Source organism: Mytilus californianus, unplaced genomic scaffold (assembly GCF_021869535.1).
Source record: "Mytilus californianus isolate M0D057914Y unplaced genomic scaffold, xbMytCali1.0.p SCAF_6, whole genome shotgun sequence".
In the NCBI taxonomy this organism is placed as follows: Eukaryota; Metazoa; Mollusca; class Bivalvia; order Mytilida; family Mytilidae; genus Mytilus; species Mytilus californianus.
This window is the reverse complement of record NW_026262712.1, coordinates 17,623,140-17,758,632: the sequence shown is the minus strand read 5'-3', so window position 1 is coordinate 17,758,632 and position 135,493 is coordinate 17,623,140. Positions and strand designations below refer to the sequence as shown.

Genomic DNA, 135,493 nt, shown 5'->3' with positions numbered 1-135,493 from the left:
TTGATGTAAGCCTCGTAGTTGAGAGATGTTAACGATGCCAATGCCTAACTTTCCATACCTTTGTCTATTATCTGTCTTTCTCCGACTTTTTATTACCTCCTTGGATTTTCTTCCTATATTATTATAATGTAAATAGATATAAGAAGATGTGGTATGAGTGCCAATGAGACAACTCTCCATCCAAGTCAAAATTTATAAAAGTAAACCATTATAGGTCACAGTACGGTCTTCAACACGGAGCCTTGGCTCACACCGAACAGTAAGCTATAAAGGGCCACAAAAATTACTAGTGTAAAACCATTCAAACGGGAAAACCAACGGGTCTAATCTATATAAAAAACGAGAAACGAGAAACACTTGTGAACCACATCAACAAACGACAACTACTGAACATCAGATTCTATGTTTGTCGAAGCGGTAATAATTGAATGAGACACGAAGCGTTCACCTATGATTCTTAACTAATACCTAAAAGCTGGCAGACAAAAACCTTCATGCTTTTTTTATAATTTTGAAAATACGTCCAGACATCAGGACGATATATACAACGTAAAATAGTAAAAATACAATCGAGTAAACATCAGGGTATACACAATTTATATTATCAAACTGGTAAAATCCCAAATAAGATCAACGCAATTCTATTTTACAGTTGTACATTCTGCAATTAAGATTTTTAAGAAAAAAGTATCATCAAATAATTACCATTAGCAAAATTTCTTGTATTTCACTAGATTATTGTCTAATACTTAGGTTTTTGTCAATTAAACAATAGATACACTTAATGAGTTGTGGGTGATCAGGGGAAATAAAATAGAAATAATCAAAAAATAACTTTTTGGACGGTTTTTTTATATCATTGGGAGTAAATTAAATAACATACAAAAAGTTATTATTTTGATCATAAGGATCTAATCAAATATAAATCCTTCTTGATATTTTATGATATCAAACAATGATCGATCTAGATTGTTTACTAACTCAATTTATTCTTTTTATGATATATATTTCACGTATTGTAAAAATCATCTGTGATAATAACACGGTTCATATCAGATTTTATTTCGTAGTCTATAAGATATGCCTTTGAGTAGGTATTTAGTCGTAAACAGAGAACAAATCATTAGGATGCTTCAATATCCAATAAAATTCCCTTTTCTTGTAAATCTTGAGTCAATTTACTCGAAAACATAGCTCTGAAGTATTCCTATACAATGTTAACTGACTTTAACTGACAGACATACGAAGTCAGAACTATGTATCGTTGGTGAGTTATGTGTCCAGAAATAGACACAGTCAATGAAAGCGTAGATACCGGGTGGACACTTTTCTCAGCTCCATGAATATCATTTTATTGCAATGATATTTAAGAGTCTAAGGTAATATGTTTATAAAAGCAACATGTCAACATTTTTGTTTGCTTTAGTGGCCATGTAATAAATCGGTTACTGAAGTTTACTTGATTCTGAAGTTTCAGTTTCTTGTGTTCATGTTTAGGATCGTGATTGTTTAGAGGAAAATGCATTCGTAAGAACTATAGTATCTATTTATCAATATATATTGCATCACAATTTCTGTCTTGTTACTTTTAACATTATTATTTAATTTACAGTTAGTAGAAAAGGGCATTTCAAAGTTGAGTTCATCTTTGTTGTATAGAAAACAATGAATAAGAAAAATTGATTTTACCTTCTTGATTGTCAGACAGTAATTACACTGAACTCAATATCGTATAACGCTGTACATATTATACAGGACTGAAAATTAAAAAAAACCAAGTCCCCTCAATTTCATTTGTGTGTTTTTTATGCCCCACATACGATAGTAGTAGGGGCATTATGTTTTCTGGTCTGTGCGTCCGTTCGTTCGTTCGTCCGTTCGTCCGTCTATCCCGCTTCAGGTTAAAGTTTTTGGTCAAGGTAGTTTTTGATGAAGTTGAAGTTCAATCAACTTGAAACTTAGTACACATGTTCCCTATGATATGATCTTTCTAATCTTAATGCCAATTTAGAGTTCTGACCCCCAATTTCACGGTCCACTGAACATAGAAAATGATAGTGCCCGCTTGAGGTTAAAGTTTTTGGTCAAGGTAGTTTTTGATGAAGTCGAAGTCCAATCAACTTAAAACTTAGTACACATGTTCCCTAAGATATGATCTTTCTAATTTTAATACCAAATTAGAGTTTTGACCCCAATTTCACGGTCCACTGAACATAGAAAATGATAGTGCGAGTGGGGCATTCGTGTACTATGGACACATTCTTGTTCTTCCGAAATCCTTACGCCAAACTTTATCGAAGTCCACAAATATGCTACAGAGTTTTTTTTAGCAATATCATAACTCATATAATACCTGTCTTAATAAAGTAATTATGTTAGTCCATAAAAACTGATAAAACCAAACGATCGACTGTATCAACCAACAGAACAACTGGAAAACAACTGCAATATTCCAGACCTGGAACAGGCATTTTCCAAAAAAATGGTGGTTTAAACCTTGTTTTATAGCTACCGAAACCTTCTACTTGCAATACAGTTGTATATAGTTCCGTTATATTGGAAAAAATGTGTGAGCAACACAAACAGACATAATTGGTTAACGTGACAGTAATTTGGATCAGGCAGCTTGCATTGTTTAAACATACAGCATAACAAGATTAAATAATCCAGAAAAAACATGCAATTAAATTTTTGTACTTGATAGTATATATTATCCAGTACAGTATAAGTACAGTATAGGACAACATAATGACATGTACACGCTCTCCCGATAAAGTACGAATTAAGTAAAATATGAATACGAGAGTACACAAAATGAAAATAACACTCTGGACCTACCTGCATAAGGAACAACCGAAGCCAAATATTTGAAAGCTGGATTAAATTTCGAGCCACGTTCAAATGGAACATACTAGTATAAAGACAAATAAAAAGTAAATAAAATGATACACAACGTCAGAACCTATAATCTTTAACACAAGACTATCCTGTTTTATTTGTGAAGTTGACACTGGATACATGTCTTTCCTTATAAGTATACATACCTTCCGATGATTATTTTGAGAACAAGGACGAAACGTTCTTTGACAAAACCCTGAAGCCTTTTTTCACAAACAATTTCACGAGTAAAAATAATCATGAACATTTCAATTCAATTTATGATCAATTTCAATCGTTAGATATTTTTTATGAAAAGAGTCTCAGGCTCGTAAATGTTTTGCTAAGATAACGATGACTTTTTACAAAGTCTGAGTAACTGTTGTAAGCTATTGAAAATCGTAAGAGTTAAGAAATGCATACCATTAATTTGACCAGGGGTGACATTTTCAATAATTACACTGTTCACCTTTTGTAATACTTAACCTTGATCATATCTAAGCACCCGCTCGTATTCGGATGCCTTTCAAGGATTCCATTTGAAGCAAGTACTATTTTTTATGTTTACCTGTATAAAAGATACACTTCTGAAAGTTCACTGTCAATCAAACATTGTAATGCTAAATTGTTTTTTTTTATTAACGTTACAATTTCTTTATTGCATATTTGCTGTAACAACTTACTATAAATGTATAGCTTTTAAAAAGTAAAATAACAAAAATACCGAACTCCAAGACAAATTCAAATCGAAAAGTCCTTTTTTTCAAAAATGGTAAAATCAAAAACTCAAACACATCAAACGAATAGAAAATAACTGTCATATTCCGGACTTGGTATTGGCATCCTTGGTTACTTTGAATCCCTCAGGTGAATATATCTAATAGTTAAGGGAAGCAATATTTGGTAATATATAACGTATTCATAATACTAGTATTTATTATATAAGTCATTTCACAAATGTATTTAATAAATCGTTGTAAATGCACATACCGATTCCCCCCTATTTTTATATAACTTAGTTTTCCGGAATCAACTCCGTTATGGATATATCGATGTGATCCTTTAAATTTGTACACAGTGCTGCTTCTGCTTCAAAAAATAGTAAGAAACTAATATTTTTGTTTATTAGTAAATGCATCTCATAACACTCTGGCAAAATGGACGTGTTTACACTACAAATTTTTTTTCGGAGTATAGACGTGTTTCTGTGCAGCTGAAAAGCACGAAAAGACCTAGATACGCAACAAATTCATTAAATGTTATGTTTTACATTATAACCCGGATTTGTTTTTTCTTAATCGATTTATGACTTTTGAACAGCAGTATACTACTGTTGCCTTTATTTACCAGGTTTAATCCACCATTTCTACATAAGGAAATGCCTGTACCAAGTCAGGAATATGACAGTTTTTTTCCGTTCGTTTGATGTGTTTGAGCTTTTGATTTTGCCAGGGACTTTCCGTTTTGAATCTTCCTTGGAGTTCAGTATTTTAGTTATTTTACTTTTCACATGTGTTTTGTGTTTCAGGATAGGAACATATAATTTTTAATAAAAATTTGGGAGTCGGAAAAAACGAAAATAAAGGCGACGAAAATTGTATTTTCGACATTTTTAACGTACATTCTTTACATTTATAGAACTTTTCACAATTTTTAATTGGTTGCATTTCTGGAAATTCTTAGAATGCTAGATATAGACATAAAATTGTCCTAGCCGTAATTGGCACAGCTTTTCGGAATTTTCAGTTTTTAATACTTTTCAACTTCGTATTTCATTAAGCATTCCAACTGTTGTGATTCGATATTCAGATGCAGTTCAACAACTTTTAAATGCATACAAAATTACGTCATAATCGAAATAATTAGCCAGAAATGAAACATGAAAAATATTTATCGATGCTTAAAACAAGCTGTAGAATTTTCCAAAATGGGACTTATTTTGTATTCAAAGAGAGGCAAAGGATACCAAGGGACATTCAAACTCAAAAATCGAAAACAAACTGACAACGCAATGGCTAAAAAGGAAAAGACAAACAGATAAACAACAGTTCACAAAACACAACATAGAAAACCAAAGAATGGACAACACAAACCCCACCAAAACTAGGGGATGATCTCAGGTGTTCCGGAAGTGTAAGCAGATCCTGCTCCATATGTGGCACCCGTCGTGTTGATCATGTTAGTACAAATCCGGTAGTAAGTCTAATTCAGTAGGTCACATTCGGGGAAAAGGGGACGGGATTGTAGTTACGAAAATTGGAACATATCCGTTGTCATCTGTGAAACGGATATTCCATAACGGTTAACCAACTCGTGATGGCGTCCGTAAAATTTACGAAGGGACGATTCCAACTTCACCACTTGGAACTCTTGGTTTGATAGCTTCTTTGTGAGCAGCAACCCTCTATCAAAAAAATCATGATAGGATGAAGTCAGCCTCATACGAACAAGTCGACAAAAAGAGGAACACAGTTGGTTCCCCTGGGAATGCCGATACACGTCCTCCAAACGTAACAAATATTTTGTCAATCAAGAATTCAAGCATCTTGATAATGTCAGTTTCAGAGAATTTTTTATTTGAATCAGAGTGATTAACTTAACAAGATTTAACATATACGATTTATCCCTCCCTAAGACAAGAAACTTGTATCTTCGTAGGCCGTTCTTTTTTTATGAAACAAAGCAGGACAAACTCTTTTAATTTGTCTTTTAGTTTGGAAGTGGGAATACGTGTGTAAAGTGTAGAAAAGTCAAATGTTTTAATGCTATTTGCAAGATGAGAGAGTCTTTAGATTATATGTTCCCTAAAAGATATTTGGAATTATTTAGTATCCACCTCTGATTCTCGCCACCTCTAGAATAGGTAGTTTCGCAATAACTTTGAAGCCCGGCTTTGATTGCTGATAAAATTGATGTTAATAATCTAGAAAGAGGTTTCCCGGAGCACTAGGAAGACCCAGCAATATAATGTTGTTTGTTAGGACACTTATGTACTTTAGGTATCCAATACAGTGAAGGAAAGATCCAGTTCTTCATTTTTGGTTGAAATAGAACAGACCTATGATTATCGAGGATTTCATCCTTGCTAAGTGTCGTGGGGTTATATGTTGAGTTTCCAAGTGAATTGTCAATACATATTCATTTATCAAGCAGTTTATGTAATGTGATTTACACACAAAAACGATGTTGTTTGGGGATTTATCTGCGGGGACAACAACATATTTGTCATGGAGGTAAGACAGGTGTTTTGCAACATTTTAACTGGACTTAAACAAAGGAATCTTGCTATTATGACCAGGAAGAGCTTGTTCTGCCCAAACGGAACTTAATATATTCTGCCCAAATGGGACAATTAAAATTTTATCGAAACGGGACATGTAATCTACAATTATTGTTCAGCCCAAACGGGACGTACGTTCCGTGTAAACGAGGAATATAAGCTACCATTGCTTTTCTGTCTAAACAAAATTTTATAGTCTACCCAAAAGAGAATTTTTTTCCGCGCAAAAAGAACGTGTCAATATTCAAACGATAATGTCGTTAAGAAAGCGACAATCATTCAATTAATCGAAAGATTAACTTATCATTGATCGGTTTTCACAACAACTGGGTCGATGCCACTTTGGTCGGCGTTTCGTCTTAGGGGTTATTACCGGCCAAGTAGTCAGCACTTTTGTGTTGACATGAAATGTCATTGATCATTATATTTTGTAAATTTATTGTTTATGAAATGTTGAATTATGCGAAATACTATCCCTTGGCAAGATAGCCTTAGCCGTATTTTGCACAAATTTTCTGAATTTTTGGTCTCAATGCTCTTCAACTTCGTATATGATTTGACTTTCCGACTGTTTTGATTCGAACACACTGATGAGTCTCATGTAAAATGTTTGGTGTAACAAAATGTAAGCCTGTGTTTTTTTTTTTTAAAGAATTTTAACGAGAAATGAAATTTTAAATTATTGTCAAACTTGAACTAAACTTATGGTAACATTAGACAATATTCTATTTCATTATCTAAATTTATGTGAAACCCGAGTCCATACGAAAAAAAACCTGTTGACTTAACAAGATTTTACATATACGTCATTTGGCCTCTGGAGGATAGTTGTTTCGTTGGCAATCATACAACATCTTCTTATTTTTACATATTTAGTATATGGAGTTGGAATTTAAAGTTAAAACATGAAGTGTCTTAACGGGTCATGTTATTAAACTATATATGTAATACGTGAACACATTTTGTTATCTATATAACTTTGTTTGAAACAGAATGTGCAGGAATACTTCATGTTAACAATGTAATTCAAAAAGGACTGACATATGAAAATATAAAACAAAATATGAATATGAATAATCACTGAAAAGTTGTTATTCTCTGAAATACATTTTTACGTTCCTATAGAACGCGCCCAAATTAACAATAATACTAAAAGCATGCTGGTATCAATTTAAGGTCAACCGTTGTACCATTGTACACTCCATAAATATTTCAAAACTCATGATAAGGTCACATGGTCATAATCCAATAAAATTGTAAGGCGACTGGTTGAAATAGTAAACAGCAGCTCATCTTGCCAAGGACACAAATAAGCAGATACTTTAAAAAAAAACATGCGATTATTATGATAAATTTGAAACAGTCGAATCGTTAAAATATAATAAAAGCTTACCACAGAAGTCCGATGAAATTTTCGTTTTTTAATGAGAAACATGAAATATCCATTATGTAAAATTATTACCAGTAGATCAGATATAACGATCCTGACTCATAAAATTTGTTCATGAACGTATAAACAAATAAAGAAGAAGAATTTTACCATCTCTTTCGTTATTTTGTTGCTGTTGTTACTGCTGGTTGAGGTGATCGTCTTCGTATCAGAATTTTGATATTTGTGAAACGACTGTAATGATTGGTTTTTACCCCATTCGAATATCTACGTAATTACTGAAAACATCTGGCTTCCTTTTAAACAAAGCAAAAGTATCTTCAGGTGAAATGAACTATTTATTTGTTGCACGAAATGGGCCTGAGCGTTCAGTTGGAGTTTCCTAGGGTTCAACCATGATTGAACGAAAAGTTATAATGACGAACTGGGGCACTAAAGACATATGAGTATCTCAAAAGATATATTTACATCCGAAAAATTAGCAAATGAATTCCCTCTATTGTCAATTTCAATCATATTGTTACATGGAGATTACATGACATTACCAATCCTGAGAAAAAATGCACATTAAAATCAGGAAAGGTTTTTTCTGTGAAATCCAAAATAATTTTTACATTTATAAATATGTTGTACCAGCCTATAAAACATTTTAAGTTGCATATGTATAACTTGACTAAGAGTAAATTTTGTGGTGTAAAAAAGTATAACAAAAATACCGAACTAAAAGGCAAATTCAAAAAGGGGAAAGTCCATAAATCTGACAAAATTAAACGCTATCAATCAAATGAAAAATAACTGACATATTTAACCCCAAAAGTACATTACATGATGCTGAATAGTTAGTAGATATATACATATGTCTTTTAAAATACAACTGTCATTTCAGAATGGTAATGATGCTATGTGGATAAATTGGTCGGTTTTCAAGAGATAAATTGACTGCGCGTCATCCATACAATGTATTTTCGCAATAGTTTCGGTCATCCAGCCGCTTGATTTTTCAAACTATAGCGTCTGGATGATAAATGAAATCGAGATGGTAATTTATGACCGTCGGAATAACATCGACGTTTTTGCTAGTTTAAATTGATATTATCCAAGACAAATAAATAACCAAGAAGTTGGTTTTTATATATTATTAGTTGAAATAATTATGACGTTGTTTAAAGCTATTCTTATTTTTTGGCTGTGACGCTATACATTGAAAACACCAGACAGCATGGCTTCCATGACCGCGAAAGAAAATAACAGCTCAGCCAATTTGGTAGGATAAGATGCTATAATAATACAAACTGTAACATACATTTCAATGTAACCTATTACATTGAGTAGTTATAATTTTTGCATGTCTGTGCTATGTTGAATGGCAAATTATGTTATTGGGACCACTCGAACAGTCGTATGCTACAAATAAAGCCTGGAATTGATCTGTGGGTTTATCTTTCAATACATACATATTTTATGAAAATGGCAATTTTTACCCAATATAAGATTGTTGCATCAATCATAGAGTTTTATTCTTGATATGTGTAAAATAGGGGGAAGAGAGATTCAATGTACTCATTCCAAGAAGGCAATCCAAATCCATGATTGAACAAAACAGTAAAAATGTATCTATTATATTTCATTGTGTACATACAGCCAATGTTTTAGGGAAACCTATCACATTTAATATTTGGGACTTGTCTACAGGTCAGATATATAGCCCATTATCATCTATTAATCATGAAAACTGAATGTTTCTTTTATTGTAATTTTATATGGTTGTAAAAGCCTTGATGTTGAGCACATTAGTAGTATACAGTGCTTCCACACTATATAAAAAGAGGAAGAAAATACCAAAGGATTCTTTACTCAACTTTTTTTAAACACATAGCTTGATCTATACAGATTTGAAAAGCACACATTATCATGAAAAGTCTTTTCGTTTTACTCCTATTCCACTATCTGAAATTTTAGATATAATGTCAGTTAACAAAGTCTCCACTGTTCAACTTAAATATCAAAATATACTTTATTCTTTTAAATACTTTTTATTCTCAACATAAGAATAACTGGATACGGATCACATTTCATCGAAACAAAAATGTTCAGCTAATCATTTATGCATGTAGCCTTCAGCAAAAGGCAAGTTACCTAGACCACATATACATAAATGTACATTAATATCAAACTATATAAGAGAGACAGAAACTATAATAAGATGTTTAACCAGCAATATACAATCAAAAATATATCATTCTAACCCAATTTCCTGCTTCATCAAAATTATCTTGGATTTTAATTTAGTCAAAAGTCCAAAATGCCAAATGTGCTGGTGTAAAACATGTTGTTACAACATATTCTTAACTGAAGTAAATGAAAACTGAGTAGCTCATTGTGTGATCTCACCGATCTACCAGTAATATAATATAGCTGCTAAGGAAGTCTTATTACATTGCATTCTTCGATGAATTGTTTTTATTTACTTATTTAAGTAATTGATGTGTGCTTTTTTGTAAGGTAAGTGTATCACAATTCTGAAAATATACATAAAAAGGACAATATAAATTGTAACAATATTAGACTACAACAGACCATACTGACTGTTGCAAAATGAAATATAGCTTAACCAGTTACATTGTATATATGCACTTAAACCTTCCTTATAGACTAAATGTCATAAAAGAAAAAAATTAAACCTGCACTTACAAATGCAGAAGAGGCTGGATTGGGTTTAAAGAAAAGAGACTAATGGGCATAACACAAGAAAATGGACCCAAAAAATAAAGAATGGAGAAAACATGACAAAATTATAAAGAATTAGAGAATAATGGTGTGCTATAATATAAAGAATAGAGAATAATTGGCAAGAAAAATGAAGAATAGTAGAGAAATATGGCTCATACGCCGATTTAGGGAGTGGAAGGAGAGGGGTAAGGAGGTGGTTATTGGGGTGCTTATGGAGGTACATATATGATAAATGAGTAGACTTTTTTGAAGTATAGTTCTAAACGTTGGCCCCTTTTTCAAAATCCTCAATCCGCACCTGCGGCTTAAGAATATAAAGACATCCAGAATCAAGAAATGAAGCCCCTCCCCATCCAGACCCTCCAGGAAAAAGAACACTTCCACAATATGATTCTGTAAAACAAGATAAATGTGTCAATTGAAAAGAACATGACCTGCATTTAATAAGTACTACGGTAAAAAAAATGTACATGCACAAAATTGATAAGACAAAAATTCACAATTAGTTTTTATAGTTTAAAATCGTTTTGGTAAAAATTTAAGCTAGAAAAGTAGTCTTATGAAAGTACTTTAAAAAAATACAGATAAAAGTTTATTGTCGGAAACATTTAAGAGGGTCTGGATGGGGTTTACAGAATAGAGACTAATGGCCAAAAAATTAATGAATTAAGTAAGATGAGCAAAACAAATAAAGAATAGAAATAATGGGATGCAAAAGTATCTGGAATATTAGACTAGTATAATAGTCCCAGAAAGTATCAAGAATAACTGTGGAAAATAAAAGAATTTGGTAATATTATACTGTCAGATTACAGAAATGAACCATGAACAGAATAAATAAATTATGTAACTACAGATAAATCTAAGTGTAAAATAAAGTTCATAGAATTATACAGAATCAGCTTTCTTTTTAAAGATAAAGAAAAATGCCCCAAAACATAAAAATTACAAAAATGAATGACCCCTATCCATACCCTTATATAACATGTCTCTGGTATTGTTAATCAATGAAAAAAAATATACGAAACTGAACATGACTTGTCCTACATTCGTGTGTAATGCTCAACAGATGCAATTTTAGTTTGACTATAAGATCTTTAAAAATGTGTATAAACTGACATAACTAGTAGTCTTGGTTTTAAATAATAATGTTTGAAGCCGTTTAAGCACTTTTTTTTACATTGTGTCTCTTATTGGAAATGCACATTGAGCATCACAGCGTGAGCTACAAAAGTATCAGTTAGTTTAATATTCTCATTAATGCACTGCACAACATCAAACTTACAGGTTTTTTTAAAAATTATTTTTGAGGTAACGGAAGGGCTATCTATAGATTAGGTTCTATATTTAATTGTTAGTTAAACCCCTATAAATATCTGAACAGTCTGGTAAAACAACCAAGAAGCTATATCTATGTATGCGTCTGGGTAATAGAGACTATGGGGAGATCATTTTGACGAAGTAGAATCCTGATTGTAACACTTCATAAATTGTATGTGTCCAAACGCTTTGTTGGATTTACCTTCGTCAGGAACGTTCAAAGTGAAATAATTAAAAGCAATAGATGTATCGAAACACATTAAGGTTGTACGAAAATTAACAAAACAGACACATCGTTTTGAACATAAACTATGGCGACACATTATTCACAGCAATGATATTTATCGTTCCTTTTCATTTATAGAAAATGAGGACTTTGGCAACTCCAGACAAGATTTTTACAGAAAAACAAAAGTACTGTATAACATATATTTTCGTTACATGACTTTGATAACTTACTTGTTTTCAATGTTATGCTAACGTTTATTCATTGTTCCAGGAAGACTTAATTGCCTTCATAATACAAGCACCTCCTATTGAGTCATTAAAGTCGAGCACAGACATAAAAGGTGTACTTGAATATGTCCGTATTTGTATTTGCTTTTAATAAAATATATCTTTATCAAAATCGATATTTATAGATATCTTGATTAAGGAAAATCATCGGATCCATATCGACTTGGTTCGAATTATTGCTGATTATACATTACAAACAAAATTATATTAAATGTTGATAATTTGAATTTTCTTAAAAAAATGTCATAATTGAAATAATGTTAGCTTTATCATCATTACATGTGTTACATTGCTGACACGATAGTTTTATCTCCCACTATCACATTGCATAGTGTGTGTAGGCCGGGTCTGTCTGATTAGTTTCTTGTGCGAAGAGTGGGAGGGGAATCGACATAAACCGTTAAATGTCAATCTTCATTTGACTGACAGTACGTGGTCATTAATGAATCTAATATGAGCAAAGTTCACAATGTGTATATTACGATCACATTCCAATTAAAATCTAATACAGAGTAATAAAGTAACCTTGACCCAAACTGTTGTTTGACTTTATATTACTTTCTTAATTTCCCCAATAAGAAAATTAGTTGCTCCACAGTTTACACATTTCAATAGTAGATTATATATTACAAATCTTACAGAAATACGCTATTTAGTAAACGTTATCTTTAAACATCAAAGATACTTTTTCTTCATGCGTATAATGAATCGTCTATAATACTAATTTGTAAACAGTGCATCTTATTGAAAGTTGCTTAGAAGGAAAATACAGATGCGACTGTGTAACAACAAAAAGGATCAAAATGGCGAAAAACCACAGAATCAATTAGTACCTTAAAAACCAAAAGATACAAACAAGGCAAAAAATACGGAAACAATCGACAAGACTAACAAAATTATGAATTGTATAGCAACGCAACTCTAGGTGACAACCCATAAATATTTGCAATAGAGATGATAATGATGCAATCAAAATTAAAAAAAATATATTAATTTAAAGAAAATAGTTAGAACAAGTTCACTGAGGCCCTCACCACATCCGTTTATTCAGTACACATTCAAGATAAATTACTATTTACATACTCATAAAGAATGTACAATTTCTAACAAATATTGTCATTTTGGTTTAGGTAGAAATAAATCGTTATTATCAACAGATACTAAGCTTTATTGGTTATCTGAAAATATATTGATATATTTTCAAAAGGTCTGAAACATTGCTGAAATCCAAAAATAAAATGGCAATAAATTCTCAATTATCTTAACATACTAACCGTCGTCAATATATTTAATTTTTGTCGTCTGGCATGAGTGACTTAGTTCGTCTTAAAATGTTTAAATAATATGCAGTCATTTTCAATAATTCATTGATTCATATGTTTTTTTTTACAGTTAAAACGTCTTTGATATGATACGACGACAAGAAGAATGGAATTCTATTAGTTCACCTTTATATGTAAAAGTTTTTTTCTTATTCGGGAAAATGGTTAAAAGAAATGGTTTTGTTTATAAAATGGTAAGTTACTTAAGGAGATGTCATATATGCACTTAGCTAAATGTTTAAGTACCATTTTCTACATACCAACTGATTTATTTACATATAAGTGCTTACATATTCCTCCTTTTTCTTCAAATACACACACCTGGTAAACTATCAAATATAAATCAAAAAGTTAAGAGAGAAATCACTTTACTTTGGCTTCCTGATGTGCTTATCTGGTATAGACTGTTCACCAAATTATTGTCAATCTGTGGATTTTTTTGTTAAATGGGAGAATGTCATGCCATATATAACTAAATAAGAGCTTGTATCGTTTATTACTTGGACCAATATTATTGAAATTGACATGGGAATGACCTTTCTCCCGCAGGTAAGTGCGGCCAGCATAGTCAGTTATTGACCAAAGGGCAGTGAGATCATCAATAAAGCTAACGCATATATCAGTATATTGGTATTCTTCTTAATTTACATTAATGTATGGTAACATTTTTTTCTATTTCTTTACGAATATATTTTTTTTTGCGCTGAATATGTTATTAAGTATAACAGGTTGAGATTGTCTTTTATCGGTTGCGATATTTAGGAACAATGTTGAGATCCTCTGTCGAATAAAACTTTCACCTAGCTAAGTGTTTATCGGATACGACCGTCGAAATTCACCAACCTCCTGTTAATAATGTTCACTGTTATAACTTTTGGATTAAGCACTAGCGGTATATTTTTACACAGGGATTCAGACAGTTAGTAAAGCATTGGTGCAATAACGGCATAAAAAATAGCTGTGAATCTAAACAACGGAGTCCTACAGGACTTAGGTACTTTAAAGACACAGGCAAATTTTGTTAAATCCGGTTTATCATCTTCTACAAAGACGAAAAAAAGTGCACTGCAAAAAATGTTGGGTTATGCATGAAACACTGTTTTTGTGTTCAATTTTATTTCATCTAATAGAATGGTTTGAAATGTAGAATCACATTTTGTTTCCAAAATGACTTTTAATCGTGCAAACCCTTATTTGTTAAAACGATTCTATATCCAATATTTATCAAACGAAAAAAAAACAAAAAAACACACACAATCTTTTAAAATATAATCATTAATATTAGTTTTTTTTCTCTTCCGAAATACCACTTAAAGACGTGTATAAATATCATTTCAATCCCAATACAAGAAAGACTTGCATATCCAATGGCTTAAAACAAATATCTGGATGAACTTTATTCAAGATCTGTTTATGTAATTATTCTAAAAAAATAAGAATGGAAACGAGGAATGCGTCAAAGAGACAACAACCCGAATACAGAGCAGAAAGTAAAATAACAAAAATACCGAACTCCAAGGAAAATTCAAAACGGAAAGTCCCTTATCAAATAGAAAAGTCAAAAGCTCAAACACATCAAACGAATGGAAAACAACTGTCATATTCCTGACTTGTTACAGGCATTTCCTTATGTTGATAATGGTGGATTAAACCTGGTTTTATAGCTAGCTACACCTTTCACTTGTATGACAGTCGCATGAAATTCCATTATATTGACAACAATGTGTGAACAAAACAAACAGATATAATAGGTAAAAATGTCAAAAAATAGGGGGGTATAGCAGTCAACATTGTCTTATAATCTCAATCATTATAAAAAACAAACAAATATGTCAACAAAGAAAAACAAAATGGCATATAGATAAAGCCCATAAGCAAAAATGAAAAACAAGAATACAAAAAATGGCCATAGCACACTAACACAATATCGTGATGTATAAGTACCGAGCCATGCCAAAAGTATATTACATTATATTATATTTTGAATTTCCCTTGAAGTTCGGATTTTTGTTATTTACTTTTTACAAAAAACGGACTAAGCAGTAACGATTAATAATTTACAAAGACAAATAAAAAAACATTATAACACGTTATTAATATGATAAACAACGTCAGTACCTAGATTCTATACTTCAAGACCATCATGTATTATTTGTGAATTTGTTACGGAACATTTATCAACAAGGTCTTGGTATCTTCCGATGAACTTTTTTAAAAAAAGGACGAGACGTTCTTTGACATAACCCTGGTTTATCAACTTTCTGCTCAGACACTGGTGACTTTTTATAAAGTAAATGCCATCTTTAATGACCTGACAACAGTATCGTAACTATATCGCTTCTGAATATGTCTGTTTAAAGGTTTGGTTAGCTTTTGATGTGAATGACGACATTTTTGTGCTTTGTATAGAATACTACCATGAAAGATGGGATGTGAAATATCTGAACGTATAAGATGTCTGCACGTTGATTTATATTTACGAATGATGTCCTTGTACCGATGATAACATTTAGTAAATGTTTTAAAAAATTTGTGATATCGAAAACCCAGGTGTGATAATTTTTCAGTAATACAGAGACTTCTGTCCTTAAAATCAAATACGTTGTTAAATGCACGATCGAATCGAACAAGTTCAGATATATAAACGCCATAGGATGGTGCCAAGGGAAAGTCACCATCTAAAAATGGATAATTAACAATAGAAAATGAAAAATCATCTCTATTATCGTAAATTTTAGTATTAAGCTTTCAGTAAAAATATAGATATCAAGATCCAGGAAAGGGCAGTGTTCATTGTTAGTTTTAGCTTTATTTAACGTCAGTTCAGCAGGATAAATCTCTTTAGTGTACATACTGAAGTCGTCATTATTGAGAGCCAATATATCATCCAAATATCTAAAAGTATTATCAAATTTTGGATCAGATGTTGTTTCGATGCATCTTCGGGAGCCAATGGTTACGCTCCTGTCCCCTCCTTTCCACCCTTGTCAGATTAAGCCAACATTTGTGATTACAATGCTGCGCCATCTACCGGAAGGTAAATGTCAAGCTCAATCCGACTACATCATTCTTGCCCAATGGCAGCGCTTGTACTCTCTTCATTTTGGAGGTGTTAAATATATGTGACCAGTGTTTACAAATTTCGTGAAGCAGGAACCGAAAATATACGATGACGTTCCAACATTTGTGAAAGAAACATACCCAGAAACTTCAATTAAGTGATTAAGAACTTTGAAATTGTCACTTCATGTCGTCCTGTGTTTTGGGGTAAAGACTTGTTGCTCATTCAGCACGTGGCACTTGTTTATTTACATTTTCTACATTTACACGTGATCATCTTGACGGCGCTTTTTGATTGGATGCAGTCAGTTACAATTGCAACCAATGGAAATCATTACCTCGTGGATCCAAATTCCATCTTAATCCGCCAAGGGTGGAGAGCAGGGGACTGGATCGTAACCCTTGGCTAGCAAAGATTGTTTCGATGGGTCTTTGCTGATTTTAGTCATGAATTGTAACTCGTCACAACACAGAAACAGATCGGAAATCAGTGGAGCACACTTAGTCCCCATTCGAATGTTTATAAAAATTGCGTTATGTGAGTAAATGGTCAGCTTGATCTTAACATTTTGCCTGCGGATTATTGGTTACAACACGGGGGAAATGAAAAGAAAAACATTATAAAATGAAATAAAATTTTTCTTGAAATGTTATACTCTGAAGATTCATTTTTGATATTTAAGGTGTATTTTAAGTTAGCACTTGCATGTATGAAACAAAGTAATCTGATGAAAATTATAACAGTTCGACTTATAAACACCTACATTTTCCTCCAAAAATTAATTTACACAACCCAGGTAAAATGCTATGCTATAACATTCTACGGTTCTCTTATGTTGCTGGCGGTTATGTTAGAGATTCAAGTATGATATTGCTCAAATGTAGTTACATGAGGAAGAAAATAAACGCTGCACTTGAAGAGAAGCTATTCAGTTATGTATTGCAGATTTTCCCTCTTCTTTGAAAAAAGGCTTTGCTAAATTTTATACCAACAATTAAAACGCAGTTAACATAGTACAAAGGGGAAGTAAAATCTATAAATTTTGCCTTATAGCATTTACATTAAGGCAAATTTTCTAATCAGAATTATAAACATTGACGACTGGGGTCATTCAGTAGATTGTTTTTAACTTTAAGATAACCTATAGGGTACACATACTTATACACGACGGGTGCCTCATGTGTAACAGGGTCTGCTTACCCTTCCGGAGCATCTGAGATCACTCGGTGGGGTTCGTGTTGCTCAGTCATTAGTTTTCTATGTGATGTTTTTTTGTATACTGGTGCTTGTCTTTTGGTTGAAAATTTGCCATGGCGTTGTCAATTTATATTCGAGGTATGAGTTTGAATGTCCCTTTGGTATCTTTCGCCTCTCATTTATGACATGTTTGCCAATATGAACAATGCTAAACTTATCCATTCACTTATCAGTATTGGAATCCAGGTGCTTCTGCTGTAGACGTTTCCACTGGGTATAAGATAATAGGTAGTTAGTGCAACCGATATCATTAGCTTGTAAATGCTTTAACTACTTGCTGTGTGGCATAGCAAAAGGTAATCGTGTTGTGCCTAAATGACCGTCAGCTGCTTCCTGACATTTATAATTCGACTCATGTTTAGTGTATAGAAATTACGTTCTCGATGTTCTAGAGTTTTACGAAACTGAACGTTTTTTTGTTGCTGGTTTCTGGTTGTAATAAAAATTGTATTCCTGCTGATAAAACTTTTGATAGCTTTGTATTAGCACTTCTAGATGCATGACATTAGAGCATTTATCTATATTTTATTTTTCATTACAGTTTTCATCCAGATTTGATGGTACATCATGGAGTCACTAGACTTTGCTATCAGTCAATTGACTTACAAGTGCTGTACCACTGGAACAACTTTTTTTGTCACCTTTTATTTTCCACTAGGATGCTTTTTGGTCGCTGGACGTTTTAATATCAGCTAAAAAGACTGATGTTTCTAGGTAAAATCAGTTTATTTTTATTATATAACTTCTACTATTTTTTGTTCTTGTTTCATTGAAGACGCTTGTGTCAAAACTGAATTCTGGTCCAAGTTCACAAATTTAGTTCATCCTTATCCCAAAGCCTTGATAGATAATATGTGGGCATCATCAATCCACTGAAGAGCTAATAGATATAAGAAGATGTGGTATGAGTGCCAATGAGACAACTCTCCATCCAAGTCAAAATTTAAAAAAGTAAACCATTATAGGTCAAAGTACGGTCTTCAACACGGAGCTTTGGCTCACACCGAACAGTAAGCTATAAAGGGCCACAAACATTACTAGTGTAAAACCATTCAAACTTAACAAAATATAGAAAATATCTGACAAATACAAATTCAAAAAGCTCTGACGCACAAGAACAATTGTGATTTCATTGTGACGTCACAATTGTGTATTAGTAAGAAGAAAGTCATACTTTTGACAATTTTGATGTCTAAATTTTAAGAATTTTTGCATACGACATTGACAACATTCAAAGGCCACCATAATGTTTTGTTAGGAAGTACCAAATCTTCACTTGTAAATGCTGCTTATAAGGACGCTATTAAACCAAGATTTTCAAGTAGTGAATTTAAAATCACCCCTTCGTAAAAAATTGAAAACAACACGTTTAATAATTTCATGCGTCCGAAGCGCTTTTCTGGATTTACCTTCATCAGGAACACTCAAAGCCAAACATTTGAAATCCGAAGGATGTATAAGTACCGAAACATTTGAAGAGCAAGTCTACATTCACCCATCTAAACAACGGCGTGCAATTTGTAGTAACTTTATCAAAGCATTCTTGAGCTAAAGCATGAATATGAACTTTTAATATCCCATAACTTTGGAATGACAAATTGGAAAATTTGTCAAATGAAATGATACCTTACTTTTACTAATTCCTACAATTATGTAAAGTCTCCAGTAAATCAATTCAAGCATAATCAAGTTAATGTACAGCCTGTGAAATATTTACTTAAATCTGAGGTTGAAATCCCATGACTCTAGAGCATCAACCAGAAAAAATCCAATTCAAAAGGAAATTCCTATATCAATGCGAACAATAATATTAAGTTTTAGGGAATTTTTTCAAGCACACTTTAGTTTGAGCGCGATGTTTAAATTGCCTCTGTAGGTTCAATAACTGTTACTCCTGAGTGACACACCAGAAAATTTATGAAATCAAAATAGAGTTTGTTTTATTATCATGTTTTATTACCAATTCATTAAATCTGGCAGTTAAAGTCCCATAATTCTGGCACGACACAACTAAAAGTTTCAAAATCAAAAGGGAGTTTTCTGTCAATTATAATATTGTGATAGAAGTTCATAAGAATTAGTTAGATCCAATTTGAGAAATCGTACCAAGTGCTGACATACCGACAGACAGACTACTGTAAACCATTCATGCGTCCGAAGCGCTTTTCTGGATTTACCTTCATCAGGAACGCTCAAAGCCAAACATTTGAAATCCGAAGGATGTATAAGTACCGAAACAGTTGAAGAGCTATATGACAATATACGTAAATTTTACAGACGCCTTTACTAGTTGGTTGACCGTTATGGAATATTTGTTTCACATATGACGACGGATATGTCCTTATTGTCGTACCCACAACCCCGTCCTCTTCTCCCCGAATGTGACCTACCGAATTAGGCTTATTAGTTTGTACTCACAAAGGCAACACGACGGGTAACACATGCGAAGCATGGTCTGCTTACCTTTCCGGAGCACCCGAGATCACTCCTTGTGCGTGTTTCTCAGTCTTTAGTTTTCCATGTTGTGTTTTGTGTACTGTTGTTTTTGTTTTTTTGTTTTCTATTTTTGCTATGGCGTTGTTTGTTTATTTTCGACTTATGAGTTTGAACTTCCCTTTGGTATCTCTCGCCTTTTTTTGTGAGCATTTCTTTTCTTCTCTAAAAGTTATAAAAAAGTTTAAACCAAAAGTTACTTGTTGATTGTAGTTAAAAGACTATTTAACAGTATATTATAAAATTGAGAATAGAAACAGGGAATGTGTCAAAGAGACAACATAGCGACCAAAGAGAAGAAAACAGCCCGAGAACACCAATGGGTCTTCAACACAGCAAGAAAATCCCACACCCGGAGACGGGCTTCAGCTGACCCCTAAACAATAATATATACTAGTTCAAAGAAAATGGACGTCACACTAAACTCCGATACATATAAATGAAGCAAAGTTAAAATAAAAACATACAAGACAAACCTTGCTTATTCCATTTTGTAACCTCCTTTCGTTACTATTTTTGCAGGTTTAAATATGTTTAGAATCCAATGACTTCCTATTTCATACTACCTTCCGGACAGCGGTTTACCGAGTAAATCATGATACACCAGCTTTATTAACCCTTTTAATCTTTCCCCATCATTTCTTTAGTTTTTTGCTGGTGGTTTTGGTATACACATACCCACAAAATGTTTAAATGTTAACCCGTAAAGACAGTTGTTTTATACTGCATAAGGGAGGCGTTACAGTTTAAGGGGAGAAAATTGTTGATACATTTATATACGTTCAATATTCCATTGCTACTATAATGTTGAGGTGATAAAAACGGAATATCTAAAATCTAAATAAAAAAAGAATGTGTCTGAGGACACGAATGCCCCCGCTCAAGCTTCAAACAAACGAACGGACGGACGGAAAGACGGAAGGACGGAAAGAAGGAACGACGGAAAGACGGACGGTGAATGATAACACTCAATGCCCCCGTAGCCTACGGCGGATGCATAAGAATAAAGCACTGCGCAAAATTGGCAATTGAATGAGTTGCATAAGACGATTAATGTTTTTTTATTACAGTGAAAAAGATGTCACATACTAGTTTTTGTCAGAACAGTTGCGTATTGTTATAATGTATTTGAAATATAGCGATAGACATCATTTTCTTAACGTAAGTAACGTAAGGCTTGATATGATGCGACAATGGATGAGTACACACTTCCAAGAATATTTTTTTTTCTAAAGAGTTTTGTCTTTGTAGGAAGCTTGCAAATTCCTGTTGATTCATGATTCCTGACCCCTCTTTATAAAAGTCTATGTTCTTATTTTGAAGAAGGTATGGTATGAAATTAAGTTTTGTTTTACTCTTTGCTGCCATGGAAACCATCCAAACAACATTTTGCATGAATACGTAGAAAAAGTAACCTTTGAAAATTGAAAATAATCGAAAGTTAAAGTAAAATTGAAATAAAGTTAATCAATAAATACAATAAGGATTTTTACATTGTTAACAGACAAAGCACCAAACAAATCTTAAAAACATAAATATAATTTTTAATTTGTTTCCATAGCAACCATGTAAAGATACGTTAAAATTCTATCTTAAAAAACAATCAAAATCTACCAAAGTTTATTTGTGCTTATCATCCAAGACCAACAATACGCCAACATGTGACTGACAACACATAACATATTTATGAAATAAAAAGAAATTAATGTGCGTTGACTTTACAAAAATAATTTATTAAAAAATTGTCCATTTTGACAAAATACAGATTGCCATAAATATGAACAGATAACCTTTTTTTGATTCATGCTTTTATAATATCTGCAAATATGGTTTACAGTAGTCTGTCTGTCGGTATGTCAGCACTTGGTACGATTTCTCAAATTGGATCTAACTAATTCTTATGAACTTCTATCACAATATTATAATTGACAGAAAACTCCCTTTTGATTTTGAAACTTTTAGTTGTGTCGTGCCAGAATTATGGGACTTTAACTGCCAGATTTAATGAATTGGTAATAAAACATGATAATAAAACAAACTCCATTTTGATTTCATAAATTTTCTGGTGTGTCACTCAGGAGTAACAGTTATTGAACCTACAGAGGCAATTTAAACATCGCGCTCAAACTAAAGTGTGCTTGAAAAAATTCCCTAAAACTTAATATTATTGTTCGCATTGATATAGGAATTTCCTTTTGAATTGGATTTTTTCTGGTTGATGCTCTAGAGTCATGGGATTTCAACCTCAGATTTAAGTAAATATTTTACAGGCTGTACATTAACTTGATTATGCTTGAATTGATTTACTGGAGACTTTACATAATTGTAGGAATTAGTAAAAGTAAGGTATCATTTCATTTGACAAATTTTCCAATTTGTCATTCCAAAGTTATGGGATATTAAAAGTTCATATTCATGCTTTAGCTCAAGAATGCTTTGATAAAGTTACTACAAATTGCACGCCGTTGTTTAGATGGGTGAATGTAGACTTGCTTTTGATTTGGAAAACTCTCTGACATGTTATTCGAGAATTATAAGACTTTTAAATGTCATATTTGACGCAGTATTAATATGCATAGTTATGACCATTTTACTTTGCGGGGTTATTTCTTTAGTTCTGAAATTTTGTTTTCGTACCAAGTTAGCATCAAATTATTTCCATTTGATAAGTGACTTTCCTATTTGAATTTTCGGAGTTCAGTATTTTTGTGATTTTACTTTTTCCTTGGAGTTCGGTATTTTTGTTATTTTACATTTTGATAATTGTTTTTGTCGTTTATTTTTTTTTTAAGAACTTAACATCAAATTTAATGGAAAATAACTCTCATTCAGAAAACTAGTCTTTTCCTTCTTTTTTTCTCCAAAGTAGGGAAACAGAACATTTTGAGCAAAAACCATATCCCCCAACTTAAGAGTTAAATAGTCGTTCCTCATTCAATTCTTTTCAAAGAACCATTTTAACAACTTCTGTTAGATGCCTTATTCTCAATATTTCATTTTATTTTCCTTACAATTAAGATATGCACAAGACTGGTGTATCATGCACTCTTTGTTCAACTGCTGCCTGCTACAAAGGTCACAAAGGTGAGACTTAGCAATCTTACATTCAGTCGCCACTGTAAACAATCATGTTTCTCTGTGGTTAAAATGTTTCTTAGAAATCAATGAAACCTAAATCAAATTACTCGTGTTTACGCTAATCCTACCAACCCTACCTATCCTTGAATATAGTGCCTAACCTTCAGTATTTTTATCATTTTTATTCAAGCACTTTTTTTAGTCAAAATCTTTTGAAAATAGAAATATTTAAGTATATACCGACATCATTTCCCAGCATGTTAGTGAAAACACAGGTATTTTTTAGGCCTAAATATGTCAAACAGAATATTTATTTCAAGATGAAGAAAAAGGACCTGTAGGATTTTATTTTATTTTCGAATATAAAACATGAAAAATGAAAAATAGGCTTAAATGTTTTACTGTTAACATTTGAGAACAGAGCATACAGTCTAGGTTTAAAGATTAATAAACCAATAATCTGTTTTAAACTATCATTGAGTTCAGAATATTTTTCACTGAAGGTTCCTCATAGTCTTTTAGATAAAAATTTAAAACTGTGATAAATATGCCTAGTACTTTTTTGAACACAATATTTACATACAGGTACAGTTTCGTACTGTGACAGTGTGTGAACACAGATTTTTAAACCTGAATAACTATGTCAAACCTTCTGGAAATTTTGAAAAGCTTGGACAGAAGTTTCTTGAAAGGATAGTACCCTGAGCAATTTATTTTCATATTCATATTCATAAAACCGCAATTTTTATACGTGTGCATGCAAAACAAATCTCTTGGTAGAGGGGTCTAAAGATACAGCACAAACAACATTTTCCAAAAGACCAAATGAGTGAAAAAGTATATTTTTAACAAAACGCATTTGACTAGCAGGTCGAACAACTGATGTTCTTAAACCCTGCTGACTGCCATTGGCGATTGCCAAGATGTAACAAAATAGATCTTATTATTAAATCATTACCAAACAGAAAACAATAAACTTGCGGAAAAGATGGTATACCGCAAACATGAGGTGCAAAAATTTGTACACTATATCCGGATTTCGACAATTAATGTCTCTTCAGTGATGTTAGGAATCGAAACGGTGTTTGGAAGGCCATATAATTTACCTCAATTTAGGATAGACTCTTGAATTTTGAAAGAGTAAAAATAGAATGAACGGATCATATAAACCCAAAGGCAAATAAAATACAAGCCCAAACGAAAAAATATAAACAAGTCTAAATTGAAAACAACGTTCAAACCTATTATAAACAGATGAAATAAGACTTAAAACATTACTCTTTTACATACACTGACACAAGACACAGGGTTATGCCAAACTCTTTTCATTTTTTTTTTCCATTTCTCAGAAAGCTAAAATTTTAGATAAAGGAGAGGGGTACATTTACTGTCCACAAACACTGAAGACATTGTATCCTTAAATACTCATCATGTTTCCAAGGAATCACAATTACCATATCTATCTCAGATATACAAGTCTAATATGTTATGTTTCAATAATTTTTAGTGTTATGTCAGCATACTGTTGGTCTGGAGAGATAAACAGAAATGGAATTGGGTACTTTTTGAATTTTTTTATTATAGAATTGTTAACGTATTTTTAAATGGTTGCTTTGGAATCAACATTTTTTAATTGTTTGGTGCTTTGTCTATCAACAGTGTAATAACATAAACGGTACCAGTTTTACTGCACCAGATACGCATTTCGACAATTGATGTCTCTTCAGTGAAGCTCGACGCCGAAATATTTGAAAATCCAAAACTTCTACAAACGTTGAAGAGTTGATCAAACAAAGAAAAGGACCTAAGTAGAGTCAAATTCGAACATATAAAGAAATCTTTATTGTATTTATGGATTTATTTTATTTTCATGGTACTTAAACTTATCCTTATTTTCTATTTTCAAAGGTTGCTCTTCCTTCCATTCTTACAGAGTTCTTCCAAACACCACTGAACATTGGCGAAGTTCCACAAGATTGGAGAGATGTGAAGGTAATTCTGCTTTTAAAATAAAAGACGAAAAGCACTTAGCCACTAATAAAGTACCTGTATCTATTACCTCGATCACATGGAAGGTCTTCGAACACATTGTACATAGCTACATAATACACCAATTTGACATATATGAAATTATAATTGACCCACATAGCGGATTCCGCAACAGACGATTTCCACATATCGTAAACATTCACGACATCGCATCAAAATTAAAAAGAAATTGTCAAGTAGATATCACCAATTTGGATTCTGCAAAAGGGTTTGACAAAATGCTGCATTACCGATTTTTACACAAGTTGGAGGAATACTACGGCTTCGAACATAAGACCAATAGATGGATACGATCCTTCCTACATATGGCATTCATGATGTTATGCTTTAGGGAGATGTCTCGACGTAAGAACCACTTGAGAATATGACAGTTGTTGTCCATTCGTTTGATGTGTTTGAACTTTTGATTTTGCCATTTGATTATGGACTTTCCGTTTTAAATTTTCCTCGGAGTTCAGTATTTTTGTGATTTAACTTTTTTGTGTAACCAAAGGCACAAATTGAAACTTGGACCATGACTGTTCGTAGCCTATATCAACGATATGCCGGAATCTTCATTAGAGACTGGATTATTTAACGATGAAGTTATTGTCTTTCAAACAGCCTACAACCAAGCAGAGAGTGACCTTTTACATAGAGATTTAACACCATTGGAAGACTTTGAAAACAAATAGCAAGACACAGAACAATCGACCGGTGATACAAACAACCTACAGACTCGACCGTCATACGCAGGACACTGTTGAAGCCAGTTAATACATAGAAATAACAACCAGTTAAAACTTAACCTGGAATAAACATACTGACAATACAGTTTACCAAGGAAATAAGATAATACGAATCTATCCGTCAACCCCGACTGCATAAATACCCATGGTAAGACCTACGGTGGAATATGCATGGACAGTAAAGGAGCCACCAAACAAAAATAATTACAGAAATGAGCAAACAGATTTGTGCACAACAACTTCATTGGCCGTACAGCTGACTGTGTTACATATATGTTAAATGATCATTTCTAGTACCGTAAGGGATTGGAAGATACTGTCAACATTAGTATCATCGGCCAAGACAGTTGAGGAAATCAGAACAATTAAAAGTATGCTCTGAAATAAAACTTTGTAATACAAATTCGTTCAATATATGATACTATATAGACCGTTTTCAATATAAATAGCCAAGAGAGAACTTTCTGTGTTGCCTGACACAAAGTTTCTCGCAGAACCAATTACATTCATATTTTGAAATTGATTCCTTACCTGGAAAACGAAGAGGAAGAAAACAAATACAATAACGTATTAGAAAAATGACAATACAAAAATGTTGTAAAACATCTCAATAATAAAATAATAATTAACAAGAAATGATTGTAACAGGATGCTGTTACGAAGTCTCCCAAACGAAGCTCCCATAATTCGTAATTCCCAGGGTCGCCTGACATTGGGCAACGTCCAGTGAAAATTGGTTTGGTCCAGTAAAGTTATATGCATTAGTGATGCCTGGGGACTAACCTTGTATATCATTCAAATCATCTTGGCATGACAAACCAGAATATATATGGTTTAGGGGTGGGGATCTCGACCATTTACAAGATACTAGAACATTGGGGGTGGGGAGGAACCCCTTGGGACTAGCCCTATACGTCATTCAAATGTTCATTACATGACGAACAGGAATATATATGGTTTAGGGGTGGGGATCTCAACCATTTACAAGATATTAGAACATTGGGGGTGGGGGGAACCCCTGGGGACTGACCGTATACGTCATTCAAATGTTCGAGACATGACAAATAGGAATATATATGGTTTAGGGGTGGGGATCTCAACCATTTACAAGATATTAGAACTTTCTCAAATGGCAGGGGGTCGGGATGACCCCTGGGGACTAACCCTGTATATCATTCAAACCATCTTAGCATGACAAACCAGAATATATATGGTTTAGGGGTGGGGATCTTGACCACTTAGAAGATATTAGAACTTTCTTAAATGGCAGGGGGTGGGGGTGACCCCTGGGGACTAACCCTGTATTTCATTTGATGTGCTTTATTATGAAAAACCAGAATATATATGGTTTAGGGGTGGGGATCTCGACCATTTACAAGATATTAGAACTTTCTCAAATGGCAGGGGGTCGGGATGACCCCTGGGGACTAACCCTGTATATCATTCAAACCATCTTAGCATGACAAACCAGAATATATATGGTTTAGGGGTGGGGATCTTGACCACTTAGAAGATATTAAAACTTTCTTAAATGGCAGGGGGTGGGGGTGACCCCTGGGGACTAACCCTGTATTTCATTTGATGTGCTTTATCATGACAAACCAGAATATATATGGTTTAGGGGTGGGGATCTCAACCATTTACAAGATATTAGAAACTTTCTCAAATGGCAGGGGGTCGGGATGACCCCTGGGGACTAACCCTGAATATCATTCAAACCATCTTAGCATGACAAACCAGAATATATATGGTTTAGGTGTGGGGATCTTGACCACTTACAAGATATTAGAACTTTCTAAAATGGCAGGGGGTGGGGGTGACCCCTGAGGACTAACCCTGTATAACATTTGATGTGCTTTATCATGACAAACCAGAATATATATGGTTTAGGGGTGGGGATCTCGACCATTTACAAGATATTAGAACTTTCTCAAATGGCAGGGGGTCTGGGTGACCCCTGGGGACTAACCCTGTATATCATTCAAACCATCTTAGCATGACAAACCAGAATATATATGGTTTAGGGGTGGGGATCTTGACCACTTAGAAGATATTAGAACTTTCTTAAATGGCAGGGGGTGGGGGTGACCCCTGGGGACTAACCCTGTATTTCATTTGATGTGCTTTATCATGACAAACCAGAATATATATGGTTTAGGGGTGGGGATCTCAACCATTTACAAGATATTAGAACTTTCTCAAATGGCAGGGGGTCGGGATGACCCCTGGGGACTAACCCTGTATATCATTCAAACCATCTTAGCATGACAAACCAGAATATATATGGTTTAGGGGTGGGGATCTTGACCACTTACAAGGTATTAGAACTTTCTTAAATGGCAGGGGGTGGGGGTGACCCCTGGGGACTAACCCTGTATTTCATTTAATGGGCTTTATCATTTAGAACATTTTCAATTAAAAAGATTGTGTCTATCACAAACGGTTTTCAATTTATAATCATTTGAAAATTTAAAAAAATAAAATCCCATAGGGTTCTATAGTAAAACCCTCTTTTCTTTTTGCCCCTCAAAGTACCCCTTTATAAACCCCATTGCACAAACAAAACCCTGATTGCACCACTAGACATGTTAGTCTAACATATTGTGAAACCCTAAGTTAATCTGACAAGCGGTTTTGGAGAACGGGTGCGGACAAGTTCAAATTTAAAAGCGGCGGAAGAAGAAGAAGAAGAAGAAGAAGAAGAAGAAGAAGAAGAAGAAGAAGAATAATAATAATAATAAGAACTGAGCAAAAACAATAAGTCTTCCCAAACTTCGTTTGGGAGACTTAATAATATGGCCCCTATAAGAATCTGAAATGAAAAATATATGTTGGGAAAGATAATACAATTTTTTTTCTTAGCAATAGTGTTTTGAATCCACCTACTATGAAAAAATAACCCATCTCTTGTCTCTTGCTGTCTAAAATGAATATTATCCTTCAGGCTAATGAGGTTTACAAACATGAACTTTTTATTCATTCAATCATTCATTCAAATTATATTTTAAAATACAAAACGGTATTAAATGAACATAACATAATAGCCAAAAATAATAAGCTCAATTTTCCATTGCTGAAATTTGACCCCAGTGTCAATTGTCCATGTAAATCAAAATAATATACGACATTTGGCTTTTGTATTTATCAAAAATACATACTCACATCTGTTTTGAAGGCAACATAAATCTATCTGGAAAATTTAGTCAAAATTTAATGAAATTGGTTTCAAGGCTCTATCTAGCCAGGTAATTTTTAACAATTTTTAATATCTTTTGCCACATCCGGGATTTATCGCAAGTGCTCAACTGTCGTATATTTTTCATGCAGTTTTGAGTAAAGTTTGTTTTCGATCAAAGCTGTAACAGTGTCCATCATGACCTAGCCTGATAACTAAAAACATGTAGCAGGTATTTTTTAGCTGTAATGTTTAGGTTTTTTTGTCACTTCTAGGCTTCGATAAATATTGATGTTACACATCTGTTCCTTAGTCTTTATTTTGTTTACAATAAATAGCTGTGCAATTACACGTCTTTGGTATGTTTGATTAAAACCAACAGGAGTCCTTTAAGGTAGTGCATGTAAATAGTAGTTTTGCCACTTATTATTTACATAAAAATGGAAGGTATATACTTGCCCCATATCCCTTCTTACATTCAGATATTTCAGATAAACATTTTCAAAAAACCTTTGTTAATAAACAGTGTAATCTCTATTTTGAACAATAAGAAACTAAATGAAAAAAGAAGTTTATGTATGAATTACTGCTCATGGGGTTTATAATAAGCTACAATAATACAAATTACCGTTGAAACATAAACTTTCAAAAAATGAATATTGAATGAAAGTAAAACAAATGTTCAATATCTAATATTTAATTAATTCAAAATTGTTGCAACAAGAGTTGGTCGAGCGTTATCGAATATCTGTTTCACAGACGACGACGGATAGATATGTTCCAATTGTCGTAACCACAATCCCGTCCTCTTTTCCTCGAATGTGACCTAACGAATTAGACTTATCATCGAGTTTTTACTTGCATGAGCAGCACGACGGGTGTCACACGTGGATTAGGATCTGCTTACACTTTCGGAACTCCTGAAATAATCCCAGGTTTTTTGTGTGTTTCGTGTTTCTCAGTCTTTAGTTTCTTTGCTGTGTTTTGTGTACTGCTGTCTTTTTCCGTTTTTTCGTTTTTTGCCATGGCATTGTCAGATTGTCTCACAACATACTTTTCAAGTTTAATTACATTTTCTGTGTGAAAGTGGGAGGATTTTATTGTAAAGGATGATCAGAAATACATCAACCAATTCACTTTGTCATAATATGGTTTCTATTAATAAGAATGTCGTCAAATTTAACTTTATACTTAATTGAAAAAAGCGATTTACACCCATATGGGCCTATGGTTTACTACCAAACAAATGAAAAAATACATTTTAAATTTTACAATTATATATGTAAGATATAAATAATCAAACATATGTTCAAGGATTCCATGTCCACTGTCTTAGTGACATTTGTTTAAAGTAACATAATTTGTTGTCATCGTGCTTTGTTTCAGGATTATTAATTTGTTCTAGTTAACGTATTTAATCAATTTTATAGATCAATTTTGAATAAGATAAAATTCTTAACTGTACGTTACTAATAAAATATTAAGGAACACTTTTGTAGCACTTATATGGAACAAAAAATCTTTTTTAAATCGGAACTTCTCGAACGAGTGCAACCAGGTGCTCTAAAAGGAACTCTGTATACCGCAGCTTTGCTACAGCTCGTGTAGTCAAAGACTCTACTTTTTGTCTACATTTTCTTATTTGAAATAAAAAAAAAAACAATTGTCAGAATTATCTGAATATTTTGCTGACCTTTAACACTTAGTAAACTAAATATAGATATAAGATGTGGTATGAGTGCCAATGAGACAACTCTCCATCCAAGTCACAATTTGTAAAAGTAAACCATTATAGGTCAAAGTATGGCCTTCAACACGGAGCCTTGGCTCACACCGAACAGCAAGCTATAAAGGGCCCCAAAAATGACTAGTGTTAAACCATTCAAACAGAAAACCCAACGGTCTAATCTATATAAAAAACGAGAAACACTTATGAACCACATCAACAAACAACAACCACTGAACATCAGGTTCCTGACTTAGGACAGGTGCAAACAAATACAGCGGGTTTAAACGTTTTAATAGGCGCCAACCTTCACCCTACCTGAAACAATAGTGTAACATCACAACATGGAAAAACACATTATAAAATATCAATTGAAATAGCTTAACTCAATCAAAAGACATATTAACAAAAACAAGTGAACATACACTGAACGAATAAATTTAATCTATGACACAATGTAAATACAATATTAATAAAACAAGGGGGTTAGATGTAAAACAACCATAACCTTGGACATAATGCCGCCAAATAAAATAACGTACACAGGTAAATAAAAAATAATTTTGTTGCAAGGTATACATGGAGTACGGAAATAATTTGGTTGTTCCTAGTACGAGAACAAAAGTGAAAATTTATCGTCTTACTAAACACTTATCAAAGGTGGTATATATTAAAAATAGTGAGACTAGATATAACACTGAATAAGTAAACATTAAATAACAAAAATACATTACAAATAGTATCAACAGCTCAAATTAACACGAAAGTACGATTTGGGAGTACTCGCAGTTACTGAAAGCTAGTTAAAAGCCAAAAACAACTAATAATAAAAAATCATGCATCAGAGACTAAAATCAACTAAAACACATTAGATTTAGTGTTTTAACGTCATGGACAGTCAAAGAAGACATGACTTGTGCAATGCAAAAATAAAAGTATCGACAGGCAGTAGGATAGTTAGGAGTAAACCTGTTAATAAATATGTATAATGTAATATATAGATAGAGTAATCTCTATATAGAAAATGACCGTGGATGTGTATTTATACCTCCAAAAAAAAAACCGTTTGAAAAGAATACAAATTTAGTTATGTTTAATTTGCTGATGACAAAATCGATATTTGTGCCAATGTAAACTAGTCAAAGATCTAATTACAACATTGGTGAGATAACCTTTACTGATAAGTTTGTTTAACGGTTCGATGAGTTTACACGGATCACATAGTGATTTCTGCGCTTTAAATACAATATTATCGTAAAAGTTAGGATGTGAAATACCGTTTTTAATAAGTTATCTACAGGTACAGCCAAATTTACTAATCAAATATTTGTATCTATGAAACAATTTAGTAAAAGTTTTAAGCAATTTATGGTAACGAAATCCCTGACTTAATACCAGTTAAGCATTAATTACGTTCGTTAAAATCTATGACATCACTACACACACGGGCATAACGAACGAGTTGGGATATATAAACACCGTATGATGGAGCCAAAGGAACATCGCCGTCTTAAAAGGGAAAATTAACAATAGGGAATGAAAAATCGTCTCTTTTGTCGTAAATTTTAGAATGGAGTTTTCCTTTAGAAATTGAAATGTCTAAATCTAGAAAAGGACAACTACTGCTGGTAATGTTAGATAACCTACTTTGACATACTTGCGCTAACACGCAATCCGTTTCAAACACATATGTAAGAACACGTGTCTAACTCCCAAAAATTGTTTTTATTTCAAAATTAAAGTACATCTAACACATTTATGCAAGTACCTAAATGCACTTTTTTTAATTTTGCATTCTTGTTACAAGTGTGCAATTAGATAATTGTATATAACTAATCGTCCAAAACAATATGAATTTAAATCGAGATTAGATAAATCGGTTTTTTTTCCATAATTTGTGCTAAATAAGAATAATGTCATATCATTTATTTCATTTCCACAGTTTAAATGCCGCTAAATGCAACTTTGTCATTAATATAGTGTAGACCCTTGTTCTAAATGCGAGAAAACATGCTGACAACATCCTGTCACCATCCATCGATATGATTGTATATCCCACATTGCTACATACATAAAACATTGTTTATTGATGGTAATATTTTCATTACTGCCTTCTACAGGGTAAAAATAGTCTATAATATAATAGAAGGTTAACTGTTTAAAGATGATATTCTTATATTTTAGCACGGTTGTAATTCGATATATCGAGACAAATGATCATAAAAAAAGTAATGGTAGTCAAATCGGATCGGATCGTGGATGCAATCAAAGTTATTCCACTTCAAAATTAACGAAAATTCCATTGTTTTCAAGAAACAGAAACTAAAAACCCAAACGTATCTATCAAGATGATTATTCCACAATAAAACTGCGCACTCATGTACAAAAAAGCAGTATTGTTAAAACGAATAAAGGCATTATAACCCTATGCAAACTATCAAGGAAAAAAACTCGATTTATGATCAATTATGGTTACATTTCAATCTATCATGCTACATTTGGAACTAAATCACATTTCAATCTATTATGCTACTTTTGGAACTAAATCACATTTCAAGCTATCATACTACCTTTGGAACTAAATCACATTTCAATCTATTATGCTTCCTTTGAAACTAAATCACATTTCAAGCTAACATACTACTTTTGGAACTAAATCACATTTAAATCTATCATACTGCTTTTGGAACTAAATCACATTTCAATCTATTATGCTTCATTTGGAACTAAATCACATTTCAATCTATCAAGCTACATTTGAAACAAAATCATATTTCAATCTATCATGCTACATTTGGAAATAAATTACATTTCAATCTATCATGTTACATTTGGAATCAAATCACATTTTAATCTATAATGCTACATTTGAAACAAAATCACATTTCAATCTATCATGCAACATTTGGAACCAAATCACATTTCTATCTATCATGCTACATTTGAAACTTAATCACATTTCAATCTATCCAAGCCACATTTGGAACCATATCACATTTCAATCTATAATGCTACATTTGAAAAAAAAATCACATTTCAAGCTATCATGCTACATTTGGAACCATGTCACTATTCAAACAATCATGCAACATTTGACACTAAATTAAATTTCAAGCTACCATGCTACACCTGGAACTCAATCACATATCGAACCTATCATGCTACTTTTTGCAATTTGAAATTAAAACACATTTCAATCTATCATACTATGACCAAATTACATAACTATTGAGCTTATACATAACATGGCAGACCACTCAATTCGTGATACTTGACCTCATTAGTATCAGATAGATGTTTGATCTATATAGGTCAGTGTCATTAGATAATCTCTGTCTTCATGTGTAATTGAAACATTTGTACACGGGATTATCTTGAAAATTAAATGTGCATTTCTTTATGAAAATTATATATAGAAGATAGATTTATTGTGCGGTGACAAACAGGCAAAAAATCGTTTAAATATTGAGTTTCATCTCCCCAAATAACACACGACTAGAACTGATCTTATATTAAACATGCATACGTCTACTTTATTTTCCCCCTGTCGTAAGAAATTCGTATGGTCACAATTTCCTAAATAGAATAGACTATTTTTGTAATTTTGTCATCCACCTATTTCAAAATGTTAATTTTAACTTATATGCCTACATTTTCTTCAAGATAATTTAATTTTTGGAATAACCATCATTCATAATTGTCAGTTTAGATTTTTATTGGCATCTAATCTATAAAATTATACAATTTGAAGTTGTTTAAAAATATCGCATTGTTGCGTAAAAATATAGACTTTATTTGTCTGTCCCTATATGTACACATTTGTATCTAATTGTGTAATAAACTTGTTAATTATCCTAAAGGGTATTCCTGATAAAATTTTCTAAGAGCAGGTAAAGAAAAATATAAAGTTGTTGATGATAAAAATTGAAATTTCAAAACTTCAAGTTTAACACAGAAATTTATCACTCCTCTCACGGTCATTAATTTTTAGTTAGCACTTAAGTAATATTTCCATTTACTGTATTTTTGCTATTATATATGATGTTTTCCAGTTTAATGTTATTATGTGTAAAACAAACATGCTTTTATATATTTATTCTTTAGTATTTTCCCCTTTTTGTGTAAAAGAAAAAATGTCTTTTATATAAAAGCAAAACCAACGACGGACATTGCGAGTGAATTTCGCATTGATTCGTCTAGCCCATTGTTGAACAGTTGCGCTTTTAAGCTTCATTGTTTTTAGGGCGACCTCTTCGACAGATATTACGTTAAATGTTCTATCAAGATGGCCGAATATGAAAAAGTGAACCTTTACACCAGCTCAAGAAGTATTCCAAGTTTCCAAGTAATCGAACGGGACTTTTTTACATCCAAATTGATTTTTTTTATCTGGCAACGAAAATAAGCAATCATAACTTCAGGTTCTTTAAAATGTTATTATATATTACAACCTAAAAATAACCTTATGCACTATTAGATATTAAAGAACTTACTCCAACTGAATTTTTAACCAAATTGTTGAACATATTTTTGCAAGGTGTCATTGACTGTATCGACATAACCCATGAACGGGGGGGGGGGGGGGGGGGGGCATGTATAATTCTGCACATATATCAATGTCGATAGACATTTAAATATTTTCACTATTACGGATATAACTTGTGGAGAGTGGTCTCATTGGCATTCATAGCACATCTCCTTATGTTCATGTTAAAAATATCTTGACACTGACGTTTCTTTATTTTTTGTTTTTACTTTACTTCATCCCTGAAAAAAAATTCAGATGATCAGTGGTTTTAAACCGTAACTATTACTTTCACCAAGTACAAAAGACGTTACGACCTTATAGGTTAAAGTTCTCAAACAGATGCCAGTGGGATATCCAGTGAACGAAAACAAAAGAAAATTCACTCTTCTTATGATAGAGTCGAGAAAGTCAATAATAAAACAATACCGGTGACGATACTGATCAAAAGTTATTTCTAAATAATAATTGTACATTTTAAAGAAATTATTTGTTAAACTATGTTATTAGAAATATACATGCAAATACACAATGTTTTATTTTTTCAGTATTTATCGAAATAAATGCGTTAGAAGCTTATGAAACTGAAATTACAAAAAATGCCAATCTTTGCTGCGTATTGATAAAAAAATTGGAAAAAATCATGTACATACAAAATGTAAAGATCTTTCGGGTCACCAATTTTCGGATTGTTCCAAAAAGTCATTAGCATGTTACAATTTCGTCTCGAGTTTTGTACAAGTATTTGCGGTCTTCTCGATGTATTCACATTCAATGTTTACATCGAGATAAGGTCTGTTTGAGTTTGCTTAGTAACTTAATTTCAAAAGTGCCAATATTTTTATAATACCATAAGAAGAGTGAATTTTCTTTTGTTTTCGTTCACTGGATATCCCACTGATAAGAGGTAAAAACAATCCAAAATTGAAATCCATCAAATTTTTGAAAAAATTGTGAAGTTGACCTTAACTTTAATTTAAAAAAAATTGGACCATATCTGATCCTTACGACAGGTATATATTCTTGTAGTACAATGTCTCCTTTTTCAAATGATATATAATTTAGTTGTGTGTTCGGTGGGGAGATTAAATAAAAAAATTCTGTCCTTGGTCAGCGCACTATTAATCCTTTACCTGTATATAACTTTTGATTTACACTGCATAAAATAAAAGACCCGTAAATTTTGTCTCAAAGATGATTGATCAAGGATAAATACAATGTATTTTTTGGGAGAAAAGATCAGAATGAGAAAAAATCCAAGTGTGGTATATTTTCTTTCAAAATCTATGCAACAATTATCTGTAATTAATCCATAATTTAGATTACATTTATCAGTGAAAATGTTCATATATTCTAATATTCTTTGTGCCTGTCCGAAGTAAGAATCCCTATCGAACTACGTAATTTTCTTGTAAAACATTGACATGTTGAAGTTACATGCAGTTACATGTCTTTATTTGGCAAAAACTTTCGCAATTGTGGGTTCTCGGTGCTGTTTAACTTCATTCTTTATTTGGCCTTTTTAACTTTTTTGATTCGAGCGTCTCGAATGTGTCTTTTGTAGACAAAACGCGCGTCTGGCGTATAAAATTTAAGCCTGGTATATATGATGAATTTATTTACAACCACTGGGTCGATGCCACTGCTGGTGCGGGGTTTCCTCCCCGATGGTATCACCAGCCTAGTAGTTGACATGCATTAACACTGATATGGTCATAATTATAAATTAACTGTTTACAAAACATTGCATTTATCGAAATACTACGAATTTTTTACCCCAGGAATAGCCGTAGCTGTGTTTGGCAAAAACCTTTCGAATTTTGGGGTTCTCAAAGCTTCGTGCTTTATTTGGCCTTTTTATTTTTTTTTTATTCGAGCGTCGCTGGTGAGTCTTTTGTAGACGAAACACGCATCCGGTATCGACATTTTAAGCCTGGTATCTATGAGGAGTTTATTTACATGAACTTACATTCTCTATCATTTGATTTGCAAATTCTAGCAATTCGCAATAATTATAGTTATAATTATACTTCTAAAATAGTTTAATTATTACATGTAGAATAAATGTCTATAAAGAAAGAAATTAATGTGTATGTGTCACACCAACAATTCAAGCAATCATCACCATGAAAAAACATAGCACTTTTCATATTGCTGCGTTAAGCCCTCTGTGTCGACCTGGCAGCGATTTTTTTGTCTATTTTCACACTTTATTTTCATACTAGAGAAAAACAGTTTTATTCTATTTGCGTTATTTTTCTAGTCACAAAAGTCGCGTAAATACATTGGTTGGTTGCCGAAATGTAAATTACAAAGAAAAATCCCAAAACTTTATTCAAACAATAGCATGAATAAGTAAAATCGTTTTCCTTTTATATTCCAATGCTTTGCATGTTAAAATCTGTTCGTTTGATTTTCTAATGGTGCAAATATCTCATAACTGCAATAAGTTTCTGATATGAGTTGACATAAAAAAAAACATATGAAATGGTGTGTGTAAATGTGAGAAAACCAAGCGTTAAAAATGAGATAACTAAAAGCAGGACTGAAATTTTGCATTTGAATTGCTTACTTTTTTATTCTATTTGAATGTGTTTATCATGAATAAAATCCTTTGATGTACAACCTCCGCATGTGCACTTAAAACTTTGAACCTCACTAAAATTTACCAAGCGATGTTGGAAGAGTACTGCTCATTACAAAGTTTTTAAGACTAGTGGATGAACATATGAATGGAAAGAACAAAAATAAAAAGGGCATAGGGATAAGATGATTCCTACAATTACGGTAAACATACATATTACACCATGACCAATGCTATTAAAGTAGGACAGACAGTGCTCAAAAGACTACACCGAAATGTACGAACACTACCTTAAATCGGTGGTAAGTTCAGGATCGGTAATCAATCTTCGACAATATCAGTTTTCAGTCATATTGTTAAAAAATTAATTCAGTATGTAATAATGTGCTAACATAAAAAAAAGTAGTCGGATTTGTGATTATAAATCGCGTGGTGCAAAACAGTATTCATTCGAAAATTAAACGATAATAAACTTCGTAGCATGTATTCCACTTTCGACGTCGGAAAACATATTTTACTGTATATATCTTGTATATTCCTTAAGCACTTTTACTACCCTTTTTTAAATACTAGTATGGCAAATTATTTTCTCCTGATATTGACAACAACCGATGTATTACATAAACATGAAAAGCAAAATGATCCCTATTTGCAGATGGTGGTATCTAGTGCAACTGCAAAAGCTTCATTAGAAGGCGGATTCCTGAGTGGATAAAGAAAAAATGTTTAAAATACAAAAAATTATCAGCATTAAGACAAGATCTGCAAACATAGCAACATTGTCAGTCGACTCCATATAGAACTTATTGCACTTTAAGATGATTTTCATCCAATGTTTGCATATTATGCAGTTGTTTTCCATTCGTTTGAAACGCCTCGGTGGTCTCTTGGTAACGTGCTCGCCTCGAATGCGGGACGTCGTGGGTTAGGTGATTTCTGGCTATTCCTACATTTTGTATTTTACTATTCTGGCTATTCCTACATGGATGATTATGGGAAGAACAATAGATGTTGTTATTGCAAAATATGTTGTTTCAGTCATTAGTGTCTAATTAGGTCACAGGTAAATTTACCTGTGGAAATTAAATAAAAATAATCATTTATGTGAAATTTATGTAAAAAAAATCATAAGGGTTCCGCAGAACCCTGTGTCTCGACTGCGATTGCTGCTGTCAGTCTTAAAGTGTTATGTTGACTTAAAAAGTGAATCCATTTATCAGTAAAATACAGAATTTAGAGAAAAAATCTAAATTTTTCTTTAGATGCTATTTTTTGGTCTTGAAGATGAGCTTCTGTACAAGTTTCATAGCAATCCATGAAGGTTTACAAATTTATAATGTTATTTTCGAACCCGGGCAGGTGTCATATTGAAAATTGAACCCCTATTTTTTTTTAACCCGAAGTCAATTTTCCATGGCTGAGTAAAAATTTAAAAGATATTTTTTAAGATGTTTTATTCCAACCAAGTACTGCATTATTACTACATAACATAGATGGAATATATATGATAATTTGAAAATCTGAGGTCTATAGTGGTGTGCGTCAGTTTTACTATGGTAGGGGGGGGGGGGGGTTCAATTTTCCTTGGCTGAGTACAAATGTTTAAAAATATTTTCTTACATGTTTTATTCCTACCAAGTACTTATTGATGCATTATTACTATATAATATAGCTGAAATAGCTATGACAATTTGAAAATCTGAAGTCTATAGGGGGGTTCAGTTTTCCTTGGTAGGGGGCTCAATTTTCTATTGCTAAGTAAAAAAAATTAAAAACATGTTTTATTCCTACCAAGTACTTATTAATGCATAATAACAACATAACATAGCTGGAATAGCTATGACAATTTAATGTAGGAATAAAACATGTTAGGATATATCTTAATTTTGTTTAGTCAGTCGTGGAAAAACACGCTACCATAGAATACTGAACCACATCCTATAGACCTGAGAATTTCAAATTGGCATAGCTATTCCAGCTGTGTTATATAATAATAATGCAAATATCGAAAAGATTTAAAAGAAAGAGAAAAAATAGACAGGTATGGTCAGACATTTGTGTCTATGAGACACAAAAAAGAAAGAAATAAACTTGGTTGGAAATAAACTTAAAAAAATGTCCCAATAATCAACTTAAACAGAAATATTTTGAAAAGTTAAAAAGGATCTAAAAAATGGTGAAATTTGAAAAAAACACAATACAGAGAGAAGATATTTAACTTGTTGACAGATAGTTTTAATAAGAAACCTAAAGATTATTGGGAAATACTTAAAGGATTGAAAAATTAAAAAAATGTCGGTAATGAAGTACCGGAAATTTTAAAAGACGAAGAAATAATTACGATGCATATTCAGGACCAAGGAAAACCCACATTTGTAAATGTAAAATAAGAAACAGGAAATCAAAAAACAACTCGTTAATATTGAAAAAGAACATTACATCCAATAGAGAAACAGATGCTCCCATACAATGCTGGGCCAGATACCATTATTAATGAAATAGTAAAATTTTATAAATGTTTCTATCAAAAGCATTGTTAAACTGTTTAACCTAATTTTGAATACAGGTATTTACCAGTCAATATGGAAATACTCATATTTAATTTTATTGCATAAATCAGGAGAAAAAAGTGATCCTAATAATTACAGGGGAATATCCCTAATAAGTTGCTTACCAAAGTTGTTTAATGCTGTATAAAATGAAAGATTGATTAAACTGATGGAACATACTATCAGTAATACTCAATTTGGCTTTAGGAAACATCATAGAACCTCTGATAGTATATTTGTTCTTAAGTCTTTAATAAACAAATACTTACACAAAAAAAATATATGCCTGCTTTGTAGATTTAAAAAAGGCATTTGATTCTGTCTGGAGACTTTACTTTATAAACTGTATAACGCAGTTGTAGGGACAAAATATTTGATATTATTAAAGGACAGTATGAGGGAACAAAATCTGCTTTTAAGCACCAAGAGTGGCATTCAGCATATTTTGAGGTCTCACAAGGGGTTAAGCAAGGGGATTCATTGAGTCCTACCTTATTTAATTTGTTTATAAATGATTTAGATGCAGAGTTTCCAAATGAAAAAAGCTGTCCATTGAAAGTGATTGATACTAAAGTAGGATCTTTACAATTTGCTGATGACCTTTTAATATTATCTGAAAGTAAAGAAGGCCTACATAATAGTATGAACAACTTAGAAAAATATTGTGAAAAGTCGCAATTGACTTTAAATATTAATAAAACTAAAACAATGATTCTGCAGCAATATTATAAAAAAGTGGAACCATCTTTTGCAAAATATAAAAATGAACATTTGACAAATGTCTCTGAATATTCATTTCTTGGAATTCTTGTGAAAACAAATGGAAACTTATTGCATAGCTCTGAAGAACTTGTAAATAAAGCAAGGAAAATGGTGTTTGCCATTTAAACTTATACTGGTTCTTTAAATAATCTGCCAGTTAAAGTAGCTTGCAGTCTTTTTGACTCTAAAGTTAAACCAATAGCCACTTACAATTCAGAAATTACTTATATGGATACATATGTTTCAAAATTTAGAGCAGAAAAACGTGCACATATCTCCAAAACAAATATAGATCTGCTTAATTTTACTGATAAATCATGTTTAGAAAAATTACATTTGTCTTTCTGCAAGTATATCCTCGGAACAAGAAAATCTTTATCAAACATAGCCGTGAGAACAGAGCTAGGGAGATACCCACTGGAGATGCATATAAAAACTCAGAGTATACTTTACCTAGCAAGATTACTAAATTTTGAAATTAATCCATTATTATGTGAATCCTTTTTACCTTCTAAAAGTTTGGATGAATCTATAGATCACCGTACAGCCTCAGCTTTACCTACAGATCACCGTACAGCCTCAACGAGTAGAAAAATCGCATATTAAGGTAAACTATAAAAATCAGTGGAAAAGGGCTGGACTCATCAGATCGATACAAAGCACTTAAGACAAATAGTACCGATCTGAGAGTACATGCAGCTACTAAACGCTAGCTCAAAGCTAATAACATATAATAAAATGATCATGTATCAAAAAAAAAATATCAATCAATACACATCCAAAGGATTAAGTGTAAAGATGTTTAACAGTCTAGGAAAACATGATTTTGCGCAAGGCCAAATATAAGTATCGACAGGATATATAACGGTTACCGTTACTGTTAATAACTGTATAGCAATACATATTTAGTTATTTATTAATTCATTGATAGCAAAACCAATATGACTGATAAAAATTGTATTCAAATATTTTATAACTGTGTTAAATTGATAAGCCTTAAAAATAAGTTTATTTGAAAAATCGATAAGCTTACATGGATTGAATCTAAATTTACGGGCTCTAAAACAACTTCACCGTGAAAATTAGATTTTCTTTTAAGTAAAGTCTTTTGTTATGAGACTTTTCATCCTGTATCTGTGGCCTTGAGATCAAACACGATATTAGTAAAATGACTTCATTTTTTATTGTAATAAATAAACCATTTTTTCAAGACGTTTTGGCCACTGGCCTTCTTCAGTTTCTTTATTTTCCTTCTAACTACATGGTAGACATTTTTCTTTCACAATCATTCAAATCTTTTGTTTATTAAGATCGCCTTATTTTATATTGATTTAAGAAAAACATTTTAATGATTGTGAAAGAAAATGTCCACCATGTAGTTAGAAGGAAAATAAAGAACAAACTAAAGAAGGCCAGTCGCCGAAACGTCTTAAAAACTTAAAGATTTATTCACTACAATAATGTAATGTATGTTCCCTATTGGAATATTGAAACAAGAACTAATTTTTTTCAATAAAATTAATAATTACTAATTTTCAAATAGACCAAAACTTGAGAGGGATTTCTATATATGCTGTGACAAAAATGTTCATATTAAATGGCAAAAGGTGTTGTTGTTTTTTCTCCTTTTTAGTGTTGATCTCTATAGAAAATATGCTAATATAAGCCCATAAAAATGTAAAAATATGGGTTTGAAATTATATATCCTTTCAAAATATTTATAGGACGATATATATTTCCTCATTCATCTAACAATGTTTATATATTTGATACAAGATTTTATTCATTACCTCAGACACATACAGGTGTACAAGAGGACAATATAATTACGAACATAAGATAATACATAGCGAGACAGGACAGACAAAACACAAATACATAGTATGTTATAAAAGACAATTGATATAATTAGTTAAAGTATTTCATAATTTTCTTTACGAAAATTGATAATTTCTTTTGTACTTGTACGTTACATATAATTACATAATAATTTGGTATGAACTTTGATCTAAGAGCAGAAACATCAGCATTTTTACAGGTAAACAATACTATATGAAACTCATCACCTATTCCCTCATTACATAATGTACATATTCTATTTTCCCTGGCAATCCCCGCCCATCTCCCCGTCTCAATAGGTAACTTCAAATTCGAACATCGAAGTTTAGAAATATAATATCTGTCCCTAGGTAATAATCGTAATAAATATGGTTCTAAACAAAACTCAAGTTCAAATAAAGAATAGTATTCCCCCTGGATGCATTATGTATCTGTGAGAACCAATGCTGATAGTACTGATCTGTTAATCGCTGTTTAACCATACTCTTTAACCAATCATTATTTACAACTAATTTATCGTTCCATATAAAACTAAGACCTGTATCATCAAAAATGGATTTTACGTATTGAATCCATTTAAATTTGGTAGGATTCGTTCCATGTAATTTAAGCATAAGTCTTCGAAGGATATTTGACAGTTTGCTCTCTGCTTTAATAGTTCTGCACCAAAATGATGCCATCCTAAGTTTTATAGAAATATCCAGTGGCCTAAACGTCTTAAAAAGGTTTATTCACTATACAATAATGTAATGTATGTTCCCTATTGGAATTTTGAAACAAGAAAATTTTTTTTCGATAAAATTAATAATTACTAATTTTCAAATAGACCAAAACTTGAGAGGGATTTCTGTATATGCTGTGACAAAAATGTTCAGATCATTAACAGTTCATTTCGCATGTAATGCCAATTTCTAGTTTTCTAATTATTCCATATGGATGCCGAAAAAAAGGCATAAGATATCTAAGTTTTGATATATTATTTTAAGTCTGAAGAAAATCATTACAAGTGGTTTTTTTTGTTTTTTTTCTTCAAATGTTCTAAGATAGGAAAACTTTATATTTTTCGGGGAAGTAAACAGTGTTATCCACTTTGAATTTAACTTAAATAATCTTCTAACTTTATATGTTTATATAGGAGACAACTCTCCAGCAGAAAAAAATACCAAATGTATTAAGCCCCCTCTACAGTAATCTTTATATATCACGCTTTACCATCTCAGGTTGATTCTCCCGAATAAAGGAACATCTTTTTCATATCAAGTTAAAGAAAAAAAAAACTGACATTCGAAGATTTTTATACTGTATAATTGTTATTTTCCCCAAAGGGGGTGAAATAATCTCATCAAAATTACTGATGACTGTGATGAATATTTTTCTATTTTTTGGCTGTACGTAAAGGGTATGAGCCGTTATAAATATAAAAACGACATTGGTACACTGTTGTCAGTTGGTAGCAGCGAGGTTTAAATGTGTTGTCTGTTTGGAGTAAAGATTTGTAGCTTTAAATTCGATTCCCTGTCTTTTCATTTAATCCATTTTCTTTTTTATTTTCGTTTTTCTTATTTTTGTGTGTAACATATTTATAATGTTGATACTTTTGCAATGAGAGCTGATTTTTGTGTGTGTGTTTGTTTGTTTATTATTTGCTATTTTACGTATTTCAAAATATATGTGTCAAAGTAGACGAAATCCCTCCTCTAAAATAAGAATACATGACAATTACAATGTACTATAATCAATTCCTTTTGAATGTAGGATAGATCTTATTCAGTATAGTAGACAGTATTACATCGTTGGGAATATACTGTGTTAACTTTTCCACTTTGATAAATCTCAACCTCCTTAGTAGTGTCTTTGTTTCTTAGTTATTAGTAAACATTAAACCAGAAAGCTTTTAATATCAATATCATTAGCTACTATGTTTTAAATTATCGATTCAGTTCTTCACCATTTCAGTTTTGAATTTCTTATTTATTCACACTAAATCATTTTGATATCCCCAAAGAGATTAGTAATATATACTACTATTTCAAAGGATCGGTCTCATCGTACTTTTGCAGATATATAATTTAACATGCATATTCTGGACAATTACATGTAAAACCATCATAAGTTGATATGGTTTAAAAGATGGGCGAACTACATGTAGAAGAGACTGTGTAAAATTCTAACAATAACTGAGGAAACACCTATTGGATAGGATTAGGAAGGCGTTTCCATGGACTCATTTTGATTTTTGAGTTTTATTTAGAAGAATACAATGATAAAACATATTAACTTTTTTAAAGTTTAATGTCTAAAAGTTTCAAATTAGAGACAGTAAAACATATATTAAATAGCTTCAGTATCGAAATATTTTGTCCAAATACATTTTCTATTATTTTTATTCTCTATGTATGAAAAATTTGCTTTCGGAACAATTTAGTTCTGATGAATGAATTAATATCATCACTGCTTTGCTTCTAACGACTTCTATTATTCATATTCCAATTATATTCCCCTTTAAGTTTTTGTAATTCGAGAAAACGTAATTGGCTGTATGTTTCCATACCTGTTAAACGTTGGCTTTAGATGATAACTACGGAAGTAAACAATGGACTGACAGCTATCCTTCTCAGTCTGTTATTAACAAATATTGATCAGTTAGATATAACAACAAAGCCGTAAACTGTATTTGATACTTTCACTTATTAGGAAGAGTTTGATTTAAAATATCACCACCCCCACTTTTCAACTTAACGCATGCGCTGAAATTCGTCATAACACCTTAACGTTACTAATTCCACCTTTATAGATAAAATATTTCGGGCATATTTTCGGTTTTATAGTATAGTGTCACTGGTTAAACTAGTTAGGAATTTCCGATAAAAGATCAAGGAATATAAATTTTTACATGCACATGTTTTTAATTACAAAAAGGATTCCATATGTACAATTTTGTCGCCAATGCCATCGTTAGTTTTAGGAAATATAAGAAGTTGTAGCATTTCAAAGGTAGGTTTAATGTATCCATGTATTCCAATATATTGTACATAGCTCATACATTGATGAAAAATATCTTTTACATATTTTAGATTGTTTTTGTGCATCTTTTAGAATTTAGCCATACATCAAAATTTTCATGGAATTGTTATCTGTGTTAGTGTAATTCTAAGGTATAGAATATATAGTAATTTTTATTCTATATTTCAAAGAAACAACGATTGGGTAGAGAGATCCATGCTAAATTCTTATCAACCCAGGGATTGGTTATGGCGAATAGAAGTTTTTGAATTATCTATCATTATTATTAAAAAAAATATTCTTGGTTGTCCCATAAAAAATATTTTCCATGTAGAATGTATAACAATGCAGAATAGAAAAGAAACTTAAAAATATTTTACAGATAGGCCCTGTTTGTAAATTTTATAAAATTACTTCGTACATAAAACAATTTGATGGCTTAAAACTCGCATTCTTTTAACTCATTCATTACAGTATAATTTTTCTAGTAGCGCAAATGCTCTGTATGGGTGATTTTTTCTTCTTGCTCAATTAAGCTCTCTGAGTTGTGGCATTGTACATACCTACTGAAGTGAAATGCTTCAAAACATGCAACTTATGCTGTATTATCAATTGGTATTAGGGAAATGTGTAATAAACACGAGACAACAATCCTACGAAATGACTGGAAATATCTATACAGTAATAGAAATTTCAAAAATGATAATCTATATAAAGTCAATATCTTACAATATATGTATGATACTTATCTTCTGTGTATGGATTCTTTTTCTGTGCAAGTTCCTTAATAGCAGTTTCGAACGGCAATCAGCATTTTTAGATTGGATTATACACCGTGTTTCTGTTTTCTTTTACTGATTTTGTTTACAAGCGGACCATGAGTGAATGCTGTTTACAAAGTGTACCAAGATGTCCTCTCCTAATATGTCCATATTTGTAATGCTATCATGCAATAACCCTTTATACTATACAAATACAACTAAACAGATTACACGAAGCGATATACATATAGTATACATATATATTCTCCTGTGTAATGATTATATTCAAATTACTGACGCATTTCGATATCATACTTTTATGTTGTCTGTAAATTTCTCTTTTCTTTCAAAGATTCGGGTGTTACCCGACGATAATTACGGATGTAATTAACAATTCACTTAATATAATTGAAATTTTGTCATTTTACTATTTGTTTTCCTCAGTTTTTTCTCATTTTAAATACATTTTTACCTGATTCGAGCGTTTTTGGCGTTTTAAATTATCTGTATAGTATCTCGGGATCCATACTTTTATAGATGTAGAAATATTCATTCTAATATAACATTCTTCTTTCGCCTTGTAAACAAAGCCAATACAACACGGGGTGCACGTGCGTGACGCCACAATTAAAGTTGCAACGTCAATCGTTGTATTTTGATAAACGCTCGCAATGAAATTATATATAATCATTCTAAGAGAAAGTTTTAATCTTTAGTTTAAATTCATATTTGATTCATAAAAAAGTTGGTTTTATAAAACATTTGTGCTTCATCAACTCATAATAGCTAGGGGCGGATCCAGGATTTTTTGAAAGGGGGCGTATTCCATAAAACAGATTATATACCGTAAAATTTTGGACGATTTCATGCTAAAATCATATAAATCGTGAAAAACATGATATAATTATTTTTTGGGGCGATTAAAAAAGGGGGGCCTTTTAACGTGTCTTGTATGTTCACTTAGAAGTACACAAGTTCTGAGTTTTCCAATTATAATCGAAACAACTCTGTTATGCCATGCTCTATGCTCATTTTTACATGGGCAGGCATCATATTTGTCACATTTCCTCGCTATCGCTCGGTATATAGATGTTGACAAATATCATGCCTAAAATGTTTTAATGTGCATAGATCATGGCATGAAAGAATCATTATTTCTTAACTCACAAGAAAAAGTTGAGACGTTTAAAAACATTCTCTTTATCGATTGTCGGATCTTCTATTCCAATGGCAAAAAAATTTATTCGAAAAAAGTTCAACGAAACAGGTTTACAGCATAAAATCGTCATTTTCGACCATTGTAACTCATTTATAGATCTCAGTCATGTTTAGGGTGAAGGTTGGCGCCTGTTAAATGGTTAAAACCCGCTGCATTTTTATGCACCTGTCCTAAGTCAGGAGCCTGTTGTTCAGTGGTTGTCGTTTGCTGGTGTGGTTCATAAGTGTTTCTCGTTTCTCGTTTTTTATATAGATTTTATAGACCGTTGGTTTTCCTGTTTGAATTGTTTTACACTAGTCATTTTGGGGCCCTTTATAGCTTGCTGTTCGAGGTGAGCTAAGGCTCTGTGTTGAAGGCCGTACTTTGACCTATAATTGTTAACTTTTTATACATTGTGACTTGGATGGAGAGTTGTCTCATTGGCACTCATACCACATCTTCTTATTTATAATTATTATTTACAGTTTCTCATTTTCGACTTTAATTTTTGCCCAACACGCAAAAATGGATTTAAGTTGTCATTGAAGGGCAACAACTCCCATAAGGTTTATTTGTAGATCTTATTCTCCTGTTTATCTCTCTCTATCTACTAAACTTTCGTAAAAAAACCCACTACAAAACGCCTAAAATCATCATTGAAGGACAATAGCTCAGGGATCAACTCCGACCATTCGAATTTTTTGTTGTTCTTGTCTTGCTTATCAGTTTTTCTGTTTAAAAATTTTCTCTATCTATTGAAGTTTTCAAGTGAAAAAAAGAATGGATAAACTAGTCATTTATTGAATAAAAGGCAATAAGTTCTTTATTGAGTCGACTGTATGTTTTGGCTAATTTGATTTATGTGTAGATTTTAAATTAGCATGCTTATAATTGCTTTTAACAGTTCCTCTCTCTCTATTAAAGATTTCAAATTAAAAGCCAAAAACTGAAAAAATTTCGAAAAAGACATTTCAGGGTTGTTATATTTTTTGAGAAAATGATGGTAATTATGTGTAACCTGACAGTTTTGCACGCACTGCTTTGGTTTTTTTAAAAATCCTTGTATATGCCATTTTAGCTCAAATATTCAATTTAAAAACTGACTTGTTCGTTGACAAATCAAATGTCGCATTTAATTCAGAAACTGACCAAGTACAACGTTCAATACGATAATCGTTTGAAGTTGATAATTTTGTTTTCATTAGTGAATCGGAAACAATATAAACGGGACTCTTTAAGTTAAGAAGAGTAAAAACTTGTTTATTCGGTTATATATTGAAACAAACAAATATAAAATTTTGCACAAGGTCATACGCTTCTCTGACTGTTTATAACGTCTTTACACTAAATCCGTTGGATGTGTACTTTGGACTGGGAGAACACAATTTATCCATCAGTTGTAATTGGCTTTGAATTAGCTTCCAGTAACTGCGAGTACTCTTATATCGGTACTTTATGTTATTGTTTTTGTGAATTATACCGATCTATTCAGTTAAGCATGTTGCAACTGTTATACAGCTTGTTCTTATGTTTGTCCCAAGTCAGGAGCCTGTAGTTCAGTGGTTGTCGTTGGTTCATGTCTGTCATAATTGTTTTTCGTAAATTTGCTTTTATAAATTAGGCCGTTAGTTTTCTAGTTTGAATGATTTCACATTTTTCATGTCGGGGCTGTTTATAGCTGAATATATGGTATGAGTTTTTCTCGTCGTTGAAGGCCGTAATGTGACTTATAATTACAAGTTCTGCTGCACCTATGATACATGAATCAAATGGGAACTTTATCCGAAAATTGGAATGACTCTGACCTTGAGGACTATTTTTAATATTACGGTTGTTTAAACCGTAAAATTAAACATAGTTTCTTTAGGATGTATAAAAAAACCTCGTAGATATAAAGTCAAAAATTTTTCATTTAATAAACCTGGTGGCCTACAGTAGAAATCAATACTAATATGTTAAAGGCTGGCAAATATATATATAGTACCTTGCCGATGAAATTATATTATGGTATTCTTCTATCCTGTTCAATTCAATGTAATTGGTGTTAATGTTTTTTTACCCCTATTTTTAAATCAGGGGATATAGGTTGAATCCATAAAATTATGAAGGTATTTGTATGACCGACTGTCTTGCTAAATAACTTAACTTTTTATAAATTATAGGTTGGATGATTTTCTCCTTCATCATGAGACAATTGTGAGATTTTCAATATTCAATGAATTATAATTCTTTAATAATTACTAAACACAACTAAAATTTTCTTTTTTAATAATTTTTTATAATACCATTTAATATTGATAATCTAACAAGGCAATGATTTTATGAGATTTAATCATTCAACTTCCCTATTCTACTGAAGATTGGTGTTTTGAATGGAAAGAAGAAATGAAATGAGCTGAACATTACATAATTTACAATAGTAGAAAATATTATATATACATCCATACGGCTTCCCGAACAAGTTTAAATTGCATCTTAAATTGGCTCATTTGTTTGAATGTAAAGATAGATATCAAACAAGTTCTTTACATAAACGAATGCAACCTATCAACCTATTAATTTTTATTTTCTTCATTGTTAGTCTTAGCACATAGAAAGTCCGAAGATGTTTAACATTAACCTTTTTCTGCAATTCAATTTCCGTCTCAATAATATTATATGAAGACTGAATAGCCAGAAAAATGCAATAACTATCATGTACTGAAGGAAAATGAAATTGATTGTTACATGTGTCAAAAATGTCGGTTTGTTATGGTAATAATTGACTATGTTGTAAACTATATCCGTTCATCAATAATCTATCAAGTTCAATGGTATATCTTGGCGCCAAATATCACTACATTCCAGTATCGACCAATATTGACAACAAGCGATATCACCTTATTTAAAAGAAGACATGTTGTGCAAGCTTGTTACTAAAATTTTCATTTTAAGAAGCCTTTCTAGTATAAAGATATTATTTTTAGAGAAAATGGTAGAAGAAATTCAAAGTCTACAAGCAAAAATGTGTTAAGACAAAAAAGTTGCACTTTTAGTTTTTGAAAAAAAAAATGTTTTCATTATGGTATCTTTCATTTACAAAAAAATTAAAATGGGCAAGCCGTGTATAACTGGTATAAAACACACTGCTGTTTAAGTACAATGGGCATGCCATGTATTACTGGTATAACACAAACTGTTGTTTAATTACAATGGGCATGCCATATATTACTGGTATAACATACACTGTTGTTTAATTACAATGGGCATGCTATATATTTCTGATATAACACAAACTGTTGTTTAATTACAATGGGCATGTCATTTATTACTGGTATAACATACACTGTTGTTTAATTACAATGGGCAAGCCGTGTATAACTGCTTTAACACAAACTGTTGTTTAATTACAATGGGCATGTCATGTATTACTGGTATAACACAAACTGTTGTTTAATTACAATGGGCATGCCATATATTACTGGTATAACAAACACTGTTGTTTAATTACAATGGGCATGTCATGTATTACTGATATAACACAAACTGTTGTTTAATTACAATGGGCATGTCATGGATTACTGGTATAACATACACTGTTGTTTAATTACAATGGGCAAGCCGTGTATAACTGGTATAACACACTGCTGTTTAAGTACAATGGGCATGCCATGTATTACTGGTATAACATACACTGTTGTTTAATTACAATGGGCAAGCCATATATTACTGGTATAACATACACTGTTGTTTAATTACAATGGGCAAGCCGTGTATTACTGATATAACACACACTGTTGTTTAAGTACAATGGGCATGCCATATATTACTGGTATAACATACACTGTTGTTTAATTACAATGGGCATGCCATATATTACTGATATAACACAAACTGTTGTTTAATTACAATGGGCATGTCATGTATTACTGGTATAACATACACTGTTGTTTAATTACAATGGGCAAGCCGTGTATAACTGGTATAACACAAACTGTTGTTTAATTACAATGGGCATGTCATGTATTACTGGTATAACACAAACTGTTGTTTAATTACAATGGGCAAGCCATATATTACTGGTATAACACACACTGTTGTTTAATTACAATGGGCATGTCATGTATTACTGATATAACACAAACTGTTGTTTAATTACAATGGGCATGTCAAGGATTACTGGTATAACATACACTGTTGTTTAATTAAAATGGGCAAGCCGTGTATAACTGGTATTACACACACTGCTGTTTAAGTACAATGGGCATGCCATGTCTTACTGGTATAATATACACTGTTGTTTAATTACAATGGGCAAGCCATAAATTACTGGTATAACATACACTGTTGTTAAATTATAATGGGCAAGCCGTGTATTACTGATATAACACACACTGTTGTTTAAGTACAATGGGCATGCCATGTATTACTGGTATAACACACACTGTTGTTTAAGTACAATGGGCATGCCATGTATTACTGGTATAACACACACCGTTGTTTAAGTACAATGGGCAAGCCGTGTATTACTGATATAACACACACTGTTGTTTAAGTACAATGGGCATGCCATGTATTATACTGATATAACATACACTGTTGTTTAATTACAATGAGCATGCCATATATTACTGGTATAACATACACTGTTGTTTAATTACAATGGGCATGCCATATATTACTGATATAACACAAACTGTTGTTTAATTACAATGGGCATGTCATGTATTACTGGTATAACATACACTGTTGTTTAATTACAATGGGCAAGCCGTGTATAACTGGTATAACACAAACTGTTGTTTAATTACAATGGGCATGTCATGTATTACTGGTATAACACAAACTGTTGTTTAATTACAATGGGCATGCCATAGATTACTGGTATAACACACACTGTTGTTTAATTACAATGGGCATGTCATGTATTACTGATATAACACAAACTGTTGTTTAATTACAATGGGCATGTCATTTATTACTGGTATAACATACACTGTTGTTTAATTAAAATGGGCAAGCCGTCTATAACTGGTATAACACACACTGCTGTTTAAGTACAATGGGCATGCCATGTATTACTGGTATAACATACACTGTTGTTTAAATACAATGGGCAAGCCATATATTACTGGTATAACATACACTCTTGTTAAATTACAATGGGCAAGCCGTGCATTACTGATATAACACACACTGTTGTTTAAGTACAATGGGCATGCCATGTATTACTGGTATAACATACACTGTTGTTTAATTACAATGGGCATGCCATGTATTACTGGTATAACACAAACCGTTGTTTAAGTACAATGAGCATGCCATATATTACTGGTATAACACAAACTGTTGTTTAATTACAATGGGCATGCCATATATTACTGGTATAACATACACTGTTGTTTAATTACAATGGGCAAGCCGTGTATTACTGATATAACACACACTGTTGTTTAAGTACAATGGGCATGCCATGTATTATACTGGTATAACATACACTGTTGTTTAATTACAATGGGCATGCCATATATTACTGGTATAACATACACTGTTGTTTAATTATAATGGGCAAGCCGTGTATTACTGATATAACACACACTGTTGTTTAAGTACAATGGGCATGCCATGTATTATACTGGTATAACATACACTGTTGTTTAATTACAATGAGCATGCCATATATTACTGGTATAACATACACTGTTGTTTAATTACAATAGGCAAGCCGTGTATTACTGATATAACACACACTGTTGTTTAAGTACAATGGGCAAGCCGTGTATTACTGATATAACTATGACCGGACAATTTGGACTGTGCAGTGTGAAAATAGTTTTAAACAACATTTTATGAATTCAATTGTTTTAATGTATATTCTTGTTTTGCATTTATTTTATTATTCTGAACTTTGTCGTAAATTTAGGCATAAGTGTTTTACACGGATTATGTGTCAAAATCTTGGACAAAGGACTTAAATTCATTTACTCTATCCATTTAATTATTTATTCTCTGTAACAGTTTAGACAATAATTTACTTATACGTGTCGGACATTAATTACTCTTCTAATCTATTGTTATTTCTATTTGGCATATGTTAATCTTCTTAATCCTTTAATTGCTTGTGCTTATATATATTGTTATTGTTTGTATGTTACATTACATTTGGTTTTGGAGTTTGTTGTTCGGTCTTGCCGGACTGCTTAAATAAAAGTTTAAGGAGCGAAATATTCCTTCTTGATTTCCATTTAGCCGGAACGCCATTTTACCCGGCTATATAACATACACTGTTGTTTAATTACAATGAGCATGCCATATATTACTGGTATAACACAAACTGTTGTTTAATTACAATGGGCAAGCCGTGTATTACTGATATAACACACACTGTTGTTTAAGTACAATGGGCATGCCATGTATTATACTGGTATAACACACACTGTTGTTTAATTACAATGGGCAGCACACACTGTTGTTTAATTACAATGAGCATGCCATGTATTACTGGTATAACATACACTGTTGTTTAATTACAATGGGCATGCCATGTATTACTGATATAACACACACTGTTGTTTAAGTACAATGGGCATGCCATGTATTACTGGTATTACACACACTGTTGTTTAAGTACAACGAACATGCCATGTATTACTGGTATAACACACATTGTTGTTTAAGTACAATGGGCATGCCATGTATTACAGGTGTAACACACTTTTGTCTAATTACAATGGGCATGCCATGTATTTCTGGTATAACACACACTGTTGTCTAATTACAATGGGCATGCCATGTATTAATGATATAACACACCCTGTTGTTTAATTGCAATGGGCATGCCATGTATTACTGGTATAACACAGACTGTTGTCTTATTACAATGGGCAGCCGCATGCCATGTATTACTGGTATAACACACACTGTTGTTTAAGTACAATGAGCATGCCATGTATTACTGGCATTACATACACTGTTGTTTAATTACAATGGGCATGCCATGTATTACTGGTATAACACACATCGTTGTTTAAGTACAATGGGCATGCCATTTATTACTGGTATAACAAACACTGCTGTTTAATCACAATGGGCATGCCATGTATTACTGGTATAACACACATCGTTGTTTAAGTACAAAGGGCATGCCATGTATTACTGGTATAACACACACTGTTGTTTAAGTACAATGGGCATGCCATGTATTACTGGTATAACATACACTGTTGTTTAAGTACAATGGGCATGCCATTTATTACTGGTATAACACACACTGTTGTCTAATTACAATGGGCATGCCATGTATTACTTGTATTACACACACTGTTGTTTAAGTACAATGGGCATGCCATGTATTACTGGTATAAAACACACTGTTGTTTAAGTACAATGGGCATGCTATGTATTACTGGTATAACACACACTGTTGTTCAATTATAATGGGCATGCCATGTATTACTGGTATAACACACACTGTTGTTTTATTATAATGGGCATGCCATGTATTACTGGTATAACACACACTGTTGTTTAATTACAACGGGCATGCCATGTATTACTGGTATAACACAGACTGTTGTTTAATTATAATGGGCATGCCATGTATTACTGGTATAACACACACTGTTGTTTGATTATAATGGGCATGCCATGTATTACTGATATAACACAAACTGTTGTTTAAGTACAATGGGCATGTCATGTATTACTGGTATAACACACACTGTTGTTTAATTACAATGGGCAAGCCGTGTATTACTGATATAACACACACTGTTGTTTAAGTACAATGGGCATGCCATGTATTATACTGGTATAACATACACTGTTGTTTAATTACAATAAGCATGCCATATATTACTGGTATAACATACACTGTTGTTTAATTACAATGGGCAAGCCGTGTATTACTGATATAACATACACTGTTGTTTAATTACAATGGGCAAGCCGTGTATTACTGATATAACGCACACTGTTGTTTAAGTACAATGGGCATGCCATGTCTTATACTGGTTTAACACACACTGTTGTTAAATTACAATGGGCAGCACACACTGCAGTTTAATTACAATGAGCATGCCATGTATTCCTGGTATAACATACACTGTTGTATAATTACAATGGGCATGCCATGTATTACTGATATAACGCACACTGTTGTTTAAGTACAATGGGCATGCCATGTATTACTGGTATTACACACATTGTTGTTAAGTACAACGAACACGCCATGTATTACTGGTATAACACACATTGTTGTTCAAGTACAATGGGCATGCTATGTATTACTGGTATAACACACACTGTTGTTCAATTATAATGGGCATGCCATGTATTACTGGTATAACACACACTGTTGTTTTATTATAATGGGCATGCCATGTATTACTGGTATAACACACACTGTTGTTTAATTACAACGGGCATGCCATGTATTACTGGTATAACACAGACTGTTGTTTAATTATAATGGGCATGCCATGTATTACTGGTATAACACACACTGTTGTTTAATTATAATGGGCATGCCATGTATTACTGATATAACACAAACTGTTGTTTAAGTACAATGGGCATGTCATGTATTACTGGTATAACACACACTGTTGTTTAATTACAATGGGCAAGCCGTGTATTACTGATATAACACACACTGTTGTTTAAGTACAATGGGCATGCCATGTATTATACTGGTATAACATACACTGTTGTTTAATTACAATAAGCATGCCATATATTACTGGTATAACATACACTGTTGTTTAATTACAATGGGCAAGCCGTGTATTACTGATATAACATACACTGTTGTTTAATTACAATGGGCAAGCCGTGTATTACTGATATAACGCACACTGTTGTTTAAGTACAATGGGCATGCCATGTCTTATACTGGTATAACACACACTGTTGTTAAATTACAATGGGCAGCACACACTGCAGTTTAATTACAATGAGCATGCCATGTATTACTGGTATAACATACACTGTTGTATAATTACAATGGGCATGCCATGTATTACTGATATAACGCACACTGTTGTTTAAGTACAATGGGCATGCCATGTATTACTGGTATTACACACATTGTTGTTAAGTACAACGAACACGCCATGTATTACTGGTATAACACACATTGTTGTTTAAGTACAATGGGCATGCCATGTTTTACTGGTGTAACACACTTTTGTCTAATTACAAAAGGCATGCCATGTATTTCTGGTATAACACACACTGTTGTCTAATTACAATGGGCATGCCATGTATTAATGATATAACACACCCTGTTGTTTAATTACAATGGGCATGCCATGTATTACTGGTATAACACAGAGTGTTGTCTTATTACAATGGGCAGCCGCATGCCATGTATTACTGGTATAACACACACTGTTGTTAAATTACAATGAGCATGCCATGTATTACTGGCATTACATACACTGTTGTTTAATTACAATGGGCATGCCATGTATTACTGGTATAACACACACTGTTGTTTAAGTACAATGGGCATGCCATTTATTACTGGTATAACATACACTGTTGTTTAATTACAATGAGCATGCCATGTTTTACTGGTATAACACACACTGTTGTTTAAGTACAATGGGCATGCCATGTATTACTGGTATAACACACACTGTTGTTTAAGTACAATGGGCATGCCATGTATTACTGGTATAACATACACTGTTGTTTAAGTACAATGGGCATGCCATGTATTACTGGTATAGCACACACTGTTGTCTAATTACAATGGGCATGCCATGTATTACTTGTATAACACACACTGTTGTTTAAGTACAATGGGCATGCCATGTATTACTGGTATAAAACACACTGTTGTTTAAGTACAATGGGCATGCTATGTATTACTGGTATAACACACACTGTTGTTCAATTATAATGGGCATGCCATGCATTACTGGTATAACACACACTGTTGATTTATTATAATGGGCATGCCATGTATTACTGGTATAACACACACTGTTGTTGAATTACAACGGGCATGCCATGTATTACTGGTATAACACAGACTGTTGTTTAATTATTATGGGCATGCCATGTATTACTGGTACAACACACACTGTTGTTTAATTATAATGGGCATGCCATGTATTACTGATATAACACAAACTGTTGTTTAAGTACAATAAGCATGTCATGTATTACTGGTATAACACACACAGTTGTCCAATTACAACGGGCATGCCATGTATTACTGGTATAACACACACTGTTGTCTAATTACAATGGGCATGCCATGTATTACTTGTATAACACACACTGTTGTTATATTGCAATGGGCATAGCATGTATTACTGGTATAACACAGACTGCTGTTTAAGTACAATGGTCATACCATGTAATACTGGTATAACACACACTGCTGTTAAAGTACAATGGGCATGCCATGCATTACTGGTATAACACAAACTGCTGTTTAAGTACAATGGGCATGCCATGTATTACTGGTATAATACACACTGTTGTTTAATTACAACGGGCATGCCATGTATTACTGGTATAACACATACTGTTGTCTAATTATAATGGGCATGCCATGTATTACTGGTATAACACACACTGTTGTCATAATGCAATGGGCATACCATGTATTACTCGTATAATACACACTGTTGTTTTATAACAATGGGCATGCCTTGTATTACTGGTATTACACACACTGTTGTTTAATTACAACGGGCATGCCATGTATTACTGGTATAACACACACAGTTGTCTAATTACAACGGGCATGCCATGTATTACTGGCATAACATACACTGATGTTTAATTGCAATGGGCATGTCATGTATTACTGATATAACACACACTGTTGTCATAATGCAATGGGCATAGCATGTATTACTGGTATAACACAGACTGCTGTTTAAGTACAATGGGCATGCCATGTATTACTGGTATAACATACACTGTTGTTTAAGTACAATGGGCATGCCATGTATTACTGGTATAACATACACTGTTGTTTAAGTACAATGGGCATGCCATGTATTACTGGTATAACACACACTGCTGTTTAAGTACAACGGGCATGCCATGCATTACTGGTATAACACACACTGTTGTTTAATTACAATGGGCAGCCGCATGCCATGTATTACTGGTATAACACACACTGTTGTTTAAGTACAATGGGCATGCCATGTATTACTGGTTTAACACACACTGTTGTTTAAGTACAATGGGCATGCCATGTAATACTGGTATGACACACACTGTTGTTTAATTACAACGGGCATGCCATGTATTACTGGTATAACACACACTGTTGTTTAATTACAACGGGTATGCCATGCATTACTGGTATAACACACACTGTTGTTTAAGTACAATGGGCATGCCATGTATTACTGGTATAACACACACTGTTGTTTAAGTACAATGGGTATGCCATGTATTACTTGTATAACACACACTGCTGTTTAAGTACAATGGGCAGCCGCATGCCATGTATTAGTGGTATAACACACACTGTTGTTTAAGTACAATGGGCATGCCATGTATTACTTGTATAACACACACTGTTGTTTTATTACAATGGGCAGCCGCATGACATGTATCACTGGTATAACACACACTGTTGTTTAATTACAATGGGCATTCCATGTATTACTGGTATAACACATACTGTTGTCTAATTATAATGGGCATGCCATGTATTACTGGTATAACACACTGTTGTCATAATGCAATGGGCATACTATGTATTACTCGTATAATACACACTGTTGTTTTATAACAATGGGCATGCCTTGTATTACTGGTATTACACACACTGTTGTTTAATTACAACGGGCATGCCATGTATTACTGGTATAACACACACAGTTGTCTAATTACAACGGGCATGCCATGTATTACTGGCATAACATACACTGATGTTTAATAACAATGGGCATGTCATGTATTACTGATATAACACACACTGTTGTCATAATGCAATGGGCATAGCATGTATTACTGGTATAACACAGACTGCTGTTTAAGTACAATGGGCATGCCATGTATTACTGGTATAACATACACTGTTGTTTAAGTACAATGAGCATGCCATGTATTACTGGTATAACACACACTGCTGTTTAAGTACAACAGGCATGCCATGTATTACTTGTATAACACACACTGTTGTTTAATTACAATGGGCAGCCGCATGCCATGTATTACTGGTATAACACACACTGTTGTTTAAGTACAATGGGCATGCCATGTATTACTGGTATAACACACACTGTTGTTTAAGTACAATGGGCATGCCATGTATTACTGGTATAACACACACTGTTGTTTAAGTACAATGGGCATGCCATGTATTACTGGTATGACACACACTGTTGTTTAAGTACAATGGGCATGCCATGTATTACTGGTATTACATACACTGTTGTTTAATTACAACGGGCATGCCATGTATTACTGGTATAACACACACTGTTGTTTAATTACAACGGGTATGCCATGTATTACTGGTATAACACACACTGTTGTTTAAGTACAATGGGCATGCCATGTATTACTGGTATAACACACACTGTTGTTTAAGTACAATGGGCATGCCATGTATTACTTGTATAACACACACTTCTGTTTAAGTACAATGGGCAGCCGGATGCCATGTATTACTGGTATAACACACACTGTTGTTTAAGTACAATGGGCATGCCATGTATTACTTGTATAACACACACTGTTGTTTAATTACAATGGGCAGCCGCATGCCATGTATCACTGGTATAACACACACTGTTGTTTAATTACAATGGGCATTCCATGTATTACTGGTATAACACACACTGTTGTTTAATTACAACGGGCATGCCACGTATTACTGGTATAACGCACACTGTTGTTTAAGTACAATGGGCATGCCATGCATTACTGGTATAACACACACTGTTGTTTAAGTACAATGGGCATGCCATGTATTACTGGTATAACACACACTGTTGTTTAATTACAACGGGTATGCCATGTGTTACTGGTATAACACACACTGTTGTCCAATTACAATGGGCATGCCATGTATTACTGGTATAACACACACTGTTGTTTAAATACAATGCGCATGCCATGTATTACTGGTATAACACACACTGTTGTTTAAGTACAATGGGCATGCCATGTATTACTTGTATAACACACACTGCTGTTTAAGTACAATGGGCAGCCGCATGCCATGTATTACTGGTATAACACACACTGTTGTTGAATTACAACGGGCATGCCATGTATTACTGGTATAACACACACTGTTGTCTAATTTCAATGGGCATGCCATGTATTACTGGTATAACATACACTGTTGTCTAATTACAATGGGCATGCCATGTATTACTGGTATAATACACACTGTTGTCTAATTACAATGGGCATGCCATGTATTACTGGTATAATACACACTGTTGTCTAATTACAATGGGCATGCCATATATTACTTGTATAACCATAAGGTACATCCAGAGGCAAACATTTTTGAAGCAAAATACACATAACGTTTTAGAGCAAAGAAAAAGAACCATATTAACAGCAAAAATTAATTGCGGTGACATTTGTCTGGGGTGTTACAATTTAACTCCTTATACGCTTCAGATAATCTAGAAACTGAACATTCATATTGTGACAGAAATGCAGTTTAAGCATAAGACAATATTTGCAATTCAATGTTTAATTGTAATCCATGATAAATTACCCGTTTGAACAATGCGTTAACGAAAACTACATGGAAAATCATCCTTTTATCCTTGGTTGCTATGAAACTCGTTGTTGCTAGGGTGCTCTCCTTGAGGTCCGCGCTCTTTGTATATAAAACCACCGATACATTGTGCGAGTTCGTCATTTGTATTTGGGTGTTGATGAGGAAAGCATCGATAAATTATATACAAATTAACTTAAAGATCTTTTAGAAGAATTTGGAGCTGAAAAGTAAGTTGATAGACCAATAGGATTAAGTTGAAAGCTTGTGGTTTGAAACAAGCGGTCTAGAAGTCTTTACGATTGTTGCAAGCTACCGGGTAGTTCTGAAACTGTAGTTTCTCACGGGAATGGTCGCAGTCCCTCGAACAGGTAGTTTGTAATAGTCTGGTGACTTCGGTGCTTCGGAGACTAGGTGTCTCAGAATCTAGGTGTCTCGGAGACTAGGTGTCTCAGAACTAGGTGTCTCAGGAACCTATGGTTTTGAAGCTTGTCCTCTTATAGTTTTTGAAAGGTTATAATTGTTGAGCATATCGGTTGGGACCTCGGAGTCAGTAAAAGGATTAAGGATAAATTGAGGTTATAGTTTTTAGACTACTTTTTGATACAAAGTTAATTGTGTAAATATTGTTGTTTCTTTATTAAGTTTTAAAGTTTAAAGGTTGGTCTCGTAGTTTTTAGTAAGGCCTCCAAGTTGTAGTTAGATTTTGAGTTAATTAAAAGATTGATATTGGAGTATCTCAGATTCTGTGAAAACGGACACGAACAGATAGTTTACAAGCCAAAGACGTTACAATATTATAAAAGTCATGCCAAAAATGAAACAATGCATGGCTAATCGGTGCATGGCTACTCGGTGGATGCTGAACTTGAATTAAACAGTTACTAATGTCATACTGGTTTCAGATTAGATTGTGATATATATCAAGACAACCCCAGTGTATGAATTATTTACAAAATTATTTTGGGTCTAAAGCTTCATATCATTTTCTCCTTCTAGATTATCATGTACTTAAATAAGCGACAGAGAGAATCAACGTTTCCTACATGTTAGGTAATTTCAATCAATAATGCCTTTGATGCCAGTAAATTCTTTGTAACTGTAATGGACACGTGAATTGTATTTGATTTATACTGACCAGTATAAAAAATCCGGTAGTGCAATAGGATAATGTCAAATGGTCAATTACCTATTTATCATGAAAATATGATTAAAGGGGCACTAGCTACGAGATATATAAAAAATCAAAAATATGATATTTTTTTTTTTGTTCAATCATTAATGAAAGTGAAATAGTGAAATAATAATTCGCTTTTAGCTGCCAGTATGGTTCTATTTTGTCAAAATAAGCTAAGAAACATTAATGATGAATTATTCACTTGCAAGTGAATAATTCGACCTCATTGAATCCGTATTCATGTGAACTTCAATTTAACTCCTTATCTAGAGATGGATAACGCTTGAAATGTGCGTGTTAAGTTATTTAAAGTAAAAGAATGTCAACATTGAAAATGAAACAAAGGTAAATCATTTGATTGACTGATTCGATCCACAAAAAATCATTCTTATACAGGTAAAAACGATGATCAACATATATTTTTAATCTCTAATATGACATTAAACAGACCGAGAAAAATCCAATTGCACGAGTTCAATATCTATTTATTTGTTTATATCACTTATATGACCATCGGAGGTCTTCGGAGGTCAACTCGATAGTTAATTAGATGGCGTTTAGACTAAAATACACACGAAACGAAGCTACATATCATCGAGCCCATGCCCTGTAAATTGTTAGTTTTAGACTTTTTATAATTTGGATAAATGTTTTACATTGTTATAAATCAAATATGAGAATTTGAGTCAAATCGGTGAACATGAATTTGACAGCTAGTGCCCCTTTAAGAAATATAATATATAGAAAATACCTAATAAATACGTATGCAAATGTTAGGTACATATCATTGAAGGAAAATCTTACTTTTGACTAATTTAGACCTTAACTTTTATAGTTTTTGCTATATGTATAGTCCAATTCTTATTGTCAACAAGTTTGAGCTTTCTAAAAAGCTGTGGACTGCTTCGCTCTATCCTAATTTAAGGTAATATGTGTGCATGTGGTTGTTGATTTAATATTGGAAATGTGGTATTTTTAGATATTGATTGATATAAAACGGATGTCTTAGACTTGACATATCAATTTTTGTATATATATTAAGATGAACTTTTCTGAAATTTTTAAACTTGCTGTTCAGTGGTTAGTTGTCAATGTGTTTTTGTGGAGTGTGGTTTTCTAGTTTTTTCATCTGGTCATTGACTTGCTTTTTTAATTGCTAGTTCTGTATATAATTTATTTAGATATATAGGAATGTTTAGGTATGTTAATAACATATAATTGTAAACAGCAATAAATATTTAGTTTCAGTGAAAATGATGTTGTTCTACTTTAAGAGTGTGCGCTATACACTCACGCTTTTAAAATTTTGTTCGCTTTACTTGTTGAAAATTAAAACATTTACAAATAGACACGACTTTGGAGGAGTGCCTAGATTGGCAGAAATTATAAAATACAGATAATGCATTTTTGTAAACATTGTATAGGAACAATGTTTAGCAAAACAAATCGTGCATATTGCAGATTAACAAAGCAAATAAACACGTATTAATAATTGATATTTTATGGACACCATCACGAATTGGTTGATCTATACGATGTGTCTGTGTCTAAACTAACGAATGACATTTTTACCATGTCTTAGATTGTGGTTTAATATCTATGTCGTCTGTCTGCTAAGTACCGAACGTGACCTATTCCCGAATATGACTGTTATACCGAGTGTGAATTCGCATTGCTATACGACTTGTCTCTGTATTTTGTACATCCAACATTCATATTTATTTTTGATGTTTCTGTTAAAGTTTCGGTTGGATAATCTGTTATGTCTTATCGTTTGTAGTCCAAATAATTATCAAAATACCTTTCCATAAAACCATTCTCATGAAAATTGTTTGGACGAGTATTGTGAAAATAATTGTATAAAGTTCGAGATTGCATGTTAGTTACGTAAGCGCGTCACTGTTTTTTCATATCCTGTGGTGTTTGTCGTTGATGGAGTATGCTCGTTGTTGTTCTGCGTTTTGCATGTTGTGTCGACTATTATAATATTTGTTTGTGCGTTTCTCTGTGATGAATGTTCTTGCGTGTGTTTGTGCTGTATTTCTGTCACGTAGTGTTGTCAATTTAGCGATATTTTTTTAACATTATAATAAAGCGGGAGGTTTGGCTAGCCAATAAACCAGGTTCAACCCACCATTTTTTCTTAAAATGTCCTTTACCAAGTCAGGAATATGGCAGTTGTTATCAAATAGTTCGTTTCTATGTATGTTGGCGTTTGTTTTTGTTGCACTTCAGTGTTCCTGTTGTTCCTTTGTTTTCCTCTTATAGTTGATGTGTTTCCCTCGGTTTTAGTTTGTAACCCGGATTTGTTTTCTCTCTATCGATTTATGACTTTTGACCACCGGTATACTACTGTTGCCTTTATTATTCAATATTGAATTTCAGTGTGCAATATATGCATAATAAAACGAACATGAATTAATGACAGTTGATCGGAACACATAGTTAATTTTCCGGCATTTGATGTCTTATCCTGAGACGAGAAAAGTCTGTAATTCTATATCTCATTTAAGCCAATAGCTGTTGCTGTATCTCAATCGCATCATAAAGCAACCAATCAGAATTTATATGTGATAAGTAATTATTTCAAGATGGCGTGTATATCGACTGAAACTAATAGCTCCGCACCATGATGCGAAGCAAAAAGAGGAGTAATCAATTAAGACCTTGAGTCGAAGAAAAACAAACAACACCATGACAAAAAAAACCCTAAAGATTGCGTAACACGATCCCCATCGAAACAGAAAATGAGTCATATTCGATCATTAGGAAAACACACAAAAGCTGATTGGTAAACATCGCTTGTCTAGCACTGACACATCACCAAGTTCATTAACCATTGGTACATGTAAATTTTCTGAATTAACAGTAAAACTCAGTTCCACCGATAGACAATGGATAGACAAGACTATTATCGAAAGAACTAACAGACAACGAAAACACAGCAAAGAAAACACGAATTCTTCTCTTCAAAATTTAACTATGAGTGCTCAGATACTCCGGAAAGATAAGAAGTTAATGTTCGACTAGTGGTATTCTGCTTATAAAAATCGATGTAAGTCGCATTCGGTGATGTGTTTGGATTATAGCCACAAGTGGAGGAAGATATCCGCACACCAAATAATGATGGTATGCGTAACGTGTTAAATCATTCGAAGGGATGACTTCGACTTTACCTGAGGAACACCTGTAATAATCAACCCTCTAATAGGATTACCATGATAGAACACGCAAGCCCTGGAATATTCTATATCAACTGGAAGATACAAACTCTGCTGAGTCGTATCTTATAAAATTGAGAATGGAAATGGGGAATGTGTCAAAGAGACAACAACTCGACCATAGAGCAGACAACAGCCGAAGGCCACCAATGGGTCTTCAATGCAGCGAGAAACTCCCGCACCCGAAGGCGTCCTTCAGCTGGCCCCTTAACAAATATGTATACTAGTTCAGTGATAATGGACGTCATACTAAACTCCAAATTATACACAGGAAACTTAAATTAAAAATGATACAAGACTAACAAAGGCCAGAGGCTCCTGACTTGGGACAGGCGCAAAAATGCGGCGGGGTTAAACATGTTTTTTGAGATCTCAACCCTCCCCCTATACCTCTAGCCAATGTAGAAAAAACAAACGCACAACAGTTCGTACAGTAAAACTCAGTATAAGAGAAGTCCGAGTCCGATGTCAGAATAGGAAACAAACTATTCTAAACAAAATGACAATAATACATAAATAACAACAGACTACTAGCAGTTTCTGACCTTCCAGCTCCAGACCTCAATTAAACTGATTAAAAGATTATGTCTTCATCATATGAATATCAGGCACAATCCCTCCTGTTAGGGGTTTAGTATTATACCGTCATAAAATATATGAGAAGAACATAACCCGTGTCATGCCAACAACCGGTTTTAGAATAAATGTGTTTAATTACGATGCAAAGCCCCTATAGGTGAATTAATATTAAAGCCAAAATGTGCAATCTTTAATGACCTGACAACAGTATCGTAACTATATCCCTTCTTAATAAGTCTGTTTAAAGGTTTTGTTAGCTTTTGAGGTGAATACTGCCATTTTTGTGCTTTGTAAAGAATATTACCATAAAAGATTGGATGTGAAATACCCGAACGTATAAGATATCTGCATGTTGAGGTATATTTACGAATGATGTCCTTATACCGATGATAAAATTTAGTAAATGTTTTGACTAGTTTATGATATCGAAAACCCTGGTGTAATAATTTTTCAGTAATACATAAATTTCTCTCGCTAAAATCTAATAAGTTGTTACATACACGAGCGAATCGTACAAGTTGAGATATATAAACACCATAAGATGGTGACAAGGGAACGTCACCATCTAAAAATGGATAATTAACGATAGGAAATGAAAAATCATCTCTTTTATCATAAATTTTTGTATTAAGCTTCGCGTTAATGATATAGATATCAAAATCGAGGAAAGGACAGTGGTCATTGCTAGTATTAGCTTTATTTAAAGTAAGTTCAACAGGATAAATTTCTTTAGTATACACACTGAAGTCGTCATTATTGAGAGCCAATATATCATCCAAATATCTAAAAGTATTGTTAAATTTTTGTATCAGATGTTGTTTCGATGGGTCTTTGCTGATTTTAGTCATAAATTGTAACTCATAACAATACAAAAACAGGTCCGCAATAAGTGGTGCACAGTTAGTCCCCATTGGAATTCCGATAACTTGACGATATACGGAATCTCCAAAGCGAACAAAAATGTTATTAAGTAAAAATTCAAGGGCAGATATAGTATCAAAGCATGTCCAATTGACATAGTTCTTTTGTTTGTTGCTACTAAAAAATGACCTAAAAGAGTTTGAACATATGTATTCGCATTCCGACTTTTTAAATGCCCATTTAATTAGGTGTGTGAATTTTTTCTTAATAAGAATATGAGGCAAAGTGGTATATAGGGTAGAAAAATCAAAACTTTGAACCGATTCAAAATCACCAATATATGCATGCAATTTATCAAGTACTTCCAACGAGTTTTTGACACTCCAAAAGTAACTAATTCCACTATTTTCAAAGGCCTTATTTGAACAATTTATTATCAGGTTTTTGATTGTACCAAGTGTACTAGTAAGTAGAATAGACAATTTAGTAGTGGAACAATGACTTGAAGACGAAATAAATCTATATTTGTAAGGTGATTTGTGTAGCTTCGGAAGCCAGTACATAGTTGGGACTTTCATTGTATTTGGTTCTGATTGTAAAGAAGTAGCTAATAGTTTATGTTTGTTACAGATATCGTTTTCTAAAAATGAAGTCAGTTGGAATGTTGGTGAATTGGTGATTTCCTTTTGCAGAACCTCAATGTAAAATTTACGTCAAACTATAATTATAATATTATTAACAGCTTTATTAGCCGGGACAAAAACAAATTCCTTGGCTAGTTCTTTTAGTTTATGTTTGATACGAGAAATAGGATTTTTATGGTTGTTGTTAAGAGTAAAATATTCTTTAAAATGTTGTATACGTATATGAACTATTTTCATTACTGAATTAAAAAAAGAGTCCAAAGATTTTTTGTCAGCTTTTTCCCGTTTTATCCATTTCAAACAATAAGCACGAAGTGAGTCGTGATGATATTACGACACTCATTCCAATTAATAATTGACGGGGGACGATATTTAAGTCCTTTACTGAGGAATGATTTTAACTCTAAGACATGGAATGTTCATAATGGGAAAAAATTGAAATAATCTTTTTTGTCGTAAGCTGACTTTCTTACCGACTACCGTTGTCAATTTTAGTTGTAGTTCAAGATATGAAGCAGACTTAACTGTACGTGGTATCAATTATCAAAGTTATACTCATCAACATATATGTTTGCTTATTGATGAGGCTGAGAAGGATGCATTGTTGACATTTATCCATTCGCATTCTTGACATAATTTAGTATTTTCAATACTCTATATACTAAACAAATGTTCTTACTGTGTCCTCTATTAGATTCCTCAAACCAAATGAATTAATCTCTTATGTTGCCCTATTATATCACTTGATTATCTTCAATGACATACTTTATGAATCATATTAATGGAATAAATGTTACTATTTAACATATCCTTTGTGTTTCAGCAAACAAATGTGAAATATAGAACTTCCGTTCAAATTATAGATAATATTTAAAAAAAAAACAACAGCGTCTTTGGTAATAGTCTTAGATCAATATATATATATATATATATATATTCGAAAGTGAACAGGAATTATTTCATATTCAAAACTGTTTTATTGTAATAACTGACTCACTGACAAGGGATTTGACTAGTCTTCTTAAAAGAAGAATACAAATGCGGCACCTTAAACATATTGGACATAACATCCCAGTGGAGACATTTTCATCGCAAAAAAGATACAAATCTTAAATTATCAGTCTCATATTAGAAAAAGAAATGATAAGTTACTTACTTAACTTCTGGTGAAGTTACAATACTGAGAGGACAAGCCTTTGAAAAAGAGAAGAAAAATCCTCTATTGTATCCTTGCACCTTACACCTACACAAAACGTGATTCTAATTTCAGTGTAAACGACTCTTGTTTTTATGTTACAAAAACTCATTTGAAACAAAATCATCAAACTCATTTGAAATGTCCTCTCGGTAATATTTGGTGCAAATATATCTGCAGAAGCGTTTTCCATAATAGGGACAAAATACTTTTGCGGATTGAATATTGATTTTCATCTGTTGCAATGGAAAGGATTTAAGATGTTTATAATAATCAGATCGAATGACAAATCGTTTGGATTTTAGAATCACAGTAGCAAAATGATAATATTCGAGAATATAGCAATAACGTTTTAATTTTTGAATATTAATAAACTTACTTAAAGAAAGAGAAACGTCATGATCACACCTCCACATCAAAGGTAAATCCATTGATTGATTGATTGGTGATTGCTTTACGCCGCATCAGCACAAAAAGGTTATATCGCGGCGAGAAAAAAGGTAAATCCATTATAATTGGATATAAAACTTGAATTGCTATTGCAAGCAATAGTGGATGTCACCCTCCCCCATTGCCACTAAGCGGCAGCCATTTCGAAAATTTTAAACAGTGAATGCACATATAAGCATGGTTATAAATCTTTCTGTATATTTGCAGAACATTTGGAACATTTTGTAATTTTATAAACTAATTGGTATATAACTAATCAAACATTTAAAAAAGTTAATGAAACCTAAGAAGATTCTAATATCGAAGAGTCTCAATAATAATTTTCAAAGAAATTTCAACAATTAACCGTATTTTCGTAAAATCATAATTTCAAAAAATCTATCCAAGTTACGGTTTTGAGCAGTCACAATACTCGAATTTTATAGTACCAACATGAAGCTGCCAGAACATTTTGAAAATGGCACTGGTTGGAAAAACATTCAGGGGAAATTTGTCTTTCTCTTTCACGAGGATCCAACGAAAGCGCAACTTCATAAATATGGTATAATATCAGTAATCTTTTATATATATAAAAAAAAAAACAAAAAAAAACCAATGCAACTTTGTAATCGTTGTCTTTTTAGGGTCGTCGAATATCTGAAATATTCAATCAGTTCTTTTCATCGTTTGAATTTGAGCATATTTACACTGGGTATTGCACAAAATAAACTCTTCTTGTGCTAATTTTCATCACGTTGCCGAAGTATGGCAGCCAATAACAAAAGGTTATAAAGGATTTATTTGAACCTACTTTGAACTTGATTTTCAGAGTTGCATACAAGAATTCCTTTTAATATATATATATATATATAAATTTATTCTTGTATATTTTTTCGATGTAGTCGTCTTTTTGTCGCCAGCTGTCAATCCAATATTCTAATTTTTTTCTTCGAGCTTAATCAGTATACTTATACAATATCGTAAATAAATTCGTTCACAATTGACAAATACAATAAATGGGAAGGGAGTTTTCACTTGTTTTGATATACAACTCTGTGCTATTCGATGTCGGGACTACTGTTGCTCTTCGTTTTTAATTTAGAAATTTAGCCCTGCTGTCAGATGTTGGGGTGTATCTGTTCAATTCATTAATTTGTGTCGATTAATAGCCAATCATTTAGAGTGTACATCTGCCCTTTATATAATAATAGGAAGTGATCTCTACGTGTTTATTTTTGGGGATGTTTTTACGTCGAATAATAGAGATAAACAAATGTTGATCAAACTTCCAAGTATGTGAAAAAAAATCAATGTCTATGTGTAATAGTCACTATTGCTAATAAGGTCAATCAATTGATCATAATGGGAGAAAGAGCAATTAATTTTTATGGTCATGACAGTGGAGATATATTTGCTAAATATTTATACATTGTTTTGGTATGAGCGTTCCTGATCTTCCGACGCACCAAATTTATTAAGTGTTACTTTCATTTTCATTAGCAAATTAAACAGATGTATAAATTTCTCAATTATTTGCCTTCGGCTATCCGAGGTTAGTCTTGCAAATTGATTTCGGTTATTTAGATATGGAGAAAAATGAAGACCACAGAAAAAGAGGTTAACGACATGTTTCAGGTTTACTCGCTACCATAACGTTTGGATAGCCAACAATATAAAACATTTGAGAGCTTATCACTTAGAGAGCCATACAGAACGGCCAAATTATTAACTTGATTGCAAAAAATTTTATGAACTGGAAAATTACACAAAATATATCATAGGAATCATAGCAATACCGAAGCATTGGCTAATGGGCGGGTTCGGTTTAATAGTCCACGCAATTAAGTGGTACATGTAGATGACATGTTTCGGGAATCATCATGTGTGCTCGAGACCAAAAGTTTGGATAGCCAAATATATAAAACGCTGGAGAGCTTAGATAGAACGAAGGTCAACACAAGGGAGGTGCAACTTAGTTTTAATACAATTACATAATTTTATGAATATGAAATTTACAGACACAATTGATCATTTCCATTACTGAAGCATTGGTCACTGGTACACTCGTTTACGGTTGTTATCCATCCCTGGTCGATCGTCTACGGTTGTTATCTATCCCTGGTACTCGTGCATGGTTTTTATCCATCCCTGGTACACTCGTGTACGGTTGTTATCCATCCCTTTTACTGTACGGTTGTTATCCATCCCTAGTGCACTCGTGTACGGTTTTTATCCATCCCTGGTACACTCGTGTACGGTTGTTATCCATCCCTGGTACTCGTGTACGGTTGTTATCCATCCGCAGCGATATCGACCAGTGGTATATAAAAACGGGTGATACGATTATTAAAGAATTTATACATTATCAAAAACTATTCAAGTTCATTATCAGTGTGAATATCAGTACAAAATTTATAAACAAAATATATCGTTTAAAAACACCTAAACATAATTCCACTGAAATAAAGAAACAATTCTAAAAAGGAGCCTTCTCTATAGGATACACATTCTTCAAAATTGTCAGGCCATTACTTAAAACAATCTGATCTTTTTTTTCTATGACTAAGACACTTCGATTCATTAACAAAACAAATTTATTGTCTGCAAGTCAACCTCTATTGTTTTTTTTCGTATTCAGTTAAAATGAAAACAATTGTCAAATATATGCAATGACAATTGGATATTGTCTATAAGAATTTACTTTGACGACTAGCACGAGTCTGTTTTCCATTAAGAGATGCATCGACACAATGCAAATATCATGTTTAGTAAACGATACCCTGTTGTATAGATCTTAATTTATTTTGTTGTACTCAAAAGGTCAGATATATTTATTCCTTAACAATTAATTCACAGAAATCGCTCACTCGGAAGCTCTTTATTTGGTAAATGGACAGCTTTTATTAATAATGATTTGTGAAATAAGAAAGTCATTGATTATAAACATGAAATAACTTGTTATTAGAGAAACAACAAGTGATTTACGTGAAGGGATCATTTCGCAGATGTGAATCATCCAGTAAAATGTTTATTGCGTTGATGAGTGTAAACACGTATACCTACTTCACACATTCAAAAAAGATACCAAGGAGCATTAAAAAAAACATTAAACGAAGTAAATAGGAAAATAAAACATCATGTCCATAAGTAAAAATAAAAAAAGACAAAAAGTTCACAAACAGTTTACCGAAAGCTAAAGACAGAGCAGCATTAACCATATTTAAAACTCCGGTATTTCATGTTTCTTAAAAATTAGTATTTATCAATCTTAAGTTTAAAAGCAACGTTTAAGTTCCATTATTACAATTTTATAAAAGAAATATCAGGCTGATCAGATTATAACATTTAGAAAAAATGTAAATAAGTTGATTTATAGTCAAAGTGATCGTATCAAAAGTTTAAATGTAAGAAAAAATATCTCGTTTATAGTTAAAATGGAATGATATAATACAGTATTTATAATGGTAGAATATAATGGTAGGATATAATGGTAGGATATAATACAAAATTGTAAAGGTAGAATATGTATAGATTAAAAACCAATTGTTCAGAGAACAATTGAAGGTTTTTCCATATTAAATTTCTAAATGATTGATAAGAAGCTACCTGCAGTTTACCGAAAGTTACAAATGGTGTCAAATCATAGGTTTCTTCTTATTGAATAAAAAAATATATGGTTTCTATATTGTTTTGTCTGAAATAAGGGAGATAATTTGATACTTCCGGTTTTAAAAATGTCACGTTTTGTCTCATATGATAGCTTTAGACACACTGATTCCAAAAATAGGTGGTGTCTATATACTTTTACTTGGAACAAGGGAGATAAATTGTGAAATCCGTGCAGGAAATGGCTACTTCCGGAATTACGGGGGCTTTCAAATAAAGAAGATATAAACCAGTAATAGTTTAATATTGGCAGCTTGAGTTAACATATATGCATGAATAAATAAGTATAATATACACACAAAGATATTCATATAATACAATACAAAAGATACACATGCAAATAATCTAAATAAAGCGGGCCCAAAAGAAATAACAAAATCCGCCAACTTTACAGTAGTACATTTAAATAGTAAACTTCTATTTTATGATAACTGGGTTTGGGGTGTGGGTGAAAATTTTTTACGTCTAACTCGAACAATTTCAAATCAAATAATAAAGGAACAACATAACAGTGTGAGTAGATTTCACTCACTTACACATTTATATATTATATTCTTTTACCTTTCCAGTCAAATTAGCGGACGAATTTCAGCCGAGTAATTACTGGTTTTTAAATTATAAAAACAAACCAATTACGGGGGCTTCCAAATAAAGAAGATATAAACCATTAATAGTTTAATTTTGGCAGCTTGAGTTAACATATATGCATAAATGAATAAGTATAATATACACACAAAGATATTCATATAATACAATACAAAAGAAACACATACACATAATCTAAATAAAGCGGGCCCAAAAGAAATAACAAAATCCACCAAACAGCCCGCCAAAAAAGATTAACAACAACAACAAAAATTTAAATACCTAACACAATATTATACACACACACAAACAGAAGAATTGAACACAGGGAATAAGACACTACCTTGTAAGTTCCAGCTTAAATAAAAAGGAATAAGAAACTTCCTTTATACGACACACTCAGAGGATATGACGGACTCCATTGTAAATGCACTAATTTCAAGTAAGCTTATAATCCCAAAGGATAGTACACTCTTTGTAAGATCAAAATTTACGGAATAAGATTGCTCCCTTATAAGATTAACATCGATGACCTCTTAAAGATGTACAAAGCATACAAACAAAAATTAAGATGATATATCATAAATCAAGAAGTAGACTATACAGATTACATCTGATTGATAACATGTTGAAAGCATCTGCGAAGCTCGTATTGACCAGCCCCATTAAGATGCAACCATCCGTCCTTTAAGGGAAAAAGAGACCTTATAAGACGCCCTTTTACAAGAAATCTTTTATAGGATTTTATAAAATTAATGTTATATTTAGAACATACAGAAAGTAACTGCCTATTAATATTAGCACACTTAAATCCAGTTGAATCAAAATCTACAGGTCTTGGTAAAATAGAAGAGATATACAACTAAATATGCGGAGACAAAGATTTAAATTTTAACAATTATCTCTCTTAAATCAGCAATGATTCGATCCACAGAAAAATCTCTTACGTCGTTAGTGCCAACATGAATATTACAATAAGAATAGTTACTGAAGTTAATTTCTCCCTGATCCAGTTTCTTCTTCAAAGTAGAAATACGAGCCCCAAAATCAATAATGGTATCATCTCCAACTCGAACAATTTCAAATCAAATAATAAAGGAACAACATAACAGTGTGAGTAGATTTCACTCACTTACACATTTATATATTATATTCTGTTACCTTTCCAGTCAAATTAGCGGACGAATTTCAGACGAGTAATTACTGGTTTTTAAATTATAAAAACAAACCTTTACAAAAGGTCACTTCCGACTTACCTTTTCAAGGTGATATATCTACCAACTTAATGCAGAAGACCCCATAGCTTTATCGTTTATAAATATGAATTTATGACGTAGGTCAAAATCCAGAACGTCGAATTTACCTTTTACTTTGATCTAAATTTCAAGGTCATCAACCGAGGACCTCAAATCAAAAGACCCTATGCCTGTACTATATATGGTTAATCAGTTATATCACCATACAGCTAATTTTAGATATGAGAAGGGAGAAAACTCCTATTAAAAGTCAACGTACCCTTTCAACCAAAGTATATGTGTTGCGACATGTCGTAACAAACAATTAAGTAAAATATTTTATCGATATCTTATACAGTTTATGATGAACAGCTATTGTAAGCCAAACTCAAAATTCAAAGCATGACCTTGACCTTTGACCTTGATCTGATTTTCTTTTTGGATGGCCCAAGGACCCCAAATCAAAAGCCATAGGTCTCTATTACCTATGGTTTACCAGTTACAAATACATATCCCTTATATCAAATACATAAGGTAAAATAACTCTCATATGGAGTCTCCGAATCGCTTCAGTCAAAATATTAGAAAAAATCCTGAGGATATAACGAGCAATTTGGAAAAATGAATTTGTCGCTTTCTTTTATGGTTGCGAAGTAGTAGAGGTAACAAGTAAAACAGTGTTTGGGGAGATAACTCTTACAAGAAAAAGTGTTCGGTTAAACGATGTCAGTTTTAAAAGCGTATAAACTGTTTGATATAATATACCAAGTTTAAAAGCGACATCTTGCGAAACAAAACCTTCTCGTACGAAATAAAAGTGGCGGAAGAAAAAAAATAATAATCAGAACAAAATCAATATGTCATTCCACGGAAATCTGGAAAGACCTAATCAGTATTTCATATCAGATCTTCTATTGACCCTAGGTCATGATATCAACCCAAGAGTCCAAAGGTCCGATCGATGATATCATGATCGAAGGCCGATGAAGTGTATGATATGAAAAATGACATGTTATGATTTTCCTATCATATACTTTAGCAGAAGAAATACAGACACGAACTATATTTAAAACATTGAAAAAATGCATGTATTGTATTTTTTGTTTTGGATTTTTCATAATATATTTTCCTGTTTCCTAATATTTGTTTTTATTACGTTTTAAAAAGCAAAACAATATACACGTTTCACCATTCCAAAAGGATATGAAGTGCGTAGCAGTATCATAAATTAAAGTCAGTTTGTTTTTTTTTGTGTTTTTTTGTCTTGATTTTTAGAGAAGTTTTTTAAATTTGTTTATTTTTCAATACTTTTATTTGGGTTTCAGATTAATTATTAACAGGAAATTGACTACATTCTGAGTGTCATGAACAAGGGACTGAGGAAGGAAAATGTAACATAGCACAGTTAAACTAACAAATTATTCATAGACGAAGGAGGTCATACTCGGATGTCCTTGCCAAGACTGACACGCGATACCGTTGATTTTACTCTCTCTAATGAATTATACATTTCTGTCAGGTACAAGTATATTGAAAATCTCGACTTCGTCATCACCTAAAGTACAAAGCGAGAGTAACCCATTAAAATTGATACTTTAAACTTACCATGCTCTTAAAATGTTGACGTGATATACTGGTGTCACCATTTTCTACATATGGAAATGCCTGTACCAAGTCAGGAATATGACAGTTGTTTTCCATTCGTTTGATGTGTTTGAGCGATTGATTTTGCCATTTGACAAGGGACTTTCCGTTTTGAATTTTCCTTAGAGATCGGTATTTTTTTTATTTTACTTTTTGTTATACTGGTTTGTTATACTGTTTTTTTAAGTCGTTTTAGACACATACTTTCTAACTTTCTATAATGTGATAGGTTAACTTATTACTTTTAACGAATGACTATCATATAATTACATCGGTCAGCATCGAGGATACGCATCAGTGAACAAAGCTATCATTTTGGTTTATTATAATGTGTAATGACTGATGATATGTAATGACTGATGATATTTTCACCATACACATCATATATAGGAAATAATGTGAATAAAACCAATTGCATTATACATATTAAAGCAATAATTGATGTATCAATTTTGACTATTAGCGCCTATCCAACAATATGTAAATTCATCGATCAGGTCTCGATTACACATACCGTCAGATCATACGTTTAGAATTTCTTCTCCCCTTCCTGATGTGATCCCAATTTTATAACTTATTTGAGCCCATAGAATCTTAGCCACAACAATAAGCAGCCAATCAGAACTAACTGTGGTTAAATCATAATTCAAAATGACGTGTATATATACTGAAACGAATAACTTCGCACCGTGATGCAAAGCAAAAATAGTTGAGCGTATCAAACCAATTGGACCAAAAACAGCTTTTCACATAGCACATAGGAAAATCATAATTTGTAAATTGTGAATCAATGGAAACACATGTTAGATTTTGTGAGATTTGTTATTAGAAACAAATTTGTACGTCTAAAACCTGTCATTTCATTAAGATTGCATCATATTCCAGGAGAAATTACGGAAATTTGACACAGAGGTTAAGTTCAAATTATATGTCCCGAGGCAAACAAGATTAATCATAACTGATTTAAATAACGGATGGTTTTTTATAAAGGTTCTATAGACAAATTTGCCCCAATGACACACAAAGGTAGAAATTCGTCTTTGATACTATCTGTATATTCTAATGCTTCATCGTTCATACTTCATATTTCTACCAGTCTGTATAATTGAACTGGTTAACATCAATTTTATGGTTACATCATCAATAACATTTGATTTGTCACTTTAATATTAGAACTGTAATGGAATTAGAACATTTTAATACATATAAACACTGTGAGGTGGATAATAAAATATGTTTGTGGCTTAATGTTTATATTAGAATATCAATCATGAATGAAAGCAAGATATTAATAGAGATATGAAACTAACAGCAACTATATTTGGAATGTATAATTTTAAGCCGTTGATTATTTTTATGAAACTAATTACAAGTTGACGCGTGTAATAAATGGCCATTTCAATCTACTGGAACGTATTTAATTCAAATATAACATTTTTTTTTCAAAAAGATATAAAAAAACAACTTTTGGTTTTTGTAAATTTCATTATGCAATTTTGAAGAGAAAAAAGATAATTTAGATATTAATGGTGTATCAATTAATTATAATACTAATGTTAATGAGTAAACATTCAGAAATTTAAGATCAAGTGAAATATCATGTCCCTGCACCAAAAAACTTTTAAACAACAATTTTACTGCCAATAGTTCATCTGGACTTAAATAACTTCATGTGCAAACCGCAACTTAACAAGATTATTATTTTATCGACCTTTTATATCATCTTTCAAGTATAAGGTTTCCAACTTTAAGTTTTTCTCTGTCCGAGCGCAATGAGAGGTTAACTCCGAATGTTCGATTTTGGAGAGTGCCCCGTCCTCTGTATGCAAAAGATGATGTACTCATAAGTTTCCTGTTGCAAAGTAAAATTTCTGTGCCTATCAAACACACCATTTTCCCGTTGGCAGTTCAAATGATCACACTTTATCCAGGTCGACCCGCTTTACCTACACTTTGTCCTCATCCTGGATATGCCATGAACTATTTGCCAAGGGATTGTAAACAACGACAATCCTTATAATTAAAGTTTTCCAAACGTATCTATACATGGCCATTTTGGGCTATCCTGCTCAAAGCCTAAATCATTCTAGTAGGCAGGGAACTTGCACAAATGGAAGGGATGCTTTATATTTCAACGTGTTTCAAATTATCATTGAAATATTCATATTATCTGTAATAACCCATATTCACTTTATATGAGATACATGCTTATGTGACAAACACTAATAATCCATGCAAATATAATAGTTCTACTGTTTTATCAACGAAATAGGAATGAGCCATTTAGAAGATAATTTTACAAAATAGGGTGGTACAAAACACTATCCTGCTCACAGTCCGAATTTTACTTAACATTGATTGGAGCAGGATCTGCTTATCTTTTCGGGGCACCGAGATCATCCCCAGTTTTTGGCGGATTTCGTGTTGCTCAGTCTTTAGTTTTCGATGCAGTGGTTTTTTGAATTTGTCTTTTCATCGTCTTCCTTTTTTTTGCCATGGTTTTGTAAAAACACCTTTAATTTTATAGATGAATTTATCCTGCACGTGTTATAAAAAATGAAAAACATGTTATAAATTTCATTGCTTGTCTGGATTTACCTTCATCAGGAATGCTCAAAGCCGAATATTTGAATACCAAGGATGTATAAGAACCGAAACAGTTGAAGAGGTATATTAACAATATGGACCTAAAAATAGCCAAATCCATCTAATGTCAACTTTGCCTGAGGGAGTTGAAACCTTAGTTTCTTATAATTTCAAAATTCATTAACGGACAATTTTAGAAAGGTTTGTTATAAATCATGTCAGTACCGAAGAAGTGACTACTGAGCTGATGATACCCACAGGGACTGATAATAACAAGGACAGTCAAATGATAGTTTGATTTCAGTTTTAGTTTGTCCTATTAGTGGGATTTTACCCAATTTATTGATAAGTAATATGCGTTTACCATTTTCTTATCATTTATTTTCCCATAATGAAATAAAACAATAATTGCAAAATAGAACAAATTGCTTTATCATTCTGTTTCGTTCAAGTATCGAAAATCTATTATTAGAAATATAGTACATCGTTACTAGGCGACGGGGTATAAAAGGAGCATAATGGTGTCTACAAAAGGTATAAAGGGAGTATATTGTGGTCTACAAAAGGTGTAAAGGGAGTAAAATGTTGTCTACAAAAGGTATAAAGGGAGTATAATGTAGTCTACAAAAGGTGTAAAGGGAGTATAATGTTGTCCACAAAAGGTAAAAAGGGATTATACTGTTGTCTTCAAAAGAAAATTATATTGAGTAAAGCCTATTTGTCTTTACAAAATGGCTATATATATAATAGTATTCATTTTATCTAACAAGGTCAACCCCACACACTCCTGCATTCGAAAATATGATTACCGATCAATACATTTGAATTGCGAACATTGCACTTTTAAAATTCTTCACATCAATTATTCACGCAATTCGTAGTGTGTTTAACATTAAAAATATTAGTGAAAAATTATCTTAATTGATAAAAGCTCTTCAAATTGAAAAGCTATAAAATATTTATGGCAAATAATGCAATATACCTGCTACGCTGTTGATTAGACAAATGTCATACTACTGACTCAAGACCACATTATCCAATATCTAAACACAAAATCAAATGTTACAAGCTGGCAATCCTAGAGAGGACAAATCATCGCTTTTGTTTCAATTAGTAACTTCACAAAGACGATAAAACCAAACATTATTGGTCTACACAATTGGAAAATAATCATTAGCATTTAAGTGTTTACGATGAAAATGTGATATAGTTGGTCTGGAAAAAATCACAATGATCTAATAGCAAGTGTTAGAACATCTCACATTTAACTACTATATTCCATATGTAAATCATCATAAGGTCAGTTATTTCTTAAATTGAGGTCAAGGTCAAAAGACAACGCTCAGATGACAATGCATTGCAACAAATTCACATATCCTTTTGTTCAAAATTATTCAAACCTTTATAATTCTAATATGATTTGCATATCTACAAATTGGATTTCTTCCCTTGGTTTACACTTCGATAGACCATGTTACCGAAACTAATTTCGTAACCTTCATTGTGATCTATTCATAAATATTCGTAAATAGTAGCCAATGTACCAAAAATTGTTAATCCAAAATTGCAAATGTTTGGGTTAAGAATTACCAGGATTAAACACATTTTTGTCGAGCCTTCGACTTTTGTCGAAAAAGCGAGACATAGCGATGCTACATTCCGTCGGCGTCGTCGTCGTCGTCGGCGGCGTCCACAAATATTCACTCTGCGGTTAAAGTTTTTGAAATTTTAATAACTTTCTTAAACTATCCTGGATGTCTACCAAACTTGGACAGAAGCTTGTTTATGATCATAAAATAGTATCCAGAAGTAAATTTTGTAAAACAAAATTCCTGTTTTTCCGTATTTTACTTATAAATGGACTTAGTTTTTCTGCCAGGAAACATATCATTCACTCTGTGGTTAAAGTTTTTAAAATTTTAATAAATTTCTCAAACTATCCTGGATTTCTACCAAACTTGGACAGAAGCTTGTTTATGATCAAAAGATAGTATCCACAAGTAAATTTAAAAAAAAAACCCTGTTGTTCCGTATTTTACTTATAAATGGACTTTTTCTGCCAGGAATCATTACATTCACTCTGTGGTTGAAGTTTTAAACATTTTAACAACTTTCTTTAACTATCCTGGATTTGTACCATAAATGGTTTATGATCAAAAGCTAGTATCTAGAAGGAAATTTTTATTAAAATTTTGTACTTGTTTATCCATATTTTACTTATAAATGGACTTAGTTTTTCTTCCAGTTAACATTACATACAGTCTGCAGTTAAATTTTTAGAAACATTTATTAGATTCATAAACTATCCTGGATTTTTACCAAACTTGGACAGAAGCTTCTTACAATAAAAAAATTGTATCGAGAGGAATATTTTTATTAAACTTTTTCCTCATCTCATTTTTGTTGAGCCTGCGATTAACAGCAAAGTAGGCGAGACACTGGGTTCCGTGGAACCCTTTCGAATTTTTTCTAGATGTTATTGATGTGTTAACTGGGTCGCTGACTTCGGACTTTTATTAAGTTTGTGAGTTAATCGCCCAAGTTTACACATCAATAACCTCTAGAAAAATGTGGTTAATCCTTTTATGAATAAAAGCAGACGTGGGGATATCGACAACGACACAAAAAACAAGAAAAGTCTGCACACTATCTTCAACAATATAATGGTGTCTATACAATATGTGGTATCATCCGAGTCCATCAAAGACCTGGCAGCAACACAAAAATACTTAATCTAAAATACAGAGCAATACTTGCAAAATAAGATCAAGGTCATACAACATATACTAGACGGATTTGAAATGTCACTGTAATGAATAAGACATCTAAGGATTGAATGCTTCTTTTTTGTTACAACAAATCATCATACCAAATAATGTTTACTTGTAATAAATATTTAATGACAAACACTTTTGAAGAAAAACTTAACCACGTAAAGTTCAGATGAAAGTTGCAAACAAAGTCTTATAAATAAACTGTTCACCAAAGTAAAAATGAGTATTTCGATTTATTGATTTTACATGACTGAAACATTTGAAGGCAGCAAGAGACTAATGGTTGAGACATTTCAAGGCAGCAATAGATTATCGACTGAGACATTTGAAGGCGGCAAGATATTAGTGGCTGATACATTTGGAGGCAGCAGGAGATTATTGGCTGAGACATTTGGAGGCAGAAAGAAATTATTGACTGAGACATTTGGAGGCACCAAGAGATTATTGGCTGATACATTTGGAGGCAGAAAGAGTTTATTGACTGAGACATTTGGAGGCAGAAAGAGATTATTTACTGAGACATTGGAGGCAGAAAGATATTATTGACTGAGACATTTGGAGGCAGCAAGAGATTATTGACTGAGACATTTGGAAGCAGACAGAGATTATTGACTGAGATATTTGAAGGCAGAAAGAGATTATTGGCTGATACACTCTGAGGCAGAAAGAGATCATTGACTGAAAAATTTGAAGGCAGCAAGAGATTAGTGGCTGAAACATTTCAAGGCAGCAAGAGATTATTGACTGATACATTTGAAGGCAGCAAGAGATTATTGACTGATTTATTTGAAGGCAGAAAGAGATAAGTGACGGAGAATTTGAAGTCAGCAATAGATTATTTACTGAGACATTTGAAGACATCACACGATTAGTGACTGAGACATTAGGAGACAGCAAGAGATTATTGACTTAGACAATTGAAGGCAATATGAGATTATTGACTGAGACAATTGAAGGAAGCATGATATTAGTGATTGGGAAATTTGAAGGCAAAAAAAGATTAGTGACTGAGACATTTGGAGTCAGCAAAAGATTATTGACTGAGACAATTGAAGGCAGCAAGCGACAAGTGACACAAATATTTGAAGGCAGCAAGAGAATACCGACTACTAGTAAGACATTCGATGGCTTCAAAAGATCAGTAAATAAAATATTTGAAGGCCGGAAAGGATTATTGACCGAGAAATTCGATAGCAGCAAGAGATTAGTGACTGAGATATTTGAAGGCAGCAAGAGATTAGTGACTGAAACATTTGAAGAGAGGCAAAGGATACCAAAGGGACATTCAAACTCACAAGCTGGAATAAACTGAAAACGCCATGGCTGAAAAAGAAAAAGTCAAACAACAGTACACATAACAAAACTTCGAAAACCAAAGACTGAGCAACAGCAAACCCAACAAAAACTGGGGGTGATCTCAGGTGCTCTGGAAGGGTAAGCAAATCTGCTCCACATTTGGCACCCGTCGTTCTGCTCATGTAAGTACAAACCCGGTGATATGTCATATTCGGTAGGTCACATTCGGGTGAAAGGGACCGGGATAGTATTTACGACAATTGGAACATATTCGTCGTCATCTTCGAAACAGATATTCCATAACGGTCAAGCAACTCGTGATGGGGTCCGTAAAATTTATGAAGGGATGATTTCAGCTTCACCACTTGGAACTTTTGGTTTAATAGCTTCCTTGTGAGAAGCAACCCTCTATCAAGGAAACCATGATAAGAAATACAAGCCCTGGAATATCGTATCAACTGCGAGATATATACTCCGTATGCATGCGCTTCTGGAATGCTGCTACATAGAAATGAAAAGTTCACAATTGAGAAGCTGAAATCATCGTAAAGTTTTGTTTTCAACCGACCCTCATTGTCAATTTTCAGATGTAAGTCAAGATATGAGGCAGACTTAACTGTATCTGTTGTATCCTTTATCTCAAGTTCGATGGAATAGATGCGTTCAACATAATTAACAAATTTTGAATTGTGTAGTGAGAGAACATCATTTAAATAGCGGAAAGTGAAATTAAAGGATACTGCTAACTTCTTTTCTTCTTCATAAGAAGTTCCTGTATGAAGTCAGCCTCATATGAATAAAGGAACAAGTCGGCAAGAAGAGGAGCACAGTTGGTACCCATAGGAATGACGATTGTTTGTTGAAAAACACGTCCTCCAAACGTAACAAATATGTTGTCAATCAAGAAATCAAGCATCTTGATAATCAGGTTCAGAGAATTTTTTGTTTGAATCAGAGTAATTTTTTACAAAATACGATGTATCCCTCCCTCAGTCAAGAAACTTGTATCTACGTTAGCCATTCTTTTTTATGAAACAAAGCATGACCAACTCTTTTAATTTGTCTTTTGGTATGGAATGGGGAATACTTGTGTAAAGTGTGGAAAATTCAAATGTTTTAATACTATTGCAAGATGAAGAGTCTTAGATTGTATGTACTCTAAAAGATCTTTGGATTTTTTTTTGTATCCAAATCTGATTCACGCCACCTCTAGAATAGGTAGTTTCACAATAACGTTGAAGGTCGGCTTTGATTGCTGATAAAATTGATGTTAATAATTTAGAGGTTTCGTAGAGCACTTGGAAGACCCAGCAATATAACGTTGTGTGTAAGGACACTTATGAAGTTTAGGTATCCAATACAGTGAAGGAATCCAGTTCGTCATCTTTGGTTGAAAAAGGAACATAGAACAGACATATGATTATCCAGGATTTCCTCCTTGGTAAGTGTCGTGGGGGTATATGTTGAGGTTACAAGTGAATTGTCAATACCTAATTCATTTATCAAGCAGTTTATGTAATGTGATTTACACACAAAAACGATGTTGTTTGGTGATTTATCTGCGGGGAAAACAACATATTTGTCATGGAGGTAGGACAGGTGCTTTGCAACATTTAGATCTTAAAAGATTGATATTGCATAGATATTCATAGACCCATTCAGTTTTTTAATTCTGATTTGTATCAACCACCTCGCAGCCTTAATCTATTTGAAAAGAGTATCTACGTCTTCTTTCTCGCATTCATGTGAAGCGCAGTTTATATTTCGTGTGTAGTGGAGTGATGTCGTAAAGTCATGGGAGGTGTCCGTTGTTATTCTGCGGTTTACATGTTGTAATGTACCATTATATTATTTATTTATGTTTTTCTCTGTGCTGAGTGTTCTTGCAATTGTTTGTATTGTATTCCTGTCACGTAGTATTGTCATTTTAGCTGTAATTTTAACTTTGTCATATAAGCGGGAGGTTTGGCTAGCCATAAAACCAGGTTCAACCCACCAATTTTTTTAAAATGTCTTGTACTAAATCAGGAATATGGCAGTTGTTATCACACAGTCCGTTTCTATGTATGATGGCGTTTACTTTTGTTGTAGTTCAGTGTTTCTGTTGTTCTGTTGTTTTCCTCTCATAGTTGATGTGTTTCCCTAGGTTTTAGTTTGTTTTTGCTTAATCGAATTATGAAAATTGAACAGCGGTATACTACTGTTGCCTTTATTTAACCCGTTGCCTGGCAGAATCCTCGACTGAATCCATCAGTATTTTGAAGTTGTGTTTCCAATTGATGAATTTAGGCTCACGATATTTTGAGTCCTTGGATAACACATTTCGCAGAGAAGAGTTGTTGACAATGTTTAGGACACCAGTAATAACGTGGCCAGCCGGATTATATATGAATGGGGAACTAGAAAAGGTGCAAGCAGGAAGTTTAGACTTGAAGTGGTCAATATTGAGATCCTGCATCACGTGTTTGTGATTGAAAGTTTTAGTTGCAATTGATTTGGTATAGGTATAAGAAATGATAGGTACAGACTGATCTTTAAAACAGGGAGGTATTTTCGATTGAACTGATTTATGATGAAGGATATTGCCCAATTTCATGGAATCGAGATCTTTGTTGGCAAAGGAAAGTTTTAGAAAGGATCTTTTCTCCTTTTCATCTTTTTCTAGCGAACTGGTAATGTAGCAATATATTATTGACCAAGACATCGAAGACAGTAAGAGATTAGTGGCTGATACATTTGAAGGTAGCAATATATTATTGACTTAAAGATTTTAAGGCAGCAAGAGATGATTTACTGAGACACCTGAAGGCACAAATAAATCAGAAAATGGAATGCTGATTTTTTTTTTAAGATTAACACGAAATGAAAGCAAATGACCTCCATATTTTGCATGAAGCACGGAAACTCTCTCTTGCTAAAACAACTATGGTCAATTGCTTTCATTCCGTATAAATTTTACAGTTTTTCGAAAAAATTATTGTGATATATTTATATCAATTATCCATATTTACAAAATATATTGTATACTAATTCCAAATTTGAGAATTTGAGAATTTTTAAAAAGCATAACCGCTAACACGAAGTATCGGAACAATGCGAAAAATATTGTAGGTTAATTAAATGGGCGGAGGTAATAATTTAATGAACTTGGGTTGCTTTCATACAGCATGGGTTGTTTTCGTACAACATGGTTTTTTTTTGTACTGCATGGGTTGTTATTTTTAATAAGAAATGAAACCAATGAAGAAAAACCAAAAAAAAAAAAGAACGAAAAATTGTCTCTTTTGTCGTACATTTTTGTATCGTGCTGGAATATCCAAATCGAGACAAATAAAAATACAGCTGTTTAAATTAGATTTATTTTTAAAGTCGGTTAATTGTTATTTTTCTGTATTAAATGAAATTTAGACGACCTTAAGTGTGTTGTCCATACACTGTGAATTGTATCAATACAAGAAGAAGCCTGCTGTTAAAGGGCGAAAATGGTTCCCAATGAAGTACCTACAACCTGTCTATTACCTATATTGCCGAAAAGTACATTAAAAAATTAAAAGCTTTAATCATCTCATCATAGTTCCAGTATTTATTTTAAGCAAATTTACCTTTTTTATTCGTAAGGCCTAATATGAGTTGCAGCAAATACATATGCAATTATGTTCTTTGAAGGACAATTTGCTTGAACAAGAAAAGATTGTGTGGAAGTATACTGTAGAGAATTGATTGTAGGTAATAACGTCCACATCATTGCTTGTTTGTAATTTTGTGCTGCTGCATCGATTGTTGGTAATTCCGCCCTGCAGCATTGATTGCTGGCAAGTTCATCCACAGCATTGATTGTTGGTAGTTTCTGTCTACAGCATTGGTTGTTGGTAGCTACATCCTGCAGCATTCATTGTTGGTTATCACGGTCTGCAGCATTGATTGTTGGTAGTTACGTCGACAGCGTTGATTTTTGGTAGTTTTTGTTCACAGCATTGATTGTTGGTAATTTTCGTCCACAGTATTGATTGTTTGAATTTAGGCCCTGCAGCATTGGTTTTTGGTAATAACACCCTGCAGCAATTTATTGTTGGTTATTACGGTCTGCAGCATTGATTGTTGGTAGTTACCTCGACAGCGTTGATTTTTTTTGTAGTTTTTGTTCATAGCATTGATTGTTGGTAATTTTCGTCCACAGTATTGATTGTTTTTTTAGGCCCTGCAGCATTGGTTGTAGTGAATAACGCCAGCATTGGTTTTTGGTAATAACGTCCGAAGCATTGATTGTTGGTAACTACGCGATTGTTGGTAACTATGCCCTATAACATGGCTTGTTGGTATGTACTCCCACAGCATTGTTTGTTGGTAATTACGCCCTGCAGCATCGATTGCTGGTAATAACGCCCTGCAGCATCGATGTTTGGTAACTATGTGCTGCTGCATCGATTGTTGTTAATTTGCACCCTGGAGACAAAATTGATCTTGATACTCAGAGGAACTATGTGAAGAGTTAAGAAGCTTAAGCATTGGCTCCGATGTATGATAAGATGAGACAAATAGCAACAAGGTACTAAATCCAAATGAAGTAAATTTTACCAACTATAGGTTGTCTGTTTTTAATTCTTTGTTCATTTTATTGCAGCTTCAGCAACAGCATGGTTATATAATATCACTTATTATCTGCAATTCCTCCTAAGCTTTATAAACTTCCATCCATGTAACGGCATTTTAGACCTATCTTTTTTAAATTATGTGTATTTTCCATACTTTGCTGACATTTCTATACTTTTCGTTTTTTTGTGTGTCTTTGTACCTTCCTTCCCTTCTTGGACATTAACTACTGTTCAATATCGTGGGAAAATGTTATCTTCTTTCCGTAAGCGGGCACCGTAACCTTTTTGACTATCGTGCCACATTTTTGAGTGTGCACATGAAAAATTTAGAAATGTAATTTTTAAAAACCTAGGTGCAATTTATAAACAGGTAAAACACGTCATTTAGTTTTAATGACGGAGCTTACCCTTAAAAGAGCCAGGACTCAAATCAGGGATAGTACAGTTAGGCAATCTTGTGGGAAAAGATAGCAATTTGAACAATATTGTTTTGTTTGATGTTTGCTGTAATCCCACCAACTTAAAAAAATCTCATGTATCTGGATTATCAAAGCCCCGACAGCCCCGAATACGAAAGATGAAGTGTAAACAACACAGTCAGAATAGAATTTTCATTTTTTCATTCATAATGGACCATAACACCTTGCATTGCCAATTATTTCAAAATAAAACAAAAGCTATATCTAAAACAAAGGATTTATGCATGTACCAAACTTGAGATCGGCAATATTGCCTTTGTTTTTTAAGAAAGTCGTCAATGTTATTGTTTTGTTAGATAAAACTGTGAATTGACAGTGATGCTTTTCATTATAATTGAAAGATAAAACACAATTATTTCCCGACTATCCTTAAATGAATAATCATTGAAGAGGATAACAAACTACAGTTTTGCATGTTCAAATACAGTTTTGCATGTTTTTTAATCATAATTATTTATTCGGGTATCAATTAAATTTGATGAGCCTTGGTATAAATTTGGGTGGGTTTTCTGGAATTGAATTCTCTTAATCTAGTCAATTTTGCTGTTTTAACGACATTTAATGAAACTTTTTGTATTTGTATTTGTACAACCCGTCAAAAAAGGATGCGGAAGTAGTATACATAATGTTCAGTAGTTGTTGTTTGTTGATGTGGTTCATAAGTGTTTCTCGTTTCTCGTTTTTTATATAGATTGGACCGTTGGTTTTCCCGTTTGAATGGTTTTACACTAGTACTTTTTGGGGCCCTTTATAGCTTGTTGTGCGGTGTGAGCCAAGGCTCCGTGTTGAAGACCGTACTTTGACCTATAATGGTTTACTTTTATAAATTGTGACTTGGATGGGGAGTTGTCTCATTGGCACTCATACCACATCTTCTTAAATCTGTATAAAATCCGACACTGATGACGGAAAGCTCATTTGGAAATCGTCGTGTTTTCAGAATTGTTCCCGAACTAACCTAACCCGAATGATTCAGTCCCTTCCCGTAATCGATCTCTCCTACTTAGGATGTAATGAAGTAATCGTAGATCAGCGGAATATAACGGCTGAATTATTCGAGTTAGAACTAACCCAAACTGAACTATCATAACAACAGGTTGCACTCTACTTTTAGGGTAGATAACCATTTTGATTGATTTGATCTAGACGACGAAGAAGCGACACACAAAACAGGTCTTTTCGTTTAGTATTAAAGATATCACAACTTTTGAGTCTATGAAATGTTAGAAGTAGATGAAAATAGATTGCAACAAATTAAAAAATATGAAAGATATGTGTTTGAACTACCCTTGTAACAATGTTACAATAGTAAGAATGCATGAGCAAATATTGTTGTTATTAAATAACTTACTTTAAATAAACAAAAATAAAGATATTGTATGAAAAAATATTTACATTTTTACTTTAGGAATCTAAACCATAAATTTGCCTATAAATGTCTTTTGATATGGATTTTTGCATGATACATACTTTTTTTTATTTCACGAAAACAAGTTCACTTGATAGGAAAACCAAGAACTATTACTTGCAAAAAAAAAATAATAATTAACGAAACTGATAAGTTTTTCATATACCGATGTTTTATTTTGTTATAACTATTTGTATCGAATGTCATATACACCATTGTTTTAACGTCTCTGGAGCTGTTGGTTTATTTACATAATGTCATTGTTTTTGATGTTCTAGTCATATCAAGTTTGTCCCTAAGGAAGACTGCTCAGTTAGCAAGTTTGATTTTCAAAATGTTCTGTCAGTAAACCATATAGTTCTATTAATTATTAATTGCAATTTTACTTTGTCACTGACAAATGACATGTTATATCTAATGAATTAATGAATTATTGTCATGAACGCTTTATATAGGATGTCGTTTCCTTCAGGATTGGGATTGCTCTAAATAGCAAGTATATATATTGTTTTTTACGAAATTTGTCTGATTTTTAGATATCTTATTTTGCTATTTAAGCTTTTGATGATGTAAATTTCGCGGGAGATGTAAACCAATCTCTTTGATGTACTGTGGATTCATTAATAATCGTTGGATACCAATTTTCGTGGGTTTCGTGGGTACAGGGGAACCACGAATTCAAATGTTCAACGAATAACATATTTTGAATAGGCTTTGAATACAGAGATTGAAAAAAAAACACGAAATCAAATATCCACGAATATGCAGGTTTTCAGCAATCCACGAAAATTGATATCCACGAAAATAAATGAATCCACAGTAGGTAAAAAAAAATAATTAAGAGGATTCTTCAATCATTTGTGCTACCATCTACGTAAGTTATGATGAACTTATTGTCTTCATTATTATTATTTTCTTTATTTCAAATAAAAGTTATGATTGATAACTTAACGAATGACGGACGTTAAAGGTCACTCTAAGACTTTTGAATCCTTGGATGAGTTGATATGGTGAGCCATTCTCGTACTTTTGAATTGCTATAATGTATCATTAACATTTAACTTTTCTCTCTTGAGCAAACATTATGCTATATGCTATATTTATGTACATCGTATATATATTTAAACACAATTCAGTCAACTACATCATGGCTATCACCGAAAATTCTATTTCCTTTTTTTTTTTTTACAGATATGCAACAGTGTATATTGGTCTATTTGTGCTGCTTAATCATATCATTATTCGGAATAAGCTCATCTTTTTATATACGTCCAATGATGGCTACAGAAGATGACATAGATTTAGACCTTAGATTAATATTAAAAGGTAAGCTAAGTCGATTTATTCCTTTCAAGGGTTTTTCTTGTTGCATTATATTACTAGTACATGATGTTGTCCTTGTGTTAACTGATATTCTTTACATGACGTGGAAACGGCATTAGGTAATATTGCGTTTTTAACTCATATAATGTTAAAGTAAAACAAACCATAGATATAGAAAATGTCTATTGTTTTGGACATATTAAAGAAATTGTGCACGTCATATAATGCCTACTTCGAACGACATTTCTATTTTGCGTTTATGTTCAAATATATTCGTTTGAAACTGATTTTTGTGCGCACAACACATTTTTCTGGAATAAAGTTAATCATGAACAATCAAGACAAAAACGTTTTGAAATCAGAAATATAAATGCCAGTGGTATAAAAACGGTCCTAAACAGATGAACCCTTACCGTTTAAGATAAATATTGCCCGTTTGAGTGGCAACCTCAGTTTTAACACAATTACATAATTTATAAATTGAATATCATTCAAGTGCTATAACACTAGATATTTTATATCCAGCCAACCAGCAGCGGTACCGTCTTCTAAGATTATTAACGGGAAATCATTTGTTTAGGACAGACAATCGAACAAGTGTCAGAGTGTATGCTTTTGAGGGGAAATTAACAATTGAGTGGCGTTTGGAAACGTTGGCAAAATAATCAATTAGTATAGAATTTGATTATTGAGACATAAAATGTAATAATTGTCTAAATAAACAAAAAACCTCTTTCTTGTTTTCGATGGAGGGAAAACATAGGTATAGATTGCGGTGAACTTTTGTTAATTGGATATTTTAAAGACCCTATTAAAGGATAAACTTTATTTTGTTTGGCTAGAATTAATGGTTTAGCGTTAATTTCAAATAATATTCATAAACAAGCGATTTTACATTTTCAAATTTTCAAACATGATACTGCTTAAATAGCTCAATGAAAATTCAAAAAATATATCAACACTAAAAATTTGCATGTAAGGAAAGTTTAACTATATAAATTTGAAGAAGGTTAAACGATCAATGAAAACCGAATGGTATCCATAAGTAATAAGCAACAGTCACAGGCAAGATCCTTTTCGTCTGAAGGTGTGAAAATATGTGGCGATATAGTTATCAAAGTACCATGTTGTTCAGCACACAGTCTCCCAAAACTAAGTATCCCTTTCATAAAGTAGCAAATCAAAAAAAAAGGAAAAAAGGAGAAAAACCTTAAACTGACACGTTAAAATGTTCCTTCTGATTTACTTATTATGACTGAATTTATATTAAAATTCATGTGGTTAACATCTAAATACAGGTATGATCAACCATGAAAATGATATTGAGGTCAGATGAGACCACTTTAATTTCAGTCATATAGCTCATCAACTATTTCGGTTCTTAAACATTAATGGCTTTCAAATATTCCGCTATGAGCGTTCTTGCTGAAAGTAAATCAAGAAAAGCGTTTTATGAAATTTATAAAGTTCTGTTTTCATTTTTTAAAACACACTGACATTGATTCTAAACAACACATATATTTACCTATAACTTATTGTAAATTAGAATCTGAAGTAAACACAAAAACTTTACATAATCAGTAAACGATGAAAATTATGCCAAGATAAAGAAAATCCTGTTTGATGGACAACTTTTCTTTATAATCGTCTTATAGACTATATAAGAGATGACCCGTAGCCTGAAGTAATTGAGAAAAAAACTCATCTATCATGAAAAATATAGCAATGAACCTTGGAAAGGAGATCAATGTTTGATTAACCATGTCAAAAAGACATGGATACCGTTCAAAGGTTCCATAGCTCAAACTTTTGCTCATCTCTTACTTGCAGTAATCACATTAAACGAATCTACTGCTCCAGATGCACATTTCGGTAATTAGTGTCTCTTTAGTGATACTCGATGCCAAAATGTTTTAAAATCCCAAACCTCATACCTTTTATTGGTTTTCGAATATTAAGGTGTATGCGTTCCAGGTGAAATAAATAACACTTATCGTTAACTTGATATTTTTGATTTAGAAATCAAGAATTTTTTAATCCTACTGCGGAAATTTACCCAGAGAAGCAGCTTTACATTAATGTGATAAGAACGATAATAATCGTTTTTTTTTTCTTGTTTTGCATACTTCTGTTCAAACGGTAGATTCTATACTAAATTTCACGTACGACAAATTAGAGGCAACACAATATTATATGATGTTTAGATCTCATAAATCTATTAAGATGATACACATCAGAGAATAACGACAACAAATTGCAGGAACTCAAAAAGAAACGAGATCGGTTATAAATGTAACACCCGCCTTGCGAATCCATTGTCAGTCAAAATGTAACAATCGGGTTCAAACATAACTTGTAAAATTACAGATAAGACGGCTATTCTGATGTCTAAAAAAATATATGACACTAGTTAGTTGAGATTTTCAGTAAGACAAATCAAAGTTCAAATTATTTTACTGCTTTTCAAATCTAAAAAAAAAACATTATGAAGATACACATCAAGGTAAAAAAAAACTGAGGCAACCGCAGGAACTGAAATAAGGATCAAGACCGTTTGCTTCGACAAGGTACTAGTCTTTTGCTTTACAAAAGTATGATTTCCAATGAGACATCTATCTACCAGAGTTCAAATGACGTGGATATAAGCAATTATAGTTCATCGAACGAACTTGAACAATGAGAAAAAATCCCATACCGTGTAGTCCGCTTTAAAAGGCCCGACATGGAAAATGTGAAATGTTTTTTTTTATGAAAAACAAATACGACACATGAACCTATGAATACCATGCATATACTTGTACTTTGACCTATAATTGTTAACTTTTTATATATTGTGACTTGGATGGAGAGTTGTCTCATTGGCACTCAAACCACATCTTCTTATTTATATATATACCATCTGCCAAACAAATCCACACTAAGTCAAAGTTTCACAATCAGAAATCGGACACAATCAGGAAATATACAGATCAGACGACTATTCTGGTTTGTAAAGAATGGATATCGCTAGCGAGCTAAGATAAAGACACATCGTATTGGTCAACCAATTCGTGATGGGTGCAGTAAAGCTTATGTGATGTTGATTGCAGTATTTCTTTCTTATTAATCTATCGGAGCAGTATTTGTGTTAAGAGCACATCTTAGTTAATGAAGTCGTTATATTGTGAACATACAGGAACAATACGTTTAACTTGCAATATGTAAACGCCATGCGATGGGCGCAGAGAGTATGTATATTGGCAATTTGAAAATTGAGATTCTCACGTGTGTCATAAATTCTGATATAAAGTTGTCCATCTATGTCAACATCAATTAAAGGAACGAAGAATGAAGCAGACCTACCAGTTTCGGTAGTATCCTTAATCGCAAGTTCACTGAGATGAATGATATACAAGCACTCACTGAAATTTTGGTTATTAAGTGACAGGATATCATCAATAAATCTGAAAGTGAAATTAAAGATATTTGCATGATGCTTTTCTCTTTGTCTTTGATAAGATCCTGTTTGAATTCTAATTGATATTTAAACTTTGAAAATATGTTTAGTCGAACATATAGACGAACAGGCTTTTTATCGTTTTTTTAAAAGCAAATAGGAAGGACTTATGATTTTTTAAAATGTCACATTAACCAATTATGTTAATTGGTTGCCCACCCATGTTTGCCAATATAACGGAAATAGAGACAGCTATCATACAAGTGGAAAGTTTAGCTAGCTACAAAACCAGGTATAACCCACCACTTTCCTCGGAAAATGCCTGTTCCAATTCAGGAATATGACTTTTGTTTTCCTTTCGTTACGATGGTTGATATAGTCGAGCGTTTGATTTTGTCAGGTTTTATTGACTTTCGCCGTTTTGAGTTTACTTTGAAGTTCGGTATTTTTGTTAATATTTTTTTATCGTGACAAATGTAGGGCTATATACAGAATTCCCAAATTCGCTCTCCATTCCAAGTTCTTTAGTTTTAATTTTTCAATTTATAAAACGTATAGTTTGAGGCTTTGTCTGCTGGAACAACAACATATTTGTCGGAGAAAATAAAGCATCAACTACCTCAGGCTCCTTGAAAGGAATATAATACAATGGTCTCATGGTATATCGTAGTTTTTGAATGCGCGTCTGAATGCATGACCGAGCAGCTTTATCCACTTAAATAAAGAGTGCAGTTTGGGTTCTTCCTGTTGACTCTTTACTCCATGTCTGTCATAGTTGTCAAATGCACTTATCAGTAATATAAAGTTTTCTCCCAGTTGATTGGATGCAACATTCGATATTTGAGGCCTTTGGCTAAGAACATTCTCATTTGTTCATTGTTTTGGATGCCAATTTCCTCGGACATACATGACCAGCGAGGCTATTTTTCTATTGGGATGATGAACAAGAGCAAGGGTTTTTGATTGTACATCCTTGCGGTTAAAGGTTTTTTTTATCCCCTTTTGTATTTGAAAATTTTGGATTTAGGTTTAGTGTAAGTTTATAAAATAACAGGTTCTGTTTATTCTATAAAATAATCATGTATTATTTTATTTACCGTTATTTCTTGGAGAATATTGTGAATATTAATAGCACCTAAACCCTTTTCAGCAAATTCTACTTTAAAACAAATACGTTTTTTAATAATTTGTGGTAGTATTTGTCGCGGGTTTGAATAGCCTGTGGTTAGCAATGTCCATGATAATTGCAACCAGTCTGTACTTAGCAATAACAGAAGTGATTTGGGTTTCTTGAAATAGTGAATTTAGCTTTGATATTGGTATGCCAAACAGTTTAGAACAAATGTGGTAAACTCCCAACGTTTTTTGAACAGAAGATAACAAACCATCCATAGACATGGTGAGAACTACTGGTGGTGTATACTGTCGATAAATTTTCTTCCTTATGCGTCGAACATAGGTGATAAATACTAGTAGTTATATTAATACATCTGCGACTAGACAAAATACATACACAATTTTGTTCTTATATTCATAATGAGTAGATACAAGTATTCCAAATTATCCAACCCAGAAATGTTCTCTTTGTCAATTTGTTAATTTTGTATGCCAGACTCGTGTTTCGTCAACATAAGGCTAATCAGTGGCGCCCCAAATAAAACTGTTTGGAGGCTATATCAAAAACGAAGTTCTTGAGTTTTAAAACCAAAAATTTCGAAAGTTTGTGCCAAATACGGTAAAAGCAATCTGTACCTGGGGGTAAACAAACCTTAGTGTTCAACATTTAAGATGCAGTAAAATGAACATATCAATGAAATTTCATGTCAATACAAAAGTGTTGACAACTGGACTAGTGATACCCTCGGGGACGAAGCGTCCGCCAGCAGTGGTATCGATCCAGCGGTTGTGAAAACTCATCAAAGATACTAGGCTCCTAATTTTGTAAACCAGACACTCATCAGTGGTGCTCGTATTGAAACAGTAGGAAGGTCAAATCAAATACAAAGTTGAAGAGATTTGAAATTCGGAAAGTTGTGCCAAATATGTCGAAGGCAAACAATGTCTTCGGGTAGAAAAACTTAAGTGTTTCGAATAATTAAACATTTGATACAGTAAATTTACAGAAAATAAACATATCAATGATATTTCATGTTAACATAAAAAGGGTTGACTTCTTGGTTGTAGATACCTTCGGCGACGAAACGTCCACTAGCAGTGGTATCGAACGTGTTAGCGATGAAATGTACACAATATGGGGTCATTTGTTGAAAGATAGATTTTCTCCATAATTCTTACTTCCATAAGAACAATTGAATCGTGATGCTGGTTGAAGTGTTTATAGATACATTTATTATTATCGTCATCATTAAACATTAGACCGGTGATTGGTTCTTTCGTTTAGTCGTGTTTCACCTATATAGATCTGTTCACAAAGAGTAACAGTCCGATTCAGATCCTCGTGACTTCCTTTATTGTAACATTTAGTTGTCAAGTAACTTTTAAAACAGGTATCAGAACTGAGAAATCCAAAGGTTTTACAGTTTTTACGATTGCATTTAAAAATGAACAGTTTTGCAAGTTTCATTGAAATCTAATAAATCTGAAAGTTGCACAGTACAGGGAAAATATTAAAAAAAAAACATATCTGTTGTTTTTTCTAGCACATTGCTGAATCTTAAGACTGAGCAAAGGTCGTATTCATTTCATCTGTAAATATAATCCTAGACCACCTATATTCTTATGTAGGATTCGTTTTTCTTGAAAACATCAGATTATCATCTTTTATCCTGAATGATGTGTCATCAAGAATATTGGTTCTTTGTCCAGAACTTTGAATGCTATTAAACTACCGGCCTGTTAGAATCCTCAGGAACAGCAGATATCCCGACCCTATGGTGATAAAGTAGAGGTAGCCGTAGTTTACCGATGTTCACATCTGAAAAATCTTTTCAGAAGAACAAGTTAAGGTGGATAGGGGGTCTTCACTAATATCCATAGAATTGTTTTAATAATTTGTCAAAATGTAATTTATATCATGTCTATTTCAAAAAATATTATAAAAGTATAGGTCACCGGGCTTTTTTTTACGCTACAGGTTCTGCAAAATTGTCAGATTTTAAATAGATTATGCATGGAAAACACAAATAGCGCTAATGATATGCTTTCAGATAAGAAAAAGAAAAAATAGGGTCATCGGGCTCGTTTTCTTGCTACATAATAAAATAGGTAAATTCACAACACAATCTATTATAAAAGTTACTTTATCTGAGTTATCTCCCCTTATGTGGCAAAGTGGGAAAAAAAATGAATCAAACAAAAATATTCTGTTTTTTTGTCAAATACAGCCGTAGATATGATAAAACACATAATTTTCTATAGTTACACGAAAAGTCTTACACATGAATTACATACTACTCTCAAAATTTGCACATTTCATTAAAGATACAGACCGATTGTTATCTGCTATTTCAAAATCCAAGATGGAGGAAGACACCCCAGCTACCTTAATCGACCGTGCGAGGGCTGTATAGCCAGTCAAGGTCGTTAAAAACTCCCATCATCAGCTACCTTAAGGGGAAAAAATCGGAGAATCGCATAAACCCCAAAAGGAGCGTATCACCCAGTATAGTTGCTAATTTGTCTTATATTTGTGAGTTAAAGATACTATTTTTCGTTCCCTGTGGTTAAATTTTCTTTTTTTGAGAGAAATGTTCATTTGGCCATTTCATATTTCCCAAACTTGCTGCCAGTGTCTTATGTAACTATTTAGGTTTCATTGGGTGTAATCTATGTTTAACAGGGAAATAATTAAGACATCGATTTCCAAGTCACATAATACCACAAACCTTGGCTAAAATCTTCCATCAATTATAAATTCGACTCTACTTGTATAAATCTGATTACAAACGAAATATCATATCCTAGGGGGATGTTGATAACAGAGCTCGTAAAGTAAGATACGATACATTTAAACATATTTGTCATTTGAATGAACTCGTTCGCAAAGGTAATCAATTTAAAATTGTAGAGAGATCTTTGAATATTGTCTCTATCGGTGTTAACATTAATGTTTTTGATAGTTTGATACATCACTACATATGTATTTCTATCTATTTTGTCATTGTACAAGGTTATCGATCTCTCACACTGCTTCTGTTATGTGCAAATATATCGGTTAAGTTATAATTATTTCTTTTAATGTTTCAATTATGATTATCAAATGTATTTGTCTTATTTTTAGCGTGATTAAATATGGCTCTTTCATATTAGTCGCCAAATGAACAAAAATATGACAACAGCCAGTTTTTTTTTTCAGTTTACGGTTATTGAAAAACTGACATAATCACGAAAATTTAACGTTGATCAATTAGGAATGAAAATGAGGTAAACGAGGGACAAAGGATACCAGAGGGACAGTCAAACTCATAGGTCGAATACAAACTGACAACGCCATGGTCAAAAATAAAAAGACAAACAGACAAATAATAGTACAGATGACACAACATAGAAAACTAAAGACTAAGCAACACGAACCCCACCAAAAACTCGGGGTGATCTCAGGTGCTCCGGAAAGGTAAGCAGATCCTGCTCCACATGTGGCACCCGTCGTGTTGCTTATGTTATTACAAATCCGGTAAATAGTCTAATTCGGAAGGTCACATTCGTGAAAAGGGAAGGGTATTGTAGTTACGACATAAGGAACATATCCGATATCATCTGTGAAATGGTTATTCCATAACGGTCAACCAACTCGTGATGGCGTCCTTAAAATTTACGAAGGGACGATTTCAACTTCACCATTTGGATCTCTTGGTTTTATAGCTTCCTTGTGAGCAGCAATCCTCTATCAAGGAAATCATGATAGAAAATACAAGCCCGGGAATATCGTATCAATTGGGAGATAAATACTCCTTATGCAGGCGCTGCTGGAATGTTGCTACATAGAAATGGAAAGTTCATAATTGGGAAGCTGAAATCATCTCTTTTGTCGTAAAATTTTGTTTTCAACCGACCCTCATTGTCAATTTCTAGATGTAAGTCTCTAGTTCGATGGGATAGATTCGTTCAACATAGTCACCAAATTTTGTATTATTTAGTGAGAGAACATCATCTTTATAGCGGAACGTAAAGTTAAAGGATATTGCTAACTTCTTATCTTTCTTCCTAAGAAGTTCCTGTATGAAGTCAGCCTCATAATAATAAAGAAACAAGTCGACAAGAAGAGGGGCACAATTGGTTCCCATTGGAATTCCGACAGTCTGTTGAAAAACACGTCCTCCAAACGTAACAAATATGTTGTTAATCAAGAAATCAAGCATCTTGCTAATGTCAGTTTCAGAGAATTTTTTGTTTGAATCAGAGTGATTCTTTACGAAGTAGGATTTATCCCTCCCCAAGACAAGATACTTGTATCTACGTTCGCCATTCTTTTTAATGAAACAAAGTTATACCAACTCTTTCAATTTGTCTTTTAGTTTGGAATGGGGAATACTTGTGTTAAGTGTAGAAAAGTCAATTTTTTAATACTATTGCAAGATGAAAGAGTCTTAGATTGTATGTACTCTAAAAGATCTTTGGAATTTTTTAGTATCCACATCTGATTCACGCCACCTCTAGAATAGGCAGTTTCACAATAACTTTGGAGCCCGGCTTTGATTGCTGATAAAATAGATGTTAATAATTTAGAAAGAGGTTTTGTGGAGCACTTGGAAGACCCAGCAATATACCGTTGTTTGTAAGGACACTTATGTAGTTTAGGTATCCAATACAGTGATGGAAGATCCAGTTCTTCAACTTTGGTTGAAATTCCAAAGGAACATAGAACAGACCTATGATTATCCAGGATTTCCTCTTTGGTAAGTGTCGTGAGGGTATATGTTGAGTTTCCAAATGAATTGTCAATACCTAATTCATTTATCAAGCAGTTTATTTAATGATATTTACACACAAAAACGATGTTGTTTAGGGCTTTATCTGCGGGGACAACAACATATTTGTCATGGAGGTGGGACAAGTGTTTTGCAACATTTGGGTCTTTAAAAATTGACGTAGCGTGGGTATTGATAGACCCATGTAGTTTCTTAATTCGGATTTGTATCACAGCCTTAATCCATTCGGAAAGAGTATCTACGTCTTCTTTCTCGCGTTTAGCCCATTGCCTGTCATAATCCGCGACTGAATCCATCAGTATTTTGAAGTTGTATTTCCAATTGATGGATTTAGGCTCACGATATTTCGGACCTTTGGATAAAAAATTTCGCAGGGAAGTGTTATTGACAATGTTGAGATCTCCGGTAATAACGTGGCCAGCCGGATTATATGTGAATTGGGAACTAGCACAGGTGCAATCAGGAGGTTTAGACTTGAAGTCGTCAATGTTGAGATCCTGCAAAATGTGTTTGTAATTGAAAATTTTGGTTGCAATTGGTTTGGTATAGGTATAAGAAATTATTGGTACAGACTGATCTTTAAAATAAGGAGGTATTTTCGACTGAACTAATTTATGATGAAGGATATTGCCTAAGTTGACGCCATCGAGACCTTTGTTGGCAAAGGAAAGTTTAAGAAAAGATCTTTTCTCTTTTTCATCTTTTCCAATGCGAACTGGTTTGAAAAGTCTGTGACTTGCAATATCCGAAATGATAGCTGTAAGTTTGTATTGGTTTGAATGTAAAGTTCTTGTCAACCCTAATAGAGGAAGCCAACTTAATAGAACAAGTTCCAGATATCGTTTGGTAATTTGGTCGTCAGGTTGCTTTCTCAATGACGTATACCACCAGATATTATCTTATCCATATTCTTTACACCAAATATTCATGACTTATAACTTGTATTTAAAACAGACATTGTCAAGAAAATTTAACGTTGACTAATGAACCATGAAAATGAGGTTAATTTCCGTAGAACCCTGTCAAATTGATATGTACACCGTGTAATCATTCTATTTGCAAAATATAGTCTACTTTTTCTGTATAAACTTAATTACGAAAACTAAACACGAATTAATGAACCATTGAAATAATATCTTTTCCAAACGAACCATGTCAGACAAATATGCATACCCTAAAACCATTCTATATACCAAATATAGGTACCTAGTATTCAATGTATAAATAACATTGATTTCTTTTCTACATAGGTGACCTTTCACTATTCGTATCTGAGGTATCCTTGTCTGGTAGGAAATATAACTTGCAGTGATATTTTTATACCAAATACAGTAGACTTAATACGTCACTGTGTGCATTTCAACCAAAAATGTGCGTAATTTCAGTCAACTCACTAAAACCTACCCAACAAAACACTTTTTTGAAACATTTGAATAATGTATTTACAATATATAATAGTTATATAATAGTTAAAAAAAACTTTTTCCATTTTAAAGAACTTGTTTCATAATTTAATATTGCTTTAATTCAAATGTCAGTCTACATCGATATTTACAAAAAACTAGTGTTTAACAGACAATGTATATGTTCTATTTGTCGTAACCACAATCCCGTCCTCTTTTCCTCGAATATGACATCACCAAATGAGACCTATCACCGAATTTGTACTTGCATGAGCAACACGACGTGTGCCATATGTAGAGCAGGGTCCCGGAGAATCTTGGATCACGCCGGCTTTAAAGTAGGATGGTTGTTGCTCAGTTAGCAGTTTTCTATGCTGTGTTTTGAAGATTGTTAGGTCGTTTAACGTTTTTTGACATGGCGTTGGTAGTCAGTTTGTTTTCGACTTATGAACTTGAAAATCCCTTTAGAATTTCCGCCGTTCTCTTGAAAATATTTTGTTTTGTTCAGAAGTTTGCTTAAGTTGAAGACAACGTCGTTTTTTATTCAATAAAGAATCTATGTTTAATATCTAATAAACACAGAATTATATGTAAAATGAAAAAAAAATCATTCTACTGTTTATCAAACAATTAAAGACGAATTTTCTTAACTTTTTTATTCGAGCGTCACTGGTGAGTCTTTTGCAATCGAAGCGCGCGTCTGGTGTACAAGTTATAAACCTGGTATCTTTGGTTAGTTTTTATTTTCATTGTTCAGTCTACTTGACATAGTTCAATAAATTATAACGAGAATAAAGAAAACCCTGAAGTAGAATTAGATATAATTTAAATTTAGAAGTTAGTATCTAAATTGCAGTAATATGAAATGTTAATTCCGTTTGAACCTAAATTGTTATTGTAATAATGCTTAAAAAGGCAATAAGATTGCTGAATTGTATAAGACGAAAGATGTATAGAGTTTGCGACTTCGTGAGTCTAACATTTAGTCATTAATCAATCAGTGGTATAGATGTCAGAAAAAATAAGAAAAGCAAGAACAACAAAAAAGAAAATAAGGATAAGAAAAAATTATCAGATATATTGGCGTTTATACTTGAAGCTAATTCGTATATGACCCTGACCTGCATTCTCAAATGTTGATTATTCCTATTTCCCATTTCCTACTTAATTGGTAATAATAGACTATTCCCTTTAGTAATATTTAACTGCTAAACATAAAAACGATAGGACGAAAACTTTCAACGGTAAACTATAACGGATTTTTCAAGTGAGTAGAATTGTTGATGTTTTCAACCCAATAACATGATAAAAAAATTCCACTGTCGGGCTGGTTTCAAAGTCTACAAATTTGTAAGTCTTCAAATATGTGCACTGCTCCTTATTTAAATAGTCATGTTCTTTGCTGTTTGTTTATAATGGTGACGTTATGCTAGTTGAAAATCACTATATTGTACAAAAATGTCACTGTAGGCTTTAATATATATTTCTTTAATTCAAATTAAACCGCATTCAATGATTAATTTTGCTGTAGGCCTGAAAAAAACTGAAATTGAAACTTTCTATTGTCTGTTATAAGTATATAGATGCATTCGTGTGTAAATGAAAGGGTAACTATACTCCGAAATAACTTATATTAGTAAGCAAGTCTGTTTCGATCTTAATAGTGTTTTCTCTTCTCAAAGTGTCTAATATTTACAATATTTCATATTCAGCATGTTGTGCTTACATGTATTAGTGGAATAAACTTTACTTAGACTAGAGTGCTCGGGCGTATGAAAAAAATTTAAACAGAAGAAAAAAAAACGAGAAAAGCAGGTCAAATTACCCCCTGAATTTCTTTCATACTAAAACCATTTAAGAAAAGTCTTTCAAAAAATGAAAACAGCACTTTATCAATTTCATGCGTCTGGTGCGCTTTTCTAGATCTACCTTCAATGATGTATAACAACCGAAACAGTTAAAGAGCTATATGTCCAAAAAGGGCCAAAAAAGTAATAGGGAAATCTATCTGAGGCCAAATTTGCCTGAGGGAGTTCAGTCTTCGCTAAAGTTACTTTACCACAACCTCATATGTGTATTTTTTGAAATTGTAACAACAGCATGTCGTATTTCAAAATCATTAAAATAATACATGCTTAAATGACCCAAAACTGCAGTTTTGAAGAATTTGGCAAACGTAACTGTCCCAATTCAAGTCCGTTGACGGACAACCAAAAGACAACTAAAAGATGGAATTTTTGTTTACTGATTAGTCATCAGTATGAAATAGTAGAATATAAATGCACATATCACTCTGTCAGACGTGATGTGTATCATTTTCTACAAACGTTATAGATACATCTAGAGAAATAAGGCAAAATTCACGACAAAACGACGATCAGAGTTACCCCTACCTCGAATTATGCTCAATTTCTCTTTAATCTGTGCATTTTATATGGAAAGTAATTTAGAACAGAAACCAGATTGTAATTTGTATATGTTATGCATGCAACATAATGGGTCATGTCTAAATGGAAGGAACCGGTTTTGCAAATGTGTTTGACCCGCTTTCGTTTGGAAAGTTTCACAAGACAAGATCCGGCTTTGTAAAAGAGTATTATGTAATTTTGAAATCCGACATCTTAGAGGCGATTTGCAAAATTTTTCTTAAGGAGACAACCTGGTGATTATTTAGCGCGGAAATTCTTTAGACGGTGACGGGGAAGGAGGGGGAGAGCTGTTGTTCTTGGAATATTTTTGTAAAAAGAATTTAATCTCGAATTTTGTGATAATGGTTTGTTTTTATTTACATTTTGTTTTTTACTTTTTTTCTTAAATATATATATTATATATATAAACAAGTCTAAATTGAAAACAACCTTCAAACCTATGATTGCGTTGGATAAAAACCGCAATTTTTATACGTGTGCATGCAAAACAAATTTCTTGGTATAGGGGTCTAAATACAGCACAAACAACATTTTCCAAAGGACCAAAAAAGCGAAAAAGTATATTTTAACAAAACGCATTTGACTAGCAGGTCGAACAACGGATGTTCTTAAACCCTGCTGACTGCCATTGACGATTGCCAAATTAACGGATCACTAGATGTAACAAACTGGATCTTAACTATTAATTTAATACCAAACAGAAAACAATAAACTTGCGGAAAAGATGGTATACCGCAAACAAAAGGTGCAAATATTAGTACACCATATCCGGACTTCGACAATTAATGTCTCTTCAGTGATTGTAGGAATCGAAACGGTATTTGGAAGACCATATAATTTACCTCAATTTAGGATAGACTCTTGAATTTTGAACAGTCGAAATAGGATGAACGGATCATATAAACCCGAAGGCAAATATAATACAAGCCCAAACGAAAAAATATAAACAAGTCTAAATTGAAAACAACGTTCAAACCTATGATTGCGTTGGATAAAAACCGCAATTTTTATACGTGTGCATGCAAAACAAATTTCTTGGTAGAGGGGTCTAAATACAGCACAAACAACATTTTCCAAAAGACCAAAAAAGTGAAAAAGTATATTTTAACAAAACGCATTTGACTAGCAGGTCGAACAACTGATGTTCTTAAACCCTGCTGACTGCCATTGGCGATTGCCAAATAGATTGATCACCAGATGTAAAAAAATGGATCTTACATATTAATTCAATACCAAACAGAAAACAATAAACTTACGGAAAAGATGGTATACCTCAAACATGAGGTGCAAAAATGTCTACACCATATCCGGATTTCGACATTTAATGTCTCTTCAGTGATGTTAGGAATCGAAACGGTATTTGGAAGGCCATATAATTTACCTCAATTTAGGATAGACTCTTGAATTTTGAAGAGTCGAAATAAGATGAAAGGATTATATAAACCCGAAGGCAAATATAATACAAGCCCAAACGAAAAAATATAAACAAGTCTAAATTGAAAACAACGTTCAAACCTATGATTGCGTTGGTATATAGGTTTGAACGTTGTTTTCAATTTAGACTTGTTTATATATATTTATATTTGGCGATTGCCAAATAAACGGATCACCAGATGTAACAAAATGGATCTTTACTATTAATTTAATAACAAACAGAAAACAATAAACTTGCAGAAAAGATGGTATACCGCAAACAAAAGGTGCAAAAATTAGTACACCATATCCGGATTTCGACAATTAATGACTCTTCAGTGATGTTAGGATATATATATATATATATGCGTTTTGTTAAAATATACTTTTTTGGTCTTTTGGAAAATGTTGTTTGTTCTATATTTAGACCCCTCTACCAAGAAATTTGTTTTGCATGCACACGTATAAAAATTGCTGTTTTTATCCAACGCAATCATAGGTTTGAACGTTGTTTTCAATTTAGACTTGTGTATATATATATATATATATATATATGTATACACTCGAATATCTGATTTGTTGGATTTTTTCATTTTTAATTTTGCACTGTGTGAAAATAAGTAATTTAACGGTATAACACAATTAAAGGAAGATTTTTTTAAAGCAATTAAAATATGTCCAGTATTCCTTTGAGTGGAAAATAAATAACCATTCCTATAAGATCGTTTGAAAATAAATATTCTTTCTTGAAAATAGTGTACATTATTGCGCAAGAGTATGAAAATTATAAACATGCGACATGGACCTAAAAATAAATTATTACTCCCCGCAATAGATGACAATAAATTATCCTGCGTTTGAAATCATCTTACCCCTCCAGATAATCAAATGATTATCCTCTTATAAATAATGGAAACAGAGAGTTATTTTATCACTCCATCGTGCAATGATAATCGTTAAGTGTCTTCGTGATGTTGACCAAGTTAATATTTAGGATTTTATGTTTTGCCAGCGACAAATGTCGTAGAACGCGAGACATGGGGTGATAATTCAACAGCGGTATTTGTATGAAGCTGAAAATTTCAGAGGGTAAAAGAGCTAGATAAGTAATTTTTTGTATACAAATAAACTCTTTATAGATACCAGATTGAAATTTTGTACGCCAGACGTGCGTTTCGTCTACAAAAGACTCATCGGTAAAGTTAGAATCAAAAACGTTAAGAAAGCCAAACAAAGTACGAAGATGAAGAGCATTGAGGACCCAAAATTCCGAAAGGTTTTGCCGTATACAGCTCAGATAATCTATTCCTGGGGTAAAAAATCCTTAGTATTTCGAAAAATGTTTGTTAAACAATTGATTTAAATGCATTATGATTCCAAGTTCCCTCTAGAATATCATTGGTGTCCTTGACCTCAATTTCATTGTTCAGTGGGTGCTTTAAAGATTAAATCGGTTTTATTTTTGCATCTCCTGACTTTTTAGCTCACCTGGCCCAAAAGGGCCAAGTGAGCTTTTCTCCTCACTTGGCGTCCGTCGTCCGTCGTTGTCTGTTAACTTATACAAAATTCTTCTCCTCTGAAACTACTGGGCCAAATGAAACCAAACTTGACCTAAATCATTCTTAGGGTATCTAGTTTAAAAAATGTATTCGATGACCCCGCCCATCAACCGAGATGGCCGCCATGGCTAAAAATAGAACATGGGGGTAAAATGCAGTTTTTGACTTATATCTCTGAAATTAAAGCATTTAGAGCAAATATGACATGGGGTAAAATATTCATCAGGTCATGATCTATCTGTCCTGAAATTTTCAGACGCATCAGGCAACCCGTTGTTGGGTTGCTGCCCCTGAATTGGTAACTTTAAGGAAATTTTGCAGTTTTTGGTTATTATCTTGAATATTATAAGAGATAGAGATAAACTGTAAACAGCAAAATTGTTCAGCAAAGTAAGATCTACAAATAAGTCAAATGATCAAACTTGTCAATTGACCCCTTCAGGAGTTATTGCCCTTTAAAGTCAATTTTTCACAATTTTTCTTAAATTTTTGTAATCTTTTACAAAAATCTTCTCCACTTAACTATTTTAAGACTACAATGCGATGACCTGCTTTTAATTTAACTACTGGGCCAAATTAAACCAAACTTAGTCTCAATCATTATTGGGATATCTAATACTATTTATTATGATTTTAACCTTATTTTACATAATTTCCAAAACCACAGTAGATACAGGTGAGCGACACAGGCTCTTGAGAGCCTCTAGTTTTTAGATCTAAGGAGTAGTAGGACAACAACTCTACTCTAAACAATCAGCACAAGGTAAACATGTGCGTCGGACAGGGTTCACCTGGTAATGACCTAATTTCTTGGTAAAGTGATCAAAATTAAGTTTTCGTGGTTATGTACGTTTCTCGAATACTAAACACAACAGGTCAACTATATTTTGTGTTTAGGCGTTCATATTCAGATTTAATGCAGGGTTAACCTGACCTTGACCATATCTTGTGCCCACGGAAATTGTTTAGATCCGTTAGCTTTAATACATTTTTTACCTTAAAACGAAGCAAAACCGTGATGTAAAATTAATTATTAGTAAAGAGACATTTTTATCAATCAATAACTAGTTTTAACACTTAAATATTTTAATCAATTAGAACAGTTATAACTTGTCATAATTAATTATAATAATTTTAAAAAGATGCTAAAGAATCATTATCAGCTACAGATCTAATGCGTTAACAACAAATTATAAATTTCTACTTTATTATTTTAATTGATGGTTCTTATTTTTCACTTCACATACCAGCACTTCCTTCGTTTATTGCTGATTTATAAATAGGGCAATTTATAATAAGCGCTGTGACATTTATAACAAAGTTTTGGTCATAACTCAAAACGATATCAACGTTAAAAAGAATGAAATGCGAGGTTCTTTATACCATACCACTTTCCCCCTTTTCAGTCTAAACATTATTGCTAAGAATGGTAAAGTATTTCATTACTAACTATTTTAGTCTTCCAATGACATTCTGTCTATTACAGGATGAAAAACCAATCCTTCTGTTAACGTTACAGACCTCCTTGAATTGACATCTAAACTAAATTAAAGCCCTCTAGGCAATTGTAAACTAAAGCTGCAAATAACAGTATGTTGACAAAACACGTTTCAGACGAATTAAGTATTAATGTGTAAAGATGATCAATGGTTCTGTTCATATCAAGCTATAGCATATGACAATAAGTAAGGGTTGTATGTAATTCAAAGTCTGGTATGAAGCTGTAGCATTCGATAATAAGTAAGGGTTGTTTGTTACCCACAGTCTGGTATGAAGCTGTAACATTCGATAATAAGTAAGGGCTCTATATATGTTACCCACAGTCTGGTATGAAGCTGTAGCATTCGATAATAAGTAAGGGTTGTTTGTAACACAAAGTCTGGTATGAAGCTGTAGCATTCGATAATAAGGAAGGGTTTTTTGTAACACACAGTCTGGTATGAAGCTGTAGTATTCGATAATAAGTAAGGGCTGTATGTTACGCACAGTCTGGTATGAAGCTGTAGTATTCGATAATAAGTAAGGGCTGTATGTTACCCACAGTCTGGTATGAAGCTTTAGCATTCGATAATAAGGAAGGGTTGTTTGTAACTGAAGCTGTAGCATTCGATAATAAGTAAGGGCTGTATGTTACCCACAGTCTGGTATGAAGCTGTAGCATTCGATAATAAGTAAGGGTTGTTTGTAATACACAGTTTGGTATGAAGCTATAGCATTCGATAATCAGTCAGGGTTGTTTGTAACAAACAGTCTGGTATGAAGCTATAGTATTCGATACTAAGTAAGGGTTGTTTGTAACCCAAAGTCTAGTATGAAGCTGTAGCATGATAAGTAATGGTTGTTTGTAACACACAGTTTGGTATGAAGCTGTAGCATTCGATAATAAGTAAGAGCTGTATGTTACCCACAGTCTGGTATGAAGCTGTAGCATTCTGTAGGGTACACACAACCCTTACTGATTATCGAATGCTATAGCTTCGTACCAAACTGGCTGTTTGTAACACACAATTTGGTATTAAGCTATATCATTCGATAATAAGTAAGGGTTGTTTGTTACCCACAGTCTGGTATGAATCTGTAGCATTCGATAATAAGTAAGGGCTGTATGTTACCCACAGTGAAGCTGTAGCATTCGATAATAAGTAAGGGTTGTTTGTTACACAGAGTCTGGTATGAAGCTGTAGCATTCGATAATAAGTAAGGGTTGTTTGTTACCCACAATCTGGTATGAATCTGTAGCATTGGATAATAAGTAAGGGCTGTATGTTACCCACAGTCTTGTATGAAGCTGTAGCATTCGATAATAAGTAAGGGTTGTTTGTTTCACAGAGTCTGGTATGAAGCTGTAGCATTCGATAATAAGTAAGGGTTGTATGTAACACAGAGTCTGGTATGAAGCTGCTGTATATCAAGAATTTGAGATGCATAGGATAATTAGTTAGTAATGTGATACAGGGTTTTTAGTTAGTTACTAGCTAGTATGTAATACAGGTTAATAAGTTAGCTTTTATAATTAATTGAAAAGCACACTATATAAACTAGGTGCGTCTGATGCACATTTTTGGATGTACCTTCAACGGGATTTAATATATACTTAGAAACGGTAGGAGCTATATCACAAAAACGGACGTAAAAAGAGTGGCAAAATGAAATCAAAGTCAACCGTGCCTGAGGGAGTTTAGTTTACCTAATTAGTATTTTATGGTAATTTAATCACTAGTATCAATTTAATTCAATTCTTTATTACTTTAAGCACATTATGCTTATCAGTACGAGAATAAATACAAAACATATTTACATGTATAAAATACAATGGTATAATTCATCAGTTAGTTCGAAATGTTAATGTGATTTTAAATTCAATTTAAAATCACAATCAGACAACCTGATGTTACCGTTGGAAGTAATAGTGCAAGCGTAGTAAAACTCCAGTAAAAACGGTTTACTGGAACCAGAGAGATACTTTACATAATAATATTGTATAATATGTCTCTGCGAAATATATACTTTGCATTGATCTATTACAGTAATTTATATAAAGCCAACAATTCTGATCAGTATTTTGCAACAATTAAAAGTGTCTTATTTTCATTTATTTATTTGCTTAAAATTTTTTTGTGAAGAAATTACACAATGATATACACATAACTGTCTACGATTCGTAAGTTATACTTTAAGTTACACAAAGGGATAACATGAGTAAATATAACATATTGGACAGTACAATAGACCACATGAACCACCAACAACTCCAAGCTACTGAGATAAGACGTACTGATAGAGATAGCGAACAACACATGGTCCTGATAGCCTGACTTGGTGTCAGAACACAATGTTATGGAGTTAAACTAGTTTACTCCATGTATACCTTTCAACAAAATTATTTTTATTTACCTGTGTACGTTATTTTATTTGGCGGCATTTTGTTCAAGGTTATGGTTGTCTTTCTGATATTGTTTTAAATCTAACTCCCTTGTTTTATTAATTTTGTATTTACATTGTGTCATAGATCAAATTTATTCGTTCAGTGTATGTTCACTTGTTTTTGTTGATATGTCTTTTGATTGAGTTAAGCCATTTCAATTGATATTTATAGTGTGTCTTTCTATGTTGTGATGTTACACTATTGTTTCAGGTAGGGTGAAGGTTGGCGCCTATTAAAACGTTTAAACCCGCTGCATTTGTTTGCACCTGTCCTAAGTCAGGAACCTGATATTCAGTGGTTGTTGTTTGTTGATGTGGTTCATAAGTGTTTCTTGTTTCTCGTTTTTTATATGTATTAGGCCGTTGGTTTTCCTGTTTGAATGGTTTTAAACTAGTCATTTTTGGGGCCCTTTACAGCTTGCTGTTCGATGTGAGTCAAGGCTCCGTGTTGAAGGCCGTACTTTGACCTATAATGGTTTACTTTTACAAATTGTGACTTGGATGGAGAGTTGTCTCATTGGCACTCATACCACATCTTCTTATATCTATATAATATGCAAACAAATCCCCCTGTGCCTATCTAGACAAATGCCGATAAAGTGAAACACGCAATAAAAAAATTACAGAGTCCAGCTACGAACAAAATGGTCACTAACTTGAACATGGAAATAAAAGACGAAATCGAGGTCAAAATTTGCTCTTTCTCATGATTTGTAATTGGCTTTACAATAGCATTCAGTAACTGCGATTTATCTTAGGCCGGTACTTCGTGTCTTTTCTTTTTATGTATTTTTTTTTTGCTTCGTACCAATATGTTGAGTAAAAGCGTTTCCGACTGATTTTTACAATTTCTTCGTATTTTGTGCTACTACACACCACAGTTCCAGGTAAAGAGGACAGTTAGTCTATTATTTTTCTAATTTTCATTCTATATTAACTACAACAGAAGGTAGGATGACCGTCTAATATATATAGTTTTTAAGAGAACCATTATACTTACAGATGATAACGACTGATATTTTACTTTTGAAAGTATTCAAGTCTGCGGAATCTGTAACCCTGTACAAGTAGCTTTTTGTTATAAATGCTATCTTAGGCTTATTGAAATCGGCTGTATTAGACATTAGAACATATAGTAAACTGTGAAAATTGAAAAAGGCTAGACGAATATCGTCATCTACAAAAGGAAGATTTTGATAGCAACATTAGAACCGTCTATCTTGTCGTATGTTTAATTTAAATTTTGCCCAATTTAACAAATTTAGTCCTCAAATGCAGGGGTCATTGGTTTGATCCCCAAAGGGTCAAACCAAAGACTTGAAAATTGGAAATCACTGCTTCTTCGGTAATCAAGTAGTATATAGAAGAAAGAAAAGCGTCTGGTCAAGTCGAACAGTCCTGTATCATTTGTGTAAAATATAAGAAATATAAAAAAAATACCCTTCAATTCTTGGTCAGTTGCACAGCATTTTATTTCACAGTATTATAATTATTCCCATAGTCCTAGTAACAGGTATACTACCTTTGTCTAACTCTCTAGTCAACAATTAAACAAAACTAAAGACAATGTTCTCGAAAGCTCATGCCATATTCTATCTGTCCGCGGCTTTGTTATTCTACTATCCTTCAATGACCTCTCCATCCAAGCCTTTACTCTGTAAAAACTTCATTCAATAACCATGAATAAGGTACAACTCGTTGATGGCATTGTATATTAAAAACTAAAAACAAAACATTGGTTGAACTCGGTAGTCCGAGAAACAGGGATTGTCTTTTTTGTTTTTTTGTTGTTTTTTTTTTTTTTGGGGGGGGGGGGGGGGTGTTAGACTCAATGAATTTTCGTATAAATTGTTTTTACCAAGATGTTATGTTATTTTATGAGATTTTAATGATGACTTATTTTCATCAAAGATGGGCTGGATTCTAAAAGAAAAGAATAACTGTTATACAGAGTTTCTTTTTTATTTATTGAAATTCTGCGATTAAATGAAAAACTTTTCTTGACTTGATATTTTTTATTGTGCATTTGTTTCTAACTGCATAGTTTATTCTTCCATAAATTATATTAAATAGAGGCAAATTAAAAGTTTTGCGCCAGTCTTCATTGTAGACTTTATTGTATAGACAAACTAGTCTTACATATATTGAAGAGGAAGCGTGTTAAAAACTCTGTTCATAAACAACCTATTCAGAAACATAAAATAATTATACTTCTGGTGGTTTTTGATAAAATGTTGAGAATTAAATCACTCTAAAAAAGTGTACTAACTAGAGGCAATGATATTTTTGTTGACAAAACATGCTTAAGTTGTCATTATAGTATTACAGACATCATACTACCGCTCCAATTGTTGGCCGTTTAATTATAGTTTCGGATAATAACATGTATTTGAGAGCTAGATTTTCTTGCAATTTATTGTGTAGATAGAGTGCAAAGTTACATTTTACAGGTAACCATGAACCCTCTTACCGATCTCTCAATAGTTAGTTATAAAAAGTCCTCAAAACGGAAAGTATGAATTTCATTGTCCTTTAGTGTAGGAATTAGAATGTTTTACAAGTTTTATCCATCACTAATCACTCTGCAGACAATCATCGTTTCTAAATGGATTGGATGATGATATTAATATTTTCAAGTGTTCTATTATTAAATTGGAAGCAATTGTATATTGAATTTAACAAATCAATCCAGAAAGTTCAGTTCAAACATCCCCTGCCTCATAAATAAATACATTATGACACGAGCAAGAATTTTTTGCAAAGGTGTTCATGGAATTAAGATACATTCTGTTATGTTAAAGTTACAAACCAGTGAGAGTTCCTCGAGGATATAACGATTTTTTCCCGTTACATATGCCAATTGTGATGTCATGAATTATTTATTTCTACTCATGAATAGTTTTGTCACAACTAAGTATTCAGCATTAACAGTTTTAATGATTCTAAGAATGTTTATTTATTTAATAACGATCTTTATCGGTGTTCACACTGTCTATATCACTCTGCTAAGCTCTTCATAAAGTTGCATATCACGGCTTTGTGACGTCAAACACGTTAACCCAGTTTTAAGGTGGTACATTACATTAACATTACAGGGAGATAACTCTGTAAAAATAAGCTGAAAGTTTTAATCACGTTCTATGTTTAAGGAAATATTAAGCTTCTCAATGATCAAAATTAGTGTTTGTCAAACTGCTATATATCCAATTGTGTGTGGCTCACGTTTTTTGAAATTTTTATATTTTTTATAAAGGGTCAAAGTAAATCTTTTGTCAAAATTTTATGAAAATAAAACCAGCCAAATAAATTTTAGTAAAGGTGTTTGGTACCACCGTAATAAGTTTTGACCCGGACATATTACCGACGTCATAATGAATGCAGCTGATATTTTTATATTCAAAATAGGGAAGTAAGTTTTCAAATAAAAAAAATGGACAATTGTCAGCGAACGTAATTTTCCTTACATATTATAAAACTGCTTGTCTGACCAAGTTCTCGGGGATGACAGAAACGATAACAACTATATGAAGATGTGGACCTGACTTTGGAATTTTCAAAATGCCAGCTGTGCTATGGAAACAGAAGAAATTTGATTAATTGAAAATGTTCCAAATATTATGTGTCATAATGACCATCTTTGCCATGGAACATTTTGAATGTGAAAAACTGAAAAAAGGTTCCGGACTTTTCAAAACTTTACAGAAAGGGGAGTTGTCAGGAATATATTAGCCTGGTGACCAGAGTCAGAATTTTCAAAATTTAATCGTCAAAACTACTACACGGTTATATCATATATCATTCGATTTGAAAATGTGTGTACTTTAAATTAATTTGGTCGTCAAAAGAAAATATGATGCAGTTTTTCAAAAATCAAGATCAAAGGTCACTAGCCATTATCATGATAAAAAACATTGAATATTTTCCCCCAATTTAAATACCCTTTTTGCAGTTGAATGATTGCAAACTTGCATATGTTATCTTCCTTATTTAATTTTCTACTAAAAAAAAATGGAAAAACCATCATTTAATGATTTCAACGAGTACACGCATGCGATTTTATAAAAAGGGAGATGATTTTCATTTTAAAAAGATGTATTTTTTCAAATAATTAGGACAACGGCCGTCACAACTATACAAAATGTATACCCAAATATAAAAAAAAATATGTATTCGTTAATATAACTATCTTTTATACCTCAATGAAAGTGGAAAATTTGATTTTTGGGCATATAGGTTGAATTCGGTACATACCAAACTGGCAACAAAAGTTCTTTCAAAACAGACTAATATTTGAGTTCAAGCAATGTTATGACTTTTTTTTAAAAATAAAATGTATCAATAGGAACATATCTCATGAAATAGACTTACAGTATCAAAACGGCATTTTCATGACTAGAAACGCCTTTTACCTGTTTAGAAGTGAAATTTCGGTTGTTCAATCCCAAATTTAACTTAGTGAAACAAGACAAGAAAATGTCTCTAAGCAAAATAATTTAACATCACACTAAACATGCTAAAAACTTTAATTGCATAAGTAATTCAGACCTCAAATGACTTCTGTATTATGGGAACGTTATTTCAAGGTTCTGAACCTTGGCTGGAACATGTATATCCGTACATGCAAGGTTAAGCTAAATAAATCACGAATATCAATATTGTCCAAAATTTCACTATACTGGTTAACGGCCTTCAGGACAAAATTCTTATACCGCAAATCCTAATAATATTGCTATTACGACCGTTACGCTTCGGACATTTGACTTGTTCTGCAATTAAATAGAGTGCTGGTCGAATGTTTGTGTGCAACATGTAGCGTGTTTTTGCCCAGCATAATAAGCCATTTCAAAACATTTCTATGACATATGAACCCTGTTAAGGAAGGAATAGTTTGTCCTGCTTTGCAACTCTAAGTATCCATCAACAAAAGTCAAGAAAAAGCCGTCTCTGATCGACAGTATACGCTTGCCATGTTTACATGATTGTAGTTTGTCGAAAACTTCCAATTATCGTGATTGGTTTACCCTGCAGTCTGGACTGGAAGAATTGATTTGATATCTGAATTAGGGTTATCATCGATATTGCACTGCTTATGGTAAAGCCCTTAAATTCGTATTTGTAATTAATGAATAAAGTTTGAAATCCCCGGATAGGTTTAGAGTGGTGGTAAAGCAAGTTACCCTTTACATGAATCTATTTTAGGGTTCGTAATCCCTTTGTCTTGCTTGAATGTAGCTTTTTATTACAATATATGTATGCATATGAAAAAAAATATTGATCGATTTACACTTTGTTATCTGTGTGTTTTCTGATGGAATCCCATGAACTTCAAAAAGGGTTGAGTTCGGACAGCATACGCGTCTTTTGCTATGCATGCATCACACGCCATGTGAATAACAATCAGTCAAAGTGTCACAAACAGGCATAGGACACAAATGCTAAATTTAGTTTCCACTTAGTATTTAAACATCTTAAACCGCGAAAAGATGTTGTTAGCCAGTTGAGACACGGTAAAGCTTAAAGGTGACGCAATTCGTGATGGTGATCTTAAAACTTACTTTGTATAAAAATAAAGAGATTTGGTATGATTGCCAATGAGACAACTATCCACCAATGTTTAAATGAAGTGCATGCAAGCAATTATAGGCAATAGTACGGCCTTTAACAAGGAGAAAAAACCATACCGTATAGTCGGCTATAAAAGGCCCCGACATGAAAAATATGAAACAGTTCAATTGAGAAACTAACGGCCTAAATTATAACAAAACAATTTCCTCATAACTCTGTACATATAACCGAAGTCGTATTTACACGAACAAAACACACATGTGCCATATGTGGAGCAGAATCTGCTAACCGTTCCATGACACATAAGATAACCCTTAGATTTAAGTTTTCATGTTGATCAGTCTTTAGTTTTCTATGTAGGGCTTTGTAGAATTTTATTTGTCTTTACGTCGTTCCTCTACTTTTGCCATGGCTTTGTGAGATTGTCTGCGACTATTAAAGTTTGAATATTCCTTTGGTATCGGCCGCCTCTTTTTGTCGAGACTGCAACATTTATGTCGCGAAAGCGAGATATATAGCGATCCTAGATTCCGTCGTCGTCGGCGTCGGCGGCGTCAACATTTAGGGTCAGTCTGTGGTTAAAGTTTTAGACATCAAAACCTTTGTCAAACCTTCATGGAATTTTATGAAATTTGGACAGAAGCTTGTTAATGACCAAAATACAGTATCCAGGGCAAAATTTTGAAAATCTTTGTTTTCATTTTTTCGTATTTTACCGATAAATGGACTTAGAGTCTGCGGTTAGGGTTTGTTACACATCAATTACTTTGTCAAACCTTCATGAATTTTATGAAACTTTGGCAGAAGCTTTTTTTATGATATTAGAGATAATGTCTGAAGGAAACTTTTGAAAATATATTTTTATTTTCAGTATATTATTATATTATTTCATCTATATATAGATGTAAATAGTTTTTTACAGTTAACATTTACAGACAGTCTGGGATTAAATTTTTTTGACATGATAAATCATGGATTGTTATGAAACTTGGACAGAATCCAATCTTCAAGACCAAGAAATAGGACTTAAGGAAAAGTTTGATTTTTTTTAAAATTCAGTATTTTACTGATAAATGGACTCACTTTTTAAGTCACCATTACACTTTTACACTGACAGCAGCAATCGCAGGCGAGACACAGGGTTCCTCGAAATCTCCTATGAATTGTGTAAGCAGTTTTATGTTAGAAGCACACCCCTGTTTATGAAGTCGGTACTGTGTCAACATGCACGAGCTTAAGCTATCAATTGAGATACGCAAAAAACATGCTATGGAGCAGAGAGTATGCTACTATGGGGAACTGGGACATTGACATTGGAAATATAAGATCATCATGTTAATTTTGTCATATATTTTTGTTTGAAGTCCTCGATCTGTGTCAATATCAAAGAAAAGGTCAAGATATGAAGCAGCCATTCTACATTCTGTAGTATCCTTTATCACAAGCTCACCGGGATATATGAAATGTAAGCACTGACTGAAATGTGGGTTATAGGGTGACAGGACATCTTCTTATACCTGAACTTTAAATTATAGAACTAGGCAAAATGGTTTTCTTTAAGTCTTTGAGAAGGTTCTGTATTTCTAATTGCAATAAGAACTGTAAATACCTTTATTTTATGTTATCTTATGCATCATTCGTATCAACTTTTATAATAAACAATTTCCAAACTTTCCTTCGGTATATCATCATTGAATGAACCAAAGTCACAATCATAAATTTCGAGTAAATTTCATCTCTACACCTATCAACTGTGTCAAAATAACGCGATTAACTGTTAGGGGTAAATAAAACTACTGACCCACTCCAGCTGTTGAGAAAATACCACTATTCTAGTTATTAAACTTGTATGCTTCTTTGAAATGTTAAAGCCAAGTTTCAACTTCCCAGTTTTGTCATCTTTTGGGGTTTTGTCGGATCCCAACTTCCTAACTATACAACTCAATAACTTCCTATTTTGTCTCTTATATAAATAAAACTATATCAACACAACCTCAGAAAGAATTACGAACACCCCAAAAAAATCAAAGAAACAATGAAACATCAACAAATACAATAAATATCAAGTCCTAACACTACAAAAGTCAAAAAGTCTGAAAAGACCAGTTTTTGTCTGAATTTGCATGAATTTTTACTCGACATTCTTAATTTGTCTGAATAATTTAAAAAAATTCTTGACATAGTATGAATTTGTCTAATAAGGTTCTTGATTTTTCTTGACAAGTGTCTTGACAGTATGAACATTGTCTTAAAATTTCTCGACACTTCCTGTATCATCTGATAAGAGTCTGAATTAGTCTCGACCAATTCTTGACTGTCTTAAATTTGTCTCGATCTGTCTTGACATATTCTTGAATTCTTAATAATGTCTGAATATGTCTCGACATATTCTTGACATTCTAAATAATGTCTGAATATGTCTCGACACATTCTTGACAGTCTTAAATATGTCTTGACACTATCTCAACAGTATAAATTTCGCCTGAAATGTGAACAGACTTATTCTGCACTGTTTATGACATTCTATTGCTGTTGTATACTCCTTTTTATTATGGCTAAACTAAACTTTGAAGAACCAAGGATTAATTTGGTATAGTAAGATACCCTTTTGGTGCAACTAAGTTGGAATACCCTGAATAATCCCACATGTAGTTTAATTTTGATTTATTTTTATTAAACATTTAAGTAATTGTTTTCACTTGGAATATAAGTCAAAGGTATTGACAAACAGCATTTAGATTTTTGCCGTTCGCAAAACTGCCAGTCAAATTTGCTTTACTAAAATAGGTGTCTTGTATCTCTTTTGGACCCCACAATTCATCTTTTGGGTTTGTGGGGCTAAAAAAAGAGGGGGGGGGGGCTTTCGTTTAGGTCAAAGAATTTGTTCCCATCTTGATTAAAAAACCTTATTCATTTTTTAGAACAACTCAAAAACATTTTTTATTCAAATTTGAGTGTTGAATTTTATAATTTTTTATCAAAAATAAATATTTGTGATAACTCCTTCCTGAAAAGAAAAAAAATGTTTAGATCTATATTATGCAAGTCTGTGTGAGAACCATTTCATAAGACCGATGATTTCTATAGAAATCATTGATGGGACCCATTATAAATACATTTTGTTATTATTCCTGGAGTAGATAATAATTTTCGAATGTAGGACAGAAAGTCACAGGACAAAAAGTCACAGACAAAAAGTCACGGACAAAAAGTCACAGGACAAAAAGTCACAATTCAGTTTCGAGATTATATTTCTTTAAACAAGAAAACACTAATTTAAAAAATATTTTTTTTGTTTTTTCTTGAACTATTATATATGAAGCAACTTTGAAATTAAAATTTATTCAATAAATATCAATAATGATCAAATAATTGTTATGAAAACAAAATGTTAAAGTGGCTTGGTACTTAAATGGCTTCATTGTGCCAAGAAATATATCCTTTACATGATTAAAATTTAATAAATTTTCATTTGTCAAGGCTTATGAACAATTTCCTAAACTTAAAAATGAATATATGTAATTAAAAGAAAATATTTCAAGATCTTTCTCTTATATATTCAAACAACTGTCAACATATTATTTGTGACTTTTTGTCCTGTGATTTTTTGTCCTATCAAATTTGTGACTTTATGTCCTGTGACTTTTTGTCCTGTGACTTTCTGTCCGTTTACCTAACTTTCTTTTAATCTTTGGGAATTATTCAATTTGTTTTTATGTTAAAATAATTAACTTCATAATTTTGATGAAGAAAATCCATTTCAATTCAATTTTTTTTCATCAAAATGATGATTTTCATTTTCATCTATTAACAAACTTTTTAAATTGTAGTGGCATGGTCGGTCAACTGATAAGTTGTATGGCTGATTACAGGTAAAGCAATAACTTCTATTTGACAGTTGCGTGTACTCTGGGGTTTGGAATACCTTAATTTTATGGGGAACATCCTGTCCATGTGTAATACTTAATATATTCCAACAGATGACATTACACAAATTCTTCTTCTGTTAAATGAATGATTTGTATATCATCATAATTTGCTATTTATATAAACCACATTTTGGTATAATAATTATTTACCATATCAACATTGAATATTATGAATGTAGAATGAAATATGCCTACAGTATGATTGGTTTGAATCATTTAATTTATAAGATTTAGGAATCAAAATTTGTAATTATTTAAAAACCCACATTGAAATTGTTTTATATCAACACACCCACATTTGAATTATTTTATACTTTAGATTTCATAGCCATATTTGCATTTGTAAAAATATTCATATACCCAAATTTTCAATTATTTTACATGCCCAACTTTTATTTTTGTTGTAAAGAAGTGCAACTTGAAACAAGAGTATATCATATAAAGAGAAATAAAGATTAAAGTTATACCATGAATATTGGTCATGATTTGTAAAACTCAGAACTGTCAAGTAAATTTAAGACACGATTCAAAATGTTCAGTATATGTCAAGCCATACTGAGAAACAATAAGAATGTCGAGAATATGTCGAGAAATTTCAAGACGGTATTCAAATGTCAAGAATTTGTCAAGAAATTTTAAGACCATATTCAGAATGTCGAGAATATGTCGAGTAAATTTCATACAAATTTAAAATAAATGAGAATTTGTCAAGAAAAATTAAGACACAAGTCATACTTTTGGAGAATGTCGAGTAAAAGTTCATGCAAATTAAGACAAAAACTGGTCTTTTCAGACTTTTAGACTTTTGTAGTGTAACTCAATGAGGAAAACTAAGCACTCTGCCCAATCAGGGGCCGGACACAACTTTCACGAAATAATCTAAGTTAATGATTTGATAGTAGATATTTTGAAAGTTTAAAAAAAATCGTTTAAAAGAATCCCTAAAAACTTGTGTATATGAAAAGAAATTGCAGTTTTATTAGTTTATCATAGTTACGATACAATTTATACATTTAGAGCTTTATTGTATGACGTTGGAATCCGGTGAAACACTAAATGTCCCCGTTTACAGTACTTTGAACCTTCATAATTTGTCGTTAAAAGGCTTTTATGGTTAGCTTTTTCGATTAATGAATAAAGCATTGTGTGTGATGTTTGAATAAGATAAAATAATAAATATAAGTGACTGCAGACTTTGAATATCAAGTCATACTGCATGCCACTCATGATCTGCATTTTAGTCAAATTTGCTAGCTAAACGATAAAATTTAAAAAAAATGCACCAGGCGACTTTTTGACGACCAATCTTAAATTCAAGCAAAATTATTTTTTTAGGACTGTACAACTTTTTAGCAGTGCAATATGAAGTGAAATTAAATCTTTTAATAATCGACTTTTTCCTATTCCGTCACCGCACCATAGTATGTGCAGTTATGGTTTAAAAGATACAATGGCTGCTACCATGAAGACTGCAACTTCGGGTGACATTCGCAATGGCCGCGATGTATAGATGTGCACCTGATGGCGTCAGTTTCTCTTCGATTTATGAGTTTAAATATCCCTTTTGTATCTTCCGCCTCTAATTTGTCTATGAGTTTTGAAATTAGCTGTCGTTACCATAGAAACAAATAAAATGTGAAATATTAAAATTTTTTCCAAACTTGATGAAAATTTAAAGAGCTGTCTTTTTTTCGATTTTTATTTAAATTTCAACGAGCCAAAGTTGTGTGGAAAAAGTATACCAAAATCTATGACATATCCCAACTACTGTACCTTAACTTTTATCATTTTCAAAATAAACAAATCAATATTGTAGCAGGTTGGTTAAAAATATGTCGGTATAGCAATATAATATGATATACAAAAAATATCATTATCCAAAAATTTCAACAATAATTATTATCAAAAGGATATGTACTGGTGTATTTACGTTATTATAAGAACATACTAGTACATTGAAAATGGACTAGAAGGCTTCGAAATTTTGTTATTGTAGTACATTATTGTCGAAAAGAAATGGTAAAAGTCCCATAACTCCCGTAAAAATGGTCAAACCGAACTAACGATAATGTGTGGTAATGATAATATTAAGACAAAAAAAACCCTACCAAGTGTTGACGCGTTCTGTCAAACGGTCTCTGAGTTTTGTTTGGACGGACAGAGATTATAAATATATCCCCACAACGCGAGCGGAAATTTCGTCTAACAATTAGCGCAATCGTATACCCTTATGTTGGTGCAAATGATACATGTTATTCTAAAAATTGTTGATACAAACATATAAACTGCATAAAATGACGCATTTGTTTTTGCATATTTTTCATGTGATACGGATATTCTATCTGTTTTGCAATGAAGCATACTGGTATATTATAGATTACCCCTAATGCACATTTATTACAGCTCTTAGATGAAACCGATTTCACTATTCATCTGCCATCAAAACCATTTCCAGAAAATATTGAAGTTGACAATGTCAGAAATTTCAAAAATTAAAATAACAAAAATTCCTAAATTTTCTAAAAAGTTAAAATTTTGAGGAAATGAGAGGTATAAATTGACCAAAAGGGACTTTATATTTAAGACTAAAAGGTATATTAGTGGTATTTATCATCTTAGAGTCATCTTTTGTATGCAGATGAGATGAATATTCGATCATTTATTGGTCTACACTATATATTCTATCATGATGCGGCGTGAATAGGATTTTTGGAAGAAATTTTGCTCAAATCGCTGTAGATGTTGCCTTACATTATACTAGATTTCTCTCGAAGTATTAAACTGATTATGACAAAACTAGACATTAATGCTTGAAATAACCAGTATTACAAATGATAAAAATCACATTCAGTTTATTCAACAAAAAAGTCTTCTTTATGTGTAATACCACCAAATCATAGTACGTCACATCCGGTTTCAGACGAAAAAGGGTAGAAAAAAAATATTCCCTTGAATTTAACATTTGTAGGAAATTAATCATACATTTCATTACAGTAAAAAAATTCTGAGTCATAAACATATATCAGGCTTGGGTGTTTCAAAGCACCATTCTTTTTTATTTTGGTGCTATTATAAAATGTGTTGGAAACTAGAGGCTCTCAAGAGCCTGTGTCGCTTACCTGATTCTACTTTGGTTTTGGAAATTATGTAAAAATAGATTAAAATCATAACAGATACCCTAATAATGATTGAGGCCAAATTTGGTTTAATATTGGCCCCGTAATTTAATCAAAAGCAGAAGACTTTTGTAAAGTTTACAGAAATTACCAATTAATTCATTGGAATTGAAGAAAATAACTTTATAAGGACAAAAACTCCATCAAGATGTCAATTGACTATTTTGCTTATGTTGACTCATGTATAGATCTTCTTTTCTTGATATTTTTGCAGTTTACAGTATATCTCAATCTATAAAGATACATGTATTGAGGTCTTCATCAGCACCTCACAAGGAACATTTATGCTTTAAACTATACTTTTTTACTTACACGGAGTCCAAAAAATAGAGTTTGTAGTTCTTCATTTACAAATATACACGGAGTCCAAAAATATAGAGTTTGTAGTTCTTTACTTACACGGAGTCAAAAAATATAGAGTTTGTGGCTCTTTACTTACACGGAGTCCAAAAATATAGAGTTTGTAGTTCTTAACTTGCACGGAGTCCAAAAATATAGAGTTTGTAGTTCTTTACTTACACAGAGTCCAAAAATATAGAGTTTGTAGTTCTTTACTTACACAGAGTTCAAAAATATAGAGCTTGTAGTTCTTTACTTACAAATGAGAAAGATGATCAGATACTTCCTGTTTAAAATAATAGTCAATTACGGTGTAATCTGATAGCTTACTTTTCACTGATTCCAAAAAAATGTATGATTTCTATCTATTTCCCTTTGAAATAAGTGAGATAATTTGCTATTTCCGGTGTACAAAATGCCACTTCTGGAGTCGTGTGATAGCTTTCATTATACTAATTCGAAAAAATAAATATATAGTTTGATATTGCTTACTATGAGATAAGGGTTTTTGCTTAAATCGAGAGATGTTATTGGCTACTTCCTGTATAAAAAATGCCTCTTCCGATGTCATATGATAGCTTTTATTACACTAATTCGAAAAATATACGGGTTCTTTATACTTTTGCTTCCAATAAGGGAGATACTTCGCTATTTCCGGTTTTCAAAATGTCACTTTCGGTTGATATGAAAATATGGTATTAAGATACTTTAACATTTTAACTTTAAAATAAGTGCAAAATATGATACTTCCGGTTTACACTAGGTCACTTCCAGTAGACCTTTTTTCAAGATGATAGGTCGTCCAACCTAATGAAAAAGGCCTACATGGCTTTTTGATGTACCAAATTACCAATATGAAGTTAAAGCAAAGGTCAAAATCTAGATCGTCAAATTTAACTTTGATCTTGACCTCAATTTCAAGATCGAAGTTCAAAGATCTTATATCAAAAGACCCCTGGTCGGTCCCTAATATGTATGTCTATCCTACCAAACAGCTTATTTTGAATATTTAAGAGGAGAAAACTCCTATAGAAAATAACCGGAGCACTTCGATCCAACGTTTTAAAGAAGCATCATGTCGCAACTCACAATTTGCCAAGACTTTATCTTGATAAATTTTATGGTTTCTGAGGAATTGCGATAACAAGCTCACTTCATAATTTAGAACCTGACCTTGACTTCAATTTCTTGCTTACCGACCAAGGACCTCTTATCAAAGCTTCTAGGTCTTAATGACTTAAGGTTTTTGAATTACCCGACATACCACTCATTTCAAACACGAAAAGGGAAATAACTCTCATTACATATAACCGGGCCGCTTAGGTCATCCTCAGTAATCAACGAACATTATTTCTTGGCAGAAGCGATAACGAGAAAAACAGTTTACGGGGAGATAACTCCCATAAAGAAAAGTTTTCGATTAGAAAGGGTAAGTTACATACGATCTAATCGACATGCATGTTGCAAAACGAAAATCAAAAGGTCTGTACGACCGAATTATCCACTGTAAAGGAGTAAAAGTATTTGAAGCTAAGCGTTTTTACTGAAAAAAGTTGCACAGAATCATGCCATTTTCATATGAAATATATATTTGGTTTTTCTAAATGGTTGTTAATCACGAATCAGGTATGGAAAATGACAAATTGTGAAATACTATCTCTTCCGTATGATATTCTGAAAAGTGTCAATAATTATTAACCCTACATGTACTTTCTTAAATGTTTAAATAATGAGCATATTTTAATCAAATTTTTGCATAAACATATCATCAGCGACATTTACTACCAATTTCCTCGTCAAAATTACTCCATCAGGCGCCCCTGATGTAATCTTAAACAAATTAAACTAACAGACTACGTATTAAATAAATCGAAATGCGAGTGTGTTCCTGTCATATTTATTCATTCCTAGATGAACAAGAAAGCAAGAGCTAACAGATGATTGAAGATCTATTCACGATAAATTAATTACTGATATTAAGTAAGAAAACTAAGCAGTTGATATACAATTCCTTCCAACTTGCATCTACTAATTCCCATCTGCTGTCACATATGCTATTAATAGTAATTATAATATAGGATACTTCCTCTAATAAATGCATTTAAATTGAAATTCCTGTCAAGAACATAGTAAATGCTTCGTTTCTGATCTGATGGATTAAAAGAGACAAATAATAATAGTCTACCATTTGACATATGAAACGATTTCCTTTGATCTGATTCTCTAGGAGCGTCAGCCTATTATGAAAGTCAAATAACTGATGCAAAAACAAACTCAAAACTTAATAGCATCTACTGAATACTGAACCATACACAGTTATCTTAGAACAGTCAAATTTGATGCAATTTTGTTAACTCCTTATATCTTCATGGTTAAATTACCTTCCACTAGAATATAATTTACCTAAGCACAGAAGAATATCACACAAGTGAAACACCATTAATCAAACAATTTAAGATTAGGTAAAGAAGTAATTTTGTCCAAATAGAAAAAACAAGTTTCTCTTAATTTGTGCATAACGCTATATATCTGAAGGTCCACCGTTTTCTATGTGGGGAAATGCCTGTGCTGGGTTGGGAATATGACACTTGTTTTCCATTCGTTTGCGTTCGGGCTTTGTTTTGCCATATCATAGAGGATTTTCCGTTTTGAATTTTCCTTGGAGTTCTGTATTTTTGTTATTTTACTTTTTTTTAAACAATACTTCCAAGATATTATATTTATGAATACTTTAAAGTACAGTCCTTTTTGATAACTTTTCCAAATTCATTGGATATAACAACCTTAGATTTGTATAAATTAAATGAGAAGTTTCATTTTGAATAATTCTGGTATTAAAACAACACCACCTGCATACATAAGACACGATACTTTTCTGCTGGCAATGGTTGTGGGATCACATAAGTTATCCAGAATTAGATAAGGAGATGTGATATGATTGTCAATGAGACAACCAACCAAATGAAGCGGGTTTAAGCATCTATAGATCACCGTACGGCTTTCAGCAATGAGCAAAACCCATATAGTATAGTCAGCTATAAAAGGCTCCGACATGACAAAATGTGAACGAATTCAAACGAAAAAAAAAACAACAAAACAAAACAAAACAAAACAATGGCCTGATTAATAGAAAAGCAATAAACAAAAAACAAATACGACAGACAGCAACAACGACAATCACTGAATTACGGGCTTCTGACTTGGGACAGGCACATATAAAATGAGGCTGGGTTCAACATTTTTGTAAGCGCTCAACCCTTCCCCTAACCAGAGATAGTGATGTAACAGCACAGCATAAGAACAGACTGTAAAAATCAGTTGAAAATTGCTTGACTCATTATATCGGCACGATGCAAAAAAAAAAACAACAAAAAAACTACAACAAAAAAAACGAACATAAAGACAATAGACGCAAAGAACCGATCTTAGAGTACTCGCAGTTACTGAACGCTAGTTGACAATGACAACTAATAATTAAATCATGTTCTCTCAGACTAAAGTATCAGTCAATACACACCAAATATCCGTTGGATGTTTACTAATTGATAAATATCCTGAACATAATTATCAAAAAGACTGTGTACTGAATAAATAAATATCCTGAACATATCATTAAGAGACGAGGAGGTAGAGGGCTTAAAATACACCCTTGTTTGCTCCAATACTTAGAAAAAGACTTGTTTCTATTTCTGTAATTCAAATTGCATATTTGACTCCTTTGCACATATTTTAAGAATATTAAAAAAAAACGAATAAATTGAGATTATATAATAAGATAGTTTATATACATGTAGCAATGTTTCTCTATTGACTGTACCAAAAGAATTCCTTAAATCTGTAAAACAAATATTCAACGATTTAGACAATTAGCTTTATATATAATAGATATTCCAGATTTAAGATAAAATAACTAGTTCAAAAAAGCTTTTAAATCCAATTTGTTAATAAAAAAACCCAAACAATTAGACACAGAAACTCCTCTAATAAAAGAGGTCACTGAAGCGTCCTCCTATGACAATTGGATTTATAGAGTTTCCCTTCCATAAATCAGGATGAATTCCTGATTTGAAATAGCACACACACTTGTTTTGCCTTCTGGGGAAAATGCGTTTTCAGTTCTAACTTCATTCAAATAAAAAAAAAATATACATACATCTATATAATGTTTTAGAAAAAAGCCAAATCGCTAGAATGTAAATGAGTATGTAATGTTGGATAAATCAATAAATTTAGACGAAATATGAACATTTTAACCTTTTGGATACAAAATACCTAGACCGGTAAATATAAAAGTAAACCAAACCCTCCAATCATATCTTAGTTTGAATAATTATTCAAATAAATATTTCAGAAGTAAAATTCCTTTAGCAGGAAAATATGATCTTCATATTTTAGCTCAAATCCTCTATGGGTTTTAGAACAAACAAACGGTTTACGTCTGTAATGTCTGTTTCCAGATTTCTGTTAACGAAAAAGAGTAAAATTTCAACAAGATCTCACAAATGTAAATCCCATAAAACAAATTTGTGTTACATCGAAATCTGAGTCGTCTAACTGAGGTCACACTGTAGTCTTATTCTAAAATACGTTTCTTGTGTGCTAGAAACAGATATTATCATTATCTAGGAATTTGTCTATACATTTCATTTTTAAAGTTTGAATACTGTTTGACTCTGTTAAAATTCTTTGTCGATTTATAAACGGACTTGAAACAAAATGAGCCAGTTTGATATTTACTGACTGATACTTTAGTCTGGTAGAATATAATTTATTTATTAGTTGTAATTGTCAACTAGCTTTCAGTAATTGAAATGTTTCATATTTTTTTTATGTCGGGTCCTTTTATAGCCGACTTTACGTTATGGATTTTTCTCATTGTTAAAGGCCGTACGGTTGCCTATAGCTTACATCCACTTCATTTGAACTTTGATGGATAGTTGTCTCATTGGAAATCATACCCCATCTCCTTATTTTTATATGAGATGGAGAAATGTGATTAATGTCCTCTCAGTATGAATTAATATGATTTTATTGTCAACAGCAAACGCTGAACAGATACATGCAGACCTTTTAACGTTTATTTCTGTCACAGCGTCAGGCCGGACGTTCGGCCATTGTTTTTCCATTTACCAATTTTTCTTTTCATGATTGATTTTTTTCTAAAGTCAATTGAATTCGGTATTTACTTCCCTATGAAGTAAAACGATAATTTTCTACTTCTCGGTCACCTGTTTGATTTCAATAAAAATTTAATGAAATTTGACACAGACTTAATGTACTGTTTGAATGGCGACCGGATATTGTTGAACCGGTTGTAATTACACAAGTCAGTTGCCTAGAACGAACAGTTACTTAAACTCACTTTTCACTAAAAGAGTCATTTTCTCCTTAAAACAACTTTAACCGTTTTTGTTGGTTATTTGCCGCTTTAGATAAATTATTTGTTTTCAAGCTTGACAGTAGCGCAGCTAACGAAACTATATGTCAGAAAACAGAAGTCAACCGGTATAACAAAAGCAATAACATGCAATTGAAACAAAAGAAAAAGTAACTATTACACCAACATGAAAGCATGTTTTAGTGAATAACTTCTGTGTTATGTTTCAGTGTCATGTTACAACATATTAATGCTTTGTTAGTCAAACGTACTAGTTCACTTTTTCAGGATCAATGCTAGGAAAATTAAAGAAACGAAATTACGATACGCTACAACAAACATTACGGAAACATCATGGTTACTATAGATACAGACCAGATAATTTTATAGATAGGTTATTTCAAATGTTTGACAGAAATGGTAAGTATCTCTATGTGTATCGTATGTGAATAAAGGAACAACTGCATTTTATGTCTTATCCTTACTTGTGTTAACGTCGCTAATTTTAAAGACATTGGTCAAGTTATTTGTTTATCGGAATTTTATATTTGTATATATATCATGGAAAAGGTAACTAAGTATGTCTGGAGTTCATTAATAACATTGTACAAAATATTACAAGTGCATTTTGATTACCAATATGCTAACATATCTGATTTTTAATTTATCTGTTTAAGGAACATTTCATGCATGTTAATTAAGGAAGACTGTTATATAACTCAGTGATTTATCGTTACATTGATAAAGCCACTTGATTCTAAAGTCTATTTCTTATTACTATTAAAGTCATATGAAACGAATTTTTTTGTAATTTTAATGTTTTCCAAATAATTGAACCAATGCATGCATATATACTAAACTCAGTCCTGTATGCATGTTTTTTTTTAAATTTATTACGAATTTATAACGTATTATCGACAAATAATATTTCAATCAGTGATTGTTGTTAGCAAGCTAATTAACTTTAGAGTCTGTTGCCGAAGTTAACCGGATTGGGACATTGATAAACAATCATCACAGAACATGTGGAGCACATAAGATATAAGTGAATTGACAGAGCCATGCTTTTTTTTTATCCGTTCCAATTTAATTTTGTTCTTTAAGAATCAGTAAATTGTCATTAACCATCCAGTGCACGTTTGTTTACATTCTTTAATCACGCGTTCCCCTCGCACTAGCGCTGTGCGGTGACCGAAGTTCTAACGAGATAATACATACGGGAAAATATCGGCGAATTAGTATACGGCAAAGCAGTGATTCAATAGCAGTACATTTATGAAGATTTTGATAATATAAAGGATTTTTTTTTACAATAAAGTTCACGTACACTTGTTTCATAGTAAAACTTAGCCATTCAAGTATATAAAAGATATTCAATTAAAAAAAAGAAGTTTCATATAATCGAATGGACAATTGGTCACATTTTTTGAATTCTTAACTTTTTGTAAATATAAATCTTGACATCAGTGTTATGTGTACTAAAAGTAGTTTATCCTTCACTGAAAATATAAATGTACAAATAAACGTATGCATTATTCTATAGTGTACTAATATCGTTTCCAGACATCCTGCTTCAATTAGGAACGAAAGGCAAGATTCTAATTGCTTTACACAACAATTCATTTTGGTGTCATCTTCGCATGCTGTGTCCAAGCAATGCAGATTTTTAATGAAATAGACATTGGTTGAAAAATAAAAAAAGAAAACATTTGAGGAAGAGTTTGCAGTGTGTAAAATATGCGTTCAATGTCGAAACATTTGTCGTATATTTCTCATTTTGTAAATTCGAAAAGATGTTATAGATATCATTAAGTTGAAACTTTCAAATTACAAAATAAAAAATATAACACAAAACCTTTATTTGTAATTGGTACGGAACATACATTGTAAGAAGAGATCGCCGAGTTTCTAAACCTTGTACACATCAATTTTCCGACACTGCACGTATATTATAAAGATAAGAAGATGTGGTATAATTGCCAATGAGACAACTCTCCACCAGAGACCAAATGACGTAGAAGTTAACAACTATAGATCACCGTACGGCCTTCAACAATCAGCAAAACCCATACCGCACAGTAAGCTATAAAAGGTCCCGAAATAACAAATGTAAAACAATTCAAACGAAAAAACTAACGACCTGATTTATGTGCAAAACAATAGACTAAAACAAATATGATATACATCAACAAACGACGACCACTCAATTGCAGGCTCCTGTCTTTGGACAGGCACATAATGTGGTGGGGTTAAAAATTTTTGCTGGCTCCAAACCCTTCCCCTTGTATATTTATCTATTTCATTCAGTAAAAGTAATTGCATTATTTTATTTTAGGGTGTTCACACTTTATGTACATGTCCATATATCTAAAGTGTCGTTAGATTTCCATAAACATACATTCTTCTACAATGAACGGGATTCAAAATCGTTCTTATTCCGTACAAGTAATACATGATATAACGACAGCGACTGGCGAGATATGTAGTTGTCACTCTTCTTTTTCAGATGATGGTTGTATACAGAAAAAAGAATTCGAAACAATAATTGGCTTCATCATTTCGTAAATGCTAAACTGAATAAATCAACATTCCATAACTGTAAACATGGAAGCAAAATCCAAATGAAGTCCAGATTACAGTTATAAAAAATCCGGTAGATCAAAGTACATGGATTTTAAACATAAAAGGAAAATTCTTTTTCTAACATTATCTCTAATTCTTTGCTACTGACAGTGAATGGTGTAAAGATCTAACTAATCTGATATTGAAGAATATTTTAGTGCTTTATAGAACATTGGCATATTTTTAAGCATCTAAAAAGGATTCCTTCTATATATATGTTATCAAGTCTAATGCAAAAATAAATTATGGCTTCTGGTTATTTATTGGAGATTTTACCATGCCCATATTTTCGTAAACATAGGATATACCCATGATAAAATCTAAAATAAACCAAGAAATGTCATAAATTATATCGAATCTTATAGAATAAAGAGCATAAAATGTGTACCTTTAGGTTCTCGCAATACAATGGATATTTCTGAACAGACCGCAAAATTATAAAAGCTTGAAGATAGCCCAAAAGCGCAATTTTGAAAGTTTTTTGTAAATATTAAATATGTGTCCCAAAAAAGTTCAGGAAAGGTGTCGTATACCTAAACCAAAATTCTGTAGGAATCAAAGCTATGTACAATCTTGAGGATACATTTTACGTCATATTGGTTAGCGACGTCCTTCCATGCAAAATTTGTCAGATATATACACGTAGAATTTGCAATTTTGTAATGAAATTAAAAAAATTCGACAACATTAGGTATCATTTTGACTGACAGGATTGGAGTAAGAACAGGCAATTGACTCACTTAACATCTGTTTCTTAATGTATGTGTTCTTAAAATATACCGTCGAAAATTACTTCTGTAAAATCGGATTCATGTTATAACCGCCACCGTAAAATGTGTATGTTTACTAGCTTGATAGATAACATTTTTAATTGTGAAACATTACTTTTGTATTTAAATTGTCATTTCTTGCGATTTTCAGAATTTTAAACAATATAAAACGGTTGTACCAAAATATTTTGGAACATTGTCCGATATAAGTTTATCGAAAAAGTTCGGGTTTAAACGTATATTATATAAAACGACGTTCTTGTTATAAAACATTTTAAAATCTTAATATATATATATATATTTTTTAAATAAACTATTTCATTTATTTGCATGTCTGTTTTCGATATACAGAATAAACCTTTTCAGCTAAAATCCACTCGGTCTCAATTTGGTTGATAACGTTTCATTTTGTCAGTTTTTATAGACGTTCCCTTTTTAAATATACCTTTAATTTTATCATACTCTTTTTGTGAATATTCGAATTTCTTAACTTGTTTATGGAATTTTTAATATAGCTTGCTTAACAATAGGAATGTCACAGAAATGTAAATTAAAACACCCTAGACAGTTGTATAAAATGACATTTGATAATGCTATGACCGGACTATTTGGACTGTGCAGTGTGAAAATAGTTTTAAACAACATTTTATGAATTTAATTGTTTTAATGTATATTCTTGTTTTGCATTTATTTTATTATTCTGAACTTTGTCGTAAATTTAGGCATAAGTGTTTTACACGGATTATGTGTCATAATCTTGGACAAAGGACTTAAATTCATTTACTCTATTCATTTAATTACTTATTCTCTGTAACAGTTTAGACAATAATTTACTTATACGTGTCGGACATCAATTACTCTTCTAAACATTTGTTATTTCTATTTGGCATATGTTAATCATGTTAATCCTTTAATTGCTTGTGCTTATATATATTGTTATTGTTTGTATGTTACTTTACATTTGGTTTGGAGTTTGTTGTTCGGTCTTGCCGGACTGCTAAAATAAAAGTTTAAGGAGCGAAATATTCCTTCTTGATTTCCATTTAGCCGGAACGCCATTTTACCCGGCTATATCTGGTGGAGGACCCGGGCAACGCATCTATCGGATACCTTGTTCTACCTGTGAAGCTGATCCCCCAGCAAACAGAAAAATGGATACGCGGAGAACCAGAAATTTTGGCCGAGACTGGAGATACCAGATGTCTGATCATGGAACTACCTTTCAGACAAGAAATTTTCAACATATGGACAACTACCTATGTAAGTTTTGTGGAAAAACTGTAAACAATCAATTTCATTTTAGACATTGTATAGCAAAAACGTCATTTTGCTATAAGTGCAGAAGTTTTGGACATTACGCCAGAATGTGTAATTTTCACAGACAACCGGACGTGAAAGTTGTTAAGGTTAAATCGAAATCCAAGTTACGTCGTGACGCAGAAAGAATGAGAAAATTCAAAGAACAGAAAGCTATGTCAATTTTTCCTTGTGCGGAACTCAATACTATTGAACTGATGGACTTCTTTCCAACCTTAGATTATAATAGGGAATTTATAGATAACGTTAGACTCAGGCACGACCGAGTGAATTCAGAGAGAGTAAAATTTAAAATCAAAAGTGTACACTATGAGAAGAAGTTTAAAGAGTTAAATCAAAAGCATACCAGTGTTGTTAGCAATCTAGAAAAACTTCAAAAACAAGGTGCAGATGATAAAAAAGATATGGAAAAATTACGGGAACGCATTACTGATCTTGAAGAAGCTAATTTTCGGATTTACGATCAAAGATGCGAAGCAATCGACCAGCAATACCAATTACAACGCGACAAAGAACATATGCGGGATCGAATCACAAAACTAGAAGACGAATTGGACAATTTTCGAAATAATACAAGAGAAGATAATCATCCAAACCAAAATTATCGTTACAGAGGACGCCACAATCACAGAAGAAACTTTCGGAACAATTTTAGATGAACATTAAGACCCGGGTCGTGTCTTCAGGGGCCGCGGGAATATATGACTGTGCAGTGTGAAAATAGTTT

The 135,493-nt window shown here is 32.6% G+C and overlaps 1 long non-coding RNA gene across 2 annotated transcripts; it reads left to right on the top strand.

The window, feature by feature from the left end:
• Nucleotides 1-46,141: 46,141 nt before the first annotated feature.
• On the top strand, nt 46,142-132,938 carry LOC127705785 (uncharacterized). Of its 2 annotated transcripts, none has more exons than XR_007984031.1 (4): nt 46,142-46,255; nt 91,488-91,622; nt 130,346-130,477; nt 132,564-132,938. It is a non-coding gene; the product is annotated as an uncharacterized LOC127705785 (long non-coding RNA). The 2 variants fall into 2 exon arrangements; XR_007984032.1 differs by lacking the exon at nt 46,142-46,255 and adding an exon at nt 90,751-90,792.
• The last annotated feature ends 2,555 nt before the right edge of the window (nt 132,939-135,493 follow it).